Source organism: Balaenoptera ricei, chromosome 21 (assembly GCF_028023285.1).
Source record: "Balaenoptera ricei isolate mBalRic1 chromosome 21, mBalRic1.hap2, whole genome shotgun sequence".
NCBI lineage: Eukaryota > Metazoa > Chordata > Mammalia > Artiodactyla > Balaenopteridae > Balaenoptera > Balaenoptera ricei.
This window is the reverse complement of record NC_082659.1, coordinates 5,242,314-5,386,492: the sequence shown is the minus strand read 5'-3', so window position 1 is coordinate 5,386,492 and position 144,179 is coordinate 5,242,314. Positions and strand designations below refer to the sequence as shown.

At 37.4% G+C, this 144,179-nt stretch overlaps 1 protein-coding gene across 1 annotated transcript; it reads right to left on the bottom strand.

Annotated features, from left to right (window-relative positions):
• Window positions 1-24,099: 24,099 nt before the first annotated feature.
• On the bottom strand, window positions 24,100-129,127 carry VEGFC (vascular endothelial growth factor C). Its single transcript, XM_059909309.1, has 7 exons — window positions 128,629-129,127; window positions 57,829-58,042; window positions 56,192-56,382; window positions 43,851-44,002; window positions 28,555-28,661; window positions 27,918-28,251; window positions 24,100-24,597 (listed from the first exon to the last, which is right to left on the bottom strand). Exons 1-7 carry the CDS (start codon window positions 128,782-128,784, stop codon window positions 24,483-24,485), a joined length of 1,269 nt encoding a protein of 422 aa, XP_059765292.1. The 5' UTR covers window positions 128,785-129,127; the 3' UTR covers window positions 24,100-24,482.
• Window positions 129,128-144,179: the final 15,052 nt, after the last annotated feature.

Here is a 144,179-nt window from a genome sequence, read left to right as displayed (position 1 = left end):
CATTGGCAGGCAGATTCTTAACCGCTGCGCCACCAGGGAAGTCCCTGTTACGATTTCTTGAATGAATCTACATTTTTCGTCCCTTTCCTCCAGTACAATGGTTTCCATGAGATTGAAATAGAGGAGTGCTAGGAGCAGAGAATGAGGAAGGAATTTGGTTGAGGGAATTGGTAAATGAAAGCCAAAGAGTAAAAGAAAAAGGAAGATTTATGTTCTCTATTCAAGGTGAACATAACCGCTACCTGCATACAGTCATCTCCAGATTAAATTATGATATATCCTGGGGCCATCCTTGCAAACACCGCGTGGTTTGTCACGTCTAGATCCCCTCGCAATGGAGAAGTTATTTTTATTCTCCAGCTGAGCTAGAAACCACGCAGTTCTAGCATGCAAAAAGGTTTTTAAGTAATTTAATCATGTATGTGCATAATTGTTGCTCTACAGTAAGCTAGTGGCAAGAACACACCAGATGTTTCTAACTGGTTCCTGCTTTGTGAATGCGCATTTAAAAATCAAAGCCAGTTACCTGAACCGTGAAGCAGAGATCATGAATCCCCAGATGCAGTTTCACGTCCAAGGGATTCCCACGTCCCTCTTTAACATGGATCCATCCACTGCTCAGGTTTGAAACACACTAGTCGGTGCCCATTCAGAGATTTTTTGCCATGCAGTCAAAATCCTGTCTTTGATGTGTTGCCCCCATTTTTTTGGTCATACGGATCATTTTAAAGATCTTATCATCAGAATTTGTTTTGTTTTAGAGAAGGTTCTCTCTCTTGAGCTATCTTCCTTTTTAGAGTATATATATATATTTATTATATATTTATATATAATATAAATATGCTATTATTTGCTAATTATTATTTATTCATTACAAATTAATTATGTAATAGTACTGTGATTAATAAAATAATTTATTAACTATTAAATACATTGTTTAGGTGACAAATTTTCTTATCTGTTTTTCATATACAAAACAAAATGTTATATAAAATTTAATTAAGTGACTAAACATCGCTGAATTTGTTTTTATTCCAATAGTTGTAAATAGACAAAAGTTGCAGAACTACAGTATATTACTGATTGTACATTGACCTCTGTGACTGCATGTCACACTCTGTGTCGGATGCTGCAGGGAACACAAAGGTGAAGGGTACACAGAGAAGTAGTCAAGGAATGAGGTGAGAAAAGATATATATTAGCATATCTGTAGGGTGGTTGCTAGTGAAAATATAGCTTATGAGATATTATGTACAGCGTGATACCATTTTCAAAGTATATACTACAACAAAATTTAAAGTCTGTCGAGGATGTTGCATCAAAATGTTAACTATGAGTATCTCTTGATAGAATTAGAGTGAATTTAATTCCTAGGTTCATGTATTTTCTGAATGTTTTAGAATGGAGTTACGTTCTTTTTATAATCTGGTTTGATTTGAAAATAGTTTGAAAATAGTTTTTGAGAAGTTGTGGCATTACTAGGAAAGATAAGGTATCAATCAAGTGAGCAGCAACGGGACGGCTATCCCCAAACAGGAAAGTGTAGTGGTGGGAAAAGTGAAGGGTCCAGTCCAAAGTGATCAAAATCTGGATAGTAGTGGGAAAATCCTCTGGGGATTTTTGTGGAGCACTCTGAACGCTAAGGAAAGGATTCTGCTTCTGATCTGGAAGGCAATATTGTAAATTCATAGGCAGGTAATATATTCAGAGTAGTGTTTCAGGAATATTAGTGTATTTGTGGTGCTTAATTTGAAATACAGTGATAAATGGGGGAGAGGAGACTGGATAAAATAATGCTAAGTTATTGGTCCTTTACTCATAAGGATAAAAGAAATATTTAATTATGTACACAAACTAATTTGAGAGTCAAACCAGCTTTACTGAGGGTAAGGAAGAAAAATAATATAATATGTAACATCTGATCATACTGTATTCTTCCTGAATTAAAAACCTACCTGTTTCTCTGTAGATCCTATGAAAACAGCCTTACTTACAAAAGAGTTTCTACATTCTAGGTTTTCCTTAATAAAGTCTTTGTTATAATAGTCTTTGCTAGTTCATAAGAACCAGTAAAACTTCCATCTTAACTTTTTAATTGACAAAGTATTTCTGTGACTGGTACTTTGGATTACTAGCGATTTGGCAATTGAAATACAGCTCTCAGCCCAGCAGGAGTCTTATGTAGCTTGAGTTATTTTATTGGAAATATACCGGCCAAACAGAAAGGAATGGGCAAAGAATCAAAGAGAATTTAGACAAATTATCCAAATAGGAAAACAATTTGCATTTACCTCTTGAAAGCTAATTTAAAATTTTATCTTAATATGTGTGACTCCTCAATCATTTATTAATAATCATAACTCTAATTTTTGAACTCACCTACATTTCCAAAAGTTAGAAAATTTCCAAAAATTTAAAAAACTTTAATTGGGAAATAAAATTTTAGAGTTCTCCCCAGTAATCCATTTCCAAGATCCTTTTAGCTTTTTTTTTCCTTTTGCAACTCCAATGATAGAGACCAGCTCTGTGCTTCCAAATTTCTGGAATAGTTGCAGATGAGTCTCTATAAATGCCAACCTTCTGGTCTGGTCTAGTATGATGATTTTGGTGGTAGTTTTTCATAGTTGGTGCTTTTGAATTCATTTACGGGAGAAATGCAGCTCTTTTCACTTTTGTCTTCTGGAGAAAATTGCACTCAAGCAAGACATGTTTTTCTAAGCATTTTTTTTTTCAGTATCGGTGAAAAAAAAAACCCAGAAACATCTGTTTTCCTTCAAATCTCTGTGACTTTCCATGTCCATACCTCAGTTATTACCAACAACTGAATGTAAAGTGGATGATTTTTCTATGATGCTCTGTACAGAAAAATAGGAATAAATAAACTTAGGAAGATAATATTTCTGAACCCATAAGATATGCACTTTGGATTGGCAAGCAGTTCTCAGTTCTTAAACCAAACTGTGACCTGGGTTAACTTGATATTTGAATTTGGTTTGTTTTCATCTCATTTCAACAAGCTGCCTCCATGCAGTCGAGGGTAGAAACCTTTGGAAGGAGTGAGAATGACACTGAAGGTAGCATTATGGCGCATGGGTTTGCATAAGACTTGGGGCTTGCTCTGCAATAAGAGATGACTGTTCTGGATTTTTCCAGATCCTGCCATTAACGTATTTAACGATCCTGGAGGAGCTACTTAAATCATTCTCAGTTTTCATCAGCAACATGGAAGTAAGTACACTTACCTACATCACTGGAATTGTCTGAACAATGACAAATACAGGTATTAGTAACTTACTTTATAAATTAATAGAGAAAGATATGATTAATACAGGGTCTACTCTCAAAAAAATAAGCTTATTCTAAAATTAATAGAACATTTCCAGGGCTTATTGGCATTACTCCTGAAATCAAATTTACCAGGTGTTTATTAGTTTTTTCTTTTACACTTGTCAAATTCTCCCACTAAATATACATTGATATTAACTGGTGTAACCCAACTCCATAAATACTGGAATTATATTTAGATTTATTTTAATATTTAAAATTAAATATTCATTTGCCGGTGATTTACTGCTCTGCCTTCATTTGAGTATTACATGCAGCAAAAGATTGACACATAATGGATGCTCATAAAAGAATACTGATAAAAGATGCTGAATACCTGAGGTGATGGGGGTAGACAGTATATTTATAGCTCACCTGTAATTTTATAGAAGAAGGGCAGACAGAGCTTGGGGATTTCTTCTGAGTGCTCACTAGGTCAATAAAAAGCGTAGGACGAGATAACGTTTTACACTTATTAGCTCACTTAATTCTCACACGAACCCTGTGGAATGTGTAGCATTTCCTCCTTTTTTTCGCAAATGCAGTGTGATAAAGGGATATATCTGACATGACAGAGTTGGTCAGAAGCAGAAGCGGAACTCAAAGTATGCTTTGTGACTCTGAAACTCAGACCCCGTTGACAGGCCACAGTGCCGAAGAGTTGAAATTGGCCATCTATACAGGGAGGGCTGAAAGTAAATTAGAGGATTTTTTTTTCCTCTTTTCAACAATGTGGTTCCACTGATGTTAGGATGACGAACCAGTTCACCTTAAAATAGGGAGGTGGTGAAGGTGGGCCTCATCTAGTCACATGAGCCTTTTGAAACCTTCTCCAGCTGGTTGCAGAAGAGTAAGTCACAGCGAGTCGAAGCGTGAGAGGGTTCTACATGAGGCAGGGGGTCCGTGGAGGTAGCGGACTCTGTCCGCAGCATGAATGGGCTTAGAAGCAGGTTCTTCCCTTGACCCCCAAGGGGGTCCAGCCCAGCCCAGCATCGGGCATCCAGCCTTGTGAGACTCTGAGCAGAGGGGTCCGCCCCTCTGGACTTCCAGTCTGTGGGATGTAAGTTAGTAAACAGGTGTCGTTTGAAGCTGCTCAGGCTCTGGTCATTTGTCCTGCAAAGATAGAGACCCACTGCACTGAGCGAAGGGTCCAATTCCCATTGTTTACGCTTGGTGACACCTGCCCGTGTTCCTCTTGACACAGTTCTTAACCATGAACCTGTTGCCTCCTTGGATAATTGCATCCACTTGTGATTGTTCTTTAGGGTAAGGAGACTTGCTCACCTGGAAGTCTTGTTCCCCTTTATTTGAGCAGGTTGTCGTGTGCCAAATCAGAATATTACATTGATTCTGTCACCTTTTAAAACGTTGTTTCTGGGCTTCCCTGGTGGCGCAGTGGTTAAGAATCCGCCTGCCACTGCAGGGGACACAGGTTCAAGCCCTGGTCCGGGAAGATCCCACATGCCCTGAAGCAACTAAGCCCGTGCGCCACATTTACTGAGCCTGCGCTCTAGAGCCCGCGAGCCACAACTACTGAGCCCACGTGTCACAACTACTGAAGCCCACATGCCTAGAGCCTGTGCTCCTCAACAAGAGAAGCCACCTCAACGAGAAGCTTGCGCACCACAACGAAGAGTAGCCCCCGCTCGCCGCAACTAGAGAAAGCCTGCGCGCAGCAACAAAGACCCAACGCAGCCAAAAATAAATAAAAATAAAAGAAAGAAAAAAAAATTGGTTTGTAAAGAGGATATAATTTGATCTAAAACTGAGTATTTCTCATATGCACGAATACTGAGCCACGTCTTCAACAAAGGATGCAAAGACCTACCCGGTGGTAGCATGCTGCCTGCAAAAGGCATCCGTGTGTTTGTGAAGGAAGCAAGTTATCACAGAAAAAGCGTCTGTGTGCTGTTAAGAATTAAGAATGCTTTGAATCCACTGGAATATCTGGCAACTTTGCTATAAAGTCTTGTTTTCATTAAAATGGCTTGGGCTGAAACTTTCTTTGATAATTTAAAATTCCTTTCCCCTCTGCCTCCTCCCCACCTCCAACCCCCTTGCTCAAACATCACTGGTATTTTGGCAAATCAGGCAGACTTGAAAACAAACGACTTGCTTAACATTTTGTCAAGCATCTCTCTAATAATGACACAAAACGTATTGATGGGCATGCTTCCCCCGTGCCGCTATTGTGCATGTATTTGGTTTTCCCGTATTAATCATGAGCTGCATATGGTGCATGGAGCACTAATGGCCTCATTATCCATTTCCAGGACCTTCATATCCCACGAAAAGCCCAATTGCTGACATTGTTGAGGCATGTAAACAAGATCAGTTGTAGTATTAATGTTTGTTTACCTCTCCAAAGTTTCCTTAGTGACTTCTTCTTTTACTTTGGTACTCTTTGATCATCCTTGTTTTGGTTACTATGTAACAAACTATCCATATTAATTACTGTAAAACTGCATAATTGTATTACGTTCACTGATTCTACTGGTCAGGAATTCAGATAGAGCCCCGCAGGGATGACTTGGGACTGCCAGAGAACTTCTGGGGCCTCTGCTGAGGGATTTTCAGATATCTGAGGGCTGGAGTCATCTGGAGGGTTCTTCACTCACATGTCTGGTATCTGGCCTGGGGTAACGCAAAGGCTGGACTCAGCTGGGACTGTTGTCGGGGACTTCTGGCCATGGCCCCACCATGTGGGTGAGGAGACCCACGGCACAGTGTGGGAGAACATCCCAGAGGCGGTATCCAAAGAGTGAGCGTCTCCAATGACTCGGACCACAAAAGCAGCACGGGATTGCTGACCCAACCTGAAGGTCATGCGCCAGCACCTGCACTGTACTCAATTGACTGAACCCGCACGAGCGCACCCAGATTGAAGGGAAGAAGAATAGACTGCATTTCTTGATGGGAGGATCGCAAAGCACGTTTCAGAAAAGTATTCTGTGGGGGATGCACTTGGTGGCCACCTTCAGGAAATAGAGTATGCCAAATTCACCCTTGGGCCACAAGGGTTCAAATCTCACAGCCTGCAAAATACAGTCGCTCTCTTTTGAGACTCTAGAAGTCTCATTCTGTTTTGATTTCCATCTCAGGCTCAAGGTCCAGACTCTTGTCATCTAAATCAGGAGACATGCAGATAAGACACCTTGGATGCAATTCCTCAAGTATGGTTTCTCTCAATCTGATCTGAGAACAAGAGACAGGTTATCTGTCCCCAAAATCGCAAATATGTGCTGGTCAGATTTATGATAACCAAAATAGACCTTCCTAGTCAAAAACAGAATCACTATTCCATAGCAATTCCGAAATCCCCTACAACCTGAGAGATGCTCTCCGAGGCTTTTGGATCCATCCTGGGCTCTTCGTTCCTCTCCCAAAGACATTCTTCTTTTTCATAAGCTGTAGCTCATGTTTACAGCCGAGCAGAGTTTTGTTTGTTTCTTTATTTATTTTTGTTTTTATCCTGTATTTTGCCTATAGAAGTTCAGGGATTCAAAGACTTCATCATTTTGTACTATCTCTGTTCCTTTTAGTTTCAGTGAATACACTTCTTTAAGACCTTTGTGGGTTTGTTATATGTCAACTTATGAACCTAATGCTTTAGAGAAAATCCATACTCACAAATCTCTTAGCGATAAGCCCATTTCTACATTGGCCACTTGTGCGACTTCTTTGGAATAACATCATTAAGATTTTTAAAAATCCTAATTTTTTCCTTAACAGAGGTAGACCCTGAAGAGCCTTAGAAAGCTGTTTGTCCATCTGAATGTGTCTGCAGGTCATGAATGTAAACCTTTCTGAGGTCTTCACAGTCAGACATATGGTTTCATCTTTACTCTGTGATGATGTTTTCCTGCTAGCACTCTGGGTTCAATATTTGAACCAAAGATCCTTTCTTATTTAAGATTTTTCTGTCTTGAATTGCTTTCCTAAGCCCTCTGTAGTTGCTCTTGAAAACGGAATATAGTTTGTTTTTCGGTTCATCTGCCTGCTCTCACCTTCTACCATAACCAGCTAGAGAAGCCACACGTACCCAGCTCCTCTCCTGAAACCCCCTTACCCAGCTTACTGAGTTCATTGGTGTTTTTCTGATTTTCCCCAGGACTGAGGGTTTCCTTTCCTCTACTTTCCAATAACAATCTCCTTAGTGTCTTTCAGCCTTCATGGACTGTCTTTTTGTGGGCTACTGCTTTCCTATGACTGCTAACAAATTACCACAAGCTGAGTGGTTTAAAACAACAGAGATTCATTCTCTCACGGTTCTGGAGAACCAGTCTAAAATTAGTTTTACTGGACAAAATCAAGGTGTCAGTAGGGCAGAGTTCCCTCTGAAAACTCCAGTGGAGAATCCATTCTTTGCCTCTTCTAGCTTCTGTGGCTTGTGGCTGCATCACTCCAATCTCTGCCTCTGTTTTCACATGAACTTCTTCTCTATCTGTGTGTCAAACCTCCCTCTGCCTTTCTCTAATAAGACAGTGTGATGGCATTTAAAGCCCCCCTGGGTAAGTTATAATTGCCCCATCACAAGATCTTTAATTTAATCAAGTCTGCAAAGAACTTTAAATAAGGTTATATTCACAGGTTCCAGGAATGAGGATGGGGGTGTCTTTCAGTGGCAATATTTCACTTTACCACAGGCTTTTCAGACTTCTACATCACACATAGTGTAAAGACAAATTCTGCCTGCGTTAGGGTTTGTTTTGGCAGTTCTTCATTTCATGGCACCCAGTTCTATTTAATTTACTATCATTGCCTAAACATAGCACCTGGGACTTTGCACAAAAGAAATCTCAGTCATTTTATTTTCCCCAAAGAGTCTGTGGTTCGGGAACTCAGAGTTTAGCAAGATGTCTAATCTCTGCTCCATGGTGTCTGGGGCCTCCGCTGGGCTTGATTTGAAGGACCACAGTTTGGAATCTCGCATATGTCTGCACCTGGGCGGGGACGCACTGAAGGCAGGGCTCAGCAGGGAGGCCGACAGAGCACACACACCTGGCTTCTCTGAGTCACTCAGGCTTCTCCCAGCATGAGAGCTTTGGGGAACCGCACGGCCCACCCAGACTCAAGGGGATGGGACCCTCAACGGGGCGATCGCACAGCACAGTGTAGAGCATGCGAGAGGAGAGAGATTCCTGTGGCCACCTGTGAAAAATGCACACAGGACAATGTAAGAAATAGCAAGTACTGAATAACTAGTTTATATTATTCACTCAATTTTAAACTCGCCAGTCCTACTCCATGGCTGAGAAGAGACACACACTCCCACACAGCAACACACACACACAGCATGTGAAAACCTTGAATCGCCGTGCACCAGTTCCTTGTGAAACAAAGATCCGAGGGAAGGCTTGGTGCCATCGTGTATGAATGTGCGTGCGAGGGCTGAGCATTCATAAGAGGGTGACTTGACCCAACATTTGAAAAGCTCCTGAGGAACAAAAAATACATATTTTAAAAATGCCTGAGTCATATGATCTTTTTATTATCTTGCCTTAATAATTCTCTAGAAGTTGGACTGTTTGGAAGACCTAAATAACTCCCCAAGTTGCTGGGAAGAATTCCCTTCGCGTCCTTTATTCCTCAAAATCAGCTTTTTAATGGCTGTGATTAGGAAAATTATCTCAGCTTCGTGTTTTTGAACTGCGACAGTTAAAGAGGGTTTGGATAGTGTCCTCTGTCATGATTTCCCAGTTTGTGCCTGTGGGGAGTTGACAGCGGAGAGAAGAGGGGCTTCGATCATGAATCGATGATAATTATTTACTTGGCATATTGTCTTTCGTTGCAAATTTGAAGGAATACTCTTCATGGAATCAAACTAGAACCATCTTCACAAAGCTTACAACCACTTTGAAAATAAAGAGTGAAAATTATGATACTGTGAAAATGACTATATGAATGGAATTGAAGAAAAGGAAATACTGGAAACAGCAAGACCCAGAATTTCCAAATGTAAGTGCTTACTCTCTCTAAAGACTTCGGTTAAAATTTTCATTTCATAGGAAGTTGGCCTCAAACTTTCCAGGGTGTAGTTCTGGACTGTCCAGAGTGGGATGGATAATTCTTGGTTTTCTCATGACCTCTGACCCGGGGCAGCACGGGCTGACTTAGACTCCAGCACCTCCAAAATGGCATGTCAATGTTACTTTCTTTCCTGGAAGAATGATTCTCCTTTCCTTGACTCCGCTCTGCCACTGACTTGAATGTGTAAGCGTTTTTCAGTTTGGAAGTCGTCCGGGTGTCCAGCCAGTCGCCTGTCACCCCATAAAGATATGGCAGCCGCTCTCAGAGCGAAATAGCTGAGAAAGAGGTTTGTGACCAGAGGTAACTTTGAACTTTCTTATCATCATCATCGTCATCGTCACTGTTATTCTTGTTCAGTCCAGGGTGGCAACAGTTCTGTAGCAGCAAGGGGTCCAGCACCTTTATTTCAGCTGGCATTGCTTTCCCAGTGGGTCACTTGATTGTGTCACCTCTGTGTGTGCTTGATTTGTAGGCGATCTCTCTCCTAACGTCTTGGTTTATTTTCTTTTGCTAACATGTCTGAGTATCCTGATAGCCCAGTTTCATTGGGTGGTATGTGACCCTCGAAATGTGCTTTGTGGCCAAAACTCCACGGAGCTGAAATGGAACATTGTTTTCCATAATTTATAACAATATGGAAGGAAGATTAGATCTCTCACATCATTATTTTGGATTTGGCAGATTCTTCAACTGGATTTTAAATGATTAGAAGAAAAAAGCCCTTTTTGAGCAAAATACTGCTTTGTCATGCTGATTTTAAAGTGCTCTTACACCCAGAGCAACTAAAATATGTATGTAAGTGTATCAAGGAGTCGATATTTCTGAGCTTCTAGAAGTTGCTTCTTATTTCTCTTCAGCTTTTGAAGAAGAGTGTTCCAAAGGACATTTGACTTGCTGCCTGGACACAAAACCCTCACCCTTACAATGTTCTGTGTACTCCACCAATACCCTCTTTTATCACCACGGGCAACTTTGATTTCTTGGCCTCCACTTTGAATTTTTGCAGCAATCTTAGAGGCAGGCACAATTGGTTTCTCCATCTAATTGATGAAAAAAGTAAGACTTAGAAGGTAAAGTAATCATTTTGTCTTCAGAACATATGCTTTTAACCATTAGCTTCTCATTCGCCAAATCTCTAAATGGGAACACTTATAACTAAAATGTTAGGAATTGGAAGAAATTTTAAAAAATTTTGTAAAGCACCTAGTATAAAGCCTAGGATGTAGTCGGTACCTCATTAAAAAAAATAGCTATAAAGAACTTTATTGAGATGAAAAGTTGCCTGGATTGAGTATGTTTCCATATCACTTTAAATTGAAGTAATTGATTTGCCCCTTACATATTAGGTTTTGGAAAGCCAACAAAATTCCAGTTTTAGCCTCTTTAATTCAGAATTGCTTTCAGCAGGAATTAGACTGTTACCCTTTATGTAGTGCTTCTGTGATACCAATAGGCTAGTTCCTTTTACTGAGCAATATTTTGCCTATTTTATAACTTTCTATTTCCAAGATTGAAGGTTCAGTGGTCAAATATATTTTTTCTCTAAAACTCGGCTGTGAAATTGATGATCTAAAATCACTCCTGTTTTTAACTCCAAGCTTTTGGCTTCTGCTGAGCTAAAAACATTGCAATCTCCATGTAATAGAATGAAAGTAAAGCTCTGGCTCTTGGGAGGTTCTGGCAGAGAGAGATGGAGGCAGAGGGGGTCACTCTCGCTCGTCGGCTGCTCAAGAGACTGGACAGTAGCGTCTCAGTTTGGGGACAAATCCTGAAAAGCAGAGTGTGTTGAGAACGGCCTGGCTTTCTGAGATCTGAGGAGACCGGTGGGGAAGTCTGTCTCAGTCCCACATTACTGATCTGACCCCTCTCCCTGTGCTATGTGGCTGCTTCCCACTAGCTATCTATCTTACATTTGGTAGTGTATATATGTCCATGCCGCTCTCTCACTTCGTCCCAGCTTACCCTTCCCCCTCCCCGTGTCCTCAAGTGCATTCTCTATGTCTGTGTCTTTATTCCTGTCCTGCCCAAAGGTTCTTCAGAACCTTTTTTTTTTTAGATACCATATATATGTGTTAGCATACGGTATTTATTTTTCTTTTTCTGACTTACTTCACTCTGTATGACAGTCTCTAGGTCCATCCGTTTCACTACAAATAACTCAGTTTTGTTTCTTTTAATGGCTGAGTAATATTCCATTGTATATATGTGTCATATCTTCCATATCCATTCATCTATCGATGGACACTTAGGTTGCTTCCATGTCCTGGCTATTGTAAATAGTGCTGCAATGAACATTGTGGTACATGTCTCTTTTTGAATGATGGTTTTCTCAGGGTATATGCCCAGTAGTGGGATTGCTGGGTCATATGGTAGTTCTATTTTTAGTTTTTTGAGGAACCTCCATACTGTTCTCCATAGTGGCTGTATCAATTTACATTCCCACCAACAGGGCAAGAGGGTTCCCTTTTCTCCACACCCTCTCCAGCATTTATTGTTTGTAGATATTTTGATGATGGCCATTCTGACTGGTGTGAGGTGATACCTCATTGTAGTTTTGATTTGCATTTCTCTAATGATTCGTGATGTTGAGCATCCTTTCATGTGTTTGTTGGCAATCTGTATATCTTCTTTGGAGAAATGTCTATTTAGGTCTTCTGCCCATTTTTGGATTGGGTTTTTTTTTTTTTGATATTGAGCTGCATGAGCTGCTTGTATATTTTGGAGATTAATCCTTTGTCAGTTCCTTTGTTTGCAAATATTTTCTCCCATTCTGAGGGTTGTCTTTTCGTCTTGTTGATGGTTTCCTTCACTGTGCAAAAGCTTTTAAGTTTCATTAGGTCCCATTTGTTTATTTTTGTTTTTATTTCCATTTCTCTAGGAGGTGGGTCAGAAAGGATCTTGCTGTGATTTATGTCATAGAGTGTTCTGCCTATGTTTTCCTCTAAGAGTTTTATAGTGTCTGGCCTTACATTTAGGTCTTTAATCCATTTTGAGTTTATTTTGGTGTATGGTGTTAGGGAGTGTTCTAATTTCATTCTTTGACATGTAGCTGTCCAGTTTTCCCAGCACCACTTATTGAAGGGCTGCCTTTTCTCCATTGTATACTCTTGCCTCCTTTATCAAAGATAAGGTGACCATATGTGCGTGGGTTTATCTCTGGGCTTTCTATCCTGTTCCATTGATCTGTATTTCTGGTTTTGTGTCAGTACTGTACCATCGTGATTACTGTAGCTTTGTAGTATAGTCTGAAGTCCGGGAACCTGATTCCTCCAGTTCTGTGTTTCTTTCTCAAGATGCTTTGGCTACTCAGGGTCTTTGTGTTTCTATACAAATTGTGCAGTTTTTCGTTCTAGTTCTGTGAAAAATGCCATTGGTAGTTTGATAGGGATTGCATTGAATCTGTAGATTGCTTTGGGTAGTATAGTCATTTTTACAGTGTTGATTCTTCCAGTCCAAGAACATGGTATATCTCTCCATCTGTTTGTATCATCTTTAATTTCTTTCAGCAGACACTTTCATCAGTGTCTTATGGTTTTCTGCATACAGGGCTTTTGTCTCCTTAGGTAGGTTTATTCCTAGGTATCTTATTCTTTTTGTTGCAATGGTAAATGGGAGTGTTTCCTTAATTTCTCTTTCAGATATTTCATCATTAGTGTATAGGAATGCAAGAGATTTCTGTGCATTAATTTTGTAACCTGCTCCTTTACCAAATTCATTGATTAGCTCTAGTAGTTTTCTGGTAGCATCTTTAGGATTCTCTATGTATAGTATCATGTCATCTGCAAACAGTGACAGTTTTACTTCTTTTCAGATTTGGACTCCTTTTGTTTCTTTTTCTTCTCTGATTGCTGTGGCTAAAACTTCCGAAACTGTGTTGAATAATAGTGGTGAGAGTGGACAACCTTGTCTTGTTCCTGATCTTAGAGGAAATGGTTTCAGTTTTTCACCATTGAGGACGATGTTGGCTGTGGGTTTGTCATATATGGCCTGTATTATGTTGAGGTAAGTTCCCTCTATGCCTACTTTCTGGAGATTTTTTATCATAAATGGGTGTTGAATTTTGTCGAAGGCCTTTTTCTGCATCTATTGAGATTATCATATGGTTTTTCTCCTTCAATTTGTTAATATGGTTTATCACATTGACTGATTTGCGTATATTGAAGAATCCTTGCATTCCTGGGATAAACCCCACTTGATCATGGTGTGTGATCCTTTTAATGTGCTGTTGGATTCTGTTTGCTAGTATTTTGTTGAGGATTTTTGCATCTATGTTCGTCAGTGATATTGGCCTGTAGTTTTCTTTCTTTGTGACATCTTTGTCTGGTTTTGGTATCAGGATGATGGTGGCCTCATAGAATGAGTTTGGGAGTGTTCCTCCCTCTACTGTATTTTGGAAGAGTTTGAGAAGGATAGGTATTAGCTCTTCTCTAAATATTTGATAGATTTTGCCTGTGAAGCCATCTGGTCCTGGGCTTTTGTTTTTTGGACGATTTTTAATCACAGTTTCAATTGCAGTGCTTGTGATTGGTCTGTTTATATTTTCTGTTTCTTCCTGGTTCAGTCTTGGAGGTTGTACTTTTCTAAGAATTTGTCAACTTCTTCCAAGTTGTCCATTTTATTGGCATATAGTTGCTTGTAGTAATCTCTCATGATCCTTTGTATTTCTGCAGTGTCAGTGGTTACTTCTCCTTTTTCATTTCTAATTCTATTGATTTGAGTCTTTTCCCTTTTTTTCTTGATGAGTCTGGCTAATGGTTTATCAATTTTGTTTATCTTCTCAAAGAACCAGGATTTAGTTTTTTTGATCTTTGCTATTGTGTCCTTCATTTCTTTTTCATTTATTTCTGATCTGATCTTTATGATTTTTTTTTCCTTTGCTAACTTTGGGGTCTTTTTGTTCTTCTTTCTCTAATTTCTTTAGGTGTAAGGTTAGGTTTTTATTTGAGATGTTTCTTGTTTCTTGAGGTAGGATTGTATTGCTATAAACTTCCCTCTTAGAACTGCTTTTGTTGCATCCCATAGGTTTTGGGTCATCATGTTTTCATTGTCATTTGTTTACAGGAATTTTTTGATTTCCTCTTTGATTTCTTCAGTGATCTCTTGATTATTTAGTAGTGTATTGTGTAGCCTCCATGCATTTGTATTTTTTACAGATTTTTTCCTGTAATTGATATCTAGTCTCATAGCCTTGTGGTCGGAAAAGATACCTGATATGATTTCAGTTTTCTTAAATTTACCAAGGCTTGATCTGTGCCCCAAGATATGATCTATCCTGGAGAATGTTCCATGACCACTTGAGAAGAAAGTGTATTCTGTTGTTTTTGGATGGAATGTCCTATAAATATCAATTAAGTCCATCTTGTTTAATGTATCATTTAAAGCTTGTGTTTCCTTATTTATTTTCATTTTGGATCATCTGTCCATTGGTGAAAGTGGGGTGTTAAAGTCCCCTACTATGATTGTGTTACTGTCGATTTCCCCTTTTTTGGCTGTTAGCATTTGCCTTATTTATTGAGGTGCTCCTTTGTTGGGTGCCTAAATATTTACAATTGTTATATCTTCTTGGATTGATCCCTTGATCATTATGTAGTGTCCTTCTTTGTCTCTTGTAATAGTCTTTATTTTACCGTCTATTTTGTCTGATATGAGATTTGCTACTCCAGCTTTCTTCTGATTTCCATTTGCATGGAGTATCTTTTTCCATACCCTCACTTTCAGTCTGTATGTATCCCTAGGTCTGAAGTGGGTCCCTTGTAGACAGCATATATATGGGTCTTGTTTTCGTATCCATTCAGCCAGTGTATGTCTTTTGGTTGGAGTATTTAATCCATTTACATCTAAGGTAGTTATCGATATGTATGTTCCTATTATTACCATTATCTTAATTGTTTTGGTTTGTTATTGTAGGTCTTTTCCTTCTTTTGTGTTTCCTGCCTAGAGATGAAAGTTGAATCTTACTGATAACATTTAGGTTTTCTTGAGATTTGTAGTACATGGAGGATGGTCTATATTTTTTATTAACATTATAATAGATTCCTGTTTTACCTTTTAATTTGCCTATTAGTATTTTAAATTTATATATGCCCACACTCTTTGGTCTGGTGATTTGTATAGTTTAATTTTAAAATTATTACCTCCCCTCCTCCAAGCCCTCATATTTGTACACTTTAACCTTTCACCCTTTTCAACAAACTATGCTTTGAATCGGCTTGATTGAGACTTCTGTTGATCATCTTTTAGAAAAGGTACTTGGGATTTCAATAGATCTCTATAAATTTATTTTCTTTTGAGGAAGGAAGGAGTAAAAAATTAAATTCAAATCTGCTAGAAACGGATGAGAATTCCCAACATAGCTATTTCTAAGTTATGGTATTTTTTTCTCCAACAGCTGTTTAATAGTTATGTCTAATCTTATAAGCATGTTATATATTAAGGACACAGTTTTGCCTGCTTTGTTCAGTTTCAAGCACAGGAATATTATGCATTTCTCAGTGACATTTTCCAGATCATGTTCCCTTTAACAGTGCAGTAAGAATTCTCTCATAGTTAATGTTTGAGGAGTGCTGATTTAAACTGAATTTCTAAGGTTTATGACTAAAGTGCATTTTATTAAAAATGAAGGAAATTCCTATCTAAATGATATGGGAAATGCTTAATCAAGTAGACATTTGAACACAAAATTTGTTTCCAGTGTAATGTCATTAATATTCAGATGCCTTTAAATTATGTCTTGTCATTTGTTTCCTTTTTCTTTCTGTCTGTATGTTTTACAAAAAGAACCCACTTTTTTTTTAAATTAAAAATGACCCTTTCTCAGAACATTTATCTTGATCTCTCAAAGCTAGCCTCCAGTAAACTCTTTTACATATTAAAGAGGAAAGGGTTGGAATTGATATATTTAAAGTACAAAGTTTCATGACCTAATGTGACAAAATGTATGACTGAATGTATTACAACATTGTTTTGTTGTAATCACAAGTGGTGATAAATTCAGATTCTAAAATTTGATACTTGGCTGAATCCTGAGAGTCTCTTACATTTTGTATCTTGCTTGGAAAAATCATTTCTAGATTTGCCAGTTTTTTCCAGATTTCCTTCTAACAAATTAAGAATGCATGGAGATTCATGAAAGCAGCAGACAGTTGTTCAACACAAGCTCATTACAATACAAGGTATCTTGATGTTATCAACTATAGAGGCAGATCAATTTAAGACCCAAGTTGGAAGCAAAACCCAGTTTATATACACAGTTATTTCATTATTTTTACTTACAGCTCAGTTGCGCTATTTTTCAAAAGCTCAGGTGGAGTTTCAGGTATAGCTTGAATGCTCTTGAATTATTTTCTCTGCAGATCTCCTTTACTTGGCTCTCACACCAGCTCCCAACACTCTTCAGGTGCTCCATCTGCCTTGAAATAACTTTCTTTGGTGTCAAAAGTTTGGATTCATATTCAACTTTTCTTGCCAATTAAAATTTGCAAGAGGGACTGCTATGGACTGAACTGTGTCCCCTCCAAATTCCTTGGTCAAAGCACCAAGCCCCAGTGTTGCTGCATTAGGAAATAGGGCTATTAGGGAGGTATTCAAGGTTAAATGAGGTCATGAGGCTGGAGCTCTGATCTGATAGGGCTGGTGTCCTTTTAGGAAGAGGAAGAGACACCACAGTGTGTTCCCTCCACGGCTGCCCAGAGGAAAGACCTCATGGGAACACAGTGAGGACGCATGGTGGCTGTTTTAAGCCAAGAAGAGAGATTTCACTAGAAACTAGAAATCCTGATTTCACGATCAAGGGGCCCTGCTGGCCCCTTGATACTGGACTTCCAGCCTACAGAACTGTGAGAAAGTAAATTTCTGTTGTTCAAGCCACCCAGTCTGTGGTATTCTGTTACGGCAGCTGACCAGATTAAGAGAGGGCAAAGCGCGTTTACAAAGGAGCTGAGTTCACACCACCCTTCTGACGAAAATGAGGCATGTCCAGGTGAGGGAGGCTCCTGTTTGTTTGCAGCTCAAAGTCCTTGGTAAGACAACTCTTCAGAAGCGAAGAGAGAATCAAGGCACATGGATCTGGTCCAAGAGTAACGTCTCATGGCTCAAGGGAAGGGGCTGATTATAAATCCAACCCAGAGGACGCTGCAGCCCAGCTCATGCTGGTTTAGGTTTGTGCTTCGGTCAAAGGCTGTCCAATAAGTGTACCTTGTTAAAAACCTGAATTAAAGCCTACCTAGTTTTTCTAAGAAATTCTCTGTTGTAAGCAGTATTCGGGCTGGGGCACTTTGTATGGGGGTTAAGAACTCTTCCCCTCTCCTGATAAGAGCACAGTGGCCTTGCTTGGTGTCAGCATATGTTGCTTCCCTGGTCAAGGAAAGGCTTTTCAGTGCTACAGGGTTTTGGCCAAAACTCCAGGCATAGCCGCTCAGCTGGGCGGCGATGGCTTTTGCAGAGAGCAAGAGGTTGTTAACGTAATTCAATAATGTAAACGTCCTATGTCAGAGCAGTAACTTAAAAAAAGAATTTGCAAGGACGTTTATTAAAATAAAATCCACCCCACCCCCCCAGTATCTTGGCGTAAAACAGATAAAAGTAGGCCTGCTCTGTGGAATGAGGACTGGGGGTCTGGTGTCAGCCTGGCACTTTGTGGAACACACATTGATTGTCATTGCAGAAGTGAGACAAACATTACACTGACGATCACTTGCCCTGTGTTTTCATATGGACTCTGCTTCTCCACTGTCTGTCTCAGGAGAAACCTTCAACAGTTCTCACTCCTGAAAATGAAAGGTCGACTTTCAGAATTGCTAAAGACTTCTTCTAGGTCTAACTCAAATTCCGGGAATTATCTCAGAGGCAGAGGAGAGACTGGATTGTTCAAGAGAACTCTGCAACCTCCAGGACCCCCTCAGCCTCCTGAAGCTCGAGGTCCCCCAGAGCACAGAGGACGTGGGTCCTTACCCGCACAATGCAGATGAAGGATGACTTCTCTTTCCTGCCAACGCCGTCACTGCCCACCCACATGCGACAGGGGCAACAGAACTTGTCCTTTCCTCACACACAGCACAAACCTGTCCTATAACTTGTGAGACAAAAAATCACAACGAAATTCTCGTGTGATCTGATGTTACATGCAAAACCATCTGCTTTAAATCTGGAGATGAAGAGATGCTTTCTGTTTCCTCGTGATCTTCTCGAAAGCACCTCACCATGATATGAACGATGGTGAATGATGTGACTTTCAGTGTCCATGCCCACAAGTAGAGATGGAAGTTATTTCCTGCCAAATGTATTTCAAGTGTTTTACCTCAGACTTTTACCATTATTTTCAAATAACCATCATGGTATTCACCCCATTTACTTGGTAAATACTGTAATCCAATTCAAGAACTATTCAGCAGATTTCACTTCTGCCAGGCTTGTTCACGAACTGCAGAGATTTCTCCTATGCGTTTTAAGAATTTGCCACTCCTTCTCCATCCCCTTCCTGAAAGGTCATTCAACGTCTTCATTCTTTTCTTAAAATTTGTGTGTGCCTGCTTTTTCTGTCCTATTTTCCTTTTCTGACCCTCCTCATTTTTTCCTGTCCCTCCTTCCTGTTTTCATCTTCGCTTCATCTCCTTCCTCCCTTCCTTTTTCCTCCCTCTTATTAGCAAATGCTAGTCTGTGACCCTCTCTCGATTCACTGTATGCTCCAGGAGGAACAGGAGCTTCACAAACGTCAAAATTAAGAGGGACTATCTTACAGTGGGCCAACAGTCCGTCAGTCCAAAGCCTGGGATAGAATCGGAGGAAGGTGGTGATGTTGGAAATGACCCGCCCGAGTCCTGTCTGATTCCTGCTTGCTGTCTCCTTCCTGTGATACCATATCATTGAGCAACAATTGCCAAAAATATTGTGCAGTAGAAACAGCAGAGGATGGGAATGAGGAGAGAAATAATCAGGGGCTAAATCTCACTGTTTAAGCTGAGCAGGACATCGGGAGAACAAAGTAGTGCCTTGAAAAAAAATGTCATAGAAAGGAAATACGAAATATAAAGAATGGGGCGTGTTAGACCATACAGTTTTTTACACATTGGGAAGGCTGCTGTGAAATATTGATGGCAAGTGTCTCAAGATATGACTCTCAAACTGAAGACAATTTGTTTTTTTTGTAAACAGAATGAACAGGTCAGCTACATAGTTCCGCTACATGGTGGAGGTGTAATTATATTCTCAAAAAAAGAACTTCTACTGAATTTAAATATAAACATTTAAATATAAGGACAAATAATGTTTAAAAAGATTAAGAATATGTGCAACTGCTTTAAAATGATGAAAAACAATCCCATGACATTAACAAAATACTACAAATATTGGTATGAAGTCATATAAGGCAGTGTGTGGTGAATATAAATAAAATTTTTTCTTCTTTTAAAACTATAAATTTTATATGTAAAATTAAGTATTTCTGATTGAGACAATTTCAAATTCTTTCTTATCCAGCTAGTCATTATTTGGTGGATTTTGGGGATTAACAGAGACACACTATGATACGTAAAATGGATAACCAACAAGGAGCTACTGTATAGCTCAGGGAACTATCCTCAATATTTTGTAATAATCTATAAGGGAAAATAATCTGAAAAAAATATATATATGTATAACTGAATCACTTTGCCATACACCTGAAACTAACAAAACATGGTGAATCAACTATACTTCAATGAAATTTAAAAAAAAAGAATTATAAATTAATTAATTAATTAAAAATAAACTAGTCTTCAGAGACTTAAAAAAAAGAAGTTGTCAATGGTGTCTCACAATCATTTCTATTAAAAGAGTTACGGTTGTCTCTGTTCAGTCCACGGGCAGCACTGAGTATTTTGACTTCTGTACTTACGAACATGTAGATGCCAGATCCTGACGGTACAGGCCCAGTTCCTAATCAAATCCTATTATCAGAATCCCAGATGGAAATAGTATCAGAAGTCAATTTCTGCTTCAACAGCCTTGCCTGGATGAAATACAGTATATGTGCCTCTGACTGAGGTTTGGAAGCAGTGCACAGGAAGTCTCAATTTTTGCTTTCCTGTGAAAGTTGCTTGGTTTTGTTTTTTTTGAGATACTTACTTTTCCAACAGTTGAAAGAAAATTTCCAACGTCTGCATGTGTGACCACCTTTGGTATGAAGAAATCAAGAAAAATGTTGCTTTGAGTTATCTAAATTAGTTAGAATTTGAGAATTAGAATTACAGTATAAGGGAGACAGATTTTTCATTTACAACTTCTTATATGAAACATTTTTAAAAGATTAATATTTCCTCTTAATGGGGTCACTAATCACAGGAATGGGGCTTCCCTGAAGTTCTTTAAAATGTTCTTATTTTTTTTTCCCCCACTCTGTATGTAGTTTAGTACAAAGTTTGTAACTTCAGAGTTGGACATCCTGCACAATTTAATTCAACTCCTTCCTTTCACAGATTAAGAAGTTGAGACTCAGAAGATTTTGGTGATTTGCTCAAGGACAAAGCAGAAAAGTCAGGATTAAAAACCTGGCTTTCAATTCCCAGTCCAGCTCCTTTTCTTACAGTATGCTTTTTTTTTTTTTTTTAAAGCAATTAGTTGTTGGCTATGGAATGAAGATAAAAGAGCACGTGAAACTTTGGTTTAAATTTTTTTTTCAAACCATCAAACCCCATTTACACTTCCACAAGTTAACAGATAGCTAGCTATTCTCCACTTACAACAGAGGCAATATATTAAAAATTCAAACACGAACATATAAACCAGTACTTACTTTATAATGTACGCGTCACGGCATTCCTTAGACAGTTCTCTGGGTGGACTCTATGCTTCTTTAGGATACAATCATTGGATTTATTCAGAACTTTCTACAGTTCCTCTAGATAAAAAATCAGACACGTCAACACACTCTCTTCTACTGCAGCGGTGGGCAATACTATTTTTTATGTTATTCTCATTTTCAGTTCAAAAGGTAAAGTCCCTAAAAAGCATCCTTTGAAAAATCTGCTAATGGGAGCTCATATCTTGGGAAACGGTGTAGAAACGTAGACAAAGTGGAGCCACAGGACCTTGGTTCAGCTCTTTGCCACAGCACTTCCTGGGGAGGTTAATATAGAAACTTGACCACGTAAGGAGTTGCATAAACTTTGGCAAAATGCCCAAACAAGGGCTGCAATGTGATCTCTCTCACCTGTTGGGTCTGTTTCTGTTTCACGCTCATTGAACAAAATTCCCGCAGAGCAGGGTACCCCTGGAGGAAGTCTGGACTGTGTGGAGGTAAGTGAGTGACTTTTATCCCTTCTCTTAAAGAAGTGTACCCGGGGGATGCCACTGGCGGTCACCCCTCAGACTTCTGCTTTGAGCAGTATGGGTACGGAGGACAAAATTTATTTTTAGAAATTCTAATAATGAATCTGTTTCACTCAAGCAGTTAGCAAATGTCAAAACCCCCTTCCAAAAAAGAAAGAAAGAAAAAAAGATACGGAAGCTAAATCTTATAACTGCTTACCAAAATATTTTGTTCCATGAGTCTTTTAAACAGAGTATATATACAGTGTTAGATTTCTAGACATAAAATTCTGTTTATAAACTTTCCAAGATTTGGATATAGTAACTGTTGCTGCAAGCTTCCAGTGTTTTCTCATCTTTATCCTTGAGATTTGACCGATTGGTAGTTGGAGGCTTGCAGAGTTTATGAAAATGCTCACTGTCTATTTTAGCTACTTGCTGAATCCTATTTGCTAACATTTTAAATCACTGCTTAGCTTGATCTCTAGTCCCTTTCTTAACCAGTACCACAGAATCTCAATTATTATAATGTAGTGAAGTGAGATTTTTATGGTCCATATAAAATTGTTTGCAAGAATCTCTGGCAAAGTATTGTCTTTGTTGATGTTACTTTTGCCTTTCATCAAAATTATTACATCTCCAGGGACAAATTAAATGTTATTTTTTCTGGCATGCCTCACACTTTATATTTTGGTCTAGTGATTTCTTTGGCTTACTCATATATTCTGAGAAACCAATTGTCAACACATAGTTTAGATTTTTTTAAGCTGATAACTTGTAACGGTCATTATATCAGATCCTAATATTCTCTACATGGCCTCAGGGGGCTCACTGGAAACTTAGAATAGATTTTTTCTAAATTATCTAAAAAAATTAATATATTTAAAATGTATCAAGACTAAAAATGATTGATGCTAGATCAACATAACAGCTTATATAATGTTTGTTTGCTTACATTCTTGGCTGAAATGTGAAAAAGTATTAAATTGAATCTCAGTTGAATTGTATAGCTGGTGACCATTTTATGCACCAGGGGATCGTGCCTCCCCAGCAGGTGGAAAGATATTGTTTATTATGATTCCATTCTTCCTTTTGTAATGACTCCTGAATTTGTTCTGTTGGGGAAATTTTGATAAAACTATAGCTGTTGTCAAATATACTTATCTTTTACTTTTGTTTCATTATTATTGTTGTCGCTGCTGCTGTTGTTTTTTGTGTTCATTTGTTTGTTTTTGCTGTTCTCAAGTTTGAAAATTACCCAGACCATAGCTGGTTCATAGATTGTACAATGCATATTTTCATATATTTTCTGCCTACAGGCTTCAGATTCATCTTTACTTAAAAAATACAAAGATGGTCCATAAATGTATAATGAGAGAATTTCAGAAGACTACTTCTTTTTCCCAGTATGTAAAAAAATCTGACTTTATGAACGACATGTTAAAGTTGTGCAGAGTACGTACCTGTAATTCAGTAAACCTTGCATGTAACATTGTTTTAAAAGTCAGTATTGAAAACAGTGTTTAAATATTTTTAGGGCATCGACCTTCTAATCAAATATTATAAAAAATAAATTATTTTGTAGCAAAACATATAGATACTAATATTTTGTACTGTACTGAGTAGTCACCTATACCATTTAAAATGTTTTTGTTATATTAAATTTGCAAGTTTTAAAAGCCATTTTTACATAACTCTGTAGATTCTTTTTTTTCCTTTCAGGACTACTTATTTTTATGTATTTGCTAGTAGCTATGTATTTTTATTTGCTAGTAGCCATGTCCTACGAGCAAATAATCAATTTTCTGCCAACAAGCCAACCACTTATGTGGTTGCATTTATGTAGGCAAAATATTTGTTCCCAGAAAAAAAAATTTTAGTGTGCTGCCTTTTTAAAAAAATGAAACAAGTGCTTTAATTGTGTGACTGAAAGGTTTCCTTTTTAGCACATATGAGCATTTAAATGTCATTTCCAATTTATTTTATATGTGTTGGATAGGAGCACTTCAGTTTATAAAAAGTATTTAGCTGGTCAGAAGAAATTAAAAATATGGAAAGATTCTTTTTAAGAGAAATATTTTAAAGCCATTTTAATATGTACAGAGCGCTATCATATCAGGTTAAGAGTCTGAATGCTCCAAGGGCACTGAATAACTTTCAATTGCATAACCATGCTAAGCAGACTCTCTTATAAGATGATATGTTTTCTATTGATTCATTTGGCTATACATTCAAAAGTGTCATGTGCTAAAACATTTCTACTCATTAAATATATTAAGAGATGAATTTAAATAAAATTAATAGCAACCGCTGTCCCTCTGAAACTTTCTTTTACAGGATCATACAGCAATCAAAATCTGACATCCAATTAGAGAAAAAGGAAAAGGGCAGGGGGAGAGGACAGTTTTCATAATATCAAGTTTTGCTGATAGCGTAAGATGGTAATGGACTCAACTTACCAGCTTATAATACAATTTTCATTTTATTTTAAACATATTTTGCATGATATAAAAATAATGATCACAGTGAGCTTTACCAATTGTTATTGCTATAAAAATGAATGCAGAAACCAATATTTTTAGTGGAAATAAATTATATAGTCATTATTCTTTTTTAAAATCACAAGAGAAAAACCTCAGCTGTTTGGTCATTGGCAGAAAACCAGTCTTTTAAGGAGGTCTTTTGCAGATGATCTCCAGTCCATTTCTGTAACATTATCCACATGGTTCAGGAAACTGACTTTTGTCTTTGTTACCAGGTCCCACAAAGTCTCTGTGTTCATGGTTCTAACATGGCAACACCGTTTTCCCATGACAGAAAAATGACGAACTAGAAAAGATACAATCTTAGTTCATATGTGGTCTTTTCCAATATGAAGGGACACAGCGACATACTTCTTCACTAAATGAAAGTCCCTGTTCACAATGCTTCACTCGATTTGTGCACGGTCGTCTGTAACAACTAGGGGAACAAAGAAGGACAGACTTTTGTTAAAGACCAAGGAGATGAATTTGTTATGCTACAAATGCACTTTTGTGTCTTTCTAAGTTTCAAACTAGAACAGAGTTACTCATTTTATCATAAAATTGTTCTCCAGTTTATAAATTGCTAAAGTTTGTGCCTGGAATTACCAAATATAAGAGGAATGGAAAAACTTAAAAAAAAAAAAAAAAAAAAAAAAAAAAAAAGGGGCTTCCCTGGTGGCGCAGTGGTTGAGAATCTGCCTGCCAATGCAGGGGACACGGGTTCGAGCCCTGGTCTGGGAAGATCCCACATGCCGCGGAGCAACTAAGCCCGTGAGCCACAACTACTGAGCCTGCGCGTCTGGAGCCTGTGCTCCGCAACAAGAGAGGCCGCGACAGTGAGAGGCCCGCGCACCGCGATGAAGAGTGGCCCCCGCTTGCCACAACTAGAGAAAGCCCTCGCACAGAAACGAAGACCCAACACAGCCATAAATAAATAAATAAAGAATCCTGGTCAAAAAAGGTGAAAAAAAAAAAAAAGTCTTGCTTGCAGAAGTAACGAATGGAAGAATGAGGTGTTGTTAGCATTAGTTCTTTTGAAGTGCTCTGTGCTTCGTCGATGAAAGTAACATAAAACAGAAATTCTGAAGGTGAGTATTTAAGGTCTGCCGACTTAGCGTGATCACGTAAGCATGGCGGAATTCACAAGACTCTGGGACTCGTTTGGAACCCAGGCTTTGGAGCGATTAAGCCCAGCCATTCTGGCAGGACTGTGGTCCCCAGGGAGGGCCCCATCCTCACTCTTGGCTGGGCTGGCAGCTGTCAGCCTCCCTCCTCCACCCGGGCTGCACGTGAACACAGTGCGGTCTGGGGGGAGGGACTGGGAGAAGGGACGGTATTCACTGTGAGGGTCCCTTTCCTCCCACCCTAGATGTCCAGTTTCTAGTGGTGGCAAAAGGACAAACGACCCAGCAGCCAATACCATCAGTAGCCCTGTGGCGCCAGTGAATGGGAGCCATCTTTGAAGGATTTTCTGGAGGATGTGTATACGTAACATGGGGCAGTGGGGATGGATATAATGCAAGAAAAATGCAAGGTGACCTGGAGATCAAACATGCACCACAGAAAAACTACAGATGTGATTTTGAAACAGCATTTCTTTTGCTCCAGAAAAGAAAGCATATCTTGTTAGAATATTATTTATTTATTTTCAGTTCTAAATACAATTACATTATTATAAGGCCACTGGTATTCCTTTACTGAAGAGATACAATTCTCAATGATCAATGTAAGTTGCTGATTAAGGCAGTGAACCACAGAATGTATACTCTGCCTGCCACAATTTTGGAATAAATAGGAAGAGAAAATGAGTATATATATATTTTCAAAATATTAAACTATCTTTTTTTGCTTCAGTATATGCATAAAACCTGGAATTATACACTTAGAAAAATGACCATGGGGAGAGAGTCAGTAAATAGAAAGCCATTAAGAAACAATGTATGCGATGAGGAGAAATACAATGACAGAAATCTTTTCTACTAAGTTAATGTAAGAATTCTGTAGAAAAATATGGCTGGTTAGTTTTATGTAAACAAAAATTTCAGGTTTTTCAATGTATACTGGGTTCACTTGGATTCAATATGAAAAAATGGTTTCATGATCTTTAATAAGATTTAGTATCTATACTCTGCATTTTTGAAATATCCTTTTGGTGATTAGAGTAGGATATGCAAGTAAAATTGGAATATCATTGCCCAGAATATTCTAAAGAGGAAAAACAAGGATTCCTATCAGGTCTTCTGAAATGATAATGGAAGAAAAAAAATGTCATTAATGAGATACCTAGATTCATGGAAATCTCCTCATGCAGTAGCTAACATGTTAGTGTGGACAAATCATCAGAAAGATTAACTGAAGTGGGAATACAAACTCTTGAGAATCAAAAAGAAGGACACTTTATTTACTGAAGATAAAGGTAATGATGAACATTCATGCAGATACTAAATTGTAAATAAATGGAAGTATTCATGCAGATACTAAATTGTAAATAAATGTAAATAAATTGTAATTATTTACAATCATAAATAATTGTAAATAAATAAATGTAAATAAAGTTTTAAGTCGTGTGAATAATCGTCTGTTGAAAGGGTGTTATCACCATCTGTAAAGAGTGGGTGGAAGAAGAGAACCCACTGAGAACTCCAGTGATGGACAGCAAGTGGTCAGAAAACCTAAAGGACAACCAGGAAAGCACAATGTGGTCTCACTCAAACCAGAGGAGAGCCTAAAGAGAAACTACGGAAAGGACAGGTTTACAGAAAGACCAAAGTGTCCATCGGATTTGACAATGAACGGTCTACTGAACTTGATCGTGGAATATTAGGGCATAAACCAGGTTCCAGTCGGTTGAATAAATGAGAGATGAAAGAGGTGAACAGATAAATGCCAAATGCCTGGTCTTGGTGCAACTCAGAAGACAAGGACAGAGCTTGGTTGCTACAGAATGCTCAAAATTGCAGTGAGATGCCAATAAAATAGAAAAAATTGAGGGGGACAAACACTAGAGTTGAGGACATGGAAGATATGGAAGGGAGAGGGCGTGAGTGGTGGAGCGAGATGCTGAAGGAGGGTGGGAGCAAATGTCAAAAGCACAGGTCTGGCTTATTCTCAGATCAAAGAGGAAGAGGTTCAGGGGTTAACAATGAAAGTGTCTGAGTCCAAGAGACTCATTTTTTTCTGGTGAAGAAGGGAGCAGAATCAGGTTTAAGGAATGTCTTGAGTAACCTCTAACAACGTATGAATTTATTTCTCTGATTCCATTAAATATTATACTTCGCTTAACTATTTTCATTTTTAGATACAATTCCACAGAAAACGGTATCATCCTATCCTTTGTAACGCTTGCACATGTTCTGCACTTAGAACAGCTGTACAGAATTACATCTGATGGCATAATCATTTTGTTGGGGGCAGGTGTGCACTACCTGGATGTATTTTGAAAATGCTCCACAAGTGACTGTCCTATGCATCTGTTCTCTAACTCATGTGGAGAGCTACTACCTTAGTCTCTGGGACAAGGATTTAGTGCATTCTGAGCTTGGATCTGGTTTTGGTTCCCAGGACTCCCATCTTACTTATTTGGGAGCAAAGTCTCACAAAAATTTAGCATTGGTTACAAAATATCAGAATTCATCTTCCAGAACTTAACTAGTTCCATTCTAACAAAGAACCAGTAGTTTGGTTGAGAAAACTGCTTTGCGTTGAGAAAACTATTTCCAGTAAGAGAAATGAATACAGTTTATGAAGATTTCTTACCTGCATGTTTGATGCTGAAACTTCTTTCCTTTTAAGAAGCATTTCTGCGGAGTTTCTGTACATTCACAGGCACATTTTCCAGGGTTCAGGGGTTGATTTCTTGGGCAGGTTCTTTTACATACGCACTGGCATGTGTTTTCATCAAATTCTCTGTTGGCCGCACACGAGCTGGGGAAGAGTTTGTTTTTACAGACACACTGGCATGAGTTTCTGTCTAGTTCCTTGTGGGGTCCACAGCTGGAAGGCCAAAGCCCCCCTCTGCAGATGCACTGACAGGTCTCTTCATCCAGCTCCTTGTTGGGCCCACAGATGTCATGGAATCCGTCTGCAGAGTCTAGACAAACACAGTCAGGACATCTTTACTATCCCTTACTTGGTTCTGGGTGTGGTGGGAAACAATAAAAAGCCTTTAAAAGTGTTTTCATTTCCATGTTGTTCATTAAAGGGTTGTGCACACACACAGGTAGGTTCCGTTACAAAGAAGTTCAAAATAATACCAATACGAAGCAGAAAGTGTCCTATTTTGTAGTGAGTGATTTCAAAGCATGAAAATGAATATTGTACATGTGATTTTAATATTACAATATTTGTTAATCAAAATAGAGACATTTAGTCTTTAATACAGCATTCGGCTTACCATCTCCAACATTAGAGGAAAAAATAAAATCTTGCTGAGCCAGGCATCTGCAGATGTGATTATTCCATATGTAATCTGTGGGGCACGTCTTGTTTGCAGCCTGGCATCTGTGGGAGAGATGGGTTAAGCAAGAGAATAATTGTTACATGGAAGGGATCATCTCTTTTCTTACCTATGTGTTACAAAATCAACAATGCTTGTAAAAAAGCATTAAGATGATGTAAGAATATATAAAATGAAATGCAAACATTCCCTCTCAAACTGCTCCCACCCACAGGTGCTGTCAAATTCTAATCCCAGAGGTGACCACAGTTAGTGGAATGGTCTTATATCATTCATTCCAGATTTCTATCTTTTTAAGGCAAATACATTTATTTGTATAATCACATACTGTTTTACTTCGTGCAAAAATGGGATAAAGACTTTTATACTATTCTGAAATTTCCTTTTTCCATTAAACAATATATTATGGACCTCTTTATATGTCATTTCATGAAGTTTGCTCCATCATTCTTACTGGCTGCATAGTGGTCCATAAATGGATGTGCTATTATTTATTTTATTAATCTCCTATTGGTAATCATTGGAATTTCTTCCAATTTATGGCTTTTTCAAACAATTCTACAGGAAACATCCTTATACATGCATCTTTACGGCCTTATTTCTGAAGCACAGATGCCTATAGCTGTAAAGGATCCATGAATACAGATTTCCCACTCCTCGTTCCACAGAAAGGAATCAAAGACCATGTTCTTTGTTGTTATTCTAGTTTTTCCTTCCCTTCTTCCTTCCATCTTGCTTATTTATTTAACTAAAAATCTGAACATATTGGCTTCAAATGCTCCTTTGATGTGCTAGTTGTCTCACTGTTGCCTAACTGGGACCCCTTCGTGTTGGCGCCTGTATGGCATGACCCCTTTATTTTTCCAGCTTCTCTGCTTTCTGGGATGAACAGATGCCATACACTCATGTTGCCCATTTTCTCCCCCATGCCTGCATCAGCCATCCCTTCAGGGAGCCCTAATTCTCTTTTTTGGATAAGAGCATTATTATATTTGGGGGAATAGGTTATTGATCTTAAGCAAGAAATACCTGTACATATTTTTAGGCAAAAAAGTTCATAGTGCTATTTCCAAATCCAATTGAACATTACTGGGGTTTTAAATTTAGTCCTTTGACTTCAACTAATAACTTCCACTAAAATCTTGGTTTCTAACCATCTTTGCTTAAATATAAGTATATATTGAGATATTTGCTTTATCCTGCAAATACTACATGCTTTTTCTTTTCATCTCATTATTTTGAAAGTGGAAAACATTTAAGTGATTATCAGAGTTAAAATTATGAGAAAAAGTATATTCAGAGAAGGTCTTTTGGATTCATATCTCCAGCATGCTGTTTTAATAGCTTTTGGTTTGTATCATCAGTGTTTCTTTTTGCAAAGAAAAGATGTAAGTCTATATGTATGTATTTTTTTCTTATTTTTTTACACAGAAGATAGCATCCCTTATACACTGTTCCAGACCTTGCTTTTCACTGAATAGTATTTCCTGGAGAATATTATACTTTCCTAATAATTTGAGGTATTCCTGAGAGCAAATCTCTACTCATTACATATTTTTGTCATTATTTTCTTGGGAAGTCATGAACATGTTTCTGTTCCACATAAAATCTAGACAGTATTTAACAATTTGCCAAAATAGTATCATTGCTTTTTAAAATTTACATCCTACCCAAAACTTTAGCAGCCTTCCATCAAATAAGAAGCAGTTATGTGTAAGTGTATAACAGCAATGCAGTTAATCCTGGCTCATGAAACTCAAGTCACTCTTCTGTCTATCAATGATGGTGAAACCATTCTGGCTACACTGTCCCAACATTGACCTATATGTGGTTTAAGTAATACATTCCTGATACCATGTTGGTATCAGGTGGGTACAGTGCTGTTGCGGTTGCGGTAGAAAAGCATGTTTAATTTTTCCAACATGTGATTTATACTGCCGTTACTTAAGCCAGTGTTTTTCCAGCTGTTAGCTGCAACCCATTAGTGGATCTTGAGCTCAATTATATGGGCTGGGAAATGCATTTTTAAAATATAAAAGAATAGCATATAATAAAATATGAACTACTAGGGTACACGTGGTAAATAATGTTTTCTGCAACTTTATTTCAATTATATATATATGCATATAAATATTTTTGAAATGTATGTAATGTGCATGGACAGACACGTGTGTATAAATATGCATATACAACCCCACACACACAACCTCCCTGTCTCCCACGTGTGGTGTATGTGTGTTTGTGTATAGATGGTTGCAATGCCAGATGTATTTGTTTTAGTTACAGTCATTAAAGTTGACAAAACACATCTAAGCTATTTAAATGGGAAGTGTCAAGAATAATCTCCATCACTAGCCTAAGTGAGGTTGGTGAAAGATAAAATCTTCAACTGCAGGAGTATGTGTTAATGTGTCTGTGCTTACGTTTAAATATGTATGCAAAACTGCTTATCCCAAACAGGTATGAAGCAAAAACAATTTCCTCTCTCTTATGTAGTGAGGAAAAATATAGTTTTCTCTCTAATATTTCATATCTTCAGAAGTATGAATTCAAAAGTATGGACTGTGTGTAGAAATGAATGTAGGAAATGACATTTCTGGAAGTGTCATAAAAATCAAGAAGGTGCCTTGCCTAGTTTTATAGAATTAAATAATGATTTCACAGTTCTTTTGCTTTTGAATGTTCATGATAAAAATACGGCCTTCAGAATAACACTTTCAATTATGTTATACCTGAAATGTTTTGCCAGCATCAACTTTATATTGCCAACTAATTATGGTTTGCTCAAAGTGAATTAAATATTTTAATTTCTAATATTCTTAAAACTTAAATTTCTAGAAGAATATAGCTTCAGAAGCTTTGCCAAAAATAAAAAAAACTTCTACACATCAGTGTTAACACACAATTCAATGCTGAAATTTGGAATCCTGCTAAGATATGACTTAATTAAACATATATTTGACTATACTTCAATAAAAAAGCATATTTGGATAGAATATATTTTTATAATTACTTGAAGTTCCCTGCTGTAAAAGTGAATAGCATCTTCTTAGTGTTTAAAGCTTCTCATGTGAAAAGATGGGAGACAATTTCCAAAATCTTGTTATGTTAGAATGAAAGGAAATGTTTTCATGGTGGATAGAAGATTTAGCATAATTTACTTACCTTCTACACATCTTAATTTCCAAAGCATTTTTATCCTATTGAAATTTCTCTTTGAGTTCTGAATATTAACGTGTGTAAACATATTTAAAAATTTTATAAATTAGTTATCTTGTATACTGTATTTATAAAACTTATTGATTCAAAGGCACATTTTGTTTGCATAGAAAAGCAGAACATTGTGCAATTATTTGTGAAGTAGATTTACATTGAGAATCATATGTAAATAGGTTAACTTTCCTACTTTTCCTTTCCCATCCCTACACACACTAACACATCCACAATCCCGCTGATCATTTGTATGGAGGGTAAAGATGCTTTTCTAAGAATTATTTCATTAATTATTTCAAAACTTCACTTGGCTGGTTTGGTAGCTATTACTTTTTGCTAATTAAAACCGGGGAACAAAAATTTAACGGTTTGTGTGTTAGAGAACAACAAATTTAATGATTAAATCAATTTTATTTTGCCATTGATCTCCTTTTGAAATGCTAAAAGATTAATCTGCTCCAAATATGTGTTAGGTTAAATTCTACATATTGGGTAATAATTACTAGCTCTTGTGCATTGAACATTGTAGTAGGCTATTTTGTGCATTCTATGTTTCGGACTCTCATCTCTACTTTTTGGCACTCGGGTTTTTATATACTTGAAATTCCCTGACTCTCCAAATCAATATTTAAGGAATGAAGACATACTACCACCTTTATTTGGCATTAGAGCTGAGCTGAAATGTTATTCTTTTTCAAATAACTATAATCTTGGTAATATATTTCTAAGTGGAAAAAATGAACTGCATCTTGATTTATATTAAAATGGTTATTGATGTAATTTACTAAGTATCTCTTTAAAAATATTTCATAGGTTGCTCAAAATGAATGTTGACATTAATTGAATATTAATTCAACTTGTAGCACTCAATGACTTTTTTAAAAAGCAAATTCTTTCTATGGAGATGAATTGTGCTGTTAATCAATTAATCTCATTGGAAGCTCTTTTAATAAGGTGTCTTTACAATATCCCAGCAGATTAAAATTCTGCTGATCATGTGGCATCTATAGTCCACAGGTGTGTTCTTCAAATAGCCATCCTTTGCTAAGTCTTGTTAAAAGTGGTTTGTGATCCAGTAGTATCAGTTTGAAAGCATGTACTACGAGCTCTCCTTTACCCCTTCCAAGGAGCTTCACGTCATTCAGTTGGACATCCAATAAGATGCTCTTGTACTCCATTGTGAAAACAGTAAGGGGAACTCTGACTACATAATTAATTTTGAAAAATATCAAAATAGGGTTTTGATTTCCTAACGGCCAACTGTTGATGTTGTTTGAACTTTGCCCACTATGATCAACATCACTCAAACCTGTAATACATTCGGGGTTAATATCAATCCAGACCCTTTTTGCTCAAGATTGCTCTCAGCATAGGAGGTGGAGGGGCAACTATATTCTTTCATTATCAGAGCCACAGAGCCCTGGGTAAAACCAGCGCCCTGGTTTCAATAATTTTATTCCAAAAGTCTTTGAATTGTTGTGTTCATCTTGAGTTCATCATGCGTGGCCCTTGAATACACTCAGCAATCTACACAGATGTTGATTTGCTTATATTTTTGTAAGAGTGGTAAATATCAAATGAAAAGTGGTTAAGTAAAAATGGCCTTGATAGTGAATGTTATTAAGTAGCTTCTTCAGTACTATGGGTAGAAATCAGAATTATATTCATTTTAAAGGCTCTATATAAATTGTCTGAAAAAAGGAACATGTTTAACAGAAATATATCTAAATAAAATGCATATACTTATCATACCTGGTATTGATTTTTATTGATTTCATGCTAATTTGTGCTTACGTCTGCTTATGTTACTTTTTTGCTTGTGACTGGAAGAACAGTGGATGGAGTTGGGGTTGTTAGGATATAAAAAAAAAATAGTAATTATGTCTGATTAATGAAAATCCATAGTTTTAATCATTTTTCTAGACTTAATAAGTGAAAGGCTAATACAATAGTTGCATTAGTATAAAAAGTGGGCTTAGACATCTAACCTTTCACTTTTTGTGTGAATATAAATGATTGTTTTAAAGCAGGTACCTGCCACATACAACAACTCAGCTACCATCTGAGACCTGGATATAGAGCGTGAGTTATGCCGTGTAGTCATTGCTTGGCTAGCTGCGTGCAGGAGCGCTCGTTTTTGAGTTGCATGATCACTAGAACTGGCGCACAACAGCACAGGATGCTAGGATAAGTCTAGAAGCCTAGGTGCTTTCCTTTTTTAAATTTTTAAACTTTTTGGATTTGCTTGGATATACAAGGTTGAGAGAGGTATGGTAGGTTGAAACAATGGAAATCTAGCAGTTACTCTATTTGTCAGTTTGTCACTTTTTATCGCTATATTTAACTTGAACTAACAGAATTAGAACAGAGAAATGATAAAATAGTAACCAGGAATTCAGTAAAAATGTCCTTCAATAGCCACTGGTCTCATTATCTCATCACAGTCACATCTCAACAAGAAAGCAAAACCAAAACCCAAACAATGACAACATGTGTTGAGGGCATGAGAGTGTCGCTACGACATCAAAATGACTGGTTGAGGGCAGCGTTTCGGGGCAGGGAAGTAGGGCTGAACAGGGGTCACAAGGGCAGTGAGACATTCTGTAAGACAATATAATGGTGGATACCTGTCATTATGCATTTGTCAAAATCCAGATAATGTGCAACAAAAAGATACTAAACTATGGATTTTAGTTGATAATGTATCAGTATTGGCTCATCAATGGTAACAGATGTACCACACTAATTATACTCCAATAAAGACCTATTTAAAAAAAAAAAAAAAGATGTTAATAATAGGGGGAACTAGTTGGAGGAGAGCGATGGGAACTCTCTGCTTCCTGCTCAGTTTTTCTGTAAACCTAAAATTTCTAAAAAAGTCTATAAATTTTTTAGAAAATGATCGGTAGATGTGGTCTAATAATATGGACATTTATTAAAAATAATCATCAATGTGATCTGGGTAAACCTGACATTAAACGTCACAAAATCTTTGATCTAATAGCCCCTACCTATGGGTAACATTACAGAAACAACCTAGCGCAGAGGAGGTACTGATGAAGTCTCCTCAGTCATATACATTTTGCTGTCATTTCTCCCAGCCAGTCAGCAAGCCATAGGGATGCTGTGCTCTCCATTATTAACTTTTAGAAAGCAGAAACCAGAGAGCCCGAAGACAGGCACGCTATACAGCATGGCTGGCTTCCTTTTGGAAAAAAATACGCTTCAGGGTCTGGGATCTCTTACCTGAGTTCATATCATAGGTGCTCATTTGAAGGTGTTTGACAATATTTAGATGATGAGCTTTGTAGGAAAGAGGATGAATAGACATATGAATTAAGATTTCAAAATTAATTGCATATGAACCTAGGGCTTGAACTGCAAAGAGGATATTTTCAGGGAAGAATAAAAATTCATGTTTTAAAATGCTGAAAAAAAGGGTAGTTTCTGATCAACTGGTGCTAGACTATGTCACAGTTTAATTGGCAGGTAAATTATCTTCACATTTCTGCTCTGAAATAGTTTATTAAAATCAACACGCTATTCTGTTTATCTCTATTTTGTGTAAAGCAACAATGTACAATCTTGAAATTAAAAGGGAAATAATGAAAAATTAAAAAGGGAAAAAGAAAAACTCATGGATATTCAAATTTCTAAGCATTAGGACTAAGGATCCATTGTAATAGATGAACAGTCCAAAGACACTCAGATTCTAAATCAAAGGTTTTCGTGGCTGTAAATCTACTCTGTTTGTTGAAGAGATGAACTGTCACAAGAATGAAGTTTCCCTAATAAACCTGAATAACTAACTTCTTAGAAGCAGGTATGCTTTATTGGGTATCTTAGTAAACAATGTTAACACTTTTGTAAAAGAAATAAAGGCAGTAAACAAACTCACAAATTAGCCTTCAGGCTAGATTTGCCAATTTTTGCACCTTTCTTCACCCTTCCTTTTTGTCTTTCTCACCATAACATGACTCTCCCCCAAAGACTGATAAGCTTCTTTATCAGGCTGAAATAATACATATCCTCTATCTTTATTAACCCTTAAAACAACTCAAGGTGCCTTGGCCATGGGGAGCAATGTCTTGTCATTTTTCTACTCACAAAACTCCCTATGCTTCCCCAGTACCTGTACAGAGACAAAACACCACAGGCTGGTGCTCAAAGCTCCAGAAGCATAGTCTCAGCACTGCCTTTGTCATTTATCTTCTACTGCTTTTACAGATTTAAACCCACTTAAATTATTCGAGTCTATTCATTGTCCCCAGAACGTGTTATTTTCTCCAGGATAACTTCAGGAACGTTGTTAATGATAACCAATTAACTAACCAATAAATTTACCACTGGGTAAAATTAACTTCAAGGCACTTGTCTCTCAAATGTGACATCTCTCTCCTTTGATTTTATTCTTTTCCTAATGCTTGAATATTGCCTTCCCTATAGTATAATGTCATAGAATAATCATGAAAAAACGATCTATCTATCCATCCAATGGAATACTATGCAGCTGTTTAATGAACAAACCAGGCCTACAGAAATCAATATGATTACATCTATAAAACATACTGTTGAGACAAAAACTAATGGCCCAACTTTAACACAAAAATTTAAACACACAAAGGTGTACCCTATAATCTCTTGTGGTATGTTAATACATCCACCTGCTATAAAAATAGCAAAGCACGAATGAGAAAAGTACAATTTCTGCATAGTGGTTACTTCTGGGAATCAAGGATGAAGAACGGTGATTGGGGCTTTGGGTTGTATCTTAAGTGAATATGACAAAATATTTGTTAAATTTTGAATTGGGGCAGAAAGATATGTCATTGTTTTGTCCTTTACTGTATGCTTGAAGTTGTTGTTTTTAACTTCAAGAAGTTAAAAATGCAGTAATGACTGCACCCCCAAAGGGATGAATTGGCTCCTAATTTAGTTTGAATCTCTGCTTTCCTACATTTTTAGTTGTGTGACATTGGGGAAAGTTACTTGATCCCTCTGATTCAGCTTCTCATGCGTAATTGAGACTTTCTCTCTCACTCTCTTGCTTACCCTCTTTCTTCCTCACCCTCTCTCTGTGCGCCTAGCACATAGTAGGTCATTAATAAATGCCTATGTTATCTCTGTATCACGTCCTTCAGGTCCTGGAGTCAGTCCTAACCATTCTTAAGCTTTTTCTGATATTTGATCCTCTCACCACTCCTTTCCTTCAACTCTTGTTGGCTTTTGCAATATCTTTTGGATTTGGTAATATATTTCTCTCCCAGTTGTTATGCCTAAGTTTTCTGATTGGTCTCTCTCAGTCTCCTGCTAGTCTGTGATTTCTCGAGTTTCCTAAACATTCATATTCCCCATGGTGTCATCTGCTGTTCCTCTTCCCTGCTTATGTCCTATATTTTCCTTGGCTGGTTTAATTTCTTCCAATTGCTCTAAGTGCCAGTTGCATGCCGGCAGCTACCCAACGAGCATGTCCCCCACCCCAGTGTCTCCCCAGCTCCAGGTCCACTGCCTAATGAACGTTTCACTCTGATTTCCCAGAGATGCTGCAAAAACTCAAAGTACACATGTAAATACTAAATTCTCCTTTTCAAACCCGTTCTTCCTGTGAACAGGTGTTCCCCGTCTTTTTGAATATCATACATGCAGTTTCATCTTCAACTTCTCCCTCTTTGTCATCCCACACACGCAGTTGCCAAGTCATATACTTTCTTATATTTCAAATGTCTTTCCATCCCCACTTCCACTGCCTTGGTACCCACTCTTATTATTTCTCTCTTGGATTATTTCAGAAGTTTCCTCTCCACTTTTTCCAACTCCTGTTTTGCTTCTCTAATTCACGTACTACATTGCCACCAGGCTGTTCTTTCTATCACATAAAATGTAAATATCATGTCCTACATGTATCTTTTAGTGGTTGCTGAGCGACTGGAAGGGAAAGAGAGAAGAAGTCCATCCTTGGAATGGCGTTTGCACTTCTGCTGACCTCTCTGGACTTCCGTAGATCCTCTCCATCACACACTCTGCTGCAGTCATGCATCCAGCGTGACCTCCTCTCCCACACCAATTCCAGTCCTAAGGTTACATGTCTGACTCACTTATGGGATTTCTTCTGGAATAGCAATCCTATCTATCTATCTCTATAGCCTAGCACAACAGTAGTACCTAGAGGGCACATAATAACTGTTTGTTGAATGGCTGAATGAAGCAGAGCATAGTGTATTATACACTTATTATATTAGATATATTTGTGTATATTTGTACTCTGGTACATAAGTTGCTTTAGCTAAGAAATTACATAATCCATTTATAAAAATCCTACGTTCCCTAGCACAGTGCTATGCACATAGAAGACTCAACATAAATACTCATGAATGAATAAACACCAAGTAGAAAAATCTTGGACATCGCTTCTTAATCATAAATGGCTCCCTCCATAAAAAGAGAATCTCCATCATTAACGGGGCCATAGAAACTCATGGAATTTAATCTGAAGGAAAATATAAGAGGAAATAATTGGAAAAAAGAGAATAATCTATGAGAACATCAATATGAATAGGATAACTGACCATTTCTGTTAGAGATACTCTCCTCTACCTCTGAATTTATGATATTTTTTGGCGCTACTGCTATTGAGACTTGAATTTTGTTTTGAAAATACTAGAAATGCTATATGCTATTGGGGGAAAGCATAGGGTCAAGAAGAAGGAACACTTGACTTTTTATCTCCTTCTGACACTTTTTTTTTTTTTTTTAGTTTTTAGCTTTGTATATGCTAATTACAGTTCTAAGACTCAATTTTCTCCTTTGTAAAATGTTAGTAAAAATAGCAGCCAATGTTTATTGAATGATTACTGTGTGTGAGGCACTGGGCTAATATGCAACATGAATACTGATAATAAACATCATTACACCCTCGTGAGTTAGATGTTATCACCATCATCATCGTTATTCTATTATGGTATTATAATCTTAGATTAATATGTAATATAGTATCCTGTTATTGAATAGATTGTAAGGATTAGGTTATAAATCTTACACTGTATTATGTTATATGTAACATTTTATTTTTTTGTTTTAAAGATGAAAAAGTGCCACAAAAAGTTTATAGAACTTAGCAAAACTCAAAAGGGCTAGTGAGCAGAGGATGAATTTTCCAACCAGGAAGCACCTCCAGCGAGCACACTCTGTGTTCTGTGGTGTCTGTCATCAAGGCCACCACCTGGCAGCACTAGTTATGAGCATGAGACCATGCGCGGCTTGGTGCACAGTAATATTTAGGAAAATAAATAATAACAATAATAATATCAATATAACGCACGTTGTCCCTTGACTATGAATGCTCAGAGGTTAGGGGCAGTGAAGCTCATCTCTGTCCTCTCTCACAGTCCCTAGACACATTCTTTGTCCTTTTTAGAGACTCAAGAATTATTTTATGAATGACTCATTTTGTGAATGATTCTTAGTTATATTTGTTCTTAAATAACGTAAAACGAATGATCTGCTACTTATTTAACCTCATAATAATGTAAACATAACACCAAGCATCTGGAAAAGACATGACTTGCCTTCCTCCTGACAGCAGTGGTGGGTGAGAGCAGGGCTGGAGCAGAAATGGGGCATTGCTGCATCTGAGCGGGATTTCATCTCCATAGAAAGGAGTGATGGGAAGCCCTCCCCCTGAAGGAATCATTATAATCTTGACTTAAAGTGTCACCATAAAGATTTTAAGACGTCTACCATTTTGAACCTCAACTAATTTCAAAATTATAGTTAATGAAAGGGGTCTTTTTCTCTTGGCATTTCAAAAATCAATTTTACTGAGGAATAATTTGCATATAAGAAAATGCTCCTATTTTTTAAAATTTGTTTTGTAAAAAATATTTATTTATTTAGGCTGCGCTGGGTCTTAGTTGCGGCATGCAGACTTCTTAATTGCAGCATGCGGGATCTAGTTCCCTGACCAGGGATCGAACCCAGGACCCCTGCATTGGGAGTGCATAGTCTTACGCACTGGACCACCAGGGAAGTCCCAAAATGCTATTTTAAATTCACTGCCTTTTTACAAATTTGTGCACCTGTGTGACGCTCACCACCATCAAAATACAGAACATTTCCATCACCCACAAAAAGTTCCCTTTGCTCAATCCCAGTCAATCCCCACCCCCTGCATCTTTAGGCAACTACTGATTGCTTTCTCTGAGTCTAGATTACCTTTGTCTTTTCTAGGGTTTCATGTAAATTGAATCATACAGTATGCACTCTTTTTAGTCCAGCTTCTTTCACTCAGCTTAACATTTTTGAGATCCATTCATAATGTTGTGTGTATTAACAGTTCATTCTTTTTAGACTGCTCAGTAATATTCCACTGTATGGATATACTGCAATTTGTTTATTCATTCACCTTTGATGGATATTGGTTTGTTCTCAGTTACAGGCTAAAGAGCTTATATAACATTTGTCTACAAGTTATGGTGTGGAAATATGTTTATATTTCTCTTGGATAAATACCTAGGTGGGAAGTTATCGATCATATTGTGTGTATTTAAGCTCAAATAATGTTTGAGCTTAAATGTTAATCAAAACATTAGTATGTCATATGCCGAGAAGAAAAATTGTTGATACCCTCTAAATGAATATCTAGTAGCTATATAGGTTAAACACTGTTTTCTCATACGAAGCCGAAGTTAAAGTTAATTTCTCTTAAAATTTAAAAAAAATTTTTTTTTAAATTATTTTACTTTTGCTGGAACATGATTATTTTGAATGTTTTAAAAATTATTATATTTATATTGTTATAGTTTATATCAATTGCTAATTTCCATATGTAATTTGACATATTACCATTTTTATAAGTAAATAAATTACTCTAAAAGTTTCTCAGCAAATAGTTATGTTCAATATTGATAGCTTTTACATTTTTATTTAACTTTTCATTATAACATTTTTATTTTGTCCTTTTTAATCCTACACTGAATGAAAAAGTAAGCTTTCTACTTCCTTTTAAATGTATGAAGCCCAGATATACTTAAGGTATATAAAGAGATATAAATGTGTCTGTGGTATTCAGATTTCATGGGGGAGGTGATTAGGAAAAAATGCCTATAAAAGGATCCTTAGGGGGTGATAATGAAAAAAAAAAAAAAGGTTGAATAGCACTACTCTAAAGGAAATATTTTAAAATAATACTTTGTTTTATTTTTATAGCTATATATGGCTGTATAACTACATGTAAAGTTATATATAGTTATCTACTTTAAAATTATATGTATATTATAAATATTACACACATACATTGATGGATATTACATACACACATAGTTATGTGCTCACTGGCTTGGAATATAAAATACATTTCTTATTGAACACAGTGAAACACACTGAAAAACACAAGAGACAAGGAAATGAATCCAACATGGATCTTAACGATAATAATAAATCTGCCCTTTAATGACTATCTCTTAGATGCTGGACACCATAGTCAGCAGTGCAGAAGCGTTCAGTATTTCCTTCAATCCTCTTTACATCTTTACATTTTACACATAAGCAAACTGAGGTTCAGACACACGAAATACCCAATGTTAAAACGCTAATTAATGGCAGGCCTAACTCAGCTCTGCTTACTAAGACCCAAGCTCTCTTTGCTCAAACGTTTGTCTCTTCTTGACCTCCAACAGCATACAGTATAGTACTTAGAAGAATAAGTAATGATGAAAGTATGAGTAAAATACACAAATGCTATGAGATATATACAGATAAATAAGTTACTTTATTTAAGAAGCATTTGTTGATGAGTGTAGTATACTTGTTTAGCTCCCAAGTTTGGAGCGTGATTAGCAGCTTCATCTGTAAAATAAGGCTAACTACCACCAACTTCACAGATGCTTTTGTCAGTGTTAAATGAGACAATGTGTGTTAGGGCCTGAAAGTAGTTAATAGCTCAATTATTTGTAAGTGTTATTAGCTGGACATGACAGAAGACATAAGCCTACCTGAAATAATCTCATGATCTAGGTTCACATGCAACAGTTACAGACCCCTAAAAAACCCATGCAAGGATAAAGTAAATATAGTCATTGCTATGGGAATTCACGAAGCAAAGGTGACTGTGGTATTTGGACAAGACAAATGCAGCAGAAAGACCTTTACCTGAACTCTGAGAAATGGATACGGCTTTGGAAAGGCAGAAAAGAAAGTAAATTTATTTTAAGCCAGGTCAGAATAGAAACAGTTACAGAGCAGGAAATAAGCATGGTATTTAGGGAACCAGACTTTGTGAAACACAGACTTGGTGAAGAATGAGAAGCAAAACAAGAAAGGAAGGCTGACACCAGAAGACAGAGGTGGAAAATCGGTGCCCAATTCTTTGAGAAGTTGAAAGTCACTGAGTTTCTGGTCAGATGAATGAAATGATGCCTTTTAAAGCTTACTTGTGACATTACACAGGAGGTGGAGACACATTTGACACAAGAAAGCTAGTATTGAAACCACTGCATTAAATCAGAAATCCATGCAGAAAGAAGCGGATCAGGATGACAGTGATGGAAGTGAAATGATAAGTTTAGGCTGGAGCAGATATCTCCCCTCCCCCCAAAATAATCAATAGCTTTCGGGTGTGATATAAGGAAAAGAAAGAATTAAGGACAACTGCGTGTTTTCAAGGCCTCAAAGAATATGAAAGGCCATTACTGTGAATAATGTAGAGGTAAATAAACGGACTTAATAAATCTTTGATTTTGTACCTATTACGTCTAATATAATAATAAACACAGCTATATAAAAGGGACTTAATAAAATATTGTAAGTCATCAATATGGTCAGATCTTGAACTATAATTCTGGAAACCATCAATACAGAGATAACAACTGAAGTGCTTAGAATGGATGAGTTGCCAAGGGACACAGGTGAATAGAACTCCCAGGGCTGCGTGAATAAAATCGCACCTACTACTTCAGGGGGCCGTTGTCTCCACTTGCATCAGTATGAATTTATTCACAGATGCCTGTAAGATTTTTTCTTTCTGTCAGTCAAATTAGGCTATCCTTGAGTTTTTCCTACGGTGTCCCTGGAAAGGTAACGCCTCCTATCTGTCACACTAAGTAAAGCAGCACAAAGAGATCCAACAGGGAAAACTGCTATTAGCCCATCATTTTTATTGTCAAGTCCACTAAAATGAAAGGTTTCTAAAAAGGTTTTTGGTAAATGTATATGTTTACCCATCAATTTATTTATACTTTTGTTACAAATGTTGGAATTATCTAAGGTTTATTTACATGCCCATTCCACATTCCCTGGCTATCCTAAAGAACAAAGAGCTGCATCCTAATTTGGGGGCAAAAAGTTCCTAGATCTCAGATGGCAATGCATAATGATTCATTATAAACTGTTCATAGAGTCAATACGTGATGCTCTATCCAGGCCCTTTATAAGATCTAATGAAGCATATGTTGCCATATACCAAACTAAAAAATAGGATGCAAAAAAAATTTGAATAACAAATGTTACTTTGATTGTTAATTTGAAGTAATATTAAGAAAAATTATTTCAAGTATTAATCAAAATTTCAGTATTCAATCCTTGCTGAAATAAAAAATATGAATCGATATATAGACAAAAACTAATGGAGACTGAAGAGAGGCAACTGAATGCTAATAGATGGAAAATAATGTATTTATATTTACTTTTTGTTTTGGACCAAAAATCTTAGGCTCAAATATTTTTAGTTTTAGCATCATCTATGAATTTGCACACCTGATTTCATGAATGTTGAATGTTGGTGGCATGTGTGTCATTCCACAGAAATACTTCTTTTATATTGTGAGCTATTTTGTCTATAACATGGGTTTTCTTGTTTCAGTTTAATTTTATGTTCACGGTGCACTTTTAAATTTGTCTTCTTTTTATTTGATGCGGAGGTATATTATCGCAAATTTCACAAAAATTCTTTCAATCAACTGTGTTTACTTGGAAATAATTTTATATTAGTAGAGGATGAAGAAAAAATAGATTTAATTCATACTCACTGTGGTAGTGTTGCTGGCAGGGAACGTCTAATAATTGAATGGACTTGTCTGTAAACATCCAGCTTAGACATGCATCGGCAGGAAGTGTGATTGGCAAAACTGATTGTTACTGGTTTGGGGCCTTGAGAGAGAGGCACTGTAATTTCAAACAACTACAAAGAAGGGACAAGAGAAGAAAAATTATACAGATGCTATAAAGCATTTTTATGGTACATGTTGGAGTCCAAAAAGAGTGAGATTAACTCTTCATGATTAGGTAGTGCTGCATAATGTATGCAGGATGCTGAAGTTTTTTATGCTTATAATGTAAAAACTGTTTTGCGTCTAATAAGTATCCTTTATCAGAATAGTAAACAGTCTATATGCTTATCTCATGTCACTATTATAAAGCATATTAGAATTTTGATAACCAACTGATGATTACAGAGCAGAGATGTGACAGACCAACATGTTCAAGGAAAAAAGGATTGTTTCAGAGTCCTAGATTATTCCAGGGGTTTAAAAACATGGCACTGATATAAATATCTTTGTGATGTAAGAGCAAAGCTATTGGTCACACAACCTAGAAATGTTTGGTTAAGTCCTATTTTATGTAAACTGAATACACAGACATAAAATACATAGATGTAAAACTGACTTTCATTCCAAATTAAACTTCAACCTCAAAGTAGTTTTACATTTATCTGAGATATCTTATGAATTTATTATGTTTAAAAGAAAAATAAATACATTCATTAGTAAAGGAGCGTTTCTGCTATTTTGACGAAGGCATTATGCAAATATAAGTGTAAAATAGGGTAGGACATTATACATGATGGTGGATTAGAGTCTTAACATTTCGTTTAAAACCTCATTCTGAATGCATTATTAGTGGAGAACTTCAGCTTTTCCTCTCCCTTCCGCAAGAACAATGTTTTAAGTTGAATATACAAATAAATTAGTGATTAAGCAAAACTAAGAGGATTTAAATTCCAAAGATTCTTAAAATCTAAATTATGATCAGAAATAATGGTGAAAGTGAAATCCTGACCATTACCTGCTTGATAAGATCAGTTCATAGTAATTTAATTGTAGTTAAACCGTGTGTTGTTTGGTACCTTTACAGACATTTGTGTAGTGCTAAAAAAGACAACACACCCCAGAGCCTTGCGATTCCACCCTTTGCTGTAATTTCATGCCAACAGTTGAAGATCATTGCAGATACTTAGGGCATAGAATTAGTTGCCCATTCTTGCTCCCTTGCCTACAGGGAGATTCATTGAAATGAATTTTGAAGAATGAAATATAGAAATGTCTAAATTATAAATGCACATTTTCTTCACTTGAAATGTACTTCTTATATATTCACGTAAAACTTCAGCTACTTTCTTAGCATAAGTGCCTTAGGAGGAATGGGCACAGACTCACATCCAGACAGGGCACCTTTATTAGCAACCCCACTTATAAGTTATGTGAACCTGGAAAGGTCATTTAACTTCTCGAAGCTGTATATTTCTTTAACAACCAGTAAATTCAGGGTAACATTTGACCCATTAATTCATGGGACTGTTTTAAAAATTATGTAAGCTAACGTATATGATTGTGATATGTATTTTGATTGCTGTGTAGATATGAGTTATTATTATTTGCATATATTCTCAAGATTCTAGATGCTTTCCAGAATATTTTCTATTCTATGTAGGTAATCTCAACATATGGCCTCAATGTATCCCAGTATTATTATTTTGACCAGTTTCTTCTCAAATGTCTCAAAAAGACATTTGTTTATGCAGTTTGGATGAAAGCCTTTTATTAGGTAAAATGTCACACTGGCAGAAATCTTTTGCACTATGTATAACTATTTTAAGAGAGAGAATTCTGTACTATCTATATAGACTACAGTTTTTCTACTTCTTATGACATCTCTCGACCCTACATTAAGAACCAGCATTACAGTAGAAATATAAAGTGGTTTAGAATTGCTTATTTAATGTTCATATTTATATATTTATAAATTACTTAAACTCTGTCATAGTGGAAATGATAGAAAGATGTACAGGTCAGCTCAGAAAAACCTAAGAATTTATGTTTAACTGGCAATTAGATATATGTACTTAGAGCTTAGGAGAGCCCCTTAAAGGCCAGCGGTATTAAAGTTGGAATTAAAGTCTTGGGCATTGATGAGATTACTTGGTGACATCATTCTGAATGAAAACAGAACACGCCTAATACTAGAAACCTGGGCAACAGGAACATATAAGGGGTGAAAAAAGGCACATGAACCAGTAAATATGTTTGGGAAGAAGTCTGATCCGACATGGAGAACCAGGAGGGGAACTGTTAAGCCAGGGGAAGCAAAAGAGAGGAGAGCTTCAGGAAGGTGGGTGTGGTCACAGGGTCAAAGGTCTTCAAGGGCGATAAGGACTGAGCGGAGAAAACTGCGTAACAGAGCGACTCTGAGGGTTGCAGCAGGGCAAGGGCCGAAGGGCAGGAGCAGGTGGGAATGAAGAAACAGGAAGGGTGGCCTCATGTGACTGGAGCGAAAGGGATGAGATGGGTCAGGCCTCGAGGGCGTTTCTGCTTACAGAATGCGTGTAATAACCACTGCAAGATCTGGCATCGCCTCAAGTGACACAAGGCAGAACAGGGCCCGGTAGCGAGGGATAAGGCACTGTGAGATAACAGCTACTGCAGAAGAGTGAACGATGCTTTCCCATCCCCAGACCTCAGCCGCATCCTTCCTACTTTCAGTGACTGCTGCCGTGCCGGCTTCCACCCTGGCGTGGTTTCCAAAGGGGAGAGAGACCACAGTGAGTGTTATCAGTGATCGTGGACAGATTTCGGCCATTCCTGGGTGGAGAATGTCCACAGTCAGGACCTGCCCCAAAGCACCAGGTGTGTATTCAGGAACTAGGGCTTCAAAGAATGTTCTAGGGAGACGGAGATCAGTAAAACGCACATTAAGACGCACCTTCCTGGTAAAATAAGCCTGGCGCTCTACTTTCAAAGGGTGGGAGGGATTTGTGTTGGTGAATACACTGACTAAAAGGGTAAAGGGACAGGTAAAGAGGCACTGAAAAAACAAATCACTGTTCAGAGAACTGTTTTTTTCCTGTAAGTTGAAGATTTTTCATAGGCATTAAAACTGTGGTGCAGTTTGAGAGAAAAATTATTTCTAATTAAGGAAAATAAATATTTAATTATTGATGTCATAGAAATGTCTCTTGTTTGAGTACAAGTAGACAATTGGCCAGCTCAATTCAGTTAATTTGATCAAAAGGAAGAAATGGGCTGAAAATTAAAGTCAAAACCCTTTTCTTCTCTTTGAAACACACAGTCCACCTCCAAATTTTGACCTGAGATTTTTCAGGCAGTTTCCTTAACTTTCTAATTGACTGTGTCAGTGTGGAAAAAATTTAAGGGTCCAGAGAAAGATGCTTTTGACCAATATTAAAGGGAAAAAGATTTTTATTCATCTGTTGACTTCAGAAGAATTAGAAACATCTACTGAGCTGTGCTGTATGTGTGGACAGTAAGACGTAATTGTGCCAGTGCCAGCTGCTGTCACACATTAAAGGAGCCGCTCTCATTTCCCACCTCCTTTCTGCACTAGCTTTAAATGTGAGTATTGATTGACTTCTTTTTTCATTTAAAATGATTAAATACAGTTTCTACTTCTTTTTAATAAGTATAAAAATTCCACTTTCTTTTTTACAGACCAATTTGTGAATTTTATATTGCTCTATTTAATCCCTATGTTACTAAGAATGTCTATAGCCCTTTTTCCTAATTAGATAGTATGTGCTCAGAAAATGTAAACATTTTTTGAGCTGAAAAATATTAATAATTAGAATCACATTATAAACTCATATGTTTCCCTAAATAAATAAACTTTTCAAATAACTGGCAACTTCCCTTTTCTACTAGAGATATAAGAATAACCAAGATCTTAGTCTTAAAAAGAGATAGACATTAATTAGAGTCCTGCATCTGTGCTACTTCTGTGATTTGGAAAAATTATCTAACTTCTCTTAGCTGCTGTTTCATGATTTATGAAATAGGGATAATAATGGTGGTGATTTCGTGGCAGTGTTGTCTGGGTGATTCTTTTTCCTCTTCTTTAAAACTGAGTTGAATCTTCATTAGAGAAATTACAATTCTTTAACTTATTTAAAATCTTTGTTCAGTTTTCAATAACTATTTATTGAGAACCTATAAGTCACCAGTCATCTCAAGTCAACAGTCATCTGAAGATAACAGTCATCAATCAATGACTCTTGTCATTGTTTTAGTTAAGCGAAACTAACAATGAGAGCGAATTAGGAAAAAAAAATCTGTGTATGTATGATGATACTAGGTTAGAATTTTAAACACAGCAAATAGTTTACCACAAATGCTGTTGGTAAGCAAGAACCTGCAGTTTAACCCCCTTATGAAATCTGTGCTTGTCATTTATATAAAGACTGAAACCAACACAGTGACTATAATTTTCTCTCAAAAGAGTTAAGGTCTATCCAAACACATCAGTCTTTGAAACAATAAATAGATTCTTTATATGTTAATGCAGTAAAGATCCTTATACTCTTGTCAGATTGTTTTGTTCTTTAATGTGTGCACAATAGTACTTTCTATTTTAAATTTAAACTCATAGAGTGCAAAATTTAAGTACTATGTTCAGCTTTAGCTAATAATTCTGTGTATATATGTGCACCTAGTAAATACTAATGGGTGATGATAATTATAACTTGATATTTTGAACATGATGATTTTCCTAAAATAGTTTTATACCATAAAGTGAATTGTTCTTGAACAATAGATGGTATTAGCTTGTAAATAATTAAGCATCTAAATAATAATAAAATTCACTATGGAGACTGATGCTATACTATCAGCATATGCCTATTAAAAGAGTTGCTGGTTTTGGAGAAGATCAAAAGAATTTACATAACGACGGCATTTAAACAAAGATGGAAACTGAAAATAATTTTTGATTGTGTATTCAGTAAAACTGTAATAAACAAGAGGAAATGACAAACATTTCCAACAGACAGGTCCCCATTTGCTATCTACTGGAATTCTTTAATAAGAAGATTTAACAGTCCATTCCCACCAACAAGAATGGACTTCAAATAAAGCCACATTTTGAAACAATAGGTTGTTTACACCAGCATAGCAACAGTTGTAAAGCAACAATTCCTATTTCTACTTCTCTTGCAGGCTATGCAAGAAAAAGGTGTAGAACTTCCTTTTTGAGAAGATCCTGGATTACAGTTTAGTACCAAATTCTAGAGAATGTTTGAGTGGATAAAAATATGACACAAAAAGTGCCTTCCTTTACAACATCTTTTTATCTCAAAATATGACCAATTTCTCTCCAGAGAATAATATTTCACTACCGTATGTAATTTAAATATTCCAACCCTGAGTCTGTTAATTAAGTGTAGACACATCTGTAGCCCCTGGAGAGCATGGCTAATAACTGCAAAGTCAGACAGAAAAACTGCACAACATTTAAAGAAATAATCCCTAAACATGGGAAAAGATGAAAATTGAGGGTTTATTTTAACCTTTCCACTGAGTATATTAAGCACATGGCCAGCTATCAAGGGTCTATGGAACTTAAATTGGGTCTGGGAAGACAGCAGGTCCTAACAGATTTACATCTGGTATTGAATTCATTTTACATGTTTTTATAAATAAAATGTACATACAGTGCTACAATTAAAATAAAAACCCCAATTCAGGAGTTTTAGAAATATTGAATAAAACTTGTGGACATGATCAGTACATTAAGTTGGAAAAAAGTGGTTTGTTTAACAGATGCATTAACTTCTGATAACTGGTATTGGTATAGAGTTCTATTCCCACATCTGGATAAAACCTGATTTCCAACAACCGTGCTTGCCAAATATTACTTAGCTAAAAATTCAGAACAAATCGCATTCCACTTGTTAAATACATATGAATGTAATAAAGTAATCCTTCAGACTGCTAGTGTTCTGTTTTAATTAATGGAAGAACTATGCCTGTCGGCAGTGCAAAATAATACTTCTAAGTTTCATTCCAGAGTTGCACAGTTTACTTACTTAGGTTTAAATGAATTTGGCAGTAAAAGACAATTTTAAGAAACACTTGAACTCCAATATAATCTGGCATGCTTTTGCTAGTCTATATGTTCATATTATTTCTTTATAAAATAACACAAACATAGAATAGCTATTTCTAAGACAGCAACACAGAATTTTAAATAATGTGGTTCATGTACATCAGAATGAGGAAAGGAGGTTTAGGGCCCAGACTGAGCTGCTTCTTCAGTTGATACTAATGAACACATACAGTTTCTCCAGTTCTAACTCCAAGATGTCCAAGGAAAGCCCATAGATTTGGCAGTTATTCTTTCATTCCTATCTTCAGTGACACTATTCAACAACAATACCAACATTTAAATAACTTTTTATCCATATGTTTGGCTCAAAAGCAGATGACTTTCTTCTGCTCCTACTTTGGCCATCAAATAATTTACGTTCTGCAAAATCCACTTTCTACTTTTTGGTTATGTGTCTTAAACATACAATTTCTCATGAGAAAATACACTTAAAGCATATGCTTAGGAAAGAGGTCAAGAAGACATCCGATCTGTGTAACTTTTCAAAGTCACTTAGATATTAGTTGGGAAGGACTTCGGAGCAGTTGTTATGGATTAGCTCACTCTGGAATGCTCAGTGCATGTGGTTTTACTTTTCAACTCACGGCTGGCTTCCTCACACATGCTGATAACCTGTCCTTCATGGAACCCCATAAAAGTTTTCTATGAAGTTTCTACTAAAAACTTGGGTTTTACATTACTTAAGGTACATTGTCCTTACAGTTTATGTGATTCTAACTGGTGACTTGTTGCCAAAAGATGTGTCTGGAATTCCTGTAACAAAACACTTTGTTTTTCCCCTTCAGAAAATATCGGTAAGAAACTTCCTTTTATGTTTGAAAGCAATCATCACATGCTCCCATTTATACTATATTGAAAATATAAAAAAACAGATAAACTCAGGAAAGAGTGTTACCTGAGTGCCAGCTTTTACAAGCTGCAAAATTAGTAAAAAGGTCAAAGACAAATGAAAACAGTGCCATCAGGTGTTTCATGTCTTGTTCTCCTTGGTTTGTAAACCTCCTTGATAAACACTACTTAGTAGGTGCTTCCACCATATTTGCTTAATTGAATTTAAATTCAAATTATCTCTTTTACCTTAAAAAATAAATCTGAGTGGATTCTTCGGGTGGGAGAAGGGCATGATATTACAAAATCAAAGGGAGAAATGGGCGGGATACCAACGACTGAATATTGGCTTTCCCTGGGTATTAGCTTCCGATCTCTCTCCTGATACAAGAATTCTCTCAGCAGTAACAACCACATAAAGGCTTCAAACCACACTCATCAATATGAGGTTTCCTCCCAAATCTATAGCTGAAGATCCAATCACTGCTGTAGAATTCTAGAATTATATGCCCAGTCTTCCTCTGGTATCTCCACCTAAATACCACTCAGATGCTTCAAAACCAGCCTATTCAAAACTCTACCTCTGACTCCGAATCGGTTCCCTTTTATTTAAGTATTTATTTAGTGCCCAGTGTTCACTACGTGCCAACTACCGCGCTATTATGCCCCACGGTAATAACCAAACCCAGCCTTTGCTTTCACGGGGTTTAGAGCCTGGGGAATAAAATAATCTGACAGACAGATAAGGTAATGATGCTATATTGTACGGGTAATAAAGGGTGCTATCGGAGCACAGGACAGGACGCTGTGAAGGCGACGTTTAGGTCTAGGCCTGAGGATGTGTAGAAATCAGCTCGATAAGTGGGGACATGGTGGTGTTGTGTCAGGAGGTGTTTCAAACCCAGGATGCAGTACTGGAACGACTTGGAGGTAAGAGATTTTGACATAATTTAAAGAGTAAAGGAATCTGGGTATTTGTGGAAAGTAGCTTTTGCGGGAAAGAGCAGAGACAATTGAAGCTGCAGATTTAAGTAGCAGCCAGATCATGGAGGGCCCAGGAAACCATGTTAAAGGATTTAACCCAAAGAAGACGCCTAAAGAGGAGTGTCATTCAAAATATTTCACAACTTAGAAGGTTGGTATCAACCGATCAGAAGAGACGCTAGCCTGAGCAATCCAATGAGAAAAGACCAGCTTACCAACACCCTCGCTGCATGCTGGCTCAGTCTCAACAGGCAGTGTTACAGGAGAGTTTTGAGCAGCATCTGACTTCTCATTTAGAAAAGAAAAAACTCACTGCTATAATGCGGCAAAGGGATTGGAGGGAAGTAGGAAGGAGGTAGGACATCAGTTAGTGGGCTGGTCCACGTGTCATGTTCCAGGTGATTGACGGATGCGGCCCAGATCAGAGTGGAGTCAGCAGAATGAAGACACGGATGGGTTCTAGAGACGTTTGGAAGGTAGAGTTAACAGGAATTATTGATTGGGCTTCTGGTGAAAGCAGGAATAATCAGATGGACCAACGAAAAGAATGGCATCATTTACTAAGACAGAGAACGCTGGAAAAAGAAAAAGATTCATGACTTTTTTGTTTATTTGTGAGGGTGGGTGGAGGTGGGAGACAGGCTGTAACTCCAGCGTGACACAGGCTGACTGTGACCTGTCTGGGGGAAGCCGAGTCATGAGGCTGAGTTGGTTTTGCAGAAACCACGAGAGAGGTCTGGGCTGGAGATAAAGGTTTGGGAGTAATCACCAGGAAGGGCAGAAAGAGAAAGTGAGGAAAGAGGGTGTGTAGAGTCAGAGGAGGGTGTCCGGAGCGGAACTCGGAAGACTAAGGACTTCCTTCCCAACTGACTTCAAACTTTTAACTCCAAAATTCTGCACATCTTTAAAAACTTGAAATGCTAAAATGAAAACTACTCCGTTGTTACACATTTTAAAGCCACTGCTATGCAGATCAAAATTTATAAGAATTGTGATTATCGCAAGTATCAAGTCTATCGAAAAAATCCAAACAAAATGTGAAAACATAAACCAACAAGAAACCAGACAGACTTCAAAAATGGCATAGGCAAATCCCGATTTTTTTTTTCATATGATCAGAGAATTGGGAGGAAGCAGGTAAAATGAATCATAGCAACATCATAAATGTATTATAAAAGTAATCCTAAATTCTGTGAAGCTTGGAGGTGAAAGAAGATTAAATACAGCAAGAACTGATTCCATATGATCTAAAGCAGACTTAATTTTCTTATAGGAAAATGGTATCATACTTGATGTTTAAGTACTGAGGCTACTGGGTCAAATTCTATACCTATACATAGCACTTAAACTTAGCACTAAATGCTCTTTTTAGCCCTGAAGACTTAGAATTTCTAAAGTCTAAACCTCTCTAAGGCCTCCCGCTTGACAGAGCAGTTAGTATGCTGTTGGACATACGTACTTGTCCTTACATAAATACTTTCACTCTGATACCAGTTAGGTGAATATGAGACCTAATTAGACCAATGTAGAGGATAAGTATGCAGTGGTCACAGAAAAACCACTACATAATGGTTAATTGAAGACTAAAGTTATGTATTTTGCTTACGAACAATGTACTGATTCTCTGTTTTCCAAGTTCAGATTTTACCTCAGGGACTCCTATTTGGCACAGGTGTAAAGTAAACATGTATTTAGTGAGCCGATAGTAAGAGGAATAGAATGTTGACTTTTGCTCATATTAACTATGAATGGAAAAAAAGGAGAATTTTCTCTTCCATTTGTTAAAGAAACAGACATTTTTAAAAGGCCGAGTTATAATTTTTAGCATATACTTTTGTTTGGTAAAAGAATCAGTTCATTTAAAAATTACACAGGTGAGTTAATCAACTATTTTATTATTATTAATCATTAAGAAATTGTTTTAAAACTTGGTTCAACACTTAAGGATTAAGGGTCAGAGAACTCCCTGAAACTGTAGGGGGAAATGCTGTTTATGTGTCTATATTTTTGTTTTTTTTCTGGTGAGAGGGTCCGCAGTTTTCATGGGATCCTTTAAGGGGATGTGCACTACCTCTGTTGTAGGCAGCTGGGTGATTAGTGCATGAAACAGATCTCTTTTTGCCTTTATGGAGGTGATAAACATTACTCAAATAATAATGACTATATGATTATAAACGATATGATTATAAGCTATAGTTACTGCTTTGAAAGAAAAGTATTGGCTAGAGACACAGATGTAGAGAACAGACTTATGGATACCAAGGGGGGAAGGCGGGGGATGAACTGGGAGATTGGGATTGACATATACACACTACTATGTATAAAACAGATAACTAAGGAGAACCTACTGTATAGCACAGGCAACTCTACTCAATGCTCTGTGGTGACCTAAATGGGAAGGAAATCCAAGAAAGAGGGGATATTTGTATGCGTATAGCTGATTCACTTTTCTGTACAGCAGAAATTAACACAACATTGTAAAGCGACTCTACTCCAATAAAAATTTAAAAAAGAAAAAGAAAAGAATTTTAAAAATGAAAGAAAAGTATTGGAAACTAAAAAGCATTTACAAGAATTACTGAGTGTAACCAAGGAGGTCAGAAAAATCTCCCCCAGAACTTCCTTGAGCCACGTGATGCCCGAGTTGAGATCTGAGGAACCGGTACCTCAGCGGGGAGGAGGCTAGAAGGCCAGGATGGCTCAGAGGTGTGTGCAAAGGCTCTGAGGCAGAGGGGGAAACGGGTTCCCAGGAACTGAAGGAAGCTGGAGCATTGGAAGCACAAAAAGTTAGGTCAAGGGAGAGTTATGCTAGAGGATGCTGCAGAAGAAGGCAGGGGCTGTGATAAAGATTTTGGTATATTATTCTAGGCGTAATGAGCGACCACTGGAGACTGACAACATCAGACTTGTGTGTTTAAAAATCTCATGCTTGGGAACAGTTTAGAGGATAGATTAGGAAGCGGGGACGGGGGGAGCGTGGGAGCAGGGAGAGCAGAGAGGATGTTACTTCACATAAGTCGGAAACAGCATCAAAAGTGTCTTGGCCGACGGTGATGGTGCGGGGATTCAAGACACTCAGGGGATAAAATATCTGATTCGGTGACAGTTGGGTTTTGTGACAAGAGAAGGAGACGTCAACGACGATTTCCTTCTCTCCAAATAGAGATGAAGTCAAGCAATGAAAGAGGGAAAACTAGAAGACCAGGTGTTTTTTATGGTGCTGTTGTTGTTTGGGGTGAGTCTGGTGTTGGGGAGAAAAGTCCTGGCTGAGGACCTTTATACCGAACATTGGGCATCTGTATCTCAGGAAGACGTATTTTGAACTATTTAATTTCAATATGAAAGTAATCTTTAATTAATATGACTCTAAAAAGCATGAGACATTTTTAAAAGATGCACCTTAAAACACTTTCTCTATATTAACAAGGCACCATAGAAGAATTTGTGGAGGAAATCAGGCATGAAAAATAGCTTTGGACCTTGTCAACTGGTAACTTATCTTTGCGAAGTAAATAAATGAACTATAAAAAAGCAGGAATTTCCAGAAGTGAACGACAACCGCAACAAAGTCCCAGCACTACAATGGTCGTCATCCAGATCTGTACAACATAAGCGCTTCGCAAATAAAATTTCATCCACCAACTAAATCCAATAAGGCAATTCTGAAATGACAGATAATGAGCTCTTAATAGATGCATTTTGTTTTACTTGATAAAACGATTCTTCAAAAATCTATCTTTTGAGTGTGTTCCATGTCATCCCAATTTTAAAAGACGTACAGCCCTTTGTTCTTTGGAAAACCCAACAGGTATATCTGGACCTCTTGAAAAAATCAACCAAATTTATATTTCATTTAAGTCAAGCACCATAATAATAAACAATATTGTCTGGGACACATATCATACTGCTGAACTGAATTATTTTAAAATATACACAATTAAAGGTATTCCAAAAAATTTATTTTAATTCCAAAATCCCTCATGTTTATTTTCTCTCACTTTGAAAAAGATGGCGTGTTTTTTCAAGAGACTCAGAAGGCCGCCATCCCTTTGATAGAGTTTGGCTTGAATATAAAAACAGCATCATTTTTTTAAATCTTAATATCTTTTTTAAATGAATATGACTTTCTGCAGAATACGCTACTGGCGTGAGCATTTCTATTTGACCTTTAAAACGTGGCTTTCTTGGATGCCACTCTGTAAAGAGAGTTCACGAAGCATCAATTACTCTTTCGGTGATGGTCTACCACGGAAAGCACCAACTACTGGGACATTAACTTCGTTCCCCAGGGACCAGACAAGCAACTGCGGGCGGGACTGAGGCCCTCTGAAGGCCGCAGGGAGGACGGCGCCCGGGTGCAGGGCTCGCGCAGAGCCCGGCCTACCGCCTTGCTGAGGTAGCTGGCGCTGGTGTTCGTGCACCGCTGGCCCTCGCTGTTGCAGCAGCCGCCGCATCTGTAGACGGACACGCACGGAGGCTTGAAGAAGGTGTTCGTCGCTGCCCCGAACTCCTTCCCCACATCCACGCACACCTCCCGCGGCACGCACTGGGTCTTCCTCCACTCGGTATCGATACCTGTCGGGTCACAGGGAAGGCCGTGAGTCGCACAGAAGCCGCCAAGGCCGAGACACCCACAGCAGGTGGAAGCCACTCACGCTTGATTTCAGAGTGAAGAGTTAAGTACGATGCATAACTTTGGAGGAATAGTTGATGGGATCCTGCATCGCCCCGTGAATTGGAAGAGGATATAATCTTTAACAGAGCAGCTAAAGGTATTCTCTAAAAGAAAAAACAACAACTAACATCTAGACGCTTTCTCAAAATGACAATAGAATAATGATTCTACGGCCCTTATGTTTGGTTTTCTTTACTTAAGAAAATGAACATTTAACATACAGATGTTTATAAAACCCGCAGAGAGAGACTCGTGCTCATTTGCTATCATACGTAGCATTTTTGACGTCTCAGAGCAAACATAAACAACGTGTTTAATTTTTCTTTTTTAAACTGAGATGTAAATGAGATGACGGCTTTGGTTTTGGATTCAATTCAAAACTCATTTTCAGGCAGGCGATCTGGCAACCTCGGTAATGTCCTGGTGATAGGTACTTGAAATGAGAGAGTATTTTCCAGCAACTGGGACATGCATCCTGAACTTAAGCTTTTTCAGGAAAGTCAAAATCTCCTAGTCCTTTCATGCTCTCACTTGGAATTCTGTTCCCAATGAGTCAGTGCTTTACCTATAACACTGCTGACTCTTTAAAGACTGCATTAAAAATGATGTACTTCTTAAATGTTCTAGTTTATTTTCCCCCTATTTACCCTAAAATAAAGTTTTGGGGAAAAAAAGATATAAACTACTGGTTATTCAACCATAAAACCATTTTGCTTGTTTGCCTTTGTTCTCAAAATAATTTGCAATCTCAAACCTTTACAGCAGTTAATATCCAACAACAGGAAGGAGTTAACGTTTTAAAAGTGTCCACCTATTTATGCTATGGCATTTTGTGCAACATCATAATCTTTTGTGACTTTTACCAAAGTCCAGCTCTCAAGCAAGTTCCCTATGAAGCAACACAGAAACAAGTAGCAGTTGATAAGGTGATTTTGGATGATTTAGAAATTAAACATTTCTATATCCAAAGCTAAAGAAAATTTATGTGCAATTATTTTTATGATGCAGAATGTTTAAGTGATTAAACTGGTATAGTGTGTAAAATTTATCTGTATGTTTTAAAATTTTTTCTGATGGGACATCACCTCAGTTAAAAAAAAAATTACAGTGTGTTGATATGCACGCACCTCCCTGTCTTTATTTTTCAAGAAATCATCTTAACCACTCACAGTGAAATCATAAAATTCTGTATTTTGAAAATAATTCCTTATTTTCTGTTGTTTTATTTACTTTCGGCCCTAAAGGTATTCAGTGGTATTACAAATGCTGAAATTAAAGGACCAGATAGACAATTTTCACTGGGTTGATATATGAAGCTTATTATATATTTTCTTTCCCATACTTACTTTTTAAGATCTCTGCATTATAGTGCGCTGCAGCAAATTTTAGAGTCCCTTCTGTTCTCGTATTGGCGTTGGCCTGTTCTTTACTGTGTTGCCAGCCACCTTTCCTTAACTGACACTTGTACATCTTCCAGTATTCGGGGTAGAGCACAGTCATGAGTTCGTCTACACTGGACACCGACCGCAACTGCTCCTCCAGATCTTTGCCTGCATAAGCCTGTCAAAGAAGCACGCAAGATCGGTTACCTGTCAGATTAAGGGATTTGGAAACAGATGCAGTAGAAAACCTTAGCCTTGCTTTATATCTATCTGTCTATCTATACATATATATATATATATATATATATATATATATATATATACACATATGTAATATATGCATTAGAAAACCTTTAGGCTTGTTATATATGTATAAATATATATGTATATATATTTATATATGTTATATATGCTAAATTTCTATTAAAATATTATTAATTTTCCCCAAATTAACTATTCTTGGTAAAATTACATTCATCTTTTAATTTGAATCAATACCACAGTTGAAATGAAATTAAATACCACAATTAAAATGTAAAATACATACTTAGTTTTTAGGACAGAAAATTTTGAGACATAATTTTTAAGATAATTTCTGAAGTAGCCTGTTTTATTTACAGTTGCTTTACCAAATTGGCTAGTGTGTAAGTTAAAGAAGTTATTCAAGCTTCTATTACCCTCCAACATAAATAAAATTAAACCAAAATCCACTCTCATGCTTCGTTTCATTTTTAGTTATCAGCATCAATAAAATACAATTAAGCAGGATGCGTGAAATTAGGAATCTCAGTTTATGGAAACTATCTTAGAATAAATAATCACATGAAGAATGGGATTTCAATCACAGAATCACAGTAAGGGTTACATTTTGGCAGAACCTTCCAGTATTTCCAAAAAACCTGATCACCAAGATTTATTCTGCTATGAAAAAGACATGAAATAGTTCAGAGAACATTAATTCTGCTGATAAGTAGTTAACTGTTTATATTAGTGTATCCAATTAAGTAGAGCATTCCAAATTATGTCCATACCTAAGAAAAAAATAGTTTTTTTTTCTAAATTATGCCTTGAAATTATGGGAAAATGGGACATTGTTTAACTTTATCTATCTGCAAACTGACGTATGTCATCAAATGTTTGTTTTCTATTGCCATGATTATCCCAGCTTTTAGTCTAAATATGTAATTAAATACTTTGGACACTGGTTCTCAAAGTTTAGCTGCATAGGAATCAATCTGAGAGCTGTTAAAAATGCAGGTACCTGCCCCCATCTCCCCTGCCAGGCATCTTGGATGACATCAGGAGGCTACATTCTAACAAGTTATAGATTTCCCTTTCTAATTTTTGAAGTGCAGAATTAATATATTTGCTTTAAAAATCAAAATACAATTAAATTGAAAGTCTTTTCACCACGATTTTTAGTAATCCAAGTTATTCTGATGTAGGTGATTTTTGTACTACATTTTGAGAAACATAATCTAATGTAGTTTTCTTACATTATTACAGAGCATCCTAGGCAGTAGATTATGAAATGTGTTCCTTCCTATTAGATAATAAAACTGGCTATGAATTTCAGTGTTTTCCCCTTTCTTCATTAATTGTGTGAATTGAGCATATCAACTCATCTCTTTAGGTCTATGTTATAAAAATATTATATTAATCCATGACCTTCTGGAAGATATAGGATGAGTCTTGATATGCCAGACAGTTATACAAAATATAATTCTACTGAATAGATGGAGAGTGGGGTGGAGAGGAGATCTTAGCTTAAACAAAAGTGACAAAACATCCCCACACAGGTTCCCAATTAAATGTGTATGAAATATTTATCTCAGGAAAATCTCACATGAGACACAAAATTCAAGAATCAAAAATGGTTCAGAATCTAAAAGGATTACTACTGGGGAGAAAGATGATAAAAGTACATGGGTATATTTGCGGTCACTTCTACCTGGAGGAAAATGTCATAGGTGGGGTTCTGTTTGCCCCTGTTTGTGTGACTAGCCCTTGAACACATGGAGCAACGTGAGACTGTGTAATTGCTGGGTCCCTGGGATTCTTTTCCCCACGACTCAGTTGGTATCAAAGCCAGGTTGTGACCTAAGCTGATCACATGAATCTCACACGAAACAGGCAGGAATGTTCCCTCTACCAAAAGGAGCTGCAATACAACGAACCCATATTATACGACACAATGAAAGGTACACGCCAAACTGTTAAGAAGAAAGATAGTGGTGAAGAGGGGCTTTCAATTAAGTATTATTTGAAGTTTCATGGCAAATCACTTTAGTGCTTTAAAATTTAAAAAGGAAAATGACTCTAACAATAATTATATCTGTAAAAGAAAACAATAGGTTACCCAACAGAGAAATAGAACAAAAACAACCATATAATTCACAACAGAGAAAACGCAGTATAAAAAAAATGAAAAAAAATACTAGAAAATAAAAGTTACTGTATTTATACTCTTAGGTTGAAAAAAGACCTTTCTAAATGTGAATATAAAAATAAAATGTAAACTATCTTTATGGTAGAAAAAACTGCAAACAAAATAAAAGACAAAAAATAAAGTATGAAAACTATTGGCAATACACAGGACAGACAGAAAAGAATATTCTTAAAATATTGCATGAACATGTTAAGAAGAAAACATAAGCAGACACTTCAACAGAAAAATGGGCAAAGTACTTAAACTACATATTCACAAGGAATAAATACAATTAATATGTATTTTGTGATAGCAAAAGTGAAGGAAACTACCATCCCTTTCAATCCTGGTGAGAGTATACATTTGTACAGCTCTTCAAGGAAAATGTGCCATTTCAAGTTGAAGGGCCTTAAAAACAAGCTCCATTTTAGACAGCTAATTCACTTTGGAATTAAATTTCCTATCCAATAGGAGTGATAATATAATTATGCCAGAAATATGTACAAATTTATCATGAGGCTGTCTACGATAGTGAATATAAAAAACAAGCTATACAGACAATAATTAAGAATTGAATAAATAATGTACAGTACAAACAGAAACTAGCACAGAAAGTAATGTCACTATAAAATGATGATACAGATATGTAACTCAGACATAAAAAAGGGTTCATAATATAATCTATGAAAAAGGAGAATATACAACTTATATACAGTATACCTGTAACATAATGTTCATACATGCAGTACAATCTTTTCACAGAACAATATATCTGGACAGATTGCATACATGTGTGTATATATTCTCAAGAGTAAAAGCTATGCAGCAAAAAAATTATCTTCTCCAAATTGCAAGATTAAGGTAATTATTAAGTCTTTATATATTTCTATATTTTAAATTTTAAATAATGAACATACATAAAATTTTATTATCAAAATAAAAATTTAAAAGTAATCATCTCTAAGCATGTGGAGAGGCTATAGTATTAGCTCTCATTTCAGCCTTTCGTTTACTTTACTCTTCTTATATCTGCATAGAACATGCCTTTGATAAATCATTTGATGTAAACCAACCACTGGCAAAAGCAGAAGCTATCACAGACAAAATGGTATAAAAATAGCTTAACACTGTGCCGTTGATTTACTTATTCCTACTAGACTTTACTTATCATATTTGTGTGGAAGAAAAACAAGCTGTAGTATCAGAAGATCCAGATATTCATCTTGGCTACAGACCTTATTTTAATTGAGTAACATTAGATTTCATTTCTCTGAACCTCATTTTACTCTAAATGAGGCAATGGCATTTTGTGATGATTCAAACAGACATTTGATATGGAAGTATATTATACATCTTGTTGTCAGGGGTGGGATTACTTGCCATTTTAACATCTTTGGGGAGCAAAAGCACAGTACAGAGACTGTTTTTTTAGATAAACTGAGTCTTGTACTGTAACTGTGGGTACTGTACCAGTTCTGGCGCAGAATTTATTTAGATTTGCCTTCTGCGTTTTTGTTCTAAATGAAAGGCAACCTAGAAATGGAGCTTTGTCAGCACTATCATGTTGTTCTGTGAATCCAGGGAAGATCAGAATTTTAAGGATAGATACTGTCAGCTAACCATGGCACATTCACATTTATAGCCTATTTTGAAGAAGTTGAAGAGGTCCCAGTAACCTAGAATGAGTTCTGAACCAGGGACACACCAAACTCCAGGCAGAAGTTCTACAAAGTCAGATTCTTTGTCAATGCTTTCTTGGGTCTTTATGTTCACCGATGTTTTCCAGAAAGTTGAGGTCATTTTCTTGAATATTAATATATTCCTTTTATTTTCCAAAGGGATTTGGTGTGTCTTAAAATAGAAAGTGTCTTATAAATGGATATTCAACTGTAATAAAAAGCCTAGAATAATCTAAGAATGAATCTAATTTTGCATTCTGTCTTGGAGTGATCAATTAGGAGGTTACAGTAACTACTCCTATGTAACTTCAGCAAGTATACATTTGCAAACAGTAATCTAAGTGTACGTTCACTGGAAGATTTTGAGATGCTACGGAAGTCAAAGCTGAGAGTGCAACGTTGAAGGCAGGGAGCTATATACAACCAGGCATAAACCCCTTCCGTGGTGATTCATACACCTAAAACATTCCCTTCTTACTCTGCCAGGAGAAGGATGAAGTAAGATCTCTGATTCTAGAAGTTACATGATGAGAAAGAGCTTTGGGATTTCACCCACACTCTGCAATTCTCTCTGGCTATGAAGAATCATAACATGAAGTGAACACTTGAGGTGACCTTGAAAGCAGCCTCTGATCACTATATTTTACCCACATAGCGTGTAAAAACTAGTTTTCCTCTTGTTGCTCTGTGTTGACTAGGGGTTGTTCAGGTGCAGGGAGAAAGCAAAAGTGCACGTAGGTTGCCCTTCTTCCAAGACCTGAGATAATGCAGAGAGTCAATGAGAGGTGGGAAACCATAGCATTCATCTAGCATTAATGTTAGCAATGGTCCTGGATTTGTCAATGAGTGGAAATTGGCTGTTAAAAACCCTACAAATCCAATGTCAACAGTCCCTTTGAACAACAATCTTAAGTTAATCGCTATGCTGTATATAAACTTGGCACTCATTTAATAATTTTATGAAGTTGGAAATTAATGGGAGGATGCACATTATTAAATTATGGAAAATTTCCTTTCACCTAAAAGCATATACTCATCAAATATTCATAATCAGAATTGAAAGAATGGGCAAGAGTCCATCAAAGAAAGGTTTGATCATACTACTATATTTTCAGGAAGTGACCAAAAGGGTCATAGGTAAATCTGGTTAGTTGTCTAATACGTCTATATCGGTGGAAGAGGGAGAAAAATTACTTAATATTCAAACTAGAAAAGAAGGGATGTTTGTACTTATCTTAAGCTGTCCATATGCCATTTTAAAAAGTCTGGCTCAAGTAATATTTTATATTTGAAAGAAATGTACATTTTCATGGACAGCTTCATAAGGCAAAGGGAAGATGACTTGATTAAATTACCAGTTTAATAAGATAAGAAATTTATTAAAAGCTTGAAAAGGAAATATTTGTCATATTATTCATCACATACATCATCTCTTTGTCCTAAGAAACCAAAATATCAGTAGGGATCAAACTATTATAAGGCAGTTATCAAGATGAATAGCTTTACACTACCATTGGGTTTTCTTCCTTTCTTCTTTGAAAATAGGGTCTAATCCAATCATCAGAATAAGCGGTTACTGAAGTTATTTATTCTGCCCCTAAAATAGCAAAGGAAATTGCTTATTCACTCCTTATTTAAGAATGGCAGTTGTAAGACAGATGAACTTGTGGGTCATTCTGTTTCCTTCAGCTAACCAGCCATTCTGGGCAAATTTATAAATTGTAAAAGTATGTTCTAATTATTTAAACCTTTTTAAAGCAAAATTTGGGCTAGGTGGCATAACGGAGAGGGGTTGGATTTGAGAAATCTTCCAATACATAGTTATAAAACTTTTAAAATCATCCTTTGGTAGAAAATAACAAATAACTCTGGAAAATCAAATGGTATCCTTCTAAGGAACAGAAATTTGTAAATGTTTTACATAACCTTAGCAAATCATTTTACCCAGGGTTTCAGTGAAGGTATCAGAAGGATTCTTTCACCCACAGGTCACCCATCATGCAGGTCTACACCAACCTGATGTGCCACAGAAAGGTAACTCTGGAAGCAGATATGTACATTTTAGTTTAATATTGGAAGTTTTAATTGGAAGTTTTAAGTTTTAATTTAATTTTTGCCTAATCCTCTGACATTTTTATTGTAAATGTTGAAAATAATGCCATAATAAAGAATGGGCTCTTTAAAATCCATTATTGAGAGCATAAGTTATTTATTTTTAAAAAATAAAAGTTACTATTTTGGTTTACCAAATATATGAATTAAATAAAAAGTCAAATTTTATTTCATCAAAATCTAAGTTAAATAGACTCCTAGAAAATATTTTAAATATTTGTTTTCAATTATGTTATTTCTGAGACAACTTTCTAATGTCAACATAGACAACCTGTCATGTCTGCATAATCGACGCAATGGACAAGATACTCTATACACACTGATTCCTTGCACTGAACACCGAAAACCACTTGCTTGTGTCTTATTCTCGAATGGAATTGACTATTTTTCCTTGTAGAATGGCAAAATAGTCTCAAAAATATTAATTCCATCCTTTTTCCAGATATGATTACAAAAGTAGCACCAGGTTGGTGAAGCCATAAATAGTGAATGCATTTACTGACTACTAAAGAAATGCTAAAAAACTAAAACTTATTATTCAAATATTCCTATATACATATTGTAGAGCAGTAGCTCTCAACCAGGAATGATCTCCCCACCCCCAGGGTCATTTGGCAAAGTCTGCAGATGTTTTTGGTTTCAGAGGTATGGCGGTGATGCTAATGGTATTAGTAAGTACAGGCCAAGAAGGCTGCTCAGTGTTCTAGAATGGACAGGACAGTCTCCCCCCAACAAAGAAATACTCAGGCAAATGTGTCAAGAGTGCTGCTGTTGGGAAACCCTGAAGCCGAGTAAGAGTGGACTTTGTCATTTATTAGCCTCTTAGGAACACACCAGAAGGTTGGAAATTTGCATGAATTTCACCTTGTAAAATCCCTAGAGACATCAGAAGGAGTGAGTGAATGGGTCTAAAACACCACCAGCAGATAGACTTAATAAATGTAACGTTCTTAGGGACGTTTACTTATTGGCCAGGATGCCATTATTTTCCTTTTTACATAGACATTTCTTAACAGCTTTCCTTTGTTTTCCAACAAGAAGAGGATGTAGCAGTTTAGACACAGTCTTCCTAGGTAAATAATAAACTCAAAATGTTTCATGATTGTTTTCCTTTGATTGCTTATAATTTTTTTCTGCTGAAGATTTAACTAATTTCAAAACAAGTTTTACATATTTTTTCAAAGATGCTTATTCAGAAAACTATTTTGAAATTTAAAAAATGTAATGGGTTATTATAATATTTCTTTTTAGTAAAATTTCTTTTCTTTGGTATTTTAAGACCAATTTATGTTAATGCTATTTAATATTACTATGAAAGTAATATTAACAATACTTTTTTAAAAAAACCTTTAATTAATGAATCACAAGGACATAGTTTGAGGGATTTTTACAAATTGAATAAACCCTTGTAATCATACTCAGATCTAGTTACAGAGCACTGACCACATTCTAGAAACTTTCTTTGTTCTTCTCAGTTATAACTTTCCACCAAATGTTACCATTTTGTTACATTTCTACATTTCTGCTTTTTACCAGCATAATTGGTTTTTAGTCTTTTACAAATTTTACATAAATGATATCCTACAGCATATAATATTTTGTGTTGGGTCCTTTTTCCCAGTCTCACGTTTGTGAATTCCTCTTTGTTGTATAAAGCAGTTGATGTCACTGCCGTCTTGTTTTCCATTGTATGAACTTACGCAATTTATCTCTCGTCTATACCTACTTGTCTTTTGATGGACAAAGTATGCATTTGGGGGGCTGCATAACTAGAAACAGAATTGACAGTTCAGGAGGTATGCATTTATAAATACGGCCAAACCATTTTCCAAAGTGATTGCACCAACTGACAATTTATACTTCCGAGGGCTGCTCCCTGGCATGGAGCCCTTGCCCTTGCCAACAACTAGCGGTTTTTAAACTTTAGTCACTCTCATAGGTATGGGATACTAACTCATTGTGGTTTTAATGAGTAATGCTTGGAGGACTGATGACATTGAACGCCCTTTCATTTTATTTGGACACTGGGTTACCCTCTCTTAAGACGTGCCAATTAAAAGGTTTTGATCCATTTCTGTTGGCTGTTTTACTTGTTGATTTATAAGAGTAAGATGTATTCTGGATATAGGTTCTTTGTCAAATATGTGTATTGCAAACATCTTCTTCCACTAGGAAACTTATAATTTTACTCTCTCAATGGTGTTTTTGATGAAGTAAAATTCTTAATATTAATGATGTTTGAACTTTTCTTTATGGTCAGTGCTTTTGGTGTATTTAAAAAAAATCTTTACCACAAAGTCATGAAAATATTATCTTATGTTGTCTTCTAGAATCTTTATTATTTTGCTTTTCAAACTTGGACCTACAATTAACTTAGACTTGATTTTTTAGTATAGTGTGAGGTAGAGGTCCTGATTCTCTTTTTTCCCACATCTAATTTTAATGAAAAGCCCATACTTTTGCCATAGCACTGCACTAGTTCCTTTGTTGTGAATCATGTGACTATTTACATTGGGTCTGCTTTGGAACTTTCGTTCCATTGGTCTTTTTTCTTTTTTTAAAATTTATTTATTTATTATTTATTTGTTTTTGGCTGCATTGGGTCTTCGTTGCTGCACGCGGGCTTTCTCTAGTTGCGGCGAGCGGGGGCTACTCTTCATTGCGGTGCGCAGGCCTCTCATTGCAGTGGCTTCTCTTTGTTGCGGAGCACGGGCTCTAGAGCGCAGGCTCAGTAGTTGTGGCGCACGGGCTTAGTTGCTGCGCGGCATGTGGGATCTTCCCGGACCAGGGCTCAAACCTGTGTCCCCTGCGTTGGTTTACATTAGGCACTCAAGGATAGCAATAGTTTAGTAATAGTAGTAGTGGTGGTAATAGCAGTAAACATGTGGGCAATAATTATATTAAGGGATATTCATTAAACTCCATAAAAGGTTCAGTTCTCAAAGCATACTTTAACATTAATTCCTATTCACTTAAAACCTGTGTTCCTTGTGAAATCTCGTTTTCTCCCACCATGTCTACACAGTACTTAAAATCACATAATGCATACACAGAGATACATTTCTAACAAAATCTAACTGAATTCTGATTTTTCTAGGACAGATCACGTTTTGGAGAACCACACATACATCATATAGAATAACACTAAGAACGTGTGTTTGGGGCACAGATATACCTGCGTTTGAATCTCACCTTCTCCACTTACTATGAGTGTGACCTTTGAGGCTCATTTCTCCCTGTGAAATATGACGACTGCTGTAAAAATGAGCTACTTTGAAATAAAGTATGTAAATAGCCCAGTGCTTATTTATAGTAGGTTTTTCATAAGTGTAGAAAATGCTGATATTAATAATACCCCGGGGCTTCCCTGGTGGCGCAGTGGTTGAGAATCTGCCTGCTAATGCAGGGGACACGGGTTCGAGCCCTGGTCTGGGAAGATCCCACATGCCGCGGAGCAACTAGGCCCGTGAGCCACAACTACTGAGCCTGCGCGTCTGGAGCCTGTGCTCCGCAACAAGAGAGGCCGCGATAGTGAGAGGCCCGCGCACCGCGATGAAGAGTGGCCCCCGCTTGCCGCAACTAGAGAGGGCCCTCGCACAGAAACGAAGACCCAATACAGCCAAAAATAAATAAATAAATAAATAAATAATTAAAAAAAAAAAAATACCCCAAGCCTCTGGTTTCCCATTTATAAATGTAGATATTGAAATGTATCATGCAAAGCTTCTGTGTATGTAAATAAGACAGTATTTGGAAAGGTAAAGCACATAGGAAGAAGGCTGGTACACTAAGCAGTCACTTGTCCCTAATAAGATGTTTAAAATAAATACCAAAGGGAAAATTTTATGATTTTACAACTTTTACTGAATGACTACTCTGTGCCAAAGACTGTTCTAGGCATGCTAGTTATAACCAAGGTTTCTCCTTTCATTGAGCTTACCTGCTAGAAATGATATATAATTTTTTGAGGGCTGAGAATATTAATTATAAGATCCTCAAACTTGTTTTTTTCCAAAGAATTTGCTAATTTTAAGGCATACCTGTTTTGTGTGTTGCAATTAATTCCAGATTAAATTTTTTGTTCCTTATGTGCTTCTATGTCTAAAAGATTCCAGATTATTTACCAAAGTGTCGGGGGTGGGGGTGGGGGGTAGTTTGTTACTATGAAACAATGTTGAGTAAAGCAAAGTTGACTTATTTAACCAGAAGTACTGTGTCTGAAAACACAAAAATATCATTTTGCATTTTTACTAACCTTTGAGCTGTTAAATTTCTCTTTATAATTAAAACCCATTCAAGGATTTTTGTCAAAATAGCAAAAGCATAAATTCTAAGCATGCTTTTATTTATAAATTCATTTACTCAACTACTTATTTTTCTTTGGTACTGATTTTGGACCACAGTTGCACTCTGGCTCTGGAAGTGGTGTGTGTGTGTGAGAGAGAGTGTGTGAGAGTGTGTGTGTGTGTGTGACAGTGTGAGTGTGTGTGTGTCTGTGTCTGTGTTACTGTGTGTGTGAGTGTGTGTGTGTGTGTGAGTGAGTGTGTGTGACTGTGTGTGTGTGAGTCTGTGTGACAGTGTGTGTGTGTGTGAGAGAGAGTGTGTGAGAGTGTGTGTGTGTGTGACAGTGTGAGTGTGTGTGTGTCTGTGTTACTGTGTGTGTGAGTGAGTGTGTGTGTGTGTGAGAGTGAGTGTGTGTGTGTGTGTGAGTCTGTGTGACAGTGTGTGTGTGGTGGGTGGGGGTATGCTGAGGACACACACTCAGTAGGTAACCGAGCTAGGAGAACGATGAGAGTCTGCTGCCACGTGGAATTCAGCGTTCGGGATCTGGAATGTTTTCTGGGGGCAGTACCTCTCAGTTTTGGGGGAACCACAGCCATTCCCTTATCAAGCCAGGTACTCCTAGATCCCCATCTGCTTCCTTTAGAAACAGCTCCGCTCAACCCTGATGAAGTTCTCAGTAGGCTTCCTTAGTGTGTCAGCCAGTGTCAGAATGAGTCTTCCTTTAACAGTGCTCGCCACCAGTTCATTCATCCCATGCTGGTTTATTCCCGTGCTAATTTCAGACCATCTCCACTTACTTCTGTTCCCTCATTCCTGCATGCAGTGGGCAAGCCTACCTCACGCTTCATAAAGAAAACAGATGTTAAAGAGCAACTCAGACACAAAACGAGTGAAATGCTTCTCCTCATCCTCTCCAAAGCTAGCAACTCTACAGGGGCTTGGAACCATCCTGTTCTAGCAACACGACTCCTCTTGTTCAGCCTTTCTCTCTCTCTTTCTCTCTCTCTACTGTAGTGTTCCTATTAGCACAGGAAACTGTGGTTCTCCCAGATTTAAAAAAATAAATACAAACAAAAGCATCAACAAGCAGAAGAAAACCCTGTGTAAGTCCACATCCCTACTGAGCTATTGCCATTGTTCTGTTCTCCTTCACAGCTTCCATTTTGGAACGTGCTGTCTATATCTGTGCTATTCCTACCTCCTAATCACTTGTCAAGGCTCCCACAATTAACCCACTGCAACTGGCTTCCCACAGCTTCTGTGCGAACCCTCTGTACCCCACCATACTTGACCTCCGTCCTGCGGATCACCTGCTCGTATTGCAAAACCATGTGTTCTTTTTCTCCCTGAGTCACACTTTTCTGCTCTTCCTTCTCCTTTAGTGGCTGTTATTATCAGTAACCTTTGCTGACTTCTCTGATATGTAATTCTGAATGTTTGAGTTCTCAGGGCTCAGAAATAGTTCCCTTACATCCTCCTTACACGTCTTTCTGAGTATCCTCATCCATTCCCAACCCTGAAAAAATGATTAGATTTCTCAAGGTCTCATTCTTAACAAATCCAAAACGGAATTGATGAATTTCCTCTCCAAATGCATTTCCTCCCGGGTTTTTCCCAGTTCATTAAAACTTACTAACCTATTGCTCATTCAAAAGTCTGGGAATTACCACTTATCTCTCTTTCCCTTACTCCTAAATATAATCTATCAGCCAGTACTAATAATCTTACCTCTAAAATATAGCAATTTTTCTCCATGTCCTTTGCTGACCTCCTAGTTTACGCCACCAATCTCTCTCGCCTGATTTATTGCATTACCTTCATAACTGATCTTCTCAGCTGCTCTGTTTACCCCTCCAATTGACTCTCCACCCACAAATCACAAGAATCCTTGAAAAACACTCATTGATTGAATGATCCCACTCACCCAGGTTTCGGTGGCTTAGACATCAGATAAAATCCAATCTAAGGCCCTGAGCATGTGACTCCCACCAATGCGCCAACCTCATCTCATACCATTCCCGCCCTCAGTCATAGAACGTTGGTATCTCCAAAATGCCAAGCTTTTTTCAAATTTAAAACCTCGGAAAAATCTGTTCCATTCCTAAAATTGTATGTCGAGGCACTATACACGGGTGGTGCTTTCTCTTGGTTAAGGCTTCAACTGTAAGGTCACATGATTACTGCAGCTTTCCATCCACTGTAACTAAATAACCTAATTGACATAAACTACTTCAGCACCTTTTTGTTTCCTCCATATTATTTCAGACATTGCAAACACTAGCTTATTTACTCTTATTTACTCCCTTGCATGCCTGTCTTATTGCCTACTGTATACTACCTTTGTAGACTGGCATATAGAATTTAGTCAAAGAATAAATGAAAGAGTAGGATAGGTTAAAATCAGTTTCCTGTCATTTTTCATGACATGGAAGAACTCTATAAATAATGCTTTCCTAAAACCAAAGAGAAACGTTAGAAAAATATTTAAATGTAATTTAACTCAAATCTTATTAAAATGGCCCAAAAGTAATTATTGATAATGATGTATTTTTTTTTCTTAAGATGACAAAGGTATCATTTAGGAAATAGTTCCCTGTTTAGTCTGAATCAAGGAATAAGAAAATAAACACAATTTTCTTTTTAAAAATAACATTGAAAAACAGTACAACATTTTAATTTTAACTATTTCAACATTTAATATTTAAACTCTTTGACAAGGTTAAGTCAATGGTAGATAGTAAACATAGGAAATCCACAACACTGTAATCTGAATATTTTTCTCTATCTTATTTTCACACTCAAAAATCAAATATGGATAGGAAAAAAATTTTAAATCCAGGAATACAAAGACAGAAAGAAGGAAAAAAAGAAAGTCTGATCCACACAGACCTCATAAAAAGTAACAAAACAAGTGTTTATTCATGAAAAGATAAATAAATGAATATTGGATTAAGGAAGACCCTATTCATTTTATATTTTAAGTGGAAACTTTTTAAGCACTTAATTGCATTTTCCCCCTTGAGTGGGGGAAAGTGAATTAAAGCACATGGCCTCAGAAATACATTCTGAGGTCAGTAGTTTGGGGCATGAACAGGAAAGACAGAATTATGTTGTAACTGAAACATTACACTTTTATCTCCTTTTTGCCCCACATCATAAAGGTTATCAAAAGCATTGCAGAGCTCTATAAGGCTGCCATTCATTTTATTCCTCAAACTCAGGAATCTAAAGTCCAGGACCTCGGAGAATGATCTTCCTTTCACCACCTCTGTATCTCTAGTACACAGAGCCTTACTGGACTGTCACGTACCCTGTCTGGCCCTAACCTCTTCTTGGCTAGAAAAAGTAATAGAAGTTTACAACTATCCCCATTTCATCAGAATGGAAGTCCTGCCACCCACAAAACAAAGGTGAAAAGGACATAAGGACAGAGGTGCTTGCCAAAGACCCAAAGCAAAAGGGTACCAAACGAAAAAGCAAAATCAACAACCACAAAGTTCATAGAAAATTTAGCGGTAAGGACCATGAGTTCAGTATCAGTGAGAATTAAATATTTAATTTATATAGCCTTCCCCTTGCGATGGTGAAATATCATTGACATAACATTTCTAATGTGTCGATTCTTATATCAGTCGAAGAGCAAAAGCAGTCATGGGTCATGACAAATGTATGATGAAGTAATATAAAAACCTGTCATCTAGTTGGTTTTAGTTTTTCCTATAGATTTGATGCTTCTACACACACTTTTTTTAGTTTACTAACGATATTTATTGGCATCAGAGCTAAAACCAAGTCGGTCATGAATGAAAAATTAATCTTTCAACTTCTAGTTAAATTTGGCAGATTCAAAGCAATTGTACAGCTCTGCTTTCCTCCCCAGAGCTTCACCCTAAAGCAGGGGTAATGTATTATGAGCACAGAGGTAAAAAGAACAGGATAGGAGAGCATGGTAGATGAAAGATACTGATGTTTTTTAAGATAAATACATAGAAGTGTTATCAGAGGAGACAGAGCTGAAAACCATGTGCCTAGAGCTGGGAAGAAGCAAGTCATTTTATGCCTCAGATCCACAAATATATTTGCTCACAGGTACTTGGCTAAACGGAGGTGAAGAAACAGGTAAACATGGGGAGATTGGTTGAAGTTAACGTAAAGACCAAATTTAGCCCTCAGATACTCCGTTTATCCCCTCCATCCAGTCAAGCTAATAAATCTTTGAAATCCTAGCCTGATCCTAGAGGCTCATTCTAGGGAGAAAATGAAAGAGAGAGCTCCAAACCCAGGGTCACTAGGAGAGCAAAAAGCAGGACAAGACTTACTGAAAAGAAGAGAGGACTAAGGAAAAGCCTACAGAGAAAACAGTAAATTTACAAGCTCCTTACTTTGCTTGGTCCCCATCCTGGTTAGCAGGCAGACTCACACACCCTCAATAGCCGTCCACCACCGTGCACACCTACCCCCGCCCACCGAAGTCATAGAATGTTTTTTTTCTGGAGAGTCTCTGTGGCCACAGGGAAAAGATATATAGGTTGCTTACAGAGATGTTGCCCCCAGTGAGGAAAAAAAACCCCCAGATGTCTACCCACTTGCTCTATATTAAATCCTATCAGTTGACTAGCTCCACACCCAGAGGGAACTTCTACTGATTTTTTTCAGTGATTCAGCCTTAAATATAAACAATAACAACAGCAAAGGATGGTAAGAAATTTGAGGGAACTCTCCAATGTAACAAAAAGAGAAATAAAACAAAGAAATGGAATCTAACGAAAACAGAAAATACGGGAAGTAGAAGAACCCTTAAAGAAAAACCCTATAATTCTTTCAGATATTATTAGAGAAGACATTATGAAACATCAACATCAGAAGAAATAATACCAAACTTAAACAAACACTTTGAAAAAATAAAGTAGGAAAAATACACATCCCATCTTATTCGATGAAGCCGTTATTACTGACACCAAAGTGAGATAAACACATACAGGCAAAACAATTTCTTAGAGGCGTATTTTTTCTTCAGGCATTTAAGCAATATTTTTAAATTCGTCTCTTGGCTCTTGATTATTCATTTTTTAAACATGTGGCAATTGTAGTCGTCATTATTCAACAAGTACTTAAGTTCTTGTGTAGAGACTAGAGACTATTCTCTTTGTGGACATGGATTCTGGTAAACAAGTTTGAGAGCTATTGGGCATTGAAACCTGGACCACTTGGTTTATATTTGCACAGTGAGGGAGACGGGAAAATGTCCACATGAAAACCCAGTTTCTAGCGTGTGTGACAAAGGATGAAAAGAGAAGACTATGGGAGGACCCATTTTGAGGGCAAATACCGATTCCAGTCAGAATGGCCATCATCAAAAAATCTACAAACAATAAATGCTGGAGAGGGTGTGGAGAAAAGGGAACCCTCTGGCACTGTTGGTGGGAATGTAAATTGGTACAGCCACTATGGAGAACAGTATGGAGGTTCCTTAAAAAACTAAAAATAGAACTACCATAGGACCCAGCAATCCCACTACTGGGCATATACCCTGAGAAAACCATACTTCAAAAAGAGTCATGTACCACAATGTTCATTGCAGCTCTATTTACAATAGCCGGGACATGGAAGCAATCTAAGTGTCCATCGACAGATGAATGGATAAAGAAGATGTGGTACATAAATACAATGGAATATTACTCAGCCATAAAAAGAAACGAAATTGTGCCGTTTGCAGAGATGTGGATGGACTTAGAGACTGTCATACAGAGTGAAGTAAGTCAGAAAGAGAAAAACAAATCTTGTATAATATCGCTTATATGTGGAATCTAGAAAAATCGTACAGATGAACTTATTTGCAAAGCAGAAATACAGACACAGATGTAGAGAACAAACGTATGGATACCAAGGGGGGGCGGGTGAGATAAATTGGGAGACTGGGATTGACATATATAAATTACTAGGCATAAAACAGATAACAAATGACAACCTACTGTATAGCACAGAGAACTCTACTCAGTGATCTGTGGTGACCTAAATGGGAAAGAAATCTAAAAAAGAGGGGATATATGTATACGTATAGCTGATTCACTTTGCTGGACAGCAGAAACTAACATAACATTGTAAAGCGACTATACTCCAATACAAATTAATAATAAAAACGAAACAAAAAAAGATTCATTTTAGACATGCAAGTTGGGAAGCATTTAAGACATCCATGTGGAAATGAGGTGGCAGTATGATATATGGTTCTACTGATCAGGAGAAGCCTATCCTGTAAATTTAAATATGACAGCTGTCTATGTGTCTGGTTGGAAAATGAAGCCATGTGTGTGGTTAAGGAGGTACAGAGTGAGCAGAGAGCTGCACAGAACCTAGGTTGGGGAGCTACAACTTGACATTCAGAATCCAGAGGATGAACCAGTGAAATAGCAAATGGAGAGGCAGAAAGAGGTATTGTCATGAAATCGAAAGAGAGTGTTTCTGGAGGGAGGGAATAGTTTAAAATGCAAGTCTAATTCTTCTGCACACTTTGTAAGATGACAACTGGAAAGTTGCGTCACTGGGCACTTGAGCGAGGGTGGTGACTGATCTAGCAGCGTGCAGGGCAGAAAACAGGTAGATGAGACAAAGAGGTGGTGACTCATTGGTTGATGTCTTACCCAAGAGATTGAGAATCTTCCTAACCAGTTCTTTCTAATTTGTTAAAAGAATGAACTTGGGTTTGGGGGTTTCTAAGATATAGATTTGAGGAACCCTGACAAGAAAGAGACTACTAAAAACGCACCTGCAGGAGGTTTTCAAGGGAGCCAAATATTAATAACAATCACAAAATCCAAGATCCGAGATTCTCCAGTTTTTGAGAATAGATTTTGAAACCACCTCACCTTCTAGTGGAATCCATGAAAGTGGATGAAAAAGGCATGAATACATAACTTAAACATATCTGATAAAACTCATTCCAAAATATAAAAATTTCCATTCAAATTCAATGGTAAGAAAACAACAACAAAAATGGGCAAAAGATCTGATCAGACACCTAACCAAAGAAGATTACCAGATGGCAAATAATTGCATGAAAAAATGCTCAACGTCATTGATTATCAGGGCAATGGTCATTATAACCTTCACAAGATGCCACTTCACATCCATTAGAATGGATAAAATTAAAAAAAATACAATACTAAGTGCTAACAAGGATGTGGAGAGACTGGAATCTCATATCGCGGACGGAAATGTAAAATTGTACAGCCACTTTGTAAAAACCGTTTGGTGGTTTCCTATGAAGTTAAACATATGCTTAGCAGCCATCCCACTCCAAGATACGTATATAAGTGAGATGCAAATTTAAGTTCACATAAAAATTTGTACACATGTATTTATAGAGTTTATTCACAATCATGAAAACTGAAAACAATGCAAATGTCCTTTAACAGAGTAGATGGATACAACTATGATACACCCATACAACGGAATATTATTTCAGCAATAAAAAGGAACTACTGATATTTGCAACAATATAGAGAAATCTCAACTGAATTATAATGAGTAAAAGAAGCCAGACTCAAAAGGCTCCTTGCTGTATGATTCTCTTTATATAACATCTGAAATAGGCAAACCTATAGGGAGCGGACCTGATCAGTGGTTGCTAAAGGCTGGAGGTGGAAAAAAAGGTTGACTCCAAAGTGGTATAAGGCAACAATTTTTGGAGAGGGCGCTGACTGAACTACTCTACATCTTGACTGTGGCAATGGTTACCGCATGTATATAATTTGTCAAAACTCACTATAAAGGTTGAATTTCTCTATATGTAATTATATCTTAATTAAAAAGAATGGAACCTAAATCTAACTAAAATTTAAATATACGTAAACTGAAGGCTAAAGTAAAATTTTAAACATCGTCAAAGTACTTACACCAATAGAAACTAACAGGTCAGTTTAAAGCAGAAACACAACCTTAACACTACTGATTTTTTTCTTTAAAAAGTTAAATATATAATTTAGCTTTTTCCTAGAAAAAATTGTTTGGTACACACAGGACTTCATGAGATTCCTCTTCTTTTTTCATTTCAAATAGTATGATTTTACCTTCTGAGTTGAGAGCAATATTGTATAATCTTGCAGGACTTGAGAAAAGTGGTTATCTGTGGTCAAATTTGGGCTTTGTTTCTAGTTACTAGCTAAGCAACTTTGGAAGAGTTACTAAAATTCTCTGGGTTTGTTTTCCCATTAAAAAGATACTGATTTTAATACTTGTATACAAAGTTGTTCTATTGATTTGTTTTTATAGACACATGCAAAGTACAATTAAGTAAAAGATTGAATAAGAAAGTCAAGTCTACTTCGGGTTTAGGTGAAAACTACATGGTGGTCTGCTACATTATCATCTGTAATTTTAGCAAATATTTTATAATTAAAAACATTTAATAGTTATTATAACAAATGAGTTATATTGTGCTCAATACAAGCACTCAATAAATAGAAGGAACTATCACATTCTTATGTTAGAAAACCCATCTTTAGACTGGTAACAAAAAATGTACAACAATTTCTAAAACAAACGTGATGGTTATATTTTTAACTAAAAACAACTGCTTTTACAAAACCTAATTTGTAGTCAGCATTGACTAATTACTTTTAGGAAAAGTGAGTGAAAGGAATTTGTAGACTATAAGAAACAGGTAAAAATTGCAAAAGTAGGAGAAACCTAAAGGAGTATAAAATTATTTGAAAAGAAAATGTTTAAAATAAATATAATATGTTGTCTGTATGTATATGTATATAAACATATTCATTATAAATTATATACTCACATGCAAAGTTTAGGATGTCATTAATAAAATGGTTGTGGAGAAATGTTTACCCAACTTCTAAGTATATGGACTTATAATAATAGTTTTAAGAAAATATTAAAGACAATGATCATTTTATGACTGTACAAAGGCAGAAATTTAATAAATATAATCTGAAAACATTGTCAGTTTCCTCCTTTTCCTTTAAACTATTGGCAAGGCAACTATTTCTCATTTTGCTAAAGATGTCATCTATAGCTGTTGAAGGGGCCATTCCTTGCTTGGAAAGAGTTTCCAGTGGATTCCTCTGTAATGGAATTTTGCTGTTTATTTTTCAATCTACGGGGAATCTTTTTTCTGGCAATATTCACTTCTCTCTTCTCTTGGAGCTTCTTCCTACAACACATACTAACTCTAAATAGATTCAAATACACCTTTCAATTCCCCAACTTCTATTAACATTTCTCAAAACTAGTCTTTCGGGTACAATGAAAATCTGTCTTTCATTCTTTATTTTTCTTCACATATTTTTCAAACATCATTCTCTCTTATCCAACACTTTTATCCACACTTTCAGGATCAAAAATAAGATTGTTTTGTAATCTTTCTACTTCACCTTGGTAAAATTGGTGACTGCATGTGTTTTTATTTTAACAATTTAAATTTCAACAGTATAAAATAACTTTCATTATTCAGAACAGTGAAAACCTTTTGCATGTAAAAAGATAGAATTCTGACTCATAGGATTTTGACCCAGTTCTATTCTTTATATATTATAAGACAGAAAAGAAAAAGAAACAAAATATTAGTAGATACATAACACCACTACCTTTTCTTTTTCTTCAGCACTGGATGCTTTGGACAGAGGCTCTTAAAGGAAATCTTCCCAGAAACTAACTTATCTTTGCCTATTTTGGTGCATACAAATTCAGTGGAGCAAGAGATTGTGAAACATATAAGAGCTTGCAATTGCAGGCTTATGAATGCTGACACTTTGAATAGAATACCGTGAGGTTTAATCTTGGGGGACCTAATACTGACCTACAAGTGTGAAGGGACATTGGGCCAAGTAGCATCACACCTATTGCTTCAGGAGGTGCTTGCCATTTGGCTCAGTTCCAAAATTACTATTTGAAAAGACTATTAAATTGTTTCCGTGAGCTATGTAAAATTCTTTCTCGTAATCTTTTGAAATCTATCTTATGTAAACTGGCACATTTAAATAGCTCTCTGTAATATGGAAAATAGCAAAGGCCTTGGAAATTAATTGGTCTTAATTGAAAAAGGGGTACCTGTTTATTCAAAAATGGATTTACTTCCATTCTTTCCTGCTAGAGCAAAGGCACCATCTCCCCCTTTGAGGATCATCTCCTCCAGGGAGATTTATGCCTTAAATTTTGTAAGCAGAGAATTCTGTAAGGGCTCCAGCTCTGAAAATTTTTTCTTGAATGAGAAGAAAAATATTGGAATAATTTGCACCTAAATCACTAATACAAAAATAAAAGACTGCATGCTTTTAGACAATAGATAGCTTTGAATTTCATTATTTGTTAAAGTTCACCCACATTTCAAGTAAGGTTTTCATAATAAAGTGACCATATTTTGTTTAATTAGCCTATAGATAGATTTTGTGGTGTTTTCTCTCGAATTGTAACTTTAAATAACTATTAGTCTGTCTATGCACTCAATATATAAGTTAAAAGCCTAGATTTTAGATCTAGCCTTAGAGGTAAAACTCAGCTGCATATACATTATTTAGTCTCTTTGTGCCTCAATTAATTCTACTGTAAAAAGGATATAATAAATGCTGCTGCCTCACGACTTGTGATGATTAAAAGAGATGATGTGCATTAGAATTCAGTGTAATTCTTGGTATACATAACAAACACGGTATAAGTATGAAACTATTTTCTCTGAGGCTGCGAGAGAAGTATGTATTTTAAACTTACACACATATAAGGAATGAAAGATTATCTTGGATATAAAAATTCATTTCAATGAGAATATCTTTTGTTGTGATTTTTAAAATGCTTCTTCTTTTATAAAATTGTTAAGTATTTTGTAATTGCGTCAACATTTTTCATATTCCTAAATGGGGTACTGTTAACCAAATTAAAAACAATTCTTAGCTAAACACACAGAGATAGAAGAAACACATAGAAGAAAACTACAGACTAAATATTTATTAGTAAGCTACACAGTGAATCATAACTCATTCTATTTTTAAGATTGCATTTTAAAATAATGATTCTTCTAGTTCAACAAATGATAATTGTTTTTTAAAAAAACTCTTCTTAAAAAAATATCTAATGTATCAGTGTACAAATTCTAAATGGTTATACAAAACATGTATTATTTACAAACCTGAGTGGTAGTATTAATTAAAAGACCACACAGTTTGTTACATTAACTAATAAACACCCTAACATGTAAACCAACATTGAAAAAGGAATGTAAATGAACATAAAAATTTACTAAAGGGGAGGGAATTATTATAAAATAAGTTTGAAAGTATTCTACAATTGTTAATTTAACATAAAATGTTAAATTTGAGATGTTTTTCAGATCAATAAGACCTAGATTAATCCAGAATTTATTCAGTGTTTCTAAAAAAAGAATTCATCTTTTAGTATTCATGTAATACTCATAATTTAAAATTATTTGAAAAGGAGAAATACCTTTCTTCATCTGATAAAAAAAGGTCACAAATAACAATGTAAATCAGTGTTCTGAACAGAATAATCATAAAGATAGTCTAGTTATAAAACTTTTATATGATAGCTTTGCTTTTTTCCCAATAAAACACTCCCTGGGAAATCACATCAATTCCTTATCATTTATTTTTCACATTTTATTCCTTAGCGGCTATTTAAAAGTAATCCATGAATTCCATTACATGTAATTACATTATATTACTAAATTTAGTTCAAAACATATTTCTATATCTTTATTAGCTGCAGATGCGGACAGCAGAAAATGAGCAGAATGTTTTGCAAACTTTGAGAGATATTGTTCCACATTCTGTAGCTGCTGAATAACTTTATTGGTTTTGAGGATGATAAATTGAACAAAAGTCTCTCTAATGTCCACATGACAGAGTAAGATGCTCAACTCAGGCAAAAGGTGGGAATACACCTCAGCTTGAGAAGAAGGTTTTAAAATACTTTAAGAAAAGACCAATAAAACTAAAAGCTGTTTCTTTGAGAACATAAACAAAACTGACAAACCATCAGCCAGACTCATCAAGAAAAAAAGGGAAAAGACTCAAATCGATAGAATTAGAAATGAAAAGGAGAAGTAACAACTGACACTGCAGAAATACAAAGGATCATGAGAGATTACTACAAGCAACTATATGCCAATAAAACGGACAACCTGGAAGAAATGGACAAATTCTTAGAAAAGCACAACCTTCTGAGACTGAATCAGGAAGAAATAGAAAATATAAACAGACCAATCACAAGCACTGCAATTGAAACTGTGATTAAAAATGGTCCAAAAAACAAAAGCCCAGGACCAGACGGTTTCACAGACGAATTCTATCAAACATTTAGAGAAGAGCTAACACCTATCCTTCTCAAACTCTTCCAAAATACAGCAGAGGGAGGAACACTCCCAAACTCATTCTACAAGGCCATCACCACCCTGATACCAAACCAGACAAAGATGTCACAAAAAAAGAAAACTACAGGCCAATATCACTGATGAACATAGATGCAAAAATCCTCAACAAAATACTAGCAAACAGAATCCAACAGCACATTAAAAGGCTCATACACCATGATCAAGTGGGGTTTATCCCAGGAATGCAAGGATTCTTCAATATATGCAAATCAATCAATGTGATAAACCATATTAACAAATTGAAGGAGAAAACCCATACAACCATCTCAATAGGTGCAGAAAAAGCTTTTGACAAAATTCAACACCCATTTATGATACAAACCCTCCAGAAAGTAGGCATAGAGGGAACTTACCTCAACATAATAAAGGCCGTATATGACAAACCCACAGCCAACATCGTCCTCAATGGTGAAAAACTGAAACCATTTCCTCTAAGATCAGGAACAAGACAAGGTTGTCCACTCTCACCACTATTATTCAACATAGTTTTGGAAGTTTTAGCCACAGCAATCAAGAAGAAAAATAAATAAAAGGAATCCAAATCGGAAAAGAAGAAGTAAAGCTGTCACTGTTTGCAGATGACATGATACTATACATAGAGAATCCTAAAGATGCTACCAGAAAACTACTAGAGCTAATGAATGAATCTGGTAAAGTAGCAGGATACAAAATTAATGCACAGAAATCTCTTGCATTCCTATACACTAATGATGAAAAATCTGAAAGAGAAATTAAGGAAACACTCCCATTTACTACTGAAACAAAAAGAATAAAATACCTAGGAGACAAAAGACCTGTATGCAGAAAACTATAAGACACTGATGAAAAAAATAAAGATGATACAAACAGATGGAGAGATATACCATGTTCTTGGATTGGAAGAATTAACATTGTTAAAATGACTATACTACCCAAAGCAATCTACAGATTCAATGCGATCCCTATCAAACTATCAATGACATTTTTCACAGAACTAGAACAAAAAATTTCACAATTTGTATGGAAACACAAAAGACCCCGAATAGCCAAAGCAATCTTGAAAAAGAAAAACAGAGCTGGAGGAATCAGGCTCCTGGACTTCAGTACTACAAAGCTACAGTAATCAAGACAGTATGGTAGTGACACAAAAACAGAAATATAGATCAATGGAACAGGATAGAAAGCCCAGAGATAAACCCACGCACATATGGTCACCTTATTTTTGATAAAGGAGCCAAGAATATACAGTGGAGAAAAGAGGCTCTTCAATAAGTGGTGCTGGGAAAACACCCAGCTACATGTAAAAGAAGGAAATTAGAACACTCCCTAACACCATACACAATAATAAAATCAAAATGGATTAAAGACCTAAATGTAAGGCCAGACACTCTAAAACTCTTGGAGGAAAACATAGGCAGAACACTCTATGACATAAATCACAGCAAGATCCTTTTTGACCCACCTCCTAGAGAAATGGAAATTTAAAAAAAATAAACAAATGGGACCTAATGAAACTTAAAAGCTTTTGCACAGCAAAGGAAACCATCAACAAGACGAAAAGACAACCCTCAGAATGGGAGAAAATATTTGCAAATGAAGCAACTGACAAAGGATTAATCTCCAAAATTTACAAGCAGCTCACACAGCTCAATATCAAAAAAACCAAACAACCCAATCCAAAAATGGGCAGAAGACCTAAATGGACATTTCTCCAAAGAAGATATACAGATTGCCAACAAACACATGAAAGGATGCTCAACATCACTAATCATTAGAGAAATGCAAATCAAAACTACAATGAGGTATCACCTCACACTGGTCAGAATGGCCATCATCAAAAAATCTACAAACAATAAATGCTGGAGAGGGTGTGGAGAAAAGGGAACCCTCTTGCACTGTTGGTGGGAATGTAAATTGATACAGCGACTATGGAGAACAGTATGGAGGTTCCTTAAAAAACTAAAACTAGAACTACCATACGACCCAGCAATCCCACTACTGGGCATATACCCTGAGAAAACCATCATTCAAAACGAGTCATGTACCACAATGTTCACTGCAGCTCTATCTACAATAGCCAGGACACGGAACCAACCTAAGTGTCCATCAACAGATGAATGGATAAAGATGTGGCACATATATACAATGGAATATTACTCAGCCATAAAAAGAAACGAAATCTGAGTTATTTGTAGTGAGATGGATGGACCTAGAGTCTGTCATACAGAGTGAAGTAAGTCAGAAAGAGAAAAACAAATACTGTATGCTAACACATATATAAGGAATTTAAAAAAAAAGGTTATGAAGAACCTAGGCGAAGGACAGAAATAAAGATGCAGATGTAGAGAATAGACTTGAGGACACGGGGAGTGGGAAGGGTAAACTGGGACAAAGTTAGAGAGTGGCATGGACATATATACACTATCAAATGTAAAATAGATAGCTAGTGGGAAGCAGCCACATAGCACAAGGAGATCAGCTCGATGCTTTGTGACCACCTAGAGGGGTAGGATAGGGAGGGTGGGAGGGAGACCCAGGAGGGAGGAGATATGGGGATATATGTATAACTGATTCACTTTGTTATAAAGCAGAAACTAACACACCATTGTAAAGCAATTACACTCCAATAAAGATGTGAAAAAAAGATTTTAAGAAATAAAATAGAACAAGATAAGTAATGGGTTGAAACTTCTGAATCTAGATGGCAGGCTAATATGTGGTTATGCTTTGTAATTTTAGTAACTTGTGATGGACAAGTGACCAGGAAGATATTTTGCACAAAGTTGGCTCTGGGCCAAAGTGCCTCTGCTGTAGCTGAAACCAGATTTTCAAGAATTTAAAGTCACTTTGTGGATCACCTTCTCAAAACAAATCAGACTCAGGAGTTTTCATAAATGCCACATTTAAATTACATAGTGACTTCCTAGTTTCCACACTGATTTATGGCACCAACCATTTGTTTATAGCTTGATGATGGTTAGACTGGTCCTCAAAGAAATCAACCCCAAGATCCCTTAATCTTGTGCAAGAAAATGTAAGGAGCCCTAAGCTAGGATCAGTTTCGTCCTCTTATAAGTTGTCTGGAGGATTTGTCCTCAGAGGTTGTGAAAAGGGCTAGGAAGAAGCCACAACCAACGGTTTGAAATGGTTTTCAGAATACAAATGAAAAAATCATCTCATCATTTTATAGTTATATAGACACTTTGATCAAAACCAGCCTTCCATAATAATTGGAACACTTACACTATTACCAGACTTGGCTCCAAATGACTTGGCTGTTATTATATTTGGCATCATTTAGATTATTCAAAAGAAAAAAAAAAAACTCTATAGCTCATGGAGACATTTTCCAAAGTAAATATTTCAAAAATGTCTTAAGCAAAAGAAAACTTCTCATTTGTCCCAACTGCAGGTAATGTTTTTCATTGCACCGTAACCAGTTCTTTATGTATAGTAGGACCTCAATTAATACTTATTGATTTAAATGAACAACTCAATGATCAAGGAATAAACAGCAAGTTCTCAACAAATGTTTGTTGTATAGTTATTAATCCATTAATTAATGAGTTAATGAGAACTCCCTGAATTTGAGAGATAACCAAAAAATGAAAAAAGAAGCTAATGAATAAATATTTAGCTTTACATTCTTAGTTTATCAATGTCACTATCCAATATCTATTATAAGCTGGATCTTGTTTTTGCCACATAGAAAAGTCTAAGTACTCTTTTTTAAACCCAAAGCTCCATTTGATGTACTGTCCGTATAAAATCATCCTCTTAGATTCCATATATATGTGTTAGCATATGGTATTTGTTTTTCTTTCTGACTTACTTCACTCTGTATGACAGACTCTAGGTCCATCCACCTCAGTACAAATAACTCAATTTCGTTTCTTTTTATGGCTGAGTAATATATTCCATTGTATATATGTGCCACATCTTCTTTATCCATTCATCTGTTGATGGACACTTAGAAAAATGGTCATGAAGAACCTAGGGGCAAGACGGGAATCAAGATGCAGACCTACTAGAGAATGGACTTGAGGACACGGGGAGGGGGAAGGGTAAGCTGGGACGAAGTGAGAGAGTGGCATGGACATATATACACTACCAAACGTAAAACAGATAGCTAGTGGGAAGCAACCGCATAGCACAGGGAGATCAGCTCGATGCTTTGTGACCACCTAGAGGGGTGGGATAGGGAGGGTGGGAGGGAGACCCAAGAGGGAGAAGATATGGGGATATACGTATATGTATAGCTGATTCACTTTGTTATAAAGCAGAAACTAACACACTATTGTAAAGCAATTATACTCCAATGAAGATGTTAAAAAAAAAATCCTCTTACAGTAAGTTGGAAAGCTATAGAACACAGGGAAGGTTCCGTTCATTTGACTTCAATCCTAACACTGTAGCATGAAAACATTCTTAATATAAGAAACAGAAAACAAAACAATTCTTATGTTAATTCCAGCTGATTTAATTGTTGGAATAATGACTTAGTTTATGTAAATCTCTTTAGTGCCCAGGGCTGTACCAGCTGAACAATCAACACTGATGAAGACTGTATTGGGACACACTGTAGGCATATTAAAATGTGAGAAATCCAGGCCAGAGTCTACTTTGGGGCTTGATTTATCTGCCATGGTTATCTTTAGTATCACAGAAATTGGGAAACTGCCAAATTGCTAATGAATGCCTTAGACCTCTAGCTCCTAATTTTAAACTAATAAGAATGTGCAGTGTCCCATACATCCTAAAACACACCATGCTGTGAAGAATAAAAAAGATAAAGTGTAACCTTTCCTTGAAAAGTCATTTAATGTGTATTTTAAATTGAAGTGTTCGGTGCAACTGTTACTGATCATGCCGTTCATGAGAAGAAGGAAACTCTGGACTGTACCCAAGATCTACATAATAGAAAGTAAAGGTGAACTAGAGTGATCATTATGCTTTTTCTTGGCACGAAACCACCTTATTTAGGAAGAAAAGCTATAAATGATGTAGTATTAATTCTCTTATTTAGTTAAGTGTTCCTTCTGTTTTCTTCTCTTTCTTCATTATCTTTAAGCGCATGGTTGAAGGGAAGATCCTGAGTTTGGGATCACATATATCTCCTAATTGTTATTAATAATCATTCTGAGTTGCAGTTGTATTATGTTTAAATGTTTCCTAATAACTATCGTCAGGGTTATTCTGAAGATTGAATGTTCAGTGTATTCCATAATTGTATGTCATCATCCTCATGCATTTTGTTAGCACTAATTATTAAGTTGCAAAATTCTAAAAACAACTTTACTCTTAGTCAATTCTATTCAAATTCTTCCGTGATTGGTGGTGTAAGTCTTGCTTATAATGATGTGAAGGGCCAGCCATTAAGTTTATTCCAACACATATTTATTTGGCAAGAACAGGGCCAGGTGCTAGAGATGGCAGGTGGACCCTGTCTGCTAACCTGAGACGGCAGTGATGCTGGCATCAAAGCAACCAATGCTCCCCCCGTAAGTTCACCCTTCTGGCAATTCCAAACTTATAAAGAAAATGCAGAGGAGAACAGCCTTTGGAACTGAACAACCTGAACATAAATATGTCAGAGAAAGAGATGAAGTTCTACTGCTGAAAACCAGAAGCAGCCAGGAACCTTCCAGACTCTTGACTAGGCAGTTTTTACTTGGTTCTTTGCAGTTTACCAGTAACAGGTTTTTTTTTTAAGGGGAAAAAAATCCCTTTTAACTAAGTTTAAGTTACCAGTTAGTAAGATGCAGTTTGTGTTACTTGCTGAATAATGTACTTTTGAAAATCTCCCACTTCCCATAATCATTCTTATATTTTGACTTGTTTTCTCTCTTGGTGCTTATATTTTGGAAAGTTGAGCAAGCTAGAGTATCTGTGTTCAAACTGAAGGCTACACAGACTTTGGTTGGAAGATGCTGTGATTTCCAGTATGAGTAAAGCCACCAAGAGGATGTTGGTTACAATATCAAAATTCACAACAGCACACTAACACTATTAAACCCCTACTGAAATTCCAAGCAACCCTCCAAATTATCAAAGGTCACCAGGCATCAGTTATTCACATAAAGCTAGTAAAGTAAGGCAGGTGCCAGATGTTGATAAACTCCTGTTTGCTTAATTGATTAACCAGATGTAGACATTTACTTGCTGCTTCAGTGGTTAGCTTCCAAGGAGACGTGCACTTTAAGAATATGTAAATAGGGGGATACACAGCATCATTTCACTGCTGCATGGCACTGCGCACTGAATAAGGCATATGCTTCTGCTTCACGGTTCCCATTTCATAATTCAGAGCTTTGACATCATGAAAATGTATCATGGGATTGTATCCTGTGACATCATGTGTGAAATTTAACAGCGTGGTTATATATGCTTTGAAAGTGGAAGCACGGGGAAATGAGATGCTTCTTTTAAATTACTTTTTAAAAACTAATCAAGATGGATACAAATTGAAGTCATGAACTGAACATGATCTTCTTCACTAGGGCACTGCATTAAAATAGACTGATTTGAATGATTTACACAAGAATGGTGATGCCAATCTTATTTTGAGTAGTTAGTAACAGTAAAAATAAAAGCAGAGATAAATTAGATAAAAACAAATCCACCATTTTTTAAAGAAAAATTACAATCAGTCTTCATTCAAAAACTATAAAGAATGTGACTGCAACCTCTGGGTCAGAAGCAAAGATGGGACTTGTTAAGTACACCATGCAAATAACGATCAAGTTCTGTTTCATTAAGCAGCTTATAAGGAGAGCAGGTGAAACGATGGTCAGGAGGGAGGGAGAAGCCGCCTTAGACCAAACAATATTTACTTTGCCTAGATACACCTTGGGTTTAGCCTAATATTTCTCAAAATATTGAAACAATTCCTTTGGGGTTGGCAAGGGCTTTTTATGTATGTATCGAGACATTAAAATGTGAACAAAAAATGCTGGAAAATTTTAGACTATACTAACACTGCACTAGATGAGTTTTGTATAAACCCCAAATGGGTCACGTTATCATGTGATGACGTATGTAAAATCTGTTGTAAAATAAGATTTTCTGTGTTTTAAAAACAGTTCTTAGGTAGCTGTTGAAGTAATGAATAATTACCTTGCTATAAAATAACAAAGCAAACCGACATTGTAGATAGAGCATGGTCCTGCAATAAACAAAGACCTAAATCCGAATTCGAGGCTTTACACGGTTATGCTACAAAATATTTGGGGCTGTTACTGAACTTCATTTTCAGTTTCTTTAACTATAACTATAAACTGAGAAAAATAATATCATATATTTAGGTGGTTTGTGAATTAAATACAGAAGAGCAATTAGTAAAGTGTCTGGATATTTAGGTACTAGACAAATAGCATTAGATTGAAAGATATAAAGAAAGAGAAAAGAGAAAGAGAGAGGAGGAAGAGAGGGGAGAGAAAGAGAGAGAATAATTAGATGAACTGATTTCACATTTCACGTTACATCTTTCTGCTTTGGTTTCCTCATCTGTAAAATCTGACTAACAAGAAAAGCCCAATTTAACTTGCATTCTGTAAAGTGTGATACAAAATTACTGCTAAATATAATAATTTTTCTTTAAATTTCCATTAAGTTGCATTAAAACTTTTGAAATGGATCTTTCCTGGGCTGGATACTTCAGTCTCCTCAATATTAAAGTGGAGACCTCCACACAATTAATCAAGACGTTCTTAGAAATTTTAATGCACTAAACAAGCAGAAAACATCAGACAGACTGTCCAGGATCCTGTAAATGCCAGGAAGAAGCAGGACATAATTTATATGGAAAATAGAGGCCTGAAGAGTAAGTCCTCTCCTATTGGTGGTGTGGCTTAGACATAGCTCATACTGGCATTTGTAATGGTCTCCTGACTTTCCATAATCTGCATGTAATACAGACAAGATCTTCTAGCTCTAAAGATACAAATGGCACTGCCAACAAAAAAATGTCTTCTCCTTCACTCTGATATCTTTTGACAGAGTAAAGTCACTTAGATATAAAGGGATGAAAAATGCAAAGAGAATCATTCCCTCTACTCACTATTAAAATGGAAATTTCTTGAGTCTTTAGTTAGTTCAAGAGTCTTGCAAAGATGAGGACATCCTCTAATAAAAGTTTTCCATGTAAGATATAAATGTGCACATTTTATATAACCAAAAAGGGTGTCCCTCACACATAAGAAACATGACTTTCTCACAGAAGAATCGAAACTTGGCTAATAGAAAGAGAGGTGGTATTCCGAAAGAGCTAAGACGTCCAAGTCCATCAGCCCTGCCACTTACGAGCTAGATTCGTGACTTAGAAGTCTCAGTGTCCTCATCTGTAAAATGAGAACAGTAATACCTATGGTCGGATGTTATTTTTAAGGACCAAAACTACAGTGCAAGGCATACAGCGCTCAATGAATGGGTTCGTTACAATTTATTGATGAAGGGCAGGAACTAAACACATAGAAACAGGTCCAGAACAGCTCACTGATACTGACTGCAATGAACTGAAATCTGTAAGAAGGAAAAATTTTGACACACGCTGGCCCTCCCTGCCCCTTTCTTTTGCCTCTGGCCTGATCCTGCTGAAATACTAAGTGACAGGTTGCAGCTGTGACATTCTTAAGGGCTGTTTGATGGTAGTGCTGTCTAAAAATCAAACAGCAAATTGTTTATTATTGTTTTGTTTGGGGCTTATTTTTGGTAAGGGTGGGAAATGGCAGGGGACGTCAAAGAATGATGCATGGCCTACAGGATAAAAAACCTGAGCACCAATGCTTTATGTCTAGGGCTTAAGAAGAGAGAAGCCAGCAATCACACCTTCTGGAATTCATTAGTGTGTGGATTCCTCACCCCTGAATCCTTGTCAGTCTGGAGTATTGCTACAAAGCTTCTCAGCAGGCACCTCTTTTGGTCACTGGCAGCTAGGATGACCCTTTCATCAAAGACGGTTTGTTCTTTGCTGTGCCCCCAAAGAATCTTTGCTAATATTAACACAGATGCAAAGGAAGACTCAGAATCCGATTTGGCCAAAGTTTTAGAAAAGCTAGAATCAGAACACAGCCTCATAACCCCTCCAAAGTAGATGATGCAGAGTTCAATGTCTGATAGACCACTGAAATGTTTTTATTCCTACATAAATGAATTGGTTTAAAACATTTCTAATGAAGGGATAGAAAAAAATGCAATTTTAAAATGTATGATAGAAAAATAACAATGAGATTTTTCACTCTCAGTAAATAGTCAATCTTTTAACATAGAGTTATGGTTTGTTCAATATAAATATAACATATACTGGCCATATTTATACAGAAACACTAAGAAATCTGTAAACTGACTAAAATTATGTGGCTTAACTTATATCTTTTGCATTTTTGATTTCTGAGATTAACTCTTTGGCACTACCATTTGCTAACAAAGCCAATTAAGGCTGCATGTACTGATAAACCCACGCACATATGGTCACGTTATTTTTGATAAAGGAGGCAAGAATATACAACAGAAAAAAGACAGCCTCTTCAATAAGTGGTGCTGGGAAAACGTGACAGCTACATGTAAAAGAAAGAAATTAGAACACTCCCTAACACCATACACAAAAATAAACTCAAAATGGATTAAAGACCTAAATGTAAGGCCAGACACTATCAAACTCTTAGAGGAAAACGTAGGCAGAACACACTATGACATAAATCACAGCAAGATCCTTTTTGACCCACATCCTAGAGAAATGGAAATAAAAACACAAATAAACAAATGGGACCTAATGAAACTTAAAAGCTTTTGCACAGCAAAGGAACCCATAAACAAGACGAAAAGACAACCCTCAGAATGGGAGAAACTATTTGCAAATGAAGCAACTGACAAAGGATTAATCTCCAAAATTTACAAGCAGCTCATGTAGCTCAATATCAAAAAACAACCCAATCCAAAAATGGGCAGAAGACCTAAATAGACATTTCTCCAAAGAAGATATACAGATTGCCAACAAACACATGAAAGGATGCTCAACATCACTAATCATTAGAGAAATGCAAATCAAAACTACAGTGAGGTATCACCTCACACTGGTCAGAATGGTCATCATCAAAAAATCTACAAACAATAAATGCTGGAGAGGGTGTGGAGAAAAGGGAACCCTCTTGCACTGTTGGTGGGAATGTAAATTGATACAGCCACTATGGAGAACAGTATGGAGGTTCCTTAAAAAACTAAAACTAGAACTACCATACGACCCAGCAATCCCACTACTGAGCATGTACCCTGAGAAAACCATCATTCTAAAAGAGGCATGTACCACAATGTTCACTGCAGCTCTATTTACAATAGCAAGGACACAGAACCAACCTAAGAATCCATCAACAGATGAATGGATAAAGAAGATGTGGCACATATATACAATGGAATATTACTCAGCCATAAAAAGAAACGAAATCTGAGTTATTTGTAGTGAGGTGGATGGACCTAGAGTCTGTCATACAGAGTGAAGTAAGTCAGAAAGAGAAAAACAAATACCGTATGCTAACACATATATATGGAATCTAAAAAAAAAAAAAAAAAAGGTTATGAAGAACCTAGAGGCAGGACAGGAATAAAGACACAGACATAGAGAATGGACTTGAGGACACGGGGAGGGGGAAGGGTAAGCTGGGACGAAGTGAGAGAGTGTCATGGACATATATACACTACCAAATGTAAAACAGATAGCTAGTGGGAAGCAGCCGCATAGCACAGGGAGATCAGCTAGATGCTTTGTGACCACCTAGAGGGGTGGGATAAGGAGGGTGGGAGGGAGACCCAATAGGGAGAAGATATGGGGATACATGTATATGTATAGCTGATTCACTTTGTTATAAAGCAGAAACTAACACACCATTGTAAAGCAATTATACTACAATAAACATGTTAAAAGAAAAAGACTGCATGTACTATTTTGTAGTCTAGAATGTACTTTCATGTCAATTGCATAAATTGATTCTTACAACAAACTCCTGAGAGAGGCAAGAATATTATTATTGTCACTAGTTTCCAGATGATGAACTTAAAGCAAAGAGAAATTAAACGTTAACCGAGATCAGATAGAGAGTAATTAGGCAGAATTCCAAACCAGTTCTGTTTTCTCAAATTCCAAATTCTTTCCAATGTTCAAAACACAGCATTTATCACCACATATATATTTGGAAATCGATATGATTTTTAAAATGCTGGTCAACGTTTTCTTTACTCGAAGTGACACAAGCAGCTATGTGTTGATTAGGTAGCCCATGATTTTCCCATTGCTGCTGGAGTAGATAACCACACACTTAGGTGCATGTTCTATGCTGATTCCCAGAGTTCCCCAGTGGAATTAAACTCCAGATACTCACAGTGGTAGCTTCCTCGATTATGGGCCATTTACTGGGTCCTCTCCTATCCCATCTTTTCTTATCACTTCCTTATCAGTGTACCCTGGGATCATCTCCCAAATAAACTCCTTGCCTCAAATCCCCATCTCAAAGTCTACTTCTATGGAAGCCCAAATTAAGACACTCAGAAGTAACACAATGCCACTGATACACACATATTCATAGTCATATAAGAAAAACCCATAAAAGTGAAAGCATAATTTCCCTGGACATTGTATTTCATAAATCTGCAATTATGTATTATACGTCTTGGCACTATCACATGGCCATCCCTAGAAGAGACCCTGGTTTTTCCATGTATTAGTCTTGACTGGCATTTTCTGAGTGCTATCCCAGCCTTTGTAAGCTCATCCCACTGTCACCAAACCCAGTGATAGCAGAGCCAAGCTAACTCATCTTCAAGTCCATTGTTACAGAATTGTATTTTAAATGCACTAGAAGAGCTTCCTGTTGATATGATTAGGAGACTTTCCGAAACACTAAGAAACTCCCACTGGAACGACAATTTTCAATGTTATGAAAATTATCTACCTTCGTGAAAGACAGAACCAGTAAAAAGTCACAACTGAATTGCAAAAATTCATAAATACAGAAAAAGCTAAAATAACGTCTCATCAAAGTAAAAACTCAGTAGCTATACTGTTTGTTGAAATTTAGAATTGTCAGGATAAATATTCCTCAATTTATATTTAGAAATTAAATTTAATATGCTTCCCTTTGGAAAGACTTCTTATGCCTGGTATTTGGGGGGCTGAGCCAATTCATTTAAGAGAGCGGGGGAAATAAAAGATACTTGTGGAAAAATCTAACCACTAGGATATTTTGAACATTATTTAAAAATGAGTGAAGCATATTGAAACAGTTCATACATGAAGATATCTGGGTTTTTTTGCTTTATTTTCACTTTACAATCTAAACGGTGACTTGAGTGCATATTTCTAACCCCATTCCTCCAAGATTCTCATTGAATGTAAGTATAGAGAGAGGGAGTTTTAATTGCATAAAAAAAGGGACAGAAGCTGAAAGAATTCAAAACTCTTATAGTTATATTTTTGGACCTAAAATATTCTATTTAACAGGAACTCATATATCCTCTAACAAACCCCTCGTCAACTTCTACTATGGGGTTATTTTCATTCATTTATAAGGCCGGAGATCAGAGAAAAATGATCAGCTGTGAAAGTATAAAACAGCTTCAAAAAATTCACCTTGAAAATTAGAATAAATGACTTTTTATAAAACTGTATAACATAGGAGATTATTTCAAAATATCACACTGTGTCCACAAAAAAGGGCCCAAAAAACCCCTTAAATGAGGAAAGTTGAAATTAAGATAAACATCAAACTACTTAATTCAAAATTGCTGAAGAGGCACTCTGTGACAAAAAATCTGTGAATTAAAAGATAATCCTTGCAGATTCTTTCAGAATTCAGAGGAAAATGGTAAAATTATAAAAACAAGAAAAACTATAAATTTTCAAAACAATTCCAGGAGAATCAATACGTGAAACTGGAATTCCGTAGAAAAGAAGAGGAGCTAGAGAAGAAGCATCATTTGAGGGACTAACATTAAAGAAAACAATGGTATCATTAACAATAGCTCCAAGTGCATGAAAGCTTTGCGGCAGAACGCTCACTTATTACCAGTCTGAGCACCAGTCACAATTTGTGAGAACTGAATAATATGTAGACACATCCCAATGAAATATTTAAACTCTAAGGATAAGAAAAGTTTTCTGTAATATGTAAACGAATAAAAATAAATAAAAAGAATCCCCCAAAACCTGGAAATAGAATAATTACACACGTAAAATTCTATTGATATCTTTAGATTTCTCTTCCATAATATAAATGCCAAAGAGCAATTAAAGAATGTTTATAGAGTTTGTTGTTGAAATTGGGGGTAGGGGGCCGGATGAAGTAGGGGATACTGTGTGCTATGAATTCTACTGCCTAGTATTTTGCCATTAATGTGTGAATAAAGCAGAACGAAATGATATCCTCACATGTATAAGGAATACAATCCATAGACTCCCACACTTCTTCCTAACATTTGTTTAAAAGACATCATTCAGCTGACTCAAAACTAAATCAAAATAAAGAACTTACATTATAAAATAATTGATAGTGAGCTTGGAAATCATTTCACAGGGATCTGGGTTTAAATACATGTCAAGGTAGTTGTAAATACATGTACAATATGGTTGTTAAAAAGCACCGACATGTAAATTACATGTGAATGTAAATTATATGGGGTTACATGTCTGTAAATTACATGTGCATGAAATACGTGTACAATGTGGTTGTAAACCCTTATTCAATTTTTCATGAAGAAGAGATAGATGTAAAATATAATAAGATAATTAAAATAATATGTCTTGATTCTCCAATTACATCACCAAAACTAGACATGCTTTTTGGAGAGGAGGGATGCAGCAAATGTTTTATATCTCTTTGCCAGAGAAATAAATTTTACTACTGGTATTGTCAGAGTAAACCAGATTAAGATATTTTTTAAAACTTAAAAGGTAAACAGGTATATCACTGAAGAAGGCATACCTCTCCAATTACTAGAGAAAATATGTAAAGAAATAACTGTATTTACAGAGAAAAATGAAAATAGTTAACAGCAAGGAGGACACAGAACATAAGTAGAAATGCAGTCATTAACATTCTTAAGGACTAGTTCAGGATATGAATAATAGTGAATATTATACTTTAAAAGTGGGCTATAAAATAATATTTTAAGCATGACTTTATTTTCTCTGAATATAGTTTGAGAATATATAGAGCAAAGCATGGCAGGTTCTGATGGTAATGTTACAGATAATTATTTTAATATATTTCTGCTTTTAAAAAAATTACCTATAAAGACCCTTATACATTTTCTGTATTTAGGAAAACAATCTAAAATAAAAGCCATTTTTAATAGAATTGTATGCAGACATTTCAATTAGGTTACTACGCAATGGGCTTTCCTCTAATAGTTACTGCCAAAGAATAAAAAATTTCTCCAGGCAAAACCATCTTTCAGTGCTTCGCAGGATTAATCTGACTTAATTAAGTCTAGCTAAAATGTCTTCTGATGTTTTCAGGCTATATTGTCTACACATTTTTAATAAACATTTATAAGCCAACATACTAAAGGGTCCCCAGGGTAGCAGGTAAGAAGATGTAACAAGAATTCCACTTTGTAACAAACTTTTACTGTTTCCTTTTCTTATCCAACACTTCACAAGTTTATTCCAGAAGTTTTCTCATACAACCTAATGCTTCTGTGTGAAACATGGAATGAAAGAAGTAGCCCTTTCTCTGGCCACTTTTTTCCCCATGCATGGGCTTTCAAAAAGTCCTATTTATTCCCCAGACACATGCCATTCATTAATAATCTGCTGATTCCAAAACAAAGAATTATATTTTAAATAATTGAATAAACACCACGTTGAGGCAGCTCCAAGCAGCATCAATCTTGTTTAAGATGTCATTTAAGCTTATTATCACCCACAGTACCAGCACCAGTGGTTCGCACATGGTAAAATCACTCAAGGTCAGTATAAAGAAGTCTGGAACCCTGCAAGCCCAGCCCAAAGAGCAAGGTCAGGGATCCTAGGAATTTAAAGTGATTCGTTCCCTAAAGTGAAAATATTCTGTAGATTCCTGCTATTGATCTAACAAAAGCAAATGACAATCAAAAACAAACTAAAAAGTGTTATGATTACTGATCTATGGAATTATCCTAAATTTGCTAGAAAATTAAGTAATACAATTGATAAGCAAATATATTTACCTCTTCTTGCTATACCTTTTCCCTCAAATATCAGTGGGCATTCTAATATAAGTATCTTTAACCTAATGTCTGTGAATATAAGAACAGCTGATATAAACTCTTTAGTGACATATGCACATGTGAGTTTTCAGGAGAACAAATATACAGTTTTTGTAGGTGCTAACTAAAAAACAAATAAATCCCCCCAAAACTGTCACAGATTTATGAAGATTATAGGATTTCTACTGTGGAATATTGCCTCAAGGACAATAATGAATTACTCTGTGTGTGTGTGTGTGTGTGTGTGTGTGTGTGTGTGTACACTCTCTGCCTTGGTCAATCTGCTTCCCCATGCACATTATATACAGCCCATGTAACACTAGAAAAATAAACATATGCTTAGTACTTATGTTACTTATATCTTACGGGACACAAAAATAAGACAAAGTGCATATAGGCTCCTCATAGGCAGACGGAGAGATCAAAGGGGAGAGAGAAGGACATGAAATATAAAATGAGATGACAGAGAGTACTAGAATTCATTCCAAATTGGAAGAAATCATTGCCTGAGAAGAAAATCTGGTCAGAGGCAGAGAAAGTTTAGAAAGTGACTGGTAGTAGACCCAGCTGTCTCTGACCTGTTTATTAGCCTTAGGAGGCATAAATTTATTCACTATGACTAAGCAATTCCCCATGCCTTTGGGCCAGCCAAGCTCAGAGAGGACTGAAAACCTTCTAGTTCCCCCTGTATCTATGATTAAATTGTTCATGACTGTGCAGTTGGCATCTGCACACTACAGCTGAGGTGAGAGGCAGACTCAGAACGAGTCCTAAAGTCAGCAGGTCTTAAGGACAATCCGAAAATCTCTTATAAATTAGTTACTTATGTTGCTGACAGCTTGGTAGAACAGATTCTTTCTGATAAAGTGCATCCATCCATCTATTTATCTTTCCATCTACCTATCTACACACACACACACATATATACATATACATGTGTGCGTGTGTGTATGTGTCTCCATATATAGTGAAGATCTAATAAGAAAGTAAGCATTTTTAGGAAGCCAAAAATGAAGTGAAAGAGGGAAATCAGAGATTACATAAGCACTCAAGTCGTACTCACCCTGGGCAACAAATTCTTTATGTGCATTTTTTTCCCATTAATCCTCACAAAAATCTTATGAAAAAAGTCTGATTTTCTGATTACAGATGATAAAACTGAATTTTCAGTGGGTAAGCATCTCAAACACAGTAAGTGGAATTTAAACCATGAGCCTATCCAAAAGCTTTGTTCCCTCAGTCACTAAGCCATACTAACCTCACAATAATGATTAAGATGGCTTATTTAGTGAATTCCACTTCTAACCATGATGGAGCAGCTTGTGACAAAACAATGCTCCTGCTGAGAATTAGAAAACATGAGATAAAATTAAAAACAGCAAACACCTACTTGAAGACAAAACTGTAGAGGAATCCCAGGCTTCAGTGGCCAAGATCCTGGGTAGGAAAAAAAAAAACTCAGGTGGACTGACATTTTGAGGGCTACTTCCTCCCTCGGGTAATATGCCAGTCCGTGGATGGGAAAGAGGCTGAGAATCCAGGAAAAGGACAAAGAGGTAAAGGAAAAAGGTGAGACTTCCGGCATTCTATCTATCTGGCACACTTTCTACTCTGGCTGGAGAGGTAAAACACTAAAGTTTGAGGCTGCAGTAGTCAGGATTTGAGGGGCTCAGATCCTGGAGAGAAGGTAACACAAGAGACACAAGTCTGACACTTATGGTTTTCCTCTTGAGGCACTGGCTTAATTTTTGAACCGCCCAGGGCAAGAAGCAAAGTAACCAGGCAAAAATCTGAAAAGCACAAGGATGTTTTCAGCAGTATCACTGTGCTGAGAAAACCAAAATCGGAGTTCAGGACCTGCCAAGCAAGAAGGACTGCATAAACCCATAAGCTCTCAAACGGTTCTTCTGAATGACAACTCCCTAGCAATGTGGGTAAACCAGGGCAGAATGACCCGCACAAAGACTGGAGACAAGCCTCCAGCCGGGTCACACTCTGACTGAATTGGAGCGATCTGTCCCCAGTTTACCTGACTACCAGAGGATACCGGAAACCCTCTCTGGAAAAACAAACAAACAAAAAACCCAAACAGCATAATTCTGACAGTTATAATTTTTCATATACAATGTGAGACACTCAATAAAAAATTTCAACCATACTTACAAATAAGACTAAGAGGAAAAAAACCTAGAAAAAATAGACAATACAAATAAAACCACAGATGAGCCAGATATTGAAACAGGTATTGTAAAACATGATGACTAGTACGTTTAAGAAAATGGAAGGCAAGATGAAGAATGTTTTCAAAGAAACTGAATTTATTTAAAAAACTGAAATTTGAGAACTGCAAAATATAATAATTAAAAATAGATCTCAACAGATTGGATTGATAGTATTAGGGCAAAAGAGAAGACTAGTGAACTGGAATGAAAATCGGTAGAAAACTAGAGAAAAAGCATAACAGACATCGACAACACAGAAAAGTGACACAGAGACACAGAGGGGACAGTGGAGAGTGCTAACATACATTCAATTGAAGGATAGAGACTGCAGGGTAGAAGAAATATTTGAAGAAATAATAGTCTAGAATTTTTCAAAATAATACAAACAAAATCAAGCTATAAATTCAAGAACTGCTACGAACTCTGAGCAGATTAAATACAAAGGAAGCTACACCTAAAAGTGTAACAGAACTGCTTAAATCCAAGACAGAAAACCTCAAAAGCCAACAATCAAAATCATCTCTTGTTCAAAGAAGTGGTAATAAGATTGGTCAGAAGATGATGGAAAAAATCTTTAGAGTATGGAAAGAAAATAAATGCCAACCTAGAATACTTTACCTAGAAAATCAGACAATAATATACAAAAACAAATCCCTTTCCAATAGCTTCAGAAATGTCAAATACCGAGGTACCAACAAGGAAGATGTGCAAGGCCTCTATGCAAAAAGGAAAACTTAAAAAGTTTTTATATTATTTGAGAGAAATTTTAAAAGACCTAAAAGAAGGCTCAATATTGCTAACATGCCAGTTTTCCCCAAATCAATCTTTAGATTCAATGCAATCCCACCATATACTGCCAAGGCAATATTAAAGAACAAATCAGAAGTATCTGTGCTATGTATCAAGTTTTTCTATGAAACTACAGAATTTAGGACAGTGTGATACTGATGCAAGATAAGCAGAGTGAAATATAAAACAGGGAGTCCAGAAAAAAACTGTATATGTATAGAGAGATCATTGATGGCAAGAATAACACTGCAGAGCAGTGGGAAAGACACTAAGATACTTAGACATTTAAAAGAAAAAAATTAATCCTGATTCACTCTCTCCTCCCTATACAAATATCAATTCCAGGTTGATTATAAATCTAAACACGAAAGGTAAAGCAATAAAGCTTCTATAAGACTATCATCATGACACTGAATAGACAAAGATTTCTTAAACAAGATATGAAAAGCCACAAAGGAAAAAGAAGAAACACCGCTCTACGTTAAGGAAAAAGAAGGAACCATTTTTTTTTTTTTTTTTTTTTTGATTTTTAGAAATTTCATGTAATGTCTGAAACATTTATATTAACATATTTCCATACATATTTCCATACAAATACAAATATGATTTTTAGAAATTTCATGTAATGTCTGAAACATTTATATTAACATATTTCCATACATATTTCCATACAAATACAAATATAAGATTTTTAGAAATTTCATGTAATGTCTGAAACATTTATATTAACATATTTCCATACAAATAACCCAATGAAAGTTTAGTATTAGTTGTTTTGTTTGTTTTTTTATACTGCAGGTTCTTATTAGGCATCAGTTTTATACACATCAGTGTATACATGTCAATCCCAATCGCCCAATTCAGCACACCACCATCCCCACCCCACCGCAGTTTTCCCCCCTTGGTGTCCATATGTCCATTCTCTACATCTGTGTCTCAACTTCTGCCCTGCAAACTGGCTCATCTGTACCATTTTTCTAGGTTCCGCATACATGCATTAATATACGATATTTGTTTTTCTCTTTCTGACTTACTTCACTCTGTATGACAGTCTCTAGATCCATCCACGTCTCAACAAATGACTCAATTTCGTTCCTTTTTATGGCTGAGTAATATTCCATTGTATATATGTACCACAACTTCTTTATCCATTCGTCTGTTGATGGGCATTTAGGTTGCTTCCATGACCTGGCTATTGTAAATAGTGCTGCAATGAACATTCGGGTGCATGTGTCTTTTTGAATTACGGTTTTCTCTGGGTATATGCCCAGTAGTGGGATTGCTGGGTCACATGGTAATTCTATTTTTAGTTTTTTAAGGAACCTCCATATTGTTCTCCATAGTGGCTGTATCAATTTACATTCCCACCAACAGTGCAAGAGGGTTCCCTTTTCACCACACCCTCTCCAGCATTTGTTGTTTGTAGATTTTCTGATGATGCCCATTCTAACAGGAGTGAGGTGATACCTCATTGTAGTTTTGATTTGCATTTCTCTAATAATTAGTGATGTTGAGCATCTTTTCATGTGCTTCGTGGCCATCTGTATGTCTTCTTTGGAGAAATGTCTATTTAGGTCTTCTGCCCATTTTTGGATTGGGGTGTTTGTTTCTTTGATATTGAGCTGAATGAGCTGTTTATATATTTTGGAGATTAATCCTTTGTCCGTTGATTCATTTGCAAATATTTTCTCCCATTCTGAGGGTTGTCTTTTCGTCTTGTTTATGGTTTCCTTTGCTGTGCAAAAGCTTTGAAGTTTCATTAGGTCCCACTTGTTTATTTTTGTTTTTATTTCCATTACTCTAGGAGGTGGATCAAAAAAGATCTTGCTGTGATTTATGTCAAAGAGTGTTCTTCCTATGTTTTCCTCTAAGAGTTTTATAGTGTCCAGTCTTATATTTAGGTCTCTAATCCATTTTGAGTTTATTTTTGTGTATGGTGTTAGGGAGTATTCTAATTTCATTCTTTTACATGTAGCTGTCCAGTTTTCCCAGCACCACTTATTGAAGAGACTGTCTTTTCTCCATTGTATATCTTTGCCTCCTTTGTCATAGATTAGTTGACCATAGGTGCGTGGGTTAATGTCTGGGCTTTCTATCTTGTTCCATTGATCTATGTTTCTGTTTTTGTGCCAGTACCATATTGTCTTGATTACTGTAGCTTTGTAGTATAGTCTGAAGTCAGGGAGTCTGATTCCTCCAGCTCCATTTTTTTGCCTCAAGACTGCTTTGCCTATTCGGGGTCTTTTGTGTCTCCATACAAATTTTAAGATGATTTGTTCTAGCTCAGTAAAAAATGCCATTGGTAATTTGATAGGGATTGCATTGAATCTGTAGATTGCTTTGGGTAGTATACTCATTTTCACAATGTTGATTCTTCCAATCCAAGAACATGGTATATCTCTCCATCTGTTGGTATCATCTTTAATTTCTTTCATCAGTGTCTTATAGTTTTCTGCATACAGGTCTTTTGTCTCCCTAGGTAGGTTTATTCCTAGGTATTTTATTCTTTTTGTTGCAATGGTAAATGGGAGTGTTTCCATAATTTCTCTTTCAGATTTTTCATCATTAGTGTATAGGAATGCAAGAGATTTCTGTGCATTAATTTTGTATCCTGCAACTTTACCATATTCATTAATTAGCTCTAGCAGTTTTCTGGTGGCAGTTTTAGGATTCTCTATGTATAGTATCATGTCATCCGCAAACAGTGACAGTTTTACTTCTTCTTTTCCAATTTGTATTCCTTTTATTTCTTTTTCTTCTCTGATTGCCGTGGCTAGGACTTCCAAAACTATGTTGAATAATAGTGGTGAGAGTGGACATCCTTGTCTCGTTCCTGATCTTAGAGGAAATGCTTTCAGTTTTTCACCATTGAGAATGATGTTTGCTGTGGGTTTGTCATATATGGCCTTTATTATGTTGAGGTAGCTTCCCTCTATGCCCACTTTCTGGAGAGTTTTTATCAGAAATGGGTGTTGAATTTTGTCAAAAGCTTTTTCTGCATCTATTGAGATGATCATATGGTTTTTATTCTTCAATTTGTTAATATGGTGTATCACATTGATTGATTTGCGTATATTGAAGAATCCTTGCATCCCTGGGATAAATCCCACTTGATCGTGGTGTATGATCCTTTTAATGTGTTGTTGGATTCTGTTTGCTAGTATTTTGTTGAGGATTTTTGCATCTATATTCATCAGTGATATTGGTCTGTAATTTTCTTTTTTTGTAGTGTCTTTGTCTGGTTTTGGTATCAGGGTGATGGTGGCCTCATAGAATGAGTTTGGGAGTGTTCCTTCCTCTGCAATTTTTTGGAAGAGTTTGAGAAGGATGGGTGTTAGCTCTTCTCTAAATGTTTGATAGAATTCACCTGTGAAGCCGTCTGGTCCTGGACTTTTGTTTGTTGGAAGATTTTTAATCACAGTTTCAATTTCATTACTTGTGATTGGTCTGTTCATATTTTCTATTTCTTCCTGGTTCAGTCTTGGAAGGTTATACCTTTCTAAGAATTTGTCCATTTCTTCCAGGTTGTCCATTTTATTGGCATAAAGTTGCTTGTAGTAGTCTCTTAGGATGCTTTGTATTTCTGCAGTGTCTGTTGTAACTTCTCCTTTTTCATTTCTGATTTTATTGATTTGAGTCCTCTCCCTCTTTTTCTTGATGAGTCTGGCTAATGGCTTATCAATTTTGTTTATCTTCTCAAAGAACCAACTTTTAGTTTTATTGATCTTTGCTATTGTTTTCTTTGTTTCTATTTCATTTATTTCTGCTCTGATCTTTATGATTTCTTTCCTTCTGCTAACTTTGGGTTTTGTTTGTTCTTCTTTCTCTAGTTTCTTTAAGTGTAAGGTTAGATTGTTTACTTGAGCTTTTTCTTGTTTCTTTAGGTAGGCTTGTATAGCTATAAACTTCCCTCTTAGAACTGCTTTTGCTGCATCCCATAGGTTTTGGGTCGTCGTGTTTTCATTGTCATTTGTCTCTAGGTATTTTTTGATTTCCTCTTTGATTTCTTCAGTGATCTCTTGGTTATTTAGTAACGTATTGTTTAGCCTCCATGTGTTTGTCCTTTTTACGTTTTTTTCCCTGTAATTCATTTCTAATCTCATAGCGTTGTGGTCAGAAAAGATGCTTGATATGATTTCAATTTTCTTAAATTTACTGAGGCTTGATTTGTGACCCAAGATGTGATCTATCTTGGAGAATGTTCCGTGCGCACTTGAGAAGAACGTGTAATCTGCTGTTTTTGGATGGAATGTCCGATATATATCAATTAAATCTATCTGGTCTATTGTGTCATTTAAAGCTTCTGTTTCCTTATTTATTTTCATTTTGGATGATCTGTCCATTGGTGTAAGTGAGGTGTTAAAGTCCCCCACTATTATTGTGTTACTGTCGATTTCCTCTTTTATAGCTGTTAGCAGTTGCCTTATGTATTGAGGTGCTCCTATGTTGGGTGCATATATATTTATAATTGTTATATCTTCTTCTTGGATTGATCCCTGGATCATTATGTAGTGTCCTTCCTTGTCTCTTGTAACATTCTTTATTTTAAAGTCTATTTTATCTGATATGAGTATAGCTACTCCAGCTTTCTTTTGATTTCCATTTGCATGGAATATCTTTTTCCATCCCCTCACTTTCAGTCTGTATGTGTCCCTAGGTCTAAAGTGGGTCTCTTGTAGACAGCATATAGATGGGTCTTGTTTTTGTATCCATTCAGCCAGTCTATGTCTTTTGGTTGGGGCATTTAATCCATTCACGTTTAAGGTAATAATCGATATGTATGTTCCTATGACCATTTTCTTAATTGTTTTGGGTTTGTTTTTGTAGGTCCTTTTCTTCTCTTGTGTTTCCCACTTAGAGAAGTTCCTTTAGCATTTGTTGTAGAGCTGGTTTGGTGGTGCTGAATTCTCTTAGCTTTTGCTTGTCTGTAAAGCTTTTGATTTCTCCATCAAATCTAAATGAGATCCTTGCCGGGTAGAGTAATCTTGGTTGTAGGTTCTTCCCTTTCATCACTTTAAGTATATCATGCCACTCCCTTCTGGCTTGCAGAGTTTCTGCTGAGAAATCAGCTGTTAACCTTATGGGAGTTCCCTTGTATGTTATTTGTCGTTTTTCCCTTGCTGCTTTCAATAATTTTTCTTTGTCTTTAATTTTTGCCACTTTGATTACTATGTGTCTCGGCGTGTTTCTCCTTGGGTTTATCCTGTATGGGACTCTCTGCGCTTCCTGGACTTGGGTGGCTATTTCCTTTCCCATGTTAGGGAAGTTTTCGACTATAATCTCTTCAAATATTTTCTCTGGTCCTTTCTCTCTCTCTTCTCCTTCTGGGACCCCTATAATGCGAATGTTGTTGCGTTTAATGTTGTCCCAGAGGTCTCTTAGGCTGTCTTCATTTCTTTTCATTCTTTTTTCTTTAGTCTGTTCCGCAGCAGTGAATTCCATCATTCTGTCTTCCAGGTCACTTATCCGTTCTTCTGCCTCAGTTATTCTGCTATTGATTCCTTCTAGTGTAGTTTTCATTTCAGTTATTGTATTGGTCATCTCTGTTTGTTTGTTCTTTAATTCTTCTAGGTCTTTGTTAATCATTTCTTGCATCTTCTCAATCTTTGCCTCCATTCTTATTCCAAGGTCCTGGATCATCTTCACTATCATTATTCTGAATTCTTTTTCTGGAAGGTTGCCTATCTCCACTTCATTTAGTTGTTTTTCTGGGGTTTTATCTTGTTCCTTCATCTGGGACATAGCCCTCTGCCTTTTCATCTTCTCTATCTTTCTGTAACTGTGGTTTTTGGTCCACAGGCTGCAGGATTATAGTTTTTCTTGCTTCTGTTGTCTGCCCTCTGGTGGTTGAGGCTATCTAAGAGGCTTGATGGGAGGCTCTGGTGGTGGGTAGAGCTGACTGTTGCTGTGGCGGTCAGAGCTCAGTAAAACCTTAATCCACTTGACTGTTGATGGGTGGGGCTGGGTTCCCTCCCTGTTGCTGTGGCGGTCAGAGCTCAGTAAAACCTTAATCCACTTGACTGTTGATGGGTGGGGCTGGGTTCCCTCCCTGTTGGCTGTTTTGCCTGAGGCAATCCAACACTGGAGCCTACCCGTGCTCTTTGGTGGGGTTAATGGCAGACTCTGGGAGGGCTCACGCCAAGGAGAACTTCCCAGAACCTCTGCTGCCAGTGTCCTTATCCCCACGGTGAAACAGAGCCACCACTCGCCTCTGCAGGAGACCCCCCAACACCAGCAGGTAGGTCTGGTTCAGTCTCCCCCAGGCTCACTGCTCCTTCCCCTGGGTCCTGATGCACACATTACTTTGTGTGTGCCCTCCAAGAGTGGGATCTCTGTTTCCCCCAGTCCTGTCAAAGTCCTGCAATCCAATTCCCACTAGCCTTCAAAGTCTGATTCTCTAGGAATTCCTCCTCCCGTTGCCTGACCCCCAGGTTGGGAAGCCTGACGTGGGGCTCAGAACCTTTACTCCAGTGGGTGGACTTCTGTGGTATAAGTGTTCGCCAGTCTGTGAGTCACCCACCCAGCAGTTATGGGGTTTGATTTTACTCTGATTGCGCCCCTCCTACCATCTCACTGTGGCTTCTCCTCTGTCCTTGGACGTGGGGTATCCTCCTTGGTGAAGTCCAGGGTCTTCCTGTCAATGATTGTCCAGCAGCCAGTTGTGATTCTGGTGCTCTCGCAAGAGGGAGTGACCAGAAGGAACCATTTTAAGGAACCACTCACTCTACATTAAAATTTAAAAGTTCCAGTCATTAAAAAAAGAAAAAAACAGGGGCTTCCCTGGTGGCGCAGTGGTTGAGAGTCTGCCTGCCAGTGCAGGGGACGCGGGTTCGAGCCCTGGTCTGGGAAGATCCCACATGCCGCGGAGCAACTCGGCCCGTGAGCCACAACTACTGAGCCTGCGCGTCTGGAGCCTGTGCTCCGCAACAAGAGAGGCCGTGATAGTGAGAGGCCCGCGCACCGCGATGAAGAGTGGCCCCCGCTTGCCACAACTAGAGAAAGCCCTCGCACAGAAACGAAGACCCAACACAGCCATACATACATACATACATACATAAAAAGAATGTAAGCAGACAAGAATAGCATTAAAAAAAAAAAAAAAAATTTATAAAAAAAAGAAAAAAACAAAAACCAAAAAATAAAAACAAGGCCAGTATGAGATGGAAGAAGATATGTGTAATGTATATATCTTACAAAAATCTGGGGTCCAAATCATGTAAAGAAATTCTAAAAAATCAATTAAAAAAAGATATATAGCCAAAGAGAAAAATGAGCAAAATACTTGAACAGGCATTTGAGAAAAGAGAATATTCAAATGGGCAAAAAACTTACAAGAAGATCTCCAGCCTCATTAGTCACTCTGGAAAGGCAAAACAAAACCACAGTGAAATATCATTATAGAACCACCAGAATGGCTAAAATGGAAAAGGCTAACAAAACCAAGTGTTTGACTAGGATATGAACAAAAAATAGGTTGGGATGTATAGTCCCCTCACTTCCTCCCTGCCTCGCCGTAGACATGAAAGTGTGTGCATTCCACGGTTCCAGAGCCTGCTGGCAGCCCCTCTGCCATGGTGCCCCGCAATTTCCAGGACTGATAACACCATTCCCTTCATCCTGGCCCTGCGAGAATAGGATGGTTAGGACTTCCCGCCATTGCTGGTCTCTGGGTGCATCATAAACACCTACAGTTCTATAAAACAGACTACTCATTAAATTCTTTCCAACTAAAACATTTGCAGGACCCTGACTGCTATTCCTTTGCGAGATTTTGGCTTTTAGTTTGTGTTAAATAGGGAGCTATTCTAAGGCCTTAAATAAGAGACAGGTGTAATGCGACTTACAGTGTAAAAGGGTTAGTCTGTCTGCTCTGTTGAGAATACTCCACGAGGTGGTTGAGGGTGGAACCAGTGGAACCAGTGGACAGACCATGCTGTGATCCAGGTGAGAGACAATGGTGGCTCAGGTAAGAGAGGTGGCAGAAGCCACGTGTAGAAGTGGTAGATTCTGGATATTCTTTGAAGGCTTAGCCACCAGGACAGGATTCCCTGATGAATCTGGATATGAGGTAGGAAAGAAGTAAGCCAAGGATGACTCCATGGATTGTGACTTGACCAAATTAAGGAAATTTGTCAGCTTGACTGAGTTAGGGCAGATGTGGAAAGAGCAAATTTGACCCGGGGTGGAGGAGATCAGAAGTGTGGAAATGCCAAACAGGAAGTGGAAAAGTGAACTGGTTACCTTCTAAACTTCAGAAGAGAGATCTGGACTAAAGACACAATTTGGGGGCTATTTACAACCACGGGACTGGGTTACACCACCAAGGGAGCGAGTGGTTATCAGTAAGAACAGAGGACATGGTGGGGAATCCCTGGGCACTTCAATATTAAAAATTCTGGAAGAAGAATAGCCAGCAGTGGAGGACAAGAAAGAGAACCACTGAGTCAAAACCAAGAGAGACAGCGCATCAAGAAAAGGAAAGATCAACTATTGCAAATGTTGCCAAGTCAAGTAATAGGACACACTGTATACATTTAAAATTTTCCGCATATTCTGATGTTTCGACAACTGAAAATTTTAAAACCTTTCTGGCTGGGGAGAGACTGCTGCTCTGAGGCTGGCCAATTCTTAGAAGTGCTCAGCTGGGAGCATGCCTTTGAGAGACAAACTAACCCATCCAGAGCCTGGCCTTCTCTTCCGGCCCAAACACTCCAGGAAGCAATGTTCCTCTGCCTTAACCATCCCAGGGCCAGGTACCAGGCAACTAGGGACCACCCCTCTAGCTTAGTGCCCCTGAAATTATTCAAACTCCCCAATTCCTAACTGTCCAAGCTGCCCTGCCTTGCCTTTCCCTGGGAAACTCCAAGGAAGGCTGTATGTAGTCTCAGCTTTCCCCCTTGCTCTTGCCTTCTGCCTCTTCACCAAAACCTCCCTTGGCGACCCGTTCCTCCGGGTATGACAGACTTTGTTTTCTTGAGCCTCTCTTCTGGCCACACCTGACTGACTGCTGCATGAAAGAGCACAGAACGAGGAGTTCTGATCGTCGTACACGGGCTTTGGCAATGGGGAGGTCACAGCTATGTTGAAAAGAGCAATGTGTTATTCATATGTTATTAAAATGTATTGAGCTAGCAGATATTACATTAATAAATGGATATTTAGATGAACTTTATTCCATCTGTGGACCTTGAATCACAAAACCTCAGTTAAGGACTCTGAAGGCAAGAGTGGGGATCACGCTGACGCATTTAATGATTTTGACAGGCCCTCGATGGAGAACTAATGTTTTACCAGTAGCTAAGGTGAGACAGCGCTTCATGTGAGTTTACAATGCTGTAAGGTACACACTCTTTCCCCCAGTTTACAGTTGAGAAACTGACTCAGAAGTGTTAAGATCATACACCTCCTAAGTGCAGTGCTAAATTCAAATACAGTTCCCACCCCCAAAGTCCATGCTGTTTCAACTACCCTATGCTCTCTAAAAATAAAATAAAATAGAATATTTAAAGAAGGCATACTTGAATTATCTGGGAATCAAATCTGGGCCCCTGTATTCCCTGAAAATACTATTTCCTGGTAACCCTAAATATTGAAACTTCCCATTGTAGATGGATCTTATTCCTCTTTTCCCATTAAACTGAAAATATTTAGAAATGTTAAACCAACAAAAACCAAGTTAACTTCTCTTGCCAGCTACCTAATGATTTCAATCAGTATTATTGCTTAAAATTAAGAGGCTATGTTAAAAAAAACTTTGTATTAGTAAAAATCTTTCTAAACATACTTAGCAAGTATATTTGGCTGCTCATAAAGTCTCTTTGAAGACTTGACAAGTCATTTCCAATGCAAAAGGGTAAATCCTAACATTACCAACATTGTTATTGTGGAAACACTTTAAGATATTAGTCACTAGAATGATTTTCTAAATATATTTAGGAGGTTTATTTGGCTACATATGAAGTCTCTTATCAAACCTGACATGTTATTTCCAGTGACCTGAATAGGCTATTTCCCTGAGGAAGCACAGTGGAATAAATTCTCAATACAGACTTGCCAAACAGAGAATAAAAATAGTATCTAACATATATTCAACTTTGAAATTATCTATTTCTATTATAGTGTCCTCTGGACCACTGCCCCTGAAAAATAACTGAGCTCCTATTCGAGCAACAAATGCTCTGCTGAGCTGGTTTAAAGTGATCAGGATAAAGAGTGCAATAAAAGCTATGAGAATTCCACGGCAGCTGTCACACACGAAGGTCTGGCTTTTCTGAATGAGGGGCACCTCTCCTCTGCCTCCCCTCCCCCCACAGAGCAGCCGATTGTGATGTGACCTCCAGGTACACACCCATTCCTTCTCTCCCTCTGCCCTCACTCTCATCATTCATTCACGTGAAAGTGCAAATCACCAATGAACGTGCAAAACTTACTTTTCTCAAGAAAATGCACTTAAAAAAAAAAGAATCAGTGCTTGGCATCAAATAATTAAATTCTAATGGAGACTACTTTGAAACATCTGCACGTATGAAAATTGCCCCTAAGGCAGATTAGGAAGAATAATTCAAACCATTAAGGATAAATGATCCAGTTGCAGGGGGAAAAGTTTAAGATAACATAAACTGGTCCAATCTTATTAGTGTATCAGATGATGATCTATGGAAATTAAACAAGGTAAATACTTGAACCTCAAACACTCTTGTAATAGTCGTTTTCTTCGCTGTTCGAAATGTCTTTTCATGTCAAATTCCCATTACATTTGATACACGGTCTGCTTACTGGAAAAGAAATATGTGTTTAACACATAGGTTTACAAATTTGAATAACAAAATCAATAGGGCGAAATATTAAAGGTAATGAAGAAGTAACAGAGAACTGTGCCCAAGGGCTCCATGAGCATCAGACATGCACTGATTACGTGCTTAAGAGCTTCTGTTTCCCATTTTCCTTCTCAGTAAATGTATAAGACACATGAAGAGGTGTAGGCAGAAACCACAGAACACACATGAAGATTCTTGCATCTGGTAGTAAGACCGTGGACACTCCACCTGGGAGAAGTAACCCCTGTTTTTCCTTTGTGAGGACAACACAGCTGAATCTGTACCTGGTGTTTTATTGGTAGTGTGAAGAAATTTTAATCAACCATCTCCCTCTTATGCGTACTTTTTTTGCCATTCTCACAAGGTGGTGATCTGAAAATCAACACAGTAAGGTCAGGACTATCTGTTATCAGAGTAGCCTGTGATCTGACAATAGTTGTCCCTCACTTTCCACACAGACACTGGAAGTCTCCACAAACACCAAATTGGTCTCACAAAAGTTACAGCTCAGTGAGAGGAAAAAGTGAGCATGTTGGCTGAAGAAAGTCCTATTACAGTTAAGCATTAAGCAAGGGAGATGAATCCATTAGAAAGAAGTCAAGTAAAATTAGAAAATTTTCTCTTTCCAACCTCACAGAAAATACAGAGTAAAAGGAAAACCAACACCAATATTAAAAAAATTTTAATTAAAAATGTTATATTTGCTTGATTTGGTATTAATTTTTCTTACACAGAAATCTACATAACTTGAATATTTTTCAAGGGCACTAGCTTTCCCAAGTTTTCCCCTTCTGTTACTACACCTACTTTTGACACAACAAAATTAGTAAGTTTAAATTCTCATGTTCTACAAATGTTTCAGGTAAGAACTATCCCTCCAAACTAAACTTGAAATCTTTTGAACAGTCAAAAGGTCTTACGTAATAACATTCATATAACTTAAAATTTAATCCTTCAATAACATTAATCTTTCACATGAGTATACAAGGAAGGCACCAAGTTTGCAAGCATGAGAAAAAAGTGAGAAATCTGTGGGAAAAAGAAAACAAAATTAGAAATCATATTGATACAATGTTACAAACCAAACACAGGATACTCAAAATCCATTCTCCTTTTCTTCCATATAAAGGGAGTTCCAATCTTGTCCGAAGTTGCCTGTGCTTTATTTCTCAGCTTCTCTTGCAGCTAGAGATGGCCAAAAGACAGTTCTGTCCAATAAGAATAAGTGCAAATCTACTATAGATTTCAAGAAAGCTTTTGCTTTCCTGTTAAGGCACCAGATTCCTGTCTCCTAATTCCTCCTTCCTTGAAATCAGACATAATGCTGTAGAGGAATTAGTCTTGTTGCAACTTTGGGGGAGAATATGTGGGAGAGTCTGGGACATTGATAGCCAAATAGAGCTTCACATGGCACCAGCCCTTAACTCCAGTGGCATGAAAAGTAAACTCAAATTTGCTTAAGCCACTGCAGTTAGATTCTTGTTACATACAACCAAATCCCATTTCAAATGATATTCTTGAAGTAGTTGGTGAGATCACCAGAGGCTGAAATAAAATTCTTTAATGGTGGGGTCATAGCTATAAAAAACAAAAACACCTCCCAAGCATCAAAGAACAGAAGTATAGGAGAAGTCTTGGGGGAAAGGAGGCAAAAGAGAGAAGAATAAACGCAAATTTTTAAAAAGTGCAGAAGTGACTGCACATAGCAGAGGTGGTAAATAATGGTCGCAGGAAGGGCAATGGAGGAATGCAGTAATTCTTGTTTTCATTACAGCTGAGTCATTAAGATGAAGTTATGTATAGTATACTTTAATCAACGCAATAAATTTGAGTTTTTATACTTAAAACTGCTAATTTTCAGGAGTCCAGAAAATTCACTTATGAAGATAACCTTATTTCTTTAAAATACTGAATAAATGGCAAGTGCCTTTAAAAATAAAACTGGTAATACATATTATATATGGTTGATTTAAGACATGACATTACTTGCAATTCTTGAATAATTTATGTTATGGCACGACTTAATATATATTTTAACGTATAATTAATAGAATGAAAAAAATTCTGGTTGATATTTTGAACTATCAAACTCAGCAATAATTGTGAAAATTAACTCTATGAGCATTAGATTTTAAATATGATAGAAAGTAATATGTAGTTAATAACTTCAGAAGCCAAAATCAAAGAACTTTTATTTCAGAAGACTGCTTGTGACTTAGCAACTGTATTTGGTTATACCCAGTAGTCTACATGTGCGGAGTTTGTGGAACATTTTTGTGGCAAAAAAAAAAAAAATTAACTTTGCATAGATAAATGGCTACAGTGTGTATAATAAAACAGAAGAATATGAAACTGAAGATTTAAATATGAAAGGATCCAAAAATGAAAAAGTATAACCAATTCCAGAAATCAACCTGATCTTCTTATATGAATGTGGTAAGGAAAAATACACTTCATGGTCCAGATTATGTCTGAAGGAATACATTAGAACACATGCTTTACTTAATGTTGCTTCCTGCACATGACATGTCTTGATTTGTATTCTCTATATTGCCAGGTAAGAACATCCTACAAATCAACTGGTCCAACCTCAGACCTGCCTGAACCAAGACTGATCAGGTTTTAATGACCAATATGGTCAAAGAGCCTTGGGAGTGTCCTGTAGGAATACGGCTCACTCACAGATACTCTAACAATCCACTACATGGGAAATAACGTGGCAGAAGGGAATTTAAGACATTTACCCCGGGGTGGAGGATAATAATTCCAGAGCTCCAAGGGGAAGCGAGTAGCCCCCAGGGAGAACACTTGTCAAGTATAAAATCTTTAATCATTCCAGATTACTACAGCTCCAAAATCTTACAGCTGTAAAAAAATTTATCTAACTAAAAGAAACTTGTGTTTAGAAATAAACTATTATTATAAAAAAATAGCTTGAACTGAGGTTATATATCCCTTATTTATTATTTGAGGGTGATTTTTTTCCCCCAAATGTTAACCTGAAACTCTTCATTAGTACTAAAGGGGCTGCATATATTTAAAATTTGTGTTGGACAGAGTATTTCTTAAGAACCAGTACTCTAAACGTTAGCCAATCAAATTTTTGGAATCACCTCTACACATTCCATCGAGTTTTATAATTGCAGTTAAAACAGTTCATGTGACATCTGTAAGCACTTGTTGATAGATGAGAAGATAGTCGTTTACACCATGTATTATATTTCCAGCTGTTTTAAATTTAAATTAGCATTCTTTCCTAATTTCCCATCTTGATGCTATGGTGACAAATTCAGGCTTGTAAAAGCCTAGAATCAAACACAATTTTTAAATAATCCAGGTGTTTAACTATTCATTAATCTGAATGAAGATAGAAAAATATTTTCTTGTTTGCACATTTTTTTTCGCCAGTTCTGAGATATTTCATCCCACTTTCTCTCTCTCTAAATCCTATGAGGATCCTCTCTCTCTCTCGCTATTCCCTCTAGTTACCACTACCCAAACACTTAGAGTTGGTCAGGGGTCATTCCCAAAGTATTAACACTTTCAACAGTGAGAAGGGACAAAATGTATAGCTTTCTTAATAGAACACTGTTTATTTGGAATGTGGTTACTGAACAAGGCTTCTTGAAGTATTTACAAAATATAAACATAACATTTAAAAAGAATTCATCAGCAAGGCAAAGAATATTAGATATAAAGATACAAATTATTTTAACTCTAAACTCAACAGATTAAGGACATAGTACAAACTTATAAAGTCCTTCCATAGCCACGGGCTCACATTAATAATTATAAAAATTTTAGTCCACCTTAGTCTAGAAGTGTTCTTTTGATAAGCATAAAGTAATTTTTTTTAATTATAAGGGATTTCTGATTTCCAGGGGAGAAAACTAAACATGAAGAAAGGCAGTGTCTCATCACAAAAACAAAAGTTTTCCCTTAAATCCTTACTAGATTTTGTCTTCTGGATTTCATTGGCCAGAACTGTCCTATGGCATGCTAGCTGCAAAGAAAGCTGGGAAGTAAACTTTTCTAAACTGGATACAGGAGACCTCAAACTCAGTTTGGTCCCAACTACATTTAATATTTCCAATTAAACCTTTGAACTACACGAAGAAAATGAATAGGAAGCAGCAGGGCTTAGGCATAAATGATCAAGTCTGAGAAGAGAAAAAAGCTGTACTTCTGCACCCTGTGATATTTATAGGTGTTGCCAAGACCTCATAACAGACCAACCTTCCAAAAGCTGCAGCAAGAGGGAAAGGAAGCATGTAAAGACAGAGAAGAATCATCCCTGCCTGATCCTGACCCCGTGTGGACCAAACCCTAGCTCAAGCGCCATCTTTTATTTAGCAAAATATGATGCTATGACCCAACAATTACTATTATTATTTTAGGTTATTATTATTATTTTGGTTTTATTATATTGTCTTTTTTTATCTTTTTGTTATGTATCAAAATGAACTTGGATTGTTAAGTTATAGAAGTTTCATAAGGTATTACTATTTATAGCTATTAGATTATGTATCTTTAATTAATGTGTTTAATTACCGACAACCCAGTTAGTATTGTTAATTTCATTAAAAATATTTCATACTTTGATACTTATTATTTGGCATTACCGCACAGGAGATGTTTTAAATTCATTGAATTTTAACACTGTCTGGGTGTTGTAATAGCTTTTTCATTGGCCTAGGTAACCAGTTGTCACTTTTTGCTTAAGTCTAAGTTCCTGTCTATATTTATGAAAAACAAGTCACTATTATATATATGTGAAACTTTGAAAGACGTAAAACAGTTTACATCTTGGAATTTTATAGAATTGTTTTCCTCAGATTTTATTTAATACCTTAAACACTGGCACACAGAAGGCAATAACTGCTTGGTGAACACATTAATAAATCTTAGAAAGTGACAGATACAGATATAAAAGCTACTCTTGCTATATGCGAGGTATCTATTTTATAGTCAAAATATGCCTAGAAATCTAGTTCTTTAGCTCACTCTGCTTTAAGTTATAATCAAAGTCTAAATAATTCTTCAGATCTAAGAATCTGATGTCTTGTATTTATAATTCAAAATGAAATAGATTTTCATTTTGCCCACAATCATAATCAGCAAAATATTGAACTTTAATCAGAATAATTCATGAATAGGAACAAAATGACAACTGGGGAACAGGAGACAATGTGACTTCACATGTTGGTGGTCTAGTTGCGGCCAGCTCAGCTTTCTCATGCTACATGCATTTGCTGGTGAGCTTTGATGACTAAATCATGCTGGAAGTTACCAAGAATTTCTATTGCTATTTGCTCACAATCATAATTGGAAGCAAGAAAGACAATGCCAAAAGTAAAGAAATAACATATTCAGGAAAAAAGCAAATAATAGGACCCTCTTCTACAAAAGAATGCTACTGGAGGGAAAATTGTTCCTTAAGATGCCCTAAATAAAAGAAAAAAACGTATTCTTTCTCCAACAAGAGCCCGCAATCCCAAATTATTTAGTACTACAACATCTATTATAATCAAATTTTGATTAAATAGGAATTACCTAATTAAATAATTTTGATTAAATCATCTGGCCTTGAGAGCAAGTTATTTTGTTGACCAACTAAAGACTTATAAGGGCTATTACAAACTATGTTCATCTCTTAATTACCAATCTCATTGAATAGAAGTTTCAATAACTAAACATAACCCAGATGTATTTTAACTATGCTTCAACTCCCTGCTGCAAAACATGTGCTATGATCCAAAACACCCTCTGCTCTACATGCACAGGAACTTACTTTCTCCATTTCCTGAGAGTGCCTCATTTTCAAATATTCTTTCCCCTCACAAACTCTAGCAAGATCCCCCCAAATTTTCTGATTACAAACTGTAGCAATGAATCCGTTTGACAAAATTATTATAAATTTTACATGTTGTCAAACACTGACTTCCTTCCTCACCACCAAAAACAAAAAACAAAAAATAAAACAAACAAACAAAACTGATGAGAGTTTGGAAAAAATTCTGGTTCTTCAAACTAAATGCACATACTATATATATATACTATATTTATGGATGCAGTATATGCACTAAATTTATCAAGCCATAAACCAGCTAATATTACACTAAAACTGAAGCCACCATAATATAAAAGCATCATTTATGCATCAAAATAGTGGGAAGATGTATTGAGGTGAAATGATAACAGAGATTGTAGAATCTGATTTTCCAAAAGAATTTAAGTTCAAATTTTTAAGAAAATCTAATCTCACTATAAATGTTAACATTCTTTGTAACATGACATTTGTATTTTGTGCCACAAGGTGATATAAACAATGAATAACTCCTGTCAGTAGTGGGCACATATATTTTGTAATGAGCAACAGTTGTTTACAGTGTGTTTAAAAATATTTACCTGCAAAGTATTATGTATGAGTAAAAATATGTAATAAAGGGAAAGAAAAGAATGTGCAATTTATACAGAAGGGTATGTAACATGTGTCTGATATTTCGGTTTTTAATAGTGTTGCCGTATCTATCAGCACCCTGGGGCATGACATCAAGTGGGATACTTTGCTTTGGAGTGAAATCTTAATTTCTAAATCAGGAGTCTTTTTAACCTTCAAGGGAGACCACGATGCTAGAATTACTGTACATTTTTCCTACTGCACATAGGACAGGACAGCTCACATCAGTGGAAAAGCAAAACACCTAGATAGTTTAAAAAATGGATTTAATAAACAAAAGTGATAATAGTTTAGGCTTAGCAAAATAGAAACTGTTCTGAAAAAGACTGACCCTAAATACGGATAGACTGTAATGTTCCAATGAACTGGTAAAAGCATGCACCTTCAGGGATTTATGTACCATTAGGTCCCAATGAAACTCACAGAAACACATACTGAAATCCATACTTATGATGTCTTAGTGATAGCTTATTAAAAATTAAAAGGTTTTAAACATATGTATATTTAACTGGAACTCTTAACATTCAGACTAATGGCACTTGACCGGTTGACATTTTAGATAGCTATCTTTTAAAACTCATAATCCATTCTCTAAGCAAGTATTTAATACTTATGTGTCACACAGAGTGCACATGGCTTAGCATATAGTTCACCTGAATATCACAGATTTAACGTTAGCACATCTCCTAGTTTATGAGTTACCATTCCAATTTTGAACAGAAATTCAAATTTATATTAGCCTAAGTCAGTCCTGGGTGGAGGAAACCCATGTCCAGCCCTAAGAGGATTAGAGCTAATAAGTGGAACAAATCAGGCACGTGTGCTCTCCTCCCTCTTACCACTGTAGACACACTGCAGACGTGTCAAAGTGAAAATCAACATTAAGGGCAACTTGAATTTAAAAAATTGGCACATGAAGGCACAATTTGAATCTCAGGTGTTTTCTGCTAAAGGAAGCTTGAGGGTCCTTCGTGTGACTCTGTCCCCAGTTTAAGATTGCAGAAGAGCCTGCACTGTCAAGTAAGCATGACACAAAAAGGTAACACCGATTTTAAACATTTCCATCTTTAATTCACTATGTTATGCACCATGGTATCCTATACGACAGTAATATAACTACATACAGTCATCCCTTGGTTCCAGGATCTCCACAAATACCAAAATCCATGGATGCTCAAGTCCGTTAGTCTATAAATGGCATAGAACAGTCAGCCCTCCCGTATCCAAGCAACTGGTTGGGTTGAATCCTCAAATGCGAACACGGGGAGCCTGACCGTAAGCTATGCTCATGTAGCTGTGACACAAGGGTGTGTTTTCCTAAAGTAAAACAGAATAAGTCTCCAACTGAGCAGTCCTCGCTGCTACCAACGTTTAGGGGAAAAAAATCATTTGCACTAAAATTTATAATTATTTGCTTAATCTGTGTATATAAAGCAGCTTCAAATTACCCAACTTGAAGTGTAATGGTTATGACTCATGAATAATTTTGGCCTTGATAAAATTCTAATTTGGCATGGATGGACATCAAAATGAAAAGACCTAGTATTCAAAGGGAACAAACAATGAATCACTATCATCCCAAAACTAAAATTTTGGCTCTAAGACAAAAGAATTTGTTTGTTTTTTAGGGAAGTCATAAATGTCAGGACCCGTACGCAAACATGAATCTAAAAAAGTGTTCCATTTTTCAAAACATAAACTTGGAAGAAGACTTTCAAAAGGATAAAGTAATGAAATACACACAACAGACACAAACGAAAAAGAAGGAATTAAAAATATTCCATGTGGGCAATGCTACTGTAGTAAAGTAACCCATAGTGGTTTTAAAACAGCTTCATGCTGGTATTTGGTATTAACTATTTCCAAGGAACTTTGAGTGAGAGGAAATAACAAGCTCTTTTACAGATTATAGGAATTTAATCATAGAATTCATAGCAGCTGTGTGGTCACTCCAATTAAAAGAAAATCAAGACTATTTTCTTTAAGATTTCAGTCTAATGTAATTTGCCAAATGTATCCATTCTTTGTTTGGACTTGGGTGGGTGGTTTGATATTAGGTGGAAGAAAAGACTCCACTTAAGCATAAACAAGGAAAAGAAAAAATGTACTATTTTCTTGAGGATAGGTTATAGGGCCATCGCCAACACTTCTTTTTAAGAAAGGTAATTATTTTTGCCATTTCCGAAAAAGGTATTAAACCTTTGAACACCAGCTGGCTGAGGAGGTGATAAGCATCTGCGTCCCGTCTTCCCAGTCAGTTCCCGGGAGGGAGTAAGCGTTGCCTGTCTCCAAGTGGCACCAACTCATATATAGGAGAACCTTCCCAAACAACCACAATATCAAAGTCTGCTCTTTTTTTTTTAATAGAGATTTTCCACCCATTTCAAGTATTTAAGCAAGCTGGAAGCAAAAATATTATTAATTTTATGAACATTTCCTCTCCATATAAAAGAATATTAAATAAGCAATGTTATTTTAATTCTGTTTCTGACCCCCCAAAATAAGCATAGCACTTTTATTAGAAAAATAAATTAGAATGAGAATGAAAAATTACTGTGAAGAAAATTAGATTAAACTTTAAAATTGAATACTATAACTGGAGAAATATATCAGCCTTTAAATATAAAGCATCCTTAAACCAAGAAACGAAAATTACTTTAAAAATAGATCATACCAGTACTGCATGTATGTAGGGATAATGTGTCTAGACTTATATAGATAATGTATTATCTAATTCTTTAATCATTTACATATTAGCTGAGTATCTATTTAGTGTTCAATCCTTCCTTCCAGATTCAGTCAGCAAAACTTCCTCTGTTTAGAAATATGGTATCTGATCAAAAGTTCCTAAAATACTCCAACTAACATCTGTATTGGAATCATAAGGAAGTGAATACTTTCAAGATGTTACTGAGTAAAAACATGTTCTTAGCTCTTGAAGAGCTGGGAGCTGTATCCACCACTTATTCTGAGTTTCCTCTTCCCATCTGCTCACACGCCCTCATCACCATCAATTGTTCAGCCCCAAGAAATTCATAGTGTTTCCTGACTGCCTGGCAAACTGGCAGATAGAACCAGCAAATAAAATCAACTCTTGTGAGCAAATGAGGGAACTCAAGGAACGCAGACTTAGACTTGGAGAAGGAAAGTATTTGCTCTAAGATTCAGCTCAGTGACAGCACAGACCGGACACTTTGTTGGTTGCCATTCCAGAAAAGTACCCCAAAGAGGCAGGGCAATCACACTTTCTGAACAAATTTACACAAGTTTAACTCTTCATATAACCTTCCACCATTACATTTTCATTACATTTTACTTGGTGAAAGTATATTTTTCATCTTTTAGCTATTCTGGGATGATTTCACTGTAATGCAGAATACATATTTATATCTCTCCCTTGACGATTAAGAATATAAAGACGAGATGTTTACACATTAAAGTAGCAACAATAGTCTGTTTAATAGAGATTTAAACTTGAAAGCGTTTAAGCTTTGAAAGTATTCAGGACGAGTTCATGTGAAATTATATGGCATTATAATGCCCTGTGTACCGAAGTCCTTTTTACCCAGTGACTTAAGTATGCAGTTTAGGGCATGACTGTCATGCTCTATTCCTTGATTTGGTGGTCTAAGGCCAGAGCTGTCGTCCTCAGGGACAGACACAAACCCTGGCACACAGGAGAGGTGGAAGCATACCATAAGCAGATCTACAATACATAGCCTTCCTACACTGAATGATCACACACTTTGGATTTCCCCCAACTGTCTCAAAATCAAACATCAACATTACATCCTGTTCCCGTACTGCAGAAATCAGGACAACTGCTGGTAAGCTTACAATAATTAAAAAAAAAACACAGATAATAAATTAGGTGGGAAGGGGCTGAAGAATCACTCTGAAGAATATCACTGTTACTTCACATGCCTAGGACACAGTACTTATGTCTATGGTATTTTTCTGATGATGAAACCTATCTACTTAACAAAAAATGTACAGAATGCTTACTATATACCATAGTTCTAAAGGAGATTTCATACACACACACACACACACACACACACATACATATATACATATTTCTAGCCTTCACCACTTATAATGCATGCATTACTATTGCATAAAAGGTGGTGAAAATGGTACTCTGGGGACCAAGTTTTAAGGTGAAACAAATTACAAAATAAATGGCTAATTAAAATCTTTACAAGTATAGAAACGGTAAACCACATCTTTCTGATTTCCTCTAAAATATTCATCTCCTCCCGACCTGTCCAAACCAGGACAATGTTGAACCTACCCTTGCTGAGAAGTCTGACTTTTAAACTCTGAAGCACTGTTATTTACACAAGGCTGTGCATCTGAATATTCCCTCTTTCATTACGTCCATTTTATAATAGTTGTCTTTTGAGTTTGAGTCAATTTTCTGCCACATTAAAAAAAAATTTATAACAGAAACTACAAACTAATCGTGTCATTTACTTGATAGCTCATTTCTCCCCCCTTTTTGCTCTTACCAATAGGAATACTTGTAAGCAGATTTAAAGTGAAGGAATTGCTAGGACACTTCAGGGTTCTCTCTCTCTGTTTCTTTTTTTTTTTTTTTAATTACCAGCTGATTTAGGAATAAGTGTATGAACGATGGAAAATCTAATCTCATATATTATGATTTTTTAATATTCTTTCAATAGATTGTCTAAAATATTTAGCTCGGCAAGAAAGAACACGTAAGCCATTGATGGCAGCTTGAAGAACCATGAAGAGGTAGATGTGTGTGTGTGTGTGTGTGTGTGTGTGTGTGTGTGTGTATCTAAGCATGACCACTGTTTACATTGCTTGCTCTGTTTGGAATTCGAGCCAGAACGATGACTCTTATTAGTATATTTTATAAATGTTTCTGGACAGGATGGTGATGGGTGCTTACATAAGTTAAGTGGTCACCACTATCATCATCAGAAATCCAGAGCATATAGAGGAGTTCAAATAACATGTATGCGTGGCCAACGAAGTGAGGAGAGCAGTCACTGCCAGACACCTCCAGGAAGCCTGCAGTTGAAAATGGCTTCTGGGAAGCTGCGGACCAGCTTCTAGCCACTTTTCTAGACACTTCTGCTCAGTGATGCCAGGTTAAGTTCCTAAAAACACCACTTCCAACATTTCATTGAAGAATCTTCAGTGGCTCCTGTTGCTTTCAACCCATTCTCAAACATGGGTCCTGCTCCTTGGTTTCTTACATTTTCTACAATATTCCCTTCTGTTTCCCTCGAAGCTCTGGGCTCTCCAGCCAAAGGGGTCTGCTCCCAGTTGCCCGAACACCCCCTGACCGCAGTGGCATTACTAGCCTCTGTACTCTGCTCTCACACTTCAATATCCGAAATACCCCTCCCTCCCTCCTTTCCGTAACCAGCATCTACCCGCTTTTCGCAGCTGACTCAACATCACCCCACCTTTCCCATGACTGCTGAGGCATCCCCCAGAAGCCTCGCCAACGACTTCTGGTAAAGCAGGAGACTCTTACAAAATCCCTTACACTGTCTGCGTTTATAGTTTAACTCATTTCTGGTATTTGTAATGAGTAAGTTTCTTGATTCCTGTTATAGACAGGAGTCACTCACTCTACATTTTTTGTATCACTCACTTCATTGTAATTTCCTGCTTAGAACTGAAGCTGCCGCTAGTGAGAATTAATTAAAATGCCCCTGAATTGAAGATTTAAATATGAGAATTTGGAGTGAAAAGTACATAAACCTGGTTCCAATGGGTAAAATGGAGGTAGGGGTGTCCACAGGGCCTCCTTCTTGAGTCCTTCCATTTCCCTTCCAGGCTGTCACTGAGGCAATAGGTGACTGAGGAAGGAAGCCCTTTGGAAAAGAGCAGCTCTCCAATCCAATCCCTTACCGTAAGCCCTGGGGATTGCATGAACTTCAGATCCCAGAATTTTCAAGAAACCCAGTACATATACATTTTAATTCTCCCCCAACCCCCAGCAAGGTCTATGGCAGCATCTCATAAATACATTACAATTTCTTCAATGAAGTTTAGATATATTCAAACTTAGAGGATAAATAAAGACTATAAATAGCTTTATGGCAGGTCAGATCAAGGTTATAGCACCAAATAATTTATGAAAATGAGCTTTGGGGTTTCAGAATTGCAGAAAAGGAATCATCAGGAATCCCTTCTAACATCTGAAAGCTACTAGGGTGCTATCAGTACCAGGAAAGGGTAAGAATCCACCGGCAAAAGGTATTTTAATTTAAGGTGCCTATTTGATTCTATGATGGATGCCCAATAAAGCGAATTAAATCAACACAACTTCTTCTCTCTCCAACAGGTAAACTAGGAACTCTGAAAAAAAAGTAAATCAATTGAGGATTGGAAGCACCTGAATAATCTGCTGGAGTAAATTTCAGAAGAAACAACTACACTGACAAATCTAAAATATTTACAATAAATTTTAGTGTTACATTATAAATCAAATGAACTATTACCTCTTATTGTTTAAAGTTCTCTGCTACACTAATATTTCTAATGTGAAAAATTAATGATACCTTAATTCACAACTTGTACAAATCTGAAGTGACAAATATGTGTTTTGCAACAAAAAGTAGGCCTGTGTAGTACTTAAAGAATGCTCTTATCCGCCAGGAATGACGTAACAGGTGAAAGGGGGAACAATGTAATGTTTAGAAGTTGGAGGAAGTATCATGCCTCTGCAACTGAAGTCTGTTCTTTCCAAATCCAATTAATCCCGAGAGGTCACTTGACATAGTAAGATCACAATGTTTCACTGAAGTTATATTAGTGCAATTTAGAAACTCTGTTCAATTATCGTCAGGAATTCTTGTTAGGCCTCTAGTTCTGCAGCCATTCTTACAACAGTACTAGGGCTTAAGCCAGTTGGGATCTATCTTTAATCAGAGGGCACCACGTGGTGAACCCTGGAAGAAAGTCCAAGTTTCTCTCAGATTGTTCCACTGTGGGGAACGTGGCCTAAATAAAAGTAATGAGGGGGCCCTCGCTGTACAGCAATACTTCTCTCTGCCCCCTTGCATGCTGCTACAACTTACAGGAGGAAGTGGGTGTTTAGCAAAGCCCAAAGGCTCAAACCCATTACCACGCTTTTCTAAAATACATGCTGCAAAAGTTTTTCAAACAGAAAAAAGCTCTATTCTTGCCCCTGGTTGAGTCATTTGAGTCTTCGATTCGTCATCTTTAATAAAATATAATAACATCCATCTCCGGGAGACGTAGTGAAAAACAAAATGAAATTAACTTATAGATACTCAGGACATTACAGATACAACCTAATTATGTCAGACTCGGAGCCTCTAACATGAATTGATGCAGAGTGAGGTAAAGAGAGGAAGAGGGTTCAAAGGTTTCCACTTTCACAAACATTTCACATATCCCTAACATTGAACTTCCTTTCTAAAGATTGATGGTTGGTTACTGTGAAAAAGTATGGGTATCTGAAGTACATCAGAGAAATATCATGAAGCAACAAGAAGCACAGAGCAGGCTGCAAGTAAATGATTAAAAATTACAGCCACATTTATGGCCTATTTTACTTGAATAAAATTTACCTTATTTCGGGGCTTCCCTGGTGGCGCAGTGGTTGAGAATCTGCCTGCCAATGCAGGGGACACGGGTTCGAGCCCTGGTCTGGGAAGATCCCACATGCCACAGAGCAACTGGGCCCGTGAGCCACAATTGCTGAGCCTGCGCGTCTGGAGCCTGTGCTCCGCAACAAGAGAGGCCGCGATGGTGAGAGGCCCGCGCACCGCGATGAAGAGTGGTCCCCACTTGCCGCAACTAGAGAAAGCCCTCACACAGAAACGAAGACTCGACACAGTCATAAATAAATAAATAAAAGAACGTGAATTTTAAAAATTAAAAAAAAAAAAAAAAAAATTTACCTTATTTCTAATGCAGGGTAATAGGATGTGCACACTGTTAATTTTCCTTTAGGGATTGTAATAATACTTGTCAAGAGCTCAAATAGTTCTTTAAAGTTTAAGTCCTATTGATGCTAGACAGTTATTTTCCTTTTATGGGATGTAAATTTGTAAAGCTTATTTTACTTCTCCAAAGAGTCTTAAGTCTAGTAAAATCTTAGGTGACTTATGGAATAATGCCTTTAGCTTCCAGCATACATCAGTGAAAACCAGTCTCTTCTCTTCTCTGAAGTGCAGCAGGACCAACATTTTCCTATGGTTATAATACTGATGCCAAGGTTAATTTTCCCACTCCCTTGCTTTTCATATTAATCAGTCACCAGACCTATGGGTTCTTCCTGTGTAACATCTCTTTCTTCGGTCTCCACTGTCCCCACTCTGCTCTATTTGTCACTTCCCTTCTAGACTATTACTGCTGCCTCTCAACCAGATCAGGCCCCCAGCAAAAGTCCTTCTGACCTCTAATCAATCCCATAAATGATTTCCAATAGCCTTCTTACTACCTATGTCTTTCAGGTGCTTAAATCATGAATAACCCTCCAAGACTCACAGCAAGACTCCCAGCATTCAAGTTCCTTAAACTGATTCAGGCCATATACATTGTGATCTCCATCCAGCTTGAAAGCTTCTTCTTATTTAAGAGTCTTCACTGTTACTCTATATAACCCCTCAGCTGCCGTCAAACACTTCTACTTGCCCTCTCACTTTCTCACTCCATCCAAGACCTGAAAGGGATGCCTGTGTTTGATGTAGTCATCTGCTGGAAATTCCTATCCAAGTTACAGCTCAAGTTCTGCCCTAAGTCAAGGCACCCAGACCAACTAGGCCACATGGATGACTCTCTTGCCCAAACTTGAGGACACAGACATCGCTTTGGTACTCTTCCTCCAATAACTCACAGTATTTTTGTGCTTCAGGCTTTATTTTCCCTGCCTGAGTTGCAAGCTCCTTGAAGAGAGGAAAATGGCTTATGTCTTTTAAGATGCCCCATGCCTAACAGATTACCCTGCAAACTCAAAAACTATGTAATGAATATGATAAGACCAATGAAATTAGTCATTGTTACACACCAGAGATACTGAGTGTAAGACTGTCACTGTGCGTGAGAATGACTTAGGATGCTAGTTAAAAACGGATGTTCCCAGACCCAAGTCCAGAGACTGGCTGTTCTCAGGTAAGGAAAAAAAAAAATATATTAAAGACCTGGAGGGAGTTCAGATGCAGTTAGCACAAAGATAGTATTCTGAGAAACACTGCCACTGATTAATTTGAAACAGTAAATAAAAAAATAAAATACCAAAGTGTGCAGAATTATAAATGATGAGAAAGAAAATAAGGCATGTTACAAAATAGTTGCCACCATTAGGAAGTTTTTTTTGTGATAGTCACTGTAAACCATATGTACTTTTACTATGTTAATTGAAAACAGCTATTCTCATTAAAGCAACTAGTGTTAATACTAAGCTAATCATTTTTTTTTGCATTTAAACTATAAATGTAGGGATATTTAAAGTTATTTATGTAATACAGAAAATTAGATAAGTTACATTTGTCTATGCAATAATATTTGATCTTTTTGATCATTCACTTAATTGACACAAGATTGTAAATCTTTAAGCTTTCTTTTGTTGAGTTCAATCTTTATTAACAAAGGCATTTGCAATGTAAGATATGCTCTCCTTGCATTTACTACTCTAACAATCTGTAAGGATCTAGGTATTTAAACTCCCAGTCGAACCCACCTTTTGGAATAGAAGCATATTTCATGATATGAAGTAATGAAGTAATTCCTCCTTTTGTTAATCATAAACCAACCTTTCTCCTAAAACCACACTCAACTCCAACCAACCACAGTGAACCGGTTGTTCTCAGGTAAGGAAAAAAACAAAAAACAAACTCTATCTAATCTCACGTTGGCAAACGATTGTAGTTAGTAATCTAGTGCTTTTTTGAGGTTTTGCAGGTTTCTTTAGTTTGATGATAATTTTAAATATTCCCTTTTATTCCCATCATGTGTAGTTAATTTTAATTATATAATTAGGCAATACTTTGCTTGCCTTACTTTTCTGATGTTGACTTGCTTGCACTAACATCCTTGGGAAAAACACTTCCGAAGTTTTTCGTAAGTCTACAACCATGAATAATTAGAAAGAGGAACCTAATAACAGTAAATATAGGTCTAGAAACAAGGAGATCTGGCTTCCATTTGTGATTTTACCTCCAATTTTCTGTATGGCTTTGGGGATGAGGTGAAGAATGGGATGGCTAACCTTGGTTCACAGCCTGTGAGCTGTTTTCTATTTTATTTTAATATTAAAAAACACTTCTGAAGTGTAAATTACCAAAAATCTGCATTTATGGGGGATTATGCATATCTAGCGTCTTCTATTCACCTTCTGAAATCTCTTCTTGGTGTTTATGTAAAGCACAGAAAATTAACAATCAGCTCCCGTCCAGGGCTTACGTCCAAATGAGCGACTAGTCTTGTCCACTAGGGAGAGACATGGAGTCTTTGGACCACGTGTCTTGGCATTTTCACGGCAAGGACACAGCAGCTCGCCGGAGGCATTAATGACACACGCCCTCTCAGGCTGCTACTCAACCACTGGGGGACACTTCGGTGCGGGAGTAACACTCCGCCTTGTGGTCTGTGGAACTCAGAGCCTTAAGCCGAGGTGCCGTCACGTGGAAAAGCGTCCATACCGCACACAGAGTTATCAACCCATACTCACCATACAGAATATATAAGAGACGGTCAAATGTGAAAAGCCAACAAGAATGCACAAAGATTCTCATGGCAAAGGGAAACTCTCATTACATCACCAGTGAAGACAATTTTGGAAACTAAAAACACATTAACTGTTATCCTCCAGCCGCATACAGACGTAAACACAGGCACACACGGGCCCATCCATCCATTCAGGATCCACCCAGCAGGCAGCGACTCTCACACAGGCTCTAGGCTTATCAGGACAGGCTGGTCCTTTCACCTCCTATTTCACGCTTTCTTGCCGTAAACCGAAGTAGGTTAACATAGGCAATAGGGAGGAGTTTGCCTTCCTAAGTCATACTTTCAATAAATAGTTTGAGGAAACAGAAAGTGAATCGATACCATGAAATCCAAGGCATTTAAATTACAGGAAGTGTTAGTGGGTCTAAGGTTACATTTTTGTGGCATTTGAGGCTAGGAAGACTTTCTCAGGGCAATAATTACACCAATGTAAATATCTGCGTTGAAAAGTATTTCACAATGCACATAGAGCGCTCTTTTCTGAACTTTCATGTATATGTTTCTACTCCACAGTTTTTTTCCCCCTTGATCCCACTGAACGACAAATTCCAATACTTCAATTTTTTTCCCAAAACTTAAACACAAAGGTATGTTGGTTTTTCGAAACTCAGTCTTCTCAGTCTTACAGCGTATTTCAAAATAAAACCGGGAAGGCAATTTAATTTGTACACATTCGATAGATGCTAATCAATAAAGTCAACTCAAGGGTGGCAGTGGCACACCCCCGGCCCTTCACTTGCCATCAGGTGAAATAAAGTGCTGCAATCTAGTTCCAGCCAGGGGTACTGCCAGTGTGTGAACCGAGGCTTCCCGTCTTCTGTGGAAGACAAAACTTCTCCAGGAACTTAAGAACTCTCCTAAGCATAGTCTCCATCCTTAGGTCAGTTCTGAACTTTTAAGGTAAATAGATACTCTTTCAGGAGATCAAGGGAGAAGCGGGCACCAATACGATACGACACTTGAAAATCCGAATGTCTCAACAGTCTCCTGGCAACATTTTTTAGGCAAAGAGTTAAACATCGCATGTTAAAAAACCAGCAAGGAAATCCACCTTACTTTTCAGTACCTGACGACCGAATTTCAGAAACGCAGCGTTTACTAAGTTGAAAAGCCATGCCTGATGGTGATCGGAGATCCTGCTGCATCTCCAGCACGACCAACTGCTCCGAGTGAATCTGCAGTCCGAGGCCCTAAAGCCCGGTTCCTAAATGCCACATCGGAGGAATTCTGCAGGAAAGCAAGCCCCGGAGGGCTGCTCACCCAAGCCCGGGAGCCGCTGGAGTCCCGCTAGCCTGCCAGGGAAGAGCAGAGCCCACCCGACGGCTTGAACTCGGGCTCTCCCCGCGCCGGGGTCCAGGCGCGCTCGGCGCACCGGCGGGGGCCGCCCTCCGGCGGCTGCACGAGCGCTGTCACCGGCCACCTTCCGGGCCCTTCGCTCGCCTAACTTGCTGTCCTATTTTCTAGGAAAACCTTCCTCCCAGAAACCCTACCCTCGGCGCGGTAACCGTGGAGCCCAGGCACACAAGGTGAAACAGGAGCCCGCCCTCTGCGCACGTCCCGGGTCCTCAGCGACCCGAAGCCCCCGCGGTCCGACCCCGCAGCGCGCGGGCGCGCACCCACCTTGGCCTCGCCCGCGTCCGGCTCCACGTCCGAGAAGCCGAGTCCCGACTCGAAGGCGGCGGCAGCGGCGGCGGCGGCGGGCGCTCGGCGCGGACCCAGGAGCAGCGCGGCGGCGAACAGGGAACACGCCAGAGAGAAGAAACCCAGCAAGTGCATGGTGGACGGGCCGCGAGCGCGCGGGGCCGGGCGCCCCGGCGAGGCTGCCTCGCGGCTCGGCCCTGTCCGCGAGGGCCGCCCGGGGACCCCGCGGAGCCGCGGCGGCGGGAGCGGGTCCGGGCTCGGCGCTCCCGACGCTGCGAGCCGCTCTCCCGGCCGGCGCCCGCGAGGCGACGGGGTCAGGGCAGAGCCTCACAGGAAACCGGACATCCGAGCGCCCAAGGCCGCGGCCCGCCAGGCAAGGCGAGGCGAGGGCGCGGGAGGACGGCGCCCCGCTCGGCGGCTCGGCGCGCGCCTCGGGGAGCGAGGGGGGCAGAGCCGAGACGCCCCGCGAGGCTCGGGCCCTGCGGCGCCCCCGGAGCCCGCGTGCCCCCGCCCTCCCCTTCCCCGCGGCGGGGCGAGCCGGGCGGCCGGGCGGCGGGAGCGGCGGCGAGGCCGGGGAGCGCGGGGCGCGGGGCTGCGCGGCGGCGGGCGCAGGGGCAGGGCATGGCTGACGCGCCCTCTGCCTGCGCTTATGTGAGAGAAAGCGGCCGAGGGAGGGAGCGTGCCGAGCCCGGCCGCCCTCCCCTCGCCCTTTCCTCGGAAGCGGCTCCCCGCGCTCCGGGCCGCGCCGCCCGGCGCCCCTCCCCCCGCCCCTCCCCCCGCTCGCTCGCGGAGCGCGGCCCGGGGCGCGGGCGGCGCGGGGGCTCGGGGGCGCTGGCCCCGCGCCGGGAGGTGGCTCGGGAGGAGCGAGCCCGCCCTTTGTCCTCGGCAGCCCGGGGGCTCCGGTCCGAGTCCCGGCAGCCCGGCCCTGGGCGCCCTGCTCGAGGGGTGGAAGGAGCCCCGCACTCCAGATGGGGCGAGAGAAAGTCAGCCCCGGGCGGAACCCCCGCCCGTTGGGCCACGCGGGGCCCGGGGCAGCCGAATGAGGGCAGGCCGCGGCGGGAAGGCCCGAGAGCGCAGACTCGGGGCAGATGCGGAAGGAGCAATTGGCTCCTCACCGGGAAGCTTCGGGGCGGCGTGGCTTTCAGTGAGAAAGGGAGTGACGGCGAGACACGTGTTAAGCACGCTGTCGTCGGAAGCGACAGATGCCGAAGGCGACAGCATCTCCTGGTTGGCAAGGCACCCCGGGGCCGCTTGCCCGGGGTGGAGAGGCGACTTTCCCATCTGAGGCGACGCTCTGCAGGTTCTGCGACTCCCCTCCCCCCGGTTTACTTGAAGCCCCGGTTCCGCCCGGGACGGGAGCCCCCGCTCTGCGCGGCGGTCCATTGCCCGTTTGACGGTCAGCATCGCTGAGAAGTGCTTCCTCCCATCTGCCCGTTGCTCTGCCTTCTGGACCTTACACCGTAAAGCGAATCTAACTTCCTTATGTGAGTTCTTCACATACTTTGAAAGTACCTGTCGTGTTCTCCCTACGCTCGTATTCCTCCCCGCCCGCCCCTTTTTGAAGACAGCTCCAAGCTCCCTCGTCCACCATAATTTAGTTCTCCATGTTCTTCAGGTAGTGTGCGCCCCAGAACGTGACTCAGTACTGAAAGGGTTCCAGCAAGCCTGCAGAAAGGGTCTTCCTTGTCCAGACATCGTACATGTGCTGATGCCGCCTTGGATGGAGTTTATTTTCTGGCAGCCAAATCAGCGTTGACTCACACTACATTGAAAATCAACTGAATTCCTCAGAAATGTTTCGTGTGTACTACTGTTTAGTCACGTCCCCGTTACCCTACATCTGTGAAGTTGGTTTGCTGTGCCCAAGCTTTGAGCTTCGTTGCTTCTCTTCGTCAGGTGCTGTCCTCTCAGAGCGAGTCCATCATCGTAGCTTGCTGGGGTGTTTGAGGGTGCTGACGCTGTCAGGGTAGTAGCTCTCCTGCTGTCTTCCCGCTGCTCTGCCTATTTGATTAATTTGCCATATTTGTCTTCAGAGACCGATAAAGCCCTGGAAAGGGAAGAAGAGCTAAGGACAGATCTGGGTGGGATTCAAGTAGACGCTGGAGCTTCCTTTTAACCATTCCTTATTCCACTGGTTCTCAACTTTGATTGCGCTTGGAATACCAAAAGGAGATTTCACAAACACGCATGCCTGAGTGCACCGTCAGAGATTCTGCTTGATTGGTCTGGGGTAAGATGTGAGCATCAGGGTCCCGATAGGCAACCAAGTTGAGAATCTCAGGTGTTTCCACCACTCCCGGAGCCTCGCATAGGGTGAGGACTGTGAAATCAACAGAATCAGAATGTGTCCTATTGAGTATATTGTTTGTTTTCTTTGAAATACAGCAGTAAGCACATACAGACTTTATTTTTTTTTCCCCTCTCAAAAATGTTATCTTCCTACTACAGTTATTATTTTAAGTAAAGGAAATCCTGCAAAAAGTATACCTGAGTGGGGAAAAAGAAATCAAAAATCCCAGAAAACAGTCCTGCGTTAGTTGTTTCAGGGCTTCTTTGTTTCTTTGTTTGTTTGTATGTTTTGGTGTTTCTTGCTTACCCCCTAGAAAATGTTTCCTACCACCAGCACACTCTGATGCATAAGAAGGGCCTTTTTTCTGGTTTGTGAGTTCAGCACTAGCTTCACACAGGACCTATTTTATAACCGGGCTTCTAAAACGATGATTTTTCAGAGTGTTCCTCAGTGGAAGGAAATTGAGGAAGGGGAGTTAGGGAGCGGGGCTCCTCTTGTCCTCTCCCCAGACCCCAGCCAGAGTGACACCTCTTGTCTGTCTTCTGTATTGGGTTTCTGTTTTGTTTGAAGGCACATAAGGATAATACTGTATTCGTTCTGTGTTCTCCAGTATCCATTCGGACCATCTTCTTTAGTTCATTTATTTCTGATTTCAGTTATTCTGCCCTCTTGCTTCTTTAATTTTACTTTGTTGCTGTATTTCAAACTTCCTTAGTTGAATTCTTAGACTGGTTGTCTTTTGTCTTTCTATTTTCTGATGAACATACTTGAAAAATATGTTTCCATCGAAATTCTGCTTTACCTGTATATTTGCCACTTTTGGCCTGTTGTGCTTTCTTTGCTGAACAGTTGTAAATTTATCTTAATTTCCTTATGATTTTTTTCTTTACCTGAAAAGTTATTTTCTTTTTCTAGTTTACAGACTGATGGAATTTTTGTTATTAATTTTTAATTTTATAATATTTAGTTGTATTATAGATTATGTTGATTTTAGAAATGCATTGAGGCTTTCTTTGTGACTTTTGTACATGCTCAGTTACTAGAACTCATTCTCTGTGCGCTCTCTTTTTGTTGGATATTAAGTTTGAGCTTATTAATTATAGTATTCAAATCTTGTTTGGAAGTGGCTTGTTAAAATCTCCAGTTATAATTACTGACTTTATTTTCTGGTTCTAACTGTAATTCTTTCAGTTATTTCTTTATATAATTTGATGCTATATTGCTATAAGTCCGGGAGGTTCATGATGACTGTATCTTTTTGATGTAATTTTCCTTTTACTAGTGTATAATGTCCGTTTTTGTAACTTCTGATGATTTTATTTGAAATTCTACTTTCTCTAATATTAAAATCTTAGTCTTTGAGAATTGAGACCATCTGTGATCATGACTTAGATAAAATGATGGAAACTTAAGTCAACGTGATTTAGTTGTTCCTTCTAGGAAGCTTTCGCCTGGGAAAGATAAGATTGTAAACTAATAATTAAGTTCACTGTTTGCTTCAGGAAATGCCCACAAATCTGTATATTGAAGATAGCAATCTCACTCTGACAAACACCCTGCTTGTCAATGACATTTTGTTTATCAAGACTCTCACTCCCCTGTGTCAGCCAGTCCTAAACTACTACATCATGAACTTTGCCCAGTCCTACTCAGTTCTGCACTTTTGCAGACCCACTTTAACCTACTCAAGTCCAGACCCCAGAGTCCTACAATTATTCTACTTAACTCTCTTGAAACACTGCTTAGACTCTGTCAAAATGGTATTCTCCCGTACTGCAATAAGTTATACTAAATGTGACTTTTGTTTGTTCAAAGGTTTGCTGGTGATATTTTGGGGAGTTCAACAACCTGGATGTCCTACCAAGATCCCATTGATACTTCCCTTGCTTGCTGCTGAAGCCTAAGACCTTCTTCAATTCAGAAACAGGGGAAACTGAGGCCTACAGTGAGGGGGTAAGTCTCACACTGGATCTCAGTTCCAATTTCTGTTCATCAGGCTACCAAATGCTAAGTGTATTGTGTCCCCTAAGAATCCCTTTCAGGAATGCTTTGATTCTTTGATCAGATTTGAAAACAGTGTATCCTTGGTTGAAAGCTGCCTCATTACTACGACGTTGCTTTTTGTCACTACTCTTCATTACTTTTTGTTGGTAGTTGATAGCAGGAAGTTCATGTCCAAACCTTCCAAGAGCTTAAGATTTGTCAGGTTTGCCTTTGGAGATTGCCTAGCCACTAGGTTGGAGAGCCCAGGACATAAGGTGAACAAACCACTGATTGGACCGACTGTCGCCAGACTGTCATGGGTTTGTCTCAGACTAAACCCAAGCTCCTGTCTCCTACAGGCCAGGTTCCTGCCCCGTACATATAGGTACATTCTAATACATGTGAGCCTCTTTCTAAATGGCATAATTTTACCAACAATTATATAGCATTTCAGTGGCCATTTGGGGAAACTTTTCTTGAGAACAAAATGGTTCCTTTGAGAAGTGCCTTAGAATGGACATGGAGTAGATCTCCAAACTTTCAGTGATCTGTATTTTTTTTTAATTGTTTAAAGGAAGCTTGCAAGAGAAATTAAGATTCCACAGTTGCCTCTCTAACTATTCCGTGGAAGAGACGAATGAAAAATGCAAAAGGCTATCTCTCTTTTAGATCCGCCCAAATCATAACTTGAATCTATTACAAAAACTTTCATTTTACTACCTCTCTTCTTCCATCCCGTGGCCCTCTCTTATCCTTTGCCCCTACAGTCTTTCCGACTAGCTTCCCTTTCCTTCTGGTCAGCCAGAAACTCTAAAAGCTGAATTGGCTCTGAAAGTTAACCAGATCAGAACAAGCCCCTTATGGTGGAATTTAAGCTCTGGTCATGGTCTGACCTGAAAGTGGTTTTCAAAGACTTTCCAAAGCCTAGCCGGGTCGGCAGAAGTTTAGAGAGCAATTTGCAATAGTTTTAGGAACATGTAATTCCGGGCTCCCAGATCTACATCAATTCATTTATATGTTATTAGGAACCACATGTGCAATAAAACTGAATGGAAAAGGCACTGTGAATACCCTGAGTATGACTTTAGAATCCTCAAATTCCATAATAAAACCAGAGGAATTTAGAAGACTATAAATTATTAGACAACGTTTTTGGAGAACATGCTCCAAAACAAACAAACAAAAAGATGAATACACTGGAGACTTTCAGGATAGGCTCTTTAACACATTTAGAAAACATTCAGGTGTAGCTCTTGGAGATGATGTGACCACAGCTCTTTCCCCATTTCCTCTGAATGGCCTTAAGTCAGAAATAGGGGATTTAATAGACAAGCAAAAGCTGGAATGGAAAATAGTCCTATTGCCAGACCTCCAAAACTTTGATGAGCAAAACAAAAGGGGAAAAAAAGGGAAATCAATGGAAGCTACTCCAGTGTAGTACCAAGCACTCAAATTTCCCATTTACCCTTCAAATCCCAAAGACTAACTGAAGAGTGTTCTTTGCGACACAACCTGTTTTGGAGGATGAAAAGAGTTATTGAGAAACATCACATGAGGATAATCTCTGTCACCTTCAGAGGGACTGCTTGGTGTCACCAGAAGCCTTCAACTGGAATGTTGCAAAAGTTTTATGCCAAACCCCAAGGAGGATACATTGATCACCGTACTTTCTTGTGTCGTTGAGAAAATTGCATTAAGGTTGCTGTTGCTGTTTGCGTATCTCACCTGCACCAGATTAACCCCAGGAAAACTGTAAAGATGGGACATGGATGAGAACTCAAGTCTCAGGATACCCTTGAACACCTGCAAATGGGTTCTACAATTACACCTTGTTATGGAGTTTGAACGTCTTACTCAATATGTGCTAATTTTCAAGGTGGAACAAAACTTTTGTTTGCTGGAAAGGTATGGTTCGGACGGTAGCAAAAAAGTTAACTTGACTTTGTGTTTCCAAACTGGAGAATTCCAACCTATCTCTCCACCATTAGAGGCACTCATTTTACTGGGATACTTACTGGAGAACTTTGCAAATCCTTGCTGTTTACTCAGAAATCGTATTGGCCCTATCACTTCCAATCCTCATGAAAAGCAGAGAAAGTCAGTGGTATTTTTAAGCTCAAATGTGTACTCACTGACTCTCGTCATAAAAACACATCACAGGTTTTCCTTTAAGGCTGTGTATTTCTTCCCCAGTTTGGGGGTCTACCTTGCAGATGTGGCAAAACACTGTGAGGGATTCCTGCAAGCAATAAAACCAGTCTTATCACCAAGAAGTATGAGTTGCATTTCCTTCATATTCTCCGAAATGGCCTCTACATGCCCTAAAAAACAGAGACTTTGTCATCTGGAAAAGACACCATTAAAAAAAAAAAAAAAAAAAAAAGGCCTAGGACCCACAATGGAAAGGAACTGTCGGGTAATATTGACCACTAGAACACAGTTAAACTCCAGAAAGTGAAAACCTATATTCATGTGTCCTAGCTAAAAAAGACACAGGGTTTAACCCACTGACAACAGAATTGACATCCCTTTAGGACGCTTAAAATTAGGGATTCTTAAAGAATTTTTAGAGGCAGCTGGTCTTCAGATGGAAAGAGCTTGCACCTCAGGGCTTTGTGTCAAGATGGTGATTGCAGGACATGACCAGCTTCCACTCCAGACCTACAGAACGAGATTTAGATGACTGTGGCTATGCTTGCATCTGCATACTTTTTTTTTTTCTTTAAGCTGTTCTTCCTTAGCTATTTTTTTACATGATTGTAGCCTTAAGGTTCTGGGTAGTTAACCAACCATAGTTATTTCTTAACCAGTGAAAAGTCAAGGTCTCTAACTTTAATATTATTTCCTCTCTCTGTAGTCATTTCTTGCTATGACTCACATACTGGGAGAAATGTGTGCATGTTTTGTCCAAAACAACCAACCAAGCAAACAAACAATAAAGTTCTCTGTTTTGCACACATTTCCCTGTGAGGGCCAACCAGCTAGTGGCAATCCTTTGTTAGGAAGTATTTGGTTTTATCCATAATTGGACTCAACCACAAATTGGCTCTTTTTGTGGAAGAGAACACAACAGGACAGGTAACCAAAATTAAAAACTCCTTAGAAACAGAGTTTCTGCCACCACTGAAACCATACTCAAGGACCATTTCTCAGAGATAACGTCTATAAACAAACTTTCATGGAGGAAAGACTCAGAAAGGGAACAAGGAACAGATGGTTTGTATTTAAGACCTGTCTCACATTTACAGATCTTACAAAGAAGGCTTACTACGGAGGGAATTTGATTGCCTATCAGATTTACCCTGAGTGACCCTTGGTGAACCTCTCTTCTCCACATGGGGCTTATGGGAATAGTATATTAGTTCATATATATAAAGAATTTAAAATAATACTTGGCATTTAATAGTCCCTCAATAAACTTTGGATAGAGCATGAATAATAGTTACAAATTCACATATAATTGTAAGTTATTAATGTCATGTCTGATATATTTATCTTGATTTCTTTCTTATGTTTTTTTTCACCCTTGTATTTAAATGATTATTCAAATAGATATAAAATTCTAACGTGGACTATCTTTTCTTAAGCACTTTGCAAATGCTATCCTGTGGTATTTCTCCATCAAATAATGCTACCAAGAAATCTGAGAAAAATAATCATTTATAGCCACATAGTGACTACTAATGTATTTTTATGGGTTTCACATATTCTAATGTATGTAGTACTTCCAACAATCTTATGACATAGAAATTATTATTATCTTTATTCTATAAATGAGGAAGCTGAGCTATGGGGAAGTTAGATATCTTGTTTAATTTTAGAGCCAGAGCTAGTGTTCGCCAGATTCAAAGTACTGTGGATCTGGCATCTAGGAGATCAAGCACTGCCCCCTACTGCCTCCTAAAGAATGTTGATATGATGCTTTTCCTGGTTTCATGATCTGCCGTTTCTTGTTGGGAACTTTTAGAATGCTTCCTTTGTCTTTGATGTTATTAAGTTTTACTGTAGTATGTCCAGAGTGATTTATTTATCACCTCTGGCACACTTTGGGATCTTTCAGTCTGAGTTCATGTTTGTTTATGGGTGTATGTGTGTGTTATAGCTGTGAAATTATGGATCACATGTCTTAAATAACTTATGCGAGCTGTTATATTTTCCCCTTATATTTTTCTAGGATTTATTGTATACAGATACTGACATTTAACCTTTATTTTCATGTGTGTTGGCTTTTCTTGTGTTTATTCCATCTATTCATCCTTTTCTCAGGCATTCTAGAATTTTTCGTCTGATTTTGAACTTACCTTCCATGGTTTGTGTCAATGATTCTTCTCTTTCTATGTATATATACATATGTAACTTTCCTGCCATGATTCACCTGTTTTATAAATCACTTTTTTCACACTTTCCTGTGATTATTAAAGGATTATTGAAATTCCACCACTCCCCAATTGTGATTGTACATCCTACCCTCACACTCAAGAAAGAATAGTGGAAAACCAGTTCATGAGTGTGATGTTATGAGAGTGAAAATTTTGATTGACTTTTTGAAAGCATCTAATTTACAAACATGAGTCGTATAATCATTATAATTAACAAACTACTTGTGGCCCATCTCATAACTGATTGGAACAATTGGTGTTCATGCTACTGTTTTTCAGTGTCCGTGTGCTTATAGCATTGGTTCCAAACTGCCTCCTATGGGATGCAGTTTCTTTCACAATATTATCACAGCCCCACCTTTCTAGCTTAGTTTCCCATTACTTTCCTTTTATGTGTCCTGTTTGCCAGCGCTGCTTGAAGAATTCTCATTCTCCAGTCATACCAGATAAACTCTCATGTCTGGGAATTTTTTAGCTATTTCCATAGGAGGAACGATTCTTTCCAGTCTTGAGGTTCATTGAAATACTTTTTTTTAAGGTCACGGTCACATATTTCTTTCTAATCCATCAGAGTGAATTCTTTTCTCCTTTTGTCACTAGAGCACTCTAATATAAATCTTCATTTTTGGTGTGTATTCCGTGATCTACATGTACGTTTCTCTCCTTGGATGCATACTTCTTAAAGGTATTTTCTCAATGATGGACGTAGTGCTTGGAAAATTATAAACATTTAGTAAATTATTGAACGATGAGTGAGTCTCTTGTTTCTCTGATTAACCAAAGCACCGTTGTTTCTTCTTTTTAGGCTCTTTCTCTTTCTTCTTTCCTTCTCCTCCTCCTGCCCATCCTCCCTCTCCACCCCTTTCTCCAAATCACAGTCTGATAAAATTATATTTGCCTCTGCCTTAGCCCTTGCATTTAACTGTAACCAGCTTGAATGTAGGGACTGGATCTCCCTCGTCTTGGTCTTCCTTGTAACGTTAGCGCAGTGGTTTGTTGAATGTAATTAAAAGTGAGCAAGGAATTTGAAACAAAAACTTATTTATTTATTTATCCATTTCTTGATTGATTGATTCATTTATTATTTTAACAGCTTTTTTCTGAGATATAAGTGACATACCATAAACTGAACATATCTAAACTGTGGAATTTGATACATTTTGACATATGCACACACCCATGAAATAATCACCACGATCAAGATTGTGGACGTATTCATCACCTTCAAAGGTTTCTGTGTGTTACTGCCTTCTGCTTTCTCATCTCCAGGCAACCATTGATCTGTTTTCTATCAGATAGATGTGTGCGTTTTCTAGAATTGCATGTAAACGAAAGCATACAGTATGTACTCTTTTGGGTCTGACCTCTTCTTTTCAGCATGATTATTTTGAGATTCATCCATGTTGTTGAGGACATGTAAAATTCACTCCTTTTATTGCTGATCAGTATTCCATAGTATGGACAGAGATACCATATTGTGTTTATCCATTCACCTGTTGATGAACATTTGCGTTCCTGTTTTTGGCTATTACAAACAAAGTTTATATGAACATTCATATACAGGTCTTTGTATGACAAAAGGACAAAAGCTTTCATGAGATGATCAGATGGTTTTTCTTTTTTAGTTGCTTAGTATGGTGAGTTACATTGATTGGTTTTTGAGTGTTAAACTAACCTTCTGTTGCTGGAATAACCCCCAGAGTTTGTATAGAATTGGTATTCTTTCTTTCTTAAATGTTTGGTAGAATTCACAATTGAAGCCATCTGGACCTCAAGTGTTCTTTGTAGTAAAATTTTTAACTGTAAATTCAGTTTCTTTAGTGGATGTAGGTCTCTTCAGATTAATGATTTCTTCTTGAATGAGTTTTGGTAGATTTTACCTTGCAAGGATTTCTTTCATTTCATTTAAGTTGTCACACATTCATTGGCATAACAGTTTTCATATTACCTTCTTCCTTTTTAATAAATCTGTATGGTCCATCATGATGGGGTTCATTCCTGAGATATTAATAGCTTGTGCCTTCCCTCTCTCTTTCCTGATCAGTCTGGCTAGAGGCTAATCAATTTCATTGGTAGTCTCAAAGAACCAGCCTTTATTTCATTGATTTCTCTCAATTTTTTAATTCTATTCCATCGATACTACTCTTCATTATTTTCTTCTGTCTAGGTTGGGTTTAATGTATTTTTTAAAAATTTCCTAAAGTAAAAGATGTCACTGATTTGAGACTTTTTGTCTTTCATAATATAAAGTTTTAGTTCTATAAATTTCTCTCTAAGTACTACTTTAGCAGCTTACCACACATTTTGATATGTTGTGCTTTCATTTTCATGCAGTGAAAAGTACTTTCTAATTTGCCTTTTGATTTCTTCTTTGACAAATAGGTTACTTATAATTGTGTTTTATAAGTTCCAAATATTTTCAGATGTTCTAGAGTTCTTTCTGTTACATCTAATTTACATTGTGAACAGAAAACATGGTATGGCTTGAATCTTTTTAAATTTATTAAGCCTTATTTTCTGGCTCAGAATGTGATCAACTTTGGTAAATGTTCAATATGCACTTGAAAAGAATGCATATATATTCTTCCACGGTAGGGTGGAATTTTCTGTAAATGTCAATTCAGTCAAGTTGACTGATAGTGTTATTCAGTTCTTCTGTATCCCTTCTGATTTTTGGGCTACATGTTCTATCAATTATTGAGAGAGGAGCATTGATACCTCCAGCTGGGTTTGTCCATATCTCTTTTGCAGTTGCATCAATTTTTGTTTCATGTATTTTTAATCTCTCTCGTGTGTGCTATATTTTATCCAAAAAATTTTTGAGGGTAAAAAGGGGGTCTGATAATAATTACACTGTAACAATAGACATAAACCTCAGTTGTCCTGGGAATTCTGGTACATATATTCAATCTGCTTAAAAAGTGACAGAGATCTATTCTTATGTAATATGAGTCCGTAGGTGGGAAGTACAGGGCTGATGTGTGGCGGCTGCACTTTCACCAGGGTCAGAGCCACTCTGTCTTTCTGCTTTTTGCTGTCTGTCTCAAGGCTGCTATCTCAAGGTTGTCCTATTACTCACAAGATAGGAGCTAGAGCTTCAGGCTTCATGCTCACAGCCCTTGATTTCTCATTCTCACTGGTCGTTAGATTACAGAATTCTGCATATTTGACTTGCTCAAACTGGTGCATTGAACAAGAAAGATTCACAGTGTATAATTAGAAATCCCTATTTTTTCCACTAGTGCCTGCTTACACTTACTCCTGCCCGTTGCATGAAACTTAAGGCGGGCTCAAAGAGTTTTCTGCTCATTTTTAGATAATAAAAAGTCTTCCAGTTCCTTCTAGACATAGAAACAGTCTGAATTTTGTAGTTTTTTTGCTGTAATTCAGTTTCTTAATAATACCTATAAAAAGAGTTCCTATCTTTGTTAAACTTGCAGCCTTCCTCCACTACTGGTCCTGTTGCCGTCTCACTACCAATGGCAGGAAGGGGCTGGTTATAGTTGCTTTATGTTGCTACTCCTCAGCCTCCTTGCTAGCTGAAGTTTTTCATGCTTTGATGTCAAGGGAAGGGAAGGGAAAGGAAAAAAGGAGAGAGGTATGGGGATAGAAGGAAGAAAATTATCTCCTGACTTTTACTTGCCTGATAGTCTACCTTCAGTATACTCTGAGCTTGGCGTATGTTAGGAGCTAACTCTCTTTGTCTACTGCCGTTCTTTTGAAACCCCTTGTACCAATAGGAGTGTTACACCTGGAGTTTGCTTGAATTGCATGGATTCATTAACTTTCCAGCTGACAGCTTATGACTTAGTTCTCAGCCAGATCCCATATGCCCTGTAGGAATTCATGACGATGTAGTGATATCCTTAGACTTCTACTTTTAAATTAATACCCTTATTTACTGCAGTGCTGAAAATGGAATGGAAGAGTTTATGAGCAAATAAGAGTCAGGATACAATAATGAGAGTTCGGTCAAGAAAGGACATAAATCTAACTAGGATAGTGGCAATAGAAATGGAAATAGCCGGACTGATTCAAGAGAGGTAAAGTTTACAATACTTTTTGTTTTATTGGACATAAGAATGAGCAACAAGAAAGTTTTAGAGCTATACCTCAGGTTTTGGCTTTTACCATTGGATTGATGATGGTGCCATGCAGCAAGATATAAAAGCTGAAGAGGACCAGGTGTATGCAGGAAGATTGTAAGTTCCATGTTGGATATGTGGCGTTTCAGTCACCAGTGATTCATCCACGTGGAAATGTTGAATACTTAGCCAATATACAAGACTGGATCCCAGAAGAGAAGCCTGGGGCTCAAAATATACATTTCTGAGTAATCAATGTTTGATAATTAGAGCTGTCAGAGTGAAAAGTGATCAGTTCCAGAGAAAGTATTAGGTGAGAATGGAAAACTCTGAGACCAAGCCTCGGTGGACACGATCGTAAAAAGTCAAGAAGAAGAGGATAAGCCTGCAAAGAAGCACGAGGAGTGGCCTGTGAATTAGAAGGAAAGCGAGGAGATGGGGTTGTCACAGAGGTCAAGATAAGAGAGTGTATTAAATAGAGGTGTCCACCAGCAGTGTCAAATCCCGGCAAGAGAGTAAGATGGGCTCTGAAGAGCACGCACTGGAACACTGCTGACCTGATGGAAACAGTTTGGTGTCATGTTGGAAGCATAAGGCTTATTTCAGTAGGTTGAACAGACAAAGGGAAACAAGGAGATAGAGACAGTGAGTATAGAAAATGTTCTGGAAAATGTGTGGAGGAAAGAGAAGAGAGAGTTCAGGGGTAGCCAGAGGGGGAACTGAGGTCAAATTTTGCTACCTTCATTTCTAATTAAATATTATGTATGCATTAAAATTGTGTTTTCAAGGAATATGGAATTTCATGGACAGACATTCAGGATAAAATAGAAGTACAATAGGATCACTCACATATACACTCATACACCACACGATTGGTGGCCTGTTGAATCTGTGAATGAGGAACCTCAGATACAGAGGAACCTCAGACAGGGAGGAACCTCAGGTAGGGAGGGCTGACCGTAATGTTATAGGGCTGCTCTGAGGGTCAGTGGCCCAACCTCTGCTGTTCAGGGGTCGACTGGATAAGCAACGTAGAGATCCATACAATGGAATATTACTGAGCCATAGAAAAAAAACAAAATAATGCCATTTGTGGCAACATGGATGGACCTAGAGATTCTCATACTGAATGAAGTCAGACAGAGAAAGTCAAATACCATATGATATCGCTTATATGTGGAATCTAAAAAATGGCTACAAATGAACTTATCTGCAAAACCGAAATAGAGTTACAGATGTAGAAAATAAACTTACGGTTACCAGGGGTTAAGGGGAGGAGGGATAAATTGAGAGATTAGGTTTGACACATACACACTACTATATATACAATAGATAACTAATAAGGACCTACTGTATAGCACAGGGAACTCTACTCAATACTCTGTAATGGCCTATCAGGGAAAAGAATCTAAAAAAGAGTGAGTATATGTATTTGTATAACAGATTCACTTTGCTGTACACCTGAAACTAACACAACATTGTAAATCAATTATACCCCAATAAAAACTTTAAAAAAAAAGCTAAGTTCAGGAAAAAAGATGATATGGGAATGCAAATATCTAAAAGTGTTTGGAATTAAAATCTAACTTTATTTAAAAAATTAAAAAATAAAGTATATGTGAAGGTGTACATAGGTTATGTGCAAATACTAAGCTATTTTATATAAAGGACTTGAGCATCCATGGATTTTGCTATCCACGGGCATCCTGGAATCAATCTCCTTTGGATACTGAGGGACAACTGTAATTTTTTAAATGGCATTTCTTGAATCCAATCCAAAGACTTTATTACCCAAAATTATTAATAGAAATTCTTTCTTTCCTTCCATCCTTCCTCTTCCCTCCCTCCCTCCTTCCTGTCTTCCCTCTTTCCTTCTCTCTTCTGTAACTCATCATCTCTTACCTGTCTCTGTATGGCCATCCATCTGGATAGACATCCATCTATTATCTATTTTTCTCACTTTTTTCCTGCAGAATTTATGTCAGTTTGTAATATTTAAACAGTATATAAATTAAAAACAATTAACAGGACAATAAGCTTAGGAAAATATAATGAAGAAGGACTAAAGAGGAAATAAAAAGTATGTGAAATAAATGTCACATATAGCTGAGTGAATTACTTTATCAATGATCATTATTCATAGTCAGCCAAATGGCTATTTGTGTTTAAATACAACCTTAAGTTCATGACAGAATATATTTAACCATCCCTTTTTTCACAGGTTATTATTGAGGTTTTGGTTTTAAAGAAAACAAGATATTTATAGGAATTTCATTATAACAAAATGACATGCACATAAATATATAGTTGTTTTGGAAGTGGAATGATTTCATCCATAGTTATTACATTTCAGGTTACAGATAAGCTGCAAAAGAAATAACAGGAAATGCCTCTTTTCTGAAAGAACACTGTAAAGTACTATAGATAACATCCCTTGCTATTTGCATTGAATAGGTCCTTTAGAGTTGACAGCATACATGAATAATTACAGTATACCTTATTTTTTCTACAGTAATCTATTGTTTAGTAAAATAACATTTATTCTGAGAGAAATTCACCTAACATTGTCATGTTTAAAAATGATGATCATATCTAAGAAGGCATTAATAATTCTGAATGTCTGTAAACTAGTTTAAGCAAAAGTCAAGATGGCAAAAGAAAATTCCTTTAAAGTTATTGATTGGCAGAAAAATACAGCATGAGTTTCATAATTTTGAATTAATTTTTTTAGCTTGTGCCTTCTCACTTCTTTTCTCTATATAATCTGAGCTCCTAAATTCATGTAGATAGAGC

Bases quoted from the DNA above. Each gene is read 5' to 3' on its own strand.
- VEGFC (XM_059909309.1), bottom strand. From the start codon at position 128,784: ATGCACTTGCTGGGTTTCTTCTCTCTGGCGTGTTCCCTGTTCGCCGCC. The intron at 28,662-43,850 runs GTGAGTATGAAT...TCTCTCCCACAG, and splicing joins CTGCCAGCAACACTACCACA to ATGCCAGGCTGCAAACAAGA. The intron at 28,252-28,554 runs GTAAGCCGAATG...GTGTTTGTCTAG, and splicing joins TTCCTCTAATGTTGGAGATG to ACTCTGCAGACGGATTCCAT.